The sequence below is a fragment of the Sus scrofa genome, chromosome 7 (assembly GCF_000003025.6).
Source record: "Sus scrofa isolate TJ Tabasco breed Duroc chromosome 7, Sscrofa11.1, whole genome shotgun sequence".
NCBI classification, from domain to species: domain Eukaryota; kingdom Metazoa; phylum Chordata; class Mammalia; order Artiodactyla; family Suidae; genus Sus; species Sus scrofa.
The window spans coordinates 4,853,774-4,997,037 of record NC_010449.5 but is presented as its reverse complement, the minus strand read 5'-3'; the positions used below and the strand labels follow the sequence as shown (position 1 = coordinate 4,997,037).

Below are 143,264 nucleotides of genomic sequence, written 5' to 3'. Positions count from 1 at the left end.
TGATGTATGTATGTATTGCAACGGGATTTTTACCAGAATAAGTCCAGTCAACATCCACACAGAGTTACAATTTTTTTTTCTTGCGATGGGAACTATTAAGATCTACTCTCTTAGAAACCTTCAGATACACAGGACAGTGTTCCCAGCTGTCGTCACCACGCTGTGCATCACATCCCCAGGGCTTATTGATCTGATAACTGGAAGTTTGTACCGTTTGGCCCCTTCACCCATTTCACCCCCACCACCCCCTCTGCCCCTGGCAATGTCAGTCTGTTCTCTGTGACTGTAAGTTGGGTTGTGTTTTGTTTTGTTTTGGATTCCACATGTAGGTGAGATCGTATAATTAAAGGAAGTTCCCTTATGGAGCAGTGGGTTAAGGATCTGGTATAGCCGCAGCCATGGTGCAGGTTGCAACTGTGGTGCAGGTTCGATCCCTGGCCCCGGACCTTGCACAGGCCGAGAGCACGCCCAAAGTAAATAAGTAAATAAAATTTTTAAAGTAAAAATAATAAATAATAATAAGACAAAAGGATGTCTGGATTCCACTCTGAGACATATTCAACTGGTTTGGAATATATATATTTGGGGTGGGGGAGGAGCGCACCTGTGGCACATAGAAGTTCCCAGGTTAGGGGTCTAATCAGAGCTGCAGCTGCCGGCCTGCACCAGAGCCACTGCAAGGCCAGATCTGTGCCGTGTCTGTGACCTACACCCCAGCTCACGACAACACTGGAGCCTTAACCCCCTGAGCAGGGCTGGGGATCGAACCTGCATCCTTATGGAGGCTAGTCGGGTTCCTTACTGCTGAGCCACAGTGGGAACTCCTGCACTTTTCTCTATTGCTTCAGCCCTTAGCAGTGTGTTAGTCACAGTACACACTCAATAAAGAAGTGTGGAACCTTTGAGGAAGGACCTGCGCGTGTGCTAACACCGCCCTCTCATGTGAGGCTTGTATCTCAGCTTAGTCAGGGCCTCGTATTTTTGACATCCTCATTAACTTGATATGGCCACAGAGGCATTGAAAATATGACCTTTCTATTTTAGGCATAACAAAGAACTACAATTTTCTCTAAAAATATCCTAGATTGGAATTTTCTTCCACCCATGAGAGCGCTGTGTTTATGAACACACAGTCCCAAGGCCCGTGTCAACAATATTGGAAAACAATGCTTCACTTTGATATCACACATAAGAAGCATTTGGTTCCTTAAGCATTCATTAGTTTTGGGGGGAAAAAATTTTTTTTATCCTAGCAAAGCCAGAACCTTTTTTTCCCCACATAACACAGCCCATCCGGTCAACAGCAGTCCGATCCCAGGGTGCCTACAGAGGGACAAAATGTGCAAAATGGGCAACAGTGCCCCTGCCCTGAAGCTGGCCCAGGCCAAGAGGGTCCAGGACTCCCAGCTCCGTACAGATCCGACCTGGTCCTTAGACAAGCCATTGTCAACCCATCTGTCTGTTTTCCCCAGGGTTCATTCTGATTCCATCAAGCTGAACCAAAGGCTAAGGACTAGCGGGTGGGGTGGTGACAGAGCAGACTCGAGAGCTCAGGAGCAGGTGGACTGCCTGCCTCCTTCCGACAAGTCGGCCTTGGAAAGAGTCTTCCAGTTTTCAGCAAAGGCAGGTGGTGCCGGTACGGCCATAGGAAAGCCAGCAGCATCTGGCTCTCCTGCTTCCTGGAGCCTGTGCTTTGGACAGTTTCTTGCAGCTCTTCATGGGTGGCCTACAAAGTTCTGTCGATTATAAATCCAGGTATTGAAAAACTCTTCCAATATACATAGGTGTGTGTAAATTTTTTTTTTTTTTTTTTTGCTTTTTAGGGCCGCCCCCATATCATATGGAAGTTCCCAGGCTAGGGGTCGAATCAGAGCTGCAACTGCTGGCCTACAGCACAGCCACAGCAACGCAGGATCCAAGCCATGTCTGCAACCTACACCATAGCACACGGCAATGATGGATCCTTAACCCACTGAGCAAGGCCAGGGATTGAACCCACATCCTCATGGATGCTAGTATATTTGAGGACATGGTAGAATTTGCATATCAGTTTCCAGAAGCAGGATATAAAGTGCCGGCTATAAGAAGTTGGCTGAGGAGTTCCCGTCATGGCCCAATGGTTAACAAATCCGACTAGGAACCATGACGTTGTTGTGGGTTCGATCCCTGGCCTCGCTCAGTGGGTTTAAGGATCAGGCGTTGCCCTGAGCTGTGGTGTAGGTTGCAGACGCAGCTTGGATCCCGAGTTGCTGTGGCTGTGGTATAGGCCAGCGGCTACAGCTCTGATTAGACCCCTAGCCTGGGAACCTCCATATGCCGCAGGTGTGGCCCTAGAAAAGACCCCAAAAAAGAGAAAGGAAGTTGGCTGGGCTGCTTTGAGGCAGAACCTCAGGTCCATTCACCGGAAGCTGTGAGTGGAATGGCTGGAGACCCAGCACAGGGCCTCAGAGAAGCCACCCTGGGAAGAGTCTGACATCACTAAACCCTCGGTGGGTCCCAGAAGTAGCATGAAGTCCATGCGCCCGTTTCCAGCAGCGTTGAGGAATCAGGAATGAGACGGGCTCTCTGGGTCTCCCATTGTCCTGAGTGAAAATGTCACAGGGATTGTAACACAGAGCATCACCCTAGGCACCAGGCTTCCAGAATTCTCAGTAAACCATGCTCAGTAGTTTGCAGAGTAGGGTCATAGCAGAAATACGACTCTCAAGTTTGGGCTCTCCTTTTTGTGGGTAGTTTGGCAGCACGAGGCCTTCCTAAATGCTGGACCCTTTGGGAGAAATAGAAGAATATTCTCAGGACTTGAGGTAGTTTGGTTAAATGCCTCAAGGCGGTGATGGGGTGAAGGATGTGTTTGATGCAAGGCCCCTCTGCCCTCTCCTACCCCAGCTTTAGACAGAGAAAGAGACAAGGACAGGGACAGAAACAGAGACAGGGAGTAACTTACTTCTACAGGGGATACTATATACTTCGACTTTATGACAAAGTTTTTGTTTGTTTTTTGTTTTTGCCTTTTTTCTTTAGGCTGCACCCGCAGGATATGGAGGTTCCCCGGCTAGGGGTCGAATTGGAGCTACAGCTGCCGGCCTACACCACAGCCACAGCAACATGGGATCTAAGCCATGTCTGTGACCTACACCACAGCTCAGGGCAACGCCGGATCCTTAACCCACTAAGCGAGTCCAGGGATCAAACCCACATCTTCATGGATACATGGATACGAGTTGGGTTCTGAGCCATGATGGGAACTCCCTACACAGTATTTTTGACTAAAGACAAAACAACTCTCAAGGAGGGGATTAAGACGGTGGAATAGAAGGACTGGAGCTCAACTTCTCTCCTAAAAACAACAAAATCCACAACTAAAGACTGAGCAATCTCCACCCAAATGGACCAGAAACCTTAAAAAATTAGATACCCTACTCCCGAGGAAAAAGAGGAGGCCACATCAAGAGGTAGGAGGGGCGATTTCGCGATATAAACAACCCCATACCTCCCGGGTGGGAAGCTCCACAGACTGAAAACTAACTGGTTCACAGAGACTCACCTACGGGAGTGAGAGCTCTGAGCCTCACATCAAACTCTCACGTGGGGGGATCTGGCACTGGGAGAAAGAGCCCCGGAGCATCTGGCATTGAAGGCCAGTGGGGCTTATGTGCAGGAGCTCCACGGGACTGGGGGAATTGGAGACCCCATTCTTAAAAGGCGCACACAGACTTTCACGTGCACTGGGTCCCAGGGCAGAGCGAGGTCTCCATAGGAATCTGGGTCAAATCTGACTGCAGTTCTTGGAGGACATCCTGGGAAAACAGGGGTGAATGTGGCTTCTTGTGAGGGAGAGACATTGAAGGCAAAGCTCTTGGGAATATTCAGCAGCTGCCTTTCTCTGGAGGGGCCATTTTGGGAAAATCTGGCCCCACCCATCAGTCAACTGCTGAGAAGCCCCAGGGCAAACAACAATCCAGGTGGGATCACAGCCCCGCCCCTCAGGAAACAGGCTGCCTAAAGACCCCCCAGGCACACAGCTGCCTCTAATCCCATCCAGAGGCTAAGCCCCACCCTCCAGAGGGATTAGAATCAGCTCCACCTACCAGTGGGTAGGCAGCAGCCCCTCCCATCAGGAAGCCTACAGCAAGCCCCCCATACTGACTTCAGCCACAAGGGGGGCAGACACCAGAAGGAAGAGAGGCTAAAACTCTATTATCTGTAAAAAGGTCACCACACCAAAAACCTATAAAAATGAAAAGACAGAGAACTATAACTCAGATGAGGGAGAAAGGAAAACACCCAGAAAATCAGCTAAGCCAGGAGGAGATTCTCAGCCTCCAGGAAAAAGACTTTAGACTGTTGATGCTGAAGATGATGCAAGGCATTGGGAATAAACTGGAGGCAAAGATGGATAACTTACAGGGAACACTGACCAAAGAGATACAAAATATAAAACTTAAACAAGAAGAGATGCAAAATACAATAACTGAAATAAAAAATTCACTAGAAGCAGCCAACAGCAGAATACAGGAGGCAGAAGAACGAAGAAGTGAGGTGGAGGACAGATGAGTGGAAATTACGGATGCAGAACAGAAAAGAGAAAAAAGATTGAAAACAAATGAAGAGAGTCTCAGAGAACTCTGGAGCAACATGCAATGCAACAGTATCCGTATTATAGGGGTGCCAGAAGGAGAGAGAGAGAAGGGGACAGAAAAAATATTCCAAGAGATAATAGCCAAAAACTTCCCTCACATGGGAAAGGAACCACTCACTCAAATCCAGGAAGCACAACGAGTACCATATAAAATAAACCCAAGGAGGAATACCCTGAGACACGTATTAATCAAACTGATCAAAATTAAAGACAAAGAGAAAATCCTGAAAGCAGCTAGGGAAAAGAAACAAGTAACATACAAGGGAACCCCAATAAGGTTATCGGCAGATTTTTCAGCAGAAACTGCAGGCCAGAAGGGAGTGGCATGATATACTTAACGTGATGAAAGGAAAAAAACCTCCAACCAAGATTCCTTTACCCAGCAAGGCTCTCATTCAGATTTGAAGGAGAAAACAAAACCTTCACGGATAAGCTAAAGCTGAGAGAATTCAGCAATACTAAACCAGCCTTACAACAAATACTAAAGGAACTTCTCTAGGCAGGAAAGAAAAGACAGCAGCAGGAAACAAAAATTTCACAAATGACAAGGCTCACCAGTAAAGGTTTATATACAGTAAAGATATGAAATCATCCATGCACAATTATACCACCAAAATCAGAAATCATGAGAAGAGGTGGGTACAAATGCGGGACACTTGAGATGAACTTGCAATTAAGAGAACAACAACTTAAAACAATCTCATATACATATAGACTCTTACATCAAAACTTCAGAATAACTGCAAACCAAAAATCTACAATTGATACCCAAACAAGGAATCTCTGGAGAAGAAATATACCTCATAGTAAATAAGTGCATAATCCACCATGAAGGGGGTCATTTGACATCATTCTTGGAAGGCTGAAGTCTTCTCAGATCTGATTCTGATTTCCTCTCCATCAAAGAATTTATGATCATTATAATTAAATAATGCCACTGTACAATGAAATAATACAGTTCTACAATTGCATTATTAATAACCATTTCTCTCCATGGTACAATGTAAAGTCTATAATGTCTTGTTTATCACATCACCTAGAATGGTGTAATGCCTTTATTGAAGAATCAATAAGATGTAACAAATTGTGAGGATATATTTATATAGTTACACTGTTTTTTAACCAATTTATGCATTTTATGTTTTATTTTCAGAGGGTGTATTATTTTTGTTATTCTTACCAGTGAAGTTATTCTTTTTATTATGCTATATAAAATATTTAATGGTATATAAGGCTTTCTTCTTTATAAATTTTAGTTGCGTAATATACACAATTTTAATATAATGCTAATTTTTAAAGAAAAATTGAAATGTAATAGATAATACTAAATAGTAAAGATGAAAGCCATACAACATGGGATAAAGCATAGAATAAATTTCCTATTTGCTCAGCATATTTTCCATTCCACTTCTCCAGAGGGAGACACTTAATCTGTGTCTTAAGATCCATGATATAATAATCTGTCTGAATGTAATTGTGTTTAAATACACATATTTTATGCTGTAAAAGAAAATAATAATATTCTGTGATAATCTATGTGGGAAAAGATTGTGAGAGAGAAAGGATGTGTGTACATGTGTAACTGAATCTCTTTGTTGTACAGCAGAAATTATCGCAACCTTGTAAATCACCTATACTTCCATAAATTAAAAAAAAAAAAAAAGATTTTAGGTTCCCTGAGCTCAGGGTTCTTGCCCTGTCAACCCACTGCATGTACCGGCATCATCTGGCCCTTATTGGGTCACTGCAGGAACCGGGGCTCAGGAAAGTGGTATGAGAAAACGCTGATCCTGTTTACTCTGCTACTGTGGGAAATAAACTGCCCTTTGTTTCTCAAAAAAGAAAAAATGTATATATAGGGGGAGAGAAGGGGATGGACAGGGACTTTGGGGTTGGTAGATGCAAACTATTACATTTAGAACGGATAGGTAATGGGGTCCTGCTGCACAGAACAGGGAACTGTGTCCAGTCTCTTGGGTTAGAACATGATGGAAGATAGCATGAAAAAAAAAAGTTTGTGTATGTGTGGCTGGGTCCCTTTGCTGTACAGCAGAAATGGAAGGAACACTGTAAATCGACTATATTTTAATAAAGAAAAAAATTTTAATTAAAAAAAAAAAACAGCTCTCACAGTGGGACGTAGTTGCTTTTCTTTTTACTGAGGTCATTTGAAAGCAACAATACTCAAACAGTGAAGCAAAGATACAGCCAAGGGGCTGTGTCTCCTACCTTAGCAGTGACATCTGGGGAGGCCTGGCTCCCCGTGAGAAGTCACCTGGGTAGGAGGTGGCCCAGGAGGTCTGCACAGGGGAGGATCTTGCTTCAACACACACACACACACACACACACACACACACACACACACACACACCACACACATGGTCTGTTTCCTGTCTCCCATCCCACTGGCCATTTACCCAAGGCAGCCTCTACACCCCAAAAATTGTCACAGCTTTAGAATTCAGAGGCCTCAAGATCCACACCAATTCGAGGAAAGATCCCATAGTCTTCAGATTTCATATCCACTCCCTCCCACACTTATCTCAAGGGCAGGACAGACACAGATACATCTGGTTGGAAAGCCAACTCTCAACCACATTAGCCTCCAAAATAACTTTTAAATTTACTGACTAATTATTCTACGCTTACCTATAGGTTCTAAAGCACACATAGACAAACACACCTACCTATAGACTCTAAGAAGATACACCCACTGCCTGATCGTTTTCCAGGAGGATGGAGCCTAAGGAAAATGTCCTCGAGAGTTCCCATTATGGCTCAGCAGAAACAAATCGGACTAGTATCCATGAGGATGCTGATTTGATCCCTGGCCTCTCTCAGTGAGTTAAGGATCTGGCATTGCCATGAGCTGGGGTGTAGGTCGCAGACGCAGCTCGGATCCCACATTGCTGTGGCGGTGGCTGTGATGTAGGCTGGCAGCTGCAGCTCTGATTTGACCCCTGGCCTGGGAACCTCCGTATGTTGCAGGTGCGGCCCTAAAAAGCAATAAATAAATAAATAATCAATCCAGCATCGTTATCTTTGTGCTCAGCTCTGCAATCAAGGGACTGAGGAGGGATGGCCTCCCGGAGGGGAGTCACAGATGGCCATCAGGATGAAGGTTGCTGGTTGCTGGGTGGCAAAATGCAACCGAATTCCATTACAGTTCTGTCCTCTGGGCTGCCCAGAGCACGCGCACGCGCAGACACACACACACACACACACACACACACCCTTCATCCCATACCTTGTAAAATTGCTGCACCTCCTTTTTTTTTAAAGGCTACACCTGCAGTCTATGGAAGTTCCCAGGCCAAATCAGAGCTGCAGCTGTGAACCACAGCAACACCAGGTCCAAGCCGCACCTGTGAACTATGCTGCAGCCTGCCCCAACCTCAGATCCTTAACCCACTGAGCAAGGGCAGGGATCAAACCCCTATGCTCATGGATGCCATGTCAGGTTCTTAACCTGCTGAGCCACAATGGGGACTCCTGCTGCACCTACTTAAAATGCAGTCACCACTTCCCCAAAACAAGACCATCTGACTCTAATCCAGCACCAAGCCTCGAGTCTCTGGAAGATATGCAGTCTTATCAGTCAAGTCAACACGTCATGCCTCATAATCTGATGGTCAGTAGCGAAATGACCATTGCAGCAACCTCCGACATACTCGACACTCTACAGCAGGGGAGAGAGAACAAGATAATTGCCATGAAACCCCCCTTTGAGAGGGACACAACTTGGAAATAAGTCACCGTTCACCAATCCAAAGAACAGAGCTTGTGCGGCTGGACGGGGATAGCACGGCTTACATCCCACTATTTACTGGACTTTGATCCTTGGGTAGCCAGACTGGATGGCCCTGGGAAAGTCTTCCTCATCTATTTTCTTCCATGGTCCACGCATTTTTCCTTTTTTTTAAAAAAAACTGTGGTATCAGAAACGAATCTGACTATAGTATCCGTGAGGATGCGTGTTCAATCCTTGGCCTCGCTCAGTGGGTCGGGTATCTGGAGTTGCTGTGAGCTGTGGTATAGGTCACGGACACGGCTTGGATTCCAAGTTGCTGTGGCTGTGGCGTAGGCCGGCAGCTGCAGCTCCAACTCAACCCCTAGCCTGGGAACCTCCGTATGCTGCAGGTACTGCCCTAAAAAGCGGGGGGGAAAAAAAAATCTGAGGTTTAGTTAACTCACAATGGATTTCAAGTTTCAGGTGTACAGAAAATTGATTCAATTATACATATATCTTTTCTTTTTCAGATTCTTTCAGATTCTTTTCTATCATATATTATTGCAAGATGCTGAGTAGAGCCCCCTGTACGGTACAGTAGGTCCTTGTTGTTTACTTATTTTATAAATGGTGGTGTCTATCCATTAATCCCAAACCCCTAATTTCTCTCTCCCCCACCCCCTTGGCAACCATAAGTCTATTCTCTATGTCGGCGAGTTTGTTTCATAGATATGTTGGTTTACACTGTATTTTGGATTCCACATACGCGGGGTACCATATTTGTCTTTTTCTGACTTACTTACTTAATGTGATAAATTCTAGATCTGTCTATGCTGCTGTGACAACATTTCATTCTTTTTATGGTTGAATAAGAGTCCACTCCATCTATGCATCCCCCATCTCCTTTATGTCTGTCTGTGTCTGTCTGTGGACATTCAGGTGGCTTCCAGGTCTTGGCTATTGCGAATAGCGCTGCTGTGACCACCCGGGTGCAGGTATCTTCTCCAGCTTTCCACTTCTTGGGAGATGTCCTTACCTATGATTGTCCACAGTCCCATCCGAGATGGTCCAGGTAAAGCCTGCCTCAAAGGCGGTGCCCTCCCACCCTTCTTCTTAGTGACATGAACTGAGGCCTGGGGAGTGTCTTGCGAAATCGAACAATTGCAAGTTGTCCGTGGGCTAAGGTCGCGTTTGTAGGGTTAGCCCTCACTGAAGAACACAGAAAGGAACCAGCCTCCTCCGACACCCGGCGCTTTTCCCACTAAGTCCCCTGGTGTTACCCTTGGTCTGCCAGGATGTGAGAGTCAGCACACAAAAGATGAAAACGTGACCAGTGTTTTCCCTGCCAATTAGCATAGTACTGCCACCGTCACACCCTGGGAAAGCAAATTCTTATGACGTCCACTCAGCGTTAACTCGGCCATTTCTCTACCCCAGAATCTGCTCTTTGCTAATTCTTACTCCTGGGACCTATGTACCCATAACACATTTATTCGACACATATTTCTTGAGTACCTACTATGTGCCAAGCATTTGTGCTCAGTTCTATGGAGACAGTGATAATTTAGGCAGGCACGTTCCTGCTTGCATGGAGTACACAGTTCATTCAGCCGCAAAAGGCCAAAACTCCAACCCAAATATACTTACACCCACTTTCAAAAGTAACTTATTAGCGAAGAGAAGGGAAAAGTTCAGGGGTAGCTTTGGCCTCAAGCACAGCTCTGCGTAAATGCCAAACGGTGTAGCCAGGACGCCGTTTCTCTCCATCACTGGTTACTGGCCGTAACCTCGTCTGTGTTTTGGCCTTATTTTCAGACAATCTCTCTCCTCTGATCACAGGATGTCTACGGAAGATCTAGACTGTGTATCTTCCAGACTTTAAGCCCAATAGGATTTCATTTTATTTACTTCGATTGAGTCATAAGGGTCCCTGGCCCGGGAAGAAAGACACCCTGATTGGCCAGATTTGAGTCATATGTTCTGTACCTCCAAGCAGCCAAAACCCCCAGAAGCTGATGGAATGAAAGTGGATTATGGGTGGACTCCCAGAGCAATACTGGGGTGTGGTCATCAGAGAGGAGCGAGTGGATTCTGAGCAGGAAAACAGCCACAGGAGGCCGAGGAGCGTGGAGGTTGACTCACCCCCCCCCACAGCCCAGGGGCTCCAGGACTTGGTGATGCTCCATGCAGCTGAGAAATACCTGAATCAGGGACTCCTAAGGAGCCGGGGAGCACACAGAAGTGAAGTCCCAAGTCAGGAGGTTGGGAAAGAAGGTACGAGCGTTGCGTGTGCCAAAGAGCCGGGTACCATCCTGAGCTTGTCTGGAGAGTCCTTTTCCCCTCATCACCCTCTGAGATAGACCTGGGTGAGGTTCCGTGTCCCTAAGATTCAGTTTCGCAAGAGCTTGGGCTCCTCAAAGCTGGAGCTCCAGAGGATGCGCGATTGGAGGGCGGGAAGGAGGAAGGCTGGGATTACACAGCGCCCGGCTTCTCCAACTCATCGCCAAGAATTCCTCGAAGCTACAGAATGACAGGGTAACAAGAGGAATATGACACGTCTTTTCGGAAAACGTATTTTGCTCAATAGAAAGTCGTTTAAGACGTCATTTATAGAATAAAGGTATATACTGGAGCAGAATGCAAATTTCACTTTCCTTTTCAGATACACTTCACTTTCCACGCATTTGCTGTGAATACGCAAAGGAAAAGAGCGGGCGTAATGGAGAGAAAAAGGAAAACCAACCTCTTTTCCCCAGACAGAGATTAGGAAGCTTGATCCTTATCTAAGAAGTTAATCCAGCCTTTCTAAGCAGAAAATTCCGTGTATTGGCAAGGTCTCTGTAGTCACCAAGGGAGCAGCTATTGAGTACGGCTGAGTAAGAGGCCTGTTTATTATCCCGACAGACTTGCTGGGAAACAAGTTGAAATCCAAAGTGACCAGAACTCCAGTGTGAATAAGCAGGACTGCCATTTCAGAACCATGAGGAAAGTTTTCATCTCTTTCTGCTAGACAATCAGGAAAATAAATACTCATTTTTTACAATGTTCCCACAGCTGTGGCTCAGATTCAGTCCCTTGCTGGGGGACTTCCATATGCCATTAAAAAAAAAAAAAAGGAGTTCCCATCGTGGCTTAGAGGGTTAAGAACCTAACATGGTTTCCATGAGGATGCGGGTTCAATCCCTGACCTCTCTCTGTGGGTTATGGATCTGGCACTGCTGTAAGCTGCACCATAGGTTGCAGATGTGACTCAGATCCCATGTTGCTCTGGCTGTGGTGTAGACCTGCAGCTCTGATTCGACCCCTCGCCTGGGAACTTCCATATGCTGCAGGTGCAGCCCTGGAAAAAAAAGAAGAGGGAGGAGGAAAGAAGACGAGCCCGTGAAATAACGCCATTTGCAGCAACATGGATAGAACTAGAGATTATGATACTAAGTGAAGTCAAGTCAGACAGAGAAAGACAAGCATCACATGATATCACCTAAAACCAGAATCGAATTTTACTCTTGTTTGTTTTGCTTTTTAGGGCCACACCTGCAGTATATGGAAGTTCCCAGGCTAGGGATTAAATTGGAACTGTAGTTGCAGGCCACAGCCAACAGCAACTTGGGACCCAAGCTGCACCGGTGACCTACACTGCAGCACATGGCAACACCAGATCCCCAACCCACTGAGCAAGGCCAGGGATTGAACCTGCATTCTTGTGGATCCTAGTCAGGTCTGTTGCCCCTGAGCCACACCTGGAGCTCCCTCGACTCTTGTCATTATGTGCTGTAATTCCCTGTCATGTTCCTAGTCCTTCAGGAAGATCTGATCTGCCCAGGGAGCCATGCATGGACAGCAGTAATGAGAAGCTCCGCGGAACTACAAAGAGGGGTGAGGCCTTGTCTCCCTGGATAGAAATGGGTGAGATGAGGGGGCGGCTCAGCTCCCAGGGCCCCTGGGATCCTGTCTGCCCTCGTTCCTTCCTTGTGGATGCTGCTTTACTCTAACAGGGGATCCACATGCAAGCTGCAGGGTGCCATCCCCATGTCACAAGGGGCAGCTTGGCTCCAGTTAGGCTCTGCCAGCTGGCCCAGGGTGCCAGCCAGGCCAATCAGAGCCTTTGCCCAGTTTTGATCAGCTGAAACTAGAAGCCCTTTCCTCTCAGAGGGAAAAGATGGGAAGATACAAGCTCAGTGACAATAGCAGCCATGACTCTAACCCCAAGGAGATAAAATAACTTAGGAGAGTGAAGGGATATAGAAAGACAGAGGTGAAAGAGAGAGTCTCAGTGTTAATGGGCCTCCCAGTTCAACCTACCGTTTGCTCATGTGAGTCAAAACAGTCCCCCCTTTTCCTAGGCTGGTTGGGGTTGGATAATTATCACTGGAAACAAGAGATCCTGTTCCATCAGTGTCCTTTACACACACGCACACACACTCATGCATACATACACACTCGTGCACACACACACACACTTGCAACACACTCATGCACGCGCGCACACACACACATGGATGCACACATGCACACACACTCATGCACCCTGCAGGCGATGATTGTCAGAGACCAACGGTGAAGCAGAACCTAAAGTAACAGGATGGGAACATAGCTCTAAGTCCAATGAGCACCGTGGGAGCACATGGAGACATGCCTCCCTCTTTCCCAGATACCGTGGAAGGAAGAGGCTTTTTAAAGGTGGAAAAAGACTGGCATCTTGAGATCGGCAAGTTCCAGAGCCAGAACTAGAACCTAAGCTTTGGGACACGGAGACTAGAACGCTTCCCGCCACGCCCAGGAGACCTCACACGTTGAAAGGAAGTTCGAATGGTACGAAGAATGTGTGTTATCGTCGTGATTTCTCCCCCAAATGCGACCAATCATTAAAATGTAGCTCAGGTTAACTTTTACATCTCAGGCAACAGAGCAGGTTAGGAGTTTTATAACATGCAATTATCATCTAGGAAACTGGGACATTCCTGAGAAGTTGCTGCTAAGAATCGCTTTTCAAGAATAAAAACTATAGATGCTGAACTCTCCCTGAACGCGTCCCCAGAAGACCAGAGCTCAGCTTCTGTCGCAGGAGAACAGTCACCAAGAGAGACTCCACGTCTCGAGTTATGCTCCGCCCCAAATGGCTAAGTTGACACGCTAAGCCTCCATGGGATGGTGTTTGGAAAAGGGGCCTTTGGGGGGTAATTAGGGTTAGAGGAGGTGATGAGGGTGGGGCCCTCGCGATGGAACCAGTGCCCTTGTGGGAAAAGGAAGAGATCGCCCCCCATCTCCTTCTCTCCCTCCTCCCCCCTCCCTTCCCTGTCCCTAGGCTGTAAGAACATCCCAGCAAGGCAGCCATCTACATGCCAAGAAGAGAGTTCTCATCAGGAACTGAACTGACCGGCACTCTGATTTTGGTCCGAACGGCAAGATACAAATGCCTGTTGTTTAAGCCACCGGATCTGTAAGACTTGGTCCTGGCAGCCTGAGCTGATGAAGGCGGCGTCGGCGTCACAGACACTTGCAACCCCAGGTCCCAGGTTCCCTAACTTCCAGTCTGGATGTGTAAGAGGCTGTCACATTGTCAGTAAGGTCCCAGGCTATGTGCCCCCCTCGTCCTCCTTTGAGAAGAGAAACAGAAATGGATGGTCCCTGAGAGTCTGGATGTGATAACCTAGGAATGTCTTTCTAGAACCCTGAGTCCTCAGTGGCTTCTTACTAATAATTTTCTTTTTTTTTTTTTTTTTGTCTTTCTAGGGCTGCACCTGCGGCATATGGAGGTTCCCAGGCTAGGGATTGAATCTGAGGTGTAGCTGCCAGCCTGTACCACAGCCACAGCAACACCCGATCCAAGCCGAGTCTGCAACCTACACCACAGCTGCATCTGCAACCTTCACCACAGCTCATGGCAACATTGGATCCTTAACCCATTGAGCGAGGCCAGGGATCGAACCTTCGTCCTCATGGATACTAGTCAGATTTGTTTCCACTGAGCCATGTTGGGAACAACTTATTAATAATTCTTGACCTAGATAATAACTTGAGCCACCAGATTTTTTTAAAAAAATATGAAGCAATGGGAGTTCCCATCTTGGCGCAGTGGAAAAAAAGTCCACCTAGGAAATATGAGGTTTCGGGTTCGATCCCTGGCCTAGCTCAGGGGGTTAAGCATCTGGCATTGCCATGAACTGTGGTGTAGGTTGCAGATGCAGCTCGGATCTGGTGTTGCTGTGGCTGTGGTGCAGGCTGGCGGCTATAGCTCTGATTAGACCCCTAGTCTGGGAACCTCCATATGCCACAGGTGTGAACCTAAAAAGACAAAAAAATATGTATGTGTGTGTGTGTGTGTGTGTGTGTGTGTGTGTGTGTGTGTGTATAAAGCAATGGAGTTTTCCTGTGGCATACCAGGTTAAGGATCCAGTATTGGCTGCAGCAGCTCAGGCTGCTGCTGTGGCACAGGTTCGATCCCTGGCCCAGGAACTTCCACATGTGGTGGGCAAAGCCAAAAAGAGGGGAAAAAATGAACATTGCTATACATAAGATCCATTTTCATAGAAAGGGAAAAACCTATAAAATTAAACCTACAACCTCCTAGCACAGAAAGTTCCTGCTCACCAGCCTGTTCAGAAACTGTCAAAATACTTCCTTAGGAGTTCCCATCATGGCGCACCAGTAATGAGTGAGGATCGCATCCACGAGGATAACGGCTCGATCCCTGGCCTTGATCAGTGGGTTAAGGATCCAGCATTGCCGTGAATTGTGGTGTAGGTCGCAGACATGGCTCAGATCCTACGTTGCTGGAGCTGAGGGACAGGCTGGCAGCTGTAGCTCTGATTTGATGCCTAGCCTGGGAACATCCATATGCCGCAGGTGCAGCCCCGAACAGCAACAACAACAACAAAAACCTACCTTATATTCCAAAGAATGTTTTTTTTGATGCTATTGTGGAGAAGAGGGAGGTTGATTTTTTTTAAAAAAAACCATGAAATACTAAAACGTAAAATCAATCGCTTTAGTCAAAAGTCCTTTTGGAAGACATGAAAGAATTAGAAGGGTGTGGGTGGCCTCCTCTTGCAAGGTTATAGCTTGAGTCACCCCCCTGAACTTGTCTGCTCATTTTGAAGCACAGAAATTATTTCTGAAAATTGGTTGCACACACAGGCAATGCAGGGGTAACCAACCATGAAAGCAATTCATTAAAAGAGTTCCCACTCGCTGGCACGTTTTGTACAGTAAAACACTCTTAGAAAATTGCTCACATTATAGATTCAAATGCACTGTTAGTTAAATCTTAATTAAAAAAAAAAAATACAGCGTTGCCGTGAGCTGTGGTGTAGGTCGCAGACGTGGCTCGGATCCCGCGTTGCTGTGGCTCTGGCGTAGGCCGGAGGCTACAGCTCCGATTCGACCCCTAGCCTGGGAACCTCCATATGCCGTGGGAGCGGCCCAAGAAATAGCAAAAAAAGACAAAAAAAAAAAAAAAAATACAACCACATGCAGTTACCATAAGACACTGGCGGCAGTGCAGTGACCCACTCCCTGTGTGAGAACTACTTTTCTGAGAGCCCAGGGGATGGTTTAATTTAGAGAAATGCTATGGCAAAAATAAGGTAGGAAGTAAGAGACTTCAGGCACATTTATGAATTATAATAATATTTTATATTCACAATGTTTAAGCATAACATAGGAAGTAAATAAATTACCAACGATATATTTTTTTTTCTTTGTGGCCAAATGAGACCTACCCTTTTTTTAAATGGCTACACCCACAGCGTATGGAAGTTCCCCAGCCAGGGAATGAATCTAAGCCACAGCTGCAACCTATGCCACAGCTCCAGCACACTGGATCTTTTAACCCACGGCACCAGGCTGGGGATCGAACCTGTGCCTTTGCAGCAACCCAAGCCACTGCAGTTGGATTCTTAATCCACTGCACCACAGCGGGAACTCCTGAGATCTACCCTCTTAACAAATTCTTTTTTGTTGTTGTTTTGACTGCAGCATGACGTTCCTGGGCTCGGGATCGAACCTGTGCCACAGCAGTGACAATGCTGCTGAGCCACCAGGGAACTCCCCTCCTAACAAATTCGTGCAGTGCAGTATTTTTAACTACAGGCTTAAGGGTGCGTAGCAGATCTCTAGAACATTTTGTCTTGCAAATCTGAAATTCTGTATCCCTGGAATAGCAACTTTTCATTTCTTTCTCCCTCCAGCCTCTGGAAACCACATTCCTCTTTCTGTCTCTCTGAACTTGACCACTCCAGGAACTTCATAAAGTGGAATCAAACAGTAGTTGTCCTCTGATGGGCTTACTTCACCAAGCGTAATGTCCTCAAGGTTCAAGCATGTTGTAGCCTGGGTCAGAACTTCCTTCCCTTTTAAAGCTGAATAGTATTCTCATGTCGGGATGCACCACAATTTTTTTATCCATCCATCCATCAGCAGATGGACACTTACGCTGTTTTCTTCCTCTTGGCTATTGTGAATAATATTGAAATATACATCCCGCTTTCAATTCTTTGGGAGAAATAGCCAGAAGTGGGATCACTGGATCATATGATAGTTCTCTTTTTAATTGACCAAGGCTATTGTCAACCTTCACGAATGGCTCTGACCATTAGCTTCTCTTTCTCACGCTCTACATCTTTCACAGACTCCCTTCTTCTGGTTTGGGGGAAATGTTTTCTTTAGTACAGACAATGAGCAGTCAGAATTTTTCATCATTCTTGCTGTGATTGTGCAGAGACACAGAGCAACTTGGATGTGTGAGAAGCCTTGTAGAGCCTTATTCTCCCCGACCCTGGGAGAGTGGGTATTTCTTCATGCTTTCTCACTACTGGGGATTACACAGTTTGACTTGCCTGGTAGCCCGTCAAAGCCAGTCCGGAGCTCTCAACCGCTCTGGCGAAAATTCCTCCCCCAGCCCAGAGACAGAATGTGCCTCAAGTCCCAACCATGTTCCCTCGTCTTCTTTTCTTTTTCCCAAGTTTTGGTGGAAACGATCTGATCTGCCACTCACTTCCTCTTCCTCTTCTGTCCCCAACCTCCCAATTTTATCCTTTTCTAACTCACAAACATGAGAAGCAACATGCTTGCAGTTGAAAACACAGTCCACAGCAGGGACTCCCTGTGTGAGGCAAGAGTGGGGGAAGGAATGACTTCCCAACTCTGGGACCATGTTTGAAAGAGGTCAGTTGAGTAGGAAAGTAAATTGGTTCCACCACCATAGAGAGCAGTGTGGAGCTTCCTCCGAAAACTAAACGTAAAACTAACATATGATCCAGCAATCCCACTCCTGGGCACATATCCAGACAAAACTACAACTCAAAAAGGTAGATGTACCCATATGTTCACCGTAGCACCACTCACAAAAGCCAAGACATGGAAGCAACGTAAATGTCCATCAACAGATGAATGGATTAGGAAGATGTGGTACATATATACAATGGAATACTACTCAGTCATAAAAAAGAGTGAAATAATGCCATTTGCAGCAACATGGATTCAACTAGAGATTCTTATACTAAGTCAGATAGATAAAGACAAATACCATATGATATCACTTACATGTGGAATCTAAAACATGACACCAATGAATCTCTCTACAGAACAGAAACAGACTCATGGACATGGAGAACAGACTTGTGGTTGCCAAGGGGGAGGGGGGAGTGGGATGGAGTTTGGGGTTAGTAGATGCAAACTATTGCCTTGAGAATGAATAAGCAATATAGCACAGGGCATTATATTCAGTTTCTTGGGATAGAATATGATAGAGATAATATGAGAAAAGGAGTATGTATATATACATGTGTGTGTATATATATATATATGCACACCTGGTCACTTTGTTTTACAGCAGAAATTGACACGACATTGTATATCAACTACGCTTTAATAAAAAAATAAAGTTCCATTGAAATGTGGAAGCAAGCCGCAGCCGTGGCAGTTCACAAGCACCTGTAACAGGCTGCTTATGAGGTGTCAATTCTGTTGTAAAGATCTCGAGAACCCACCAATTACAGAGGAGCAGAAACTGCCGGCAGTCTATACGTGTGGCCACAAGAGCTCACCTCTCACACCATTTACTTGCAACCGACTTGGAGAGGTGGGCTCCGTGTTTCCGACCTGTCGTCCATTTGGGTTGGTTTATAACTCCGGTGAAAGGGATGTTGTGTGACTTCAGAGACCAGATAGTAAAAGGTGCCAAATTTTCCCCCGATTCTCTTGGGACCCTTGCTTCTGGAGGTCTGGGCGACCATGCTAACCAGCTGCTGCTGCTGAAGCCACCACGTTGGGAGGAGCCCAAATTAACCCACGCAGACTGTGACCCCATGACGTGTCTCGAGACTAGATGGAGTGAGAGATGCCTGGCCAGACCCGGCTGTTCCAGCTGCAGTCACCACCTAACCTCAATTGCAGGAGAGGCTGGAGCCAGAACCACCCAGTCAAGCCCTTCCTGAACTCCCGACCCACAGAAACCGTGAAAGATAAGCCACTGAGTTTGGGGAAGGTCTTTCTTCCAGCGGATGACGGACCCAAAATCATTTATCTTCACTCTTTCTCCTTGTCCATATCCTCTCACCCAGTCTTTTTAAAAATGGAGTACTGAATGGACGTGGTGCTCACCCAAAAACTTTTATTATAAAGATACTTGGGTATGTACCGTAGAGGTCAAGAAAGCTGACTCCGGAGTCAGTCTAATAAACGGGGTGAAAATTAGGATGACTTGTGCCCCCAGCTCCAGGTAGGCAGCCCCTGTTGTATAGAAGCCGCGGGGTTGTGTGGAACCACATCTCCCTCAGCTCCGTGAACCCCCTGAGCCAGTCATGATCATCCCATCCCCACGGGCAGCAGTCACTCCAAGCCGAAACCAATCAGTGCGAGCCACAGAGATTAACTGGAAGCAACCCAATGACATCAGAGCCAGTAGCGAGCCTAGAAGTGACTCTTTCTCCCTAAGTGTAAAGAGGAAACTTGTGGTCCTGGCAGGAGGAGGGAACCCTCTTGTGATCTGGACAGGAGCCAACCAGAAAACGAAGCTGACACATAGTAGGGGTTGAGTCAAAGTAATTACAGAGAAACTTGGCCACAGCCCTGACCAAACCGTACCTGAAGCCTGCTCTATGTCTGGACCTTTCAATTATGTAATTTGATGAATCTCTACTATTATTTAAGAAATTTGGAGCTGAGTTTACTTTTCCATAAGTTTAACCCTCGGTGCCTCAGTGTCCTCATGTACGATGTGCGGATAATAATAGAAACTTCTTCACTGACTTGATGTCAGGAGCAAAGGGAAGAAGGCAGGCAGTTTTTTCATCAGCACCTGGCACAAATGAGCTTGATAAAGGTATATAATATATATGTCAACATAAAGCTAGGACTAAAGGAGTTCCCATTGTGGCTCAGCAGTAACGAACTCAACTAGTATGCATGAGGACACAGGTTCGATCCCTGGCCACGTTCAGTGGGTTAAGGATCTGGCATTGCTGTGAGCTATGGTGTAGTTTGGAGACATGGCTCCGATCCTGCGTTGCTGTGACTGTGGTATAGGCCAGCAGCTATAGCTCCGATTCAACCTCTAGTCTGGGAACTTCCATATGCTCTGTGTGTTATAGCTGCATAAGAGCCATACCTAGTCCTAAAGTGATAGGTATGGCTCTTATGCAGCTATAAATCAAAAACAAAATTTTTTTGGCCAGGCCCATGGCATGCAGAAGTTCCCAGGCTAGCAATCCAACCCACATCACAGCAGCAACCTGGGCTGTTACAGTGACAGTGCGGGACACTTAACCCACTGGACCACAAGAGAACTCTCTCAAAAACAAATTTTAAATTTGAAAAAGCAGGGGCATTGAAATTATGTGGCAGTATTTGATTACAATGCAGTCAGATGATTTATGCTAATATTTTCTTATAATGTCATAGAAATTAAAACAGAAAATATACAATCTCCATTGAGATCTCATGAGTCTCCTAGAAACACACACATAACCCTAACAGAAATGAAAACACCAAAAATCCAATCCACATGCAGGACATTCCTACCGAATGAAGGAGCAGAACAAATGTGATCAGAAATCTTTTCTAGGGAAATTAAACCAGCTGAGTATTTTTTTTTTAATTTCTATCTAGAAATCCCTCAAATCAAAATGTCCCCATTCAGTACAGAAAAATCTCAAAAAAAATGAACTTCAAAAAGTTGATTGAGAGAAAATTCAGTTTTACACATCTCCTAACAGCAGAAGTTACTAAAATCCTTCAATGGGGAGTTCCTGTTGCAGTGCAGCAGAAATGAATCTAACTAGTATCCATGAGGATGTAGGTTCGATCCCTGGCCTTGCTCAGTGGATCAAGGGTCTGGTGTTGCTGTGAGCTGTGGTGTAGGTCACAGACACGGCTTGGGTCCTACATTACTGTGGCTGTGGTGTAGGCCGGCAGCTGTAGCTCCAATTCAACCCCTAGCCTGGGAATTTCCATATGCCACACATGCAGCCCTAAAAAGCAAAAAAAGAAAAAAAATCCTTAGAGTTCATTATATTAATCAATTTAACACCATTTCCTTCATGAGAGAAAAAATAATGCTGGCCCTTTAGATTTTTTTTTTCACACAGTTTCATAATCACCCATTACATTCAGAGGACCACCTGGCAAACATGATTCCGCGAAAGGCAGCTTAAATCCAATTACATGTCCGTGGTTCTAGAGCCAGGAGTTATTCACACTGAGTAAACAATGTTGATTTTGTTTATTTTATTGTCTGTGTGATATATACTGAAGCTTGAGCAGCTGGTAAATTTTGAAACTTGAGATTTGTTTTAGTCTTTTATCTACTAAGCTACATTGTACTTCATTCTTTTCTTTCCCCCAACTACAGCTGTACTTGTTATGTGAATTCTCACGTTGCAAACTCCCAGTTAAAGACAGCTGTTCTCACACCAGTCAGAATGGCCATCATCAAAAAGTCTACAATTAATGCTCCAGAGGGCATGGAGAAAAGGGAACCCTCCTACACTGTTGGTGGAAAAGTAAATTGGTGCAGCCCCTAGGAGAAGAGTATAGAGGTTCCTTTAAAAACTAAAAATAGGAGTTCCCGTCGTGGCGCAGTGGTTAACGAATCCGACTAGGAACCATGAGGTTGCGGGTTCGGTCCCTGCCCTTGCTCAGTGGGTTAACGATCCGGCGTTGCCGTGAGCTGTGGTGTAGGTTGCAGATGCGGCTCGGATCCCGCGTTGCTGTGGCTCTGGCGTAGGCCGGTGGCTACAGCTCCGATTCGACCCCTAGCCTGGGAACCTCCATATGCCGCGGGAGCGGCCCAAAACCAAGAAATAGCAGAAAGACCAAAAAAAAAAAAAAAAAAAAAAAAAACTAAAAATAGTGTTGCCATATGATCCTGCAATCTCCCTGCTGGGCACATACCCAGAGAAAACCATAAATTGCAAAGATACATGCATCCCAACACTCACAGCAGCATTATTTATAAGAGCCAAGACATGGAAGCAACCCAAATGTCCATCAACAAAGGAATGCAAAAAGAAGTGGGAGTTCCCGTTGTGGCTCGGTGGTAATGAACCCAATTAGTATCCATGAGGATGCAGGTTTGATCCCTGGCCTCGCCCAGTGGAGAAAGGATCCAGCATTGCCGTGAGCTGTGGTGTAGTTTGCAGATGTAGCTTGGATCTAGCGTGGCTGTGGCATAGGCTGGCAGCTACAGCTCTGATTCCACCCCTAGCCTGGGAACTTCCATATGCCAAGGGTGCAGCCCTAAAAAAAGACCCAAAAAAAAAAAAAAAAGATGTGGTACATGTATGCAATGGAATACTACTCAGCCATACAAAAGAAGGGAATAATGCCATTTGCAGCAACATGGATGGACCTAAGAGATCATCGTACTGGGTGAAGTAAGTCAGAAAGAGAAAGACAAATATCATATAATATCACTTATACCTGGAACCTTGAAAAATGATACAAATCATCTTGTAAAAGGGAAACAAACTCACAGACTTAGAAAACAAATTTAGGAGTTCCTGTCATGGCTCAGCAGAAACGAATCTGACTAGAATCCATGAGGATGTAGGTTCGATCCCTGGCCTCTCTCAGTGTGTTAAGGATCCAGCATTGCCGTGAGCTGTGGCATGGGTCACAGACATGGCTTGGATCTGGTGTTGCTGCATAGGCCGGTGGCTACAGCTCCAATTTGACCCGTAGCTTGGTAACTCCCATTTGCCTCAGGTGCGGCCCTAAGAGGATCAAAAAAAAAAAAAAGAAAGAAAACAAATTTATGGTTACCAAAGTGGTAGGGGAAGGATAAATCATGAGTTTGGGATTAACAAATACACACTGCTACATATAAAATAGATAACCTACAAGGACCTACTACACAGCACAGGGAACTCTGTTCAATATTCTGTAATAACCTATGTGAGAGAAAGAATCTGAAAAAGAATGGATACATATATATATATATATATATATATATATATATATATATATATATATATCACTTTACTATACACCTGAAACTAACACAACATTGTAAATAAACTATATTCCAATACAAAATAAAAATTACTACCATTTTTAAAATAATAAAGACAACAGTGACATAGATTAGGTTTACATCTGGGGGGAGACCAGCTCACCCATCGCTCTCTTGTCAGCATTGCAATGGAGAAGGAGTCATCTGATCATCTGGGAGCAACTGGCAGAGATGTGACCCAGGGTGCAAGGAAGGTGCTGCTTTGGCAGCAAATCCTGGTTCCTGCGTGACCTGGAGGAGTCAGACCTGCACAGCACACCGTGCCCATGCACAAAGTCCCCAAGAAATGGCATCTGTCACAACACTCTCCCTCTGCTGAACAAGCACAGGCCTGGGGCCCGAATGAAGACTGAGGCACAAGTAAGTCGTAGCTCCCAGTTACCCGTGATGGAGTGAAACCTGGACTAGTTCTTAGTCCTGAGAAGCCAGGGTGCAGGCCTCTGCCAGAGCTGATGCTTGCTGGCTGGCTGGCTGGCTGGCTGGCTTGACTGATTGATTATTGATTGATTTATTGATTTACTGATTTGTCTTTTTGTCTTTCCCAGGGCCACACCTGAGGCATATGGACGTTTCCAGGTGAGGGGCCTAATTGGAGCTGTAGCCACCAGCCTACGCCAGAGCCACAGACATGCCACATCCACGCCACATCTGCCACCTACACCACAGCTCACAGCAACGCCGGATCCTTAACCCACTGAGCAAGCCAGGGATCGAACCTGCAACCTCATGGTTCCTAGTTGGACTCGTTAACCACTGAGCCACTACAGGAACTCCCAGAGCTGATGCTTTAGAAGTCATGTTCTCCTTCTCTGGGTCTCAGCAGGACACTCTAAGTGACGAAAACCATCATGAGGGGCCATCATCCAAAAGTCTGCAAATAATAAATGCTGGAGAGGGTGTGGAGAAGGGAGAAGCTTCCCACACTGCTGGTGGGGGTGTAAGCTGGTACAACCACTGTGGGGAACAGGGTAGAGGGTCCCTAAGAAACTAAAAATAGAGTTACCATATGAGCCTGCAACCCACCCCGGACATATATCCAGAAAAGACAAAAAAAGCTAATTTGAAAAGATACATGCACCCCAATGTTCACGGCAGCACCATTCACAATAGCCAAGGCATGGAAGCAACACACATACACACACAGGAATATTTATTACTCAGCCATAAAAAGAATGAAGTAACGCAATTTGCAGCCACATGGATGGACTTCGAGATTATCCTACTAAGTGAAGTCAGATAAAGACAAATATCACATGATATCACTTTTCTGTGGAGTGGTAAAAAAATGATACAAATGAACTTATTTACAAGGCAGACACAGACTCACAGACGCAGAAAACAAATTTATGGTTACCAAAGAAGAAAGGAAAGGAGAGATAAATCGGATATTTGGGATTAATTAATACACACTGCTGTACATAAAATAAACAACAAGGACCTACTGTAAAGCATATAAAACTGTATTCAATACCTTATAGTAATCTATAATGGAAAAGAATGTGAAAAGAATATATATACACATATACTTTGTATATTCAACTGTATATATGTGTGTATATATATATATTTATATACACAGCTGAATCACTTTTCTGTATACCTGAATCATTATAAATCAACTACACTTCAATAAAAAAAAGTAAAAGATAATAAAAAGTAAATGATCAGCCAGGTTCTTATTCTTGTGCTGCTTCTGTCATATTCCCCTGCTCATCCAAATTTTCTCCGAGTTAAATAGATCATCAGTCTCTGCTGGGATCTTTCACTCCCTTAGAGCCTTAACCAGTAGAACAGGTCTCCAGTATCTTCTAAAAGGCTTCCCAAATATTCAAAAGAAAAAGAAAGATTTAATGAGGTCTCATCAGAAAGGCAGATATTTTGACCACACGCACAAAGGAACTTCGTGTTTGAAAAATGTCGAAATATGCGGTCAGCTTCTGCACAGCGTGTCAAAGAAAGAATGTAATATCTAAATCTGAATCTGAACATAAAAGTTCAAAAGATACCATGACGATGCTCGCCTGGCAACACCGTCTTCCTGATGGGAACGCAAACAGGCAGAGGCAGAGCTTTTTTTTTTTTTCTTCTCAGAATGGACTGTAAACACTAGGCTCTACCGCCCTGCTAATTTGAAGATTATTTTATTACTGTGTACTTTTTGAGGCTAAATTGGAAACATCTGTCTTCCTGAGAATCAACTGGAAAAAGATTGCAACTGAGGCTGAGATGGCAAAGTCCCTTCTCATTGCCTCGTGCTGAAGATGGAGCTCTCCTGGGGGCAGGAAGCGTCTGCCTTCACGTACCCCAGTCTTTCATTAGCTGGAATCAAGAAGAGAATGCCCGCAGACTCCTATTTATGAAACAGCCTTTTTTTTTGTCTTTTTTTTTTTTTTTTTTGTCTTTTTAGGGCCACACCGGCAGCATATGAAATTCCCAGGCTAGGGGTCAAATCAGAGCTATAACTGCCAGCCTACACCACAGCCACAGCCACGCCAGATCCAAGACACATCTGCAACCTACACCACAGCTCATGGCAATGCCGGACCCTTAACTGACTGTGCAAAGCCAGGGATCCAACTTGCGTCCTCATGGATGCTAGTCTCAGACTCGCTTCCACTGAGTCACGGCGGGAACTCCCAGAAGTTAATTCTTTAAGCTGCTTTTTTTTTTTTTTTGGTCTTTATGGAGCCGAACCTGCAGCATATGGAGGTTCCAGGCTAAGGGTCGAATTGGAGTTGTTGCTGCTGGCCTACACCACAGGCACAGAAATGCTGGATTGGAGCCGCATCTTCGACCTACACCACAGCTCACAGCAACACCAGATCCTTCACCCACTGAGCAGAGCCAGGATGCTGGTTAGATTCATTTCCGCTGAGCCACAAGGGGAACTCTCTTAAGTTGCTTTTTAAAAAATTGTCCTGGAAGCTTCTGGAATCAAACGACCACCAGCCTTACGGACTTAAATGTTCAAGTTCACCATGTTTTTTTTTTTGTTGTTTGTTTGTTTGTTTGGTCTTTTTGCCTTTTGTAGGGCCGCTCCCATGGCATATGGAGATTGCCAGGCCAGGGGTCGAATCGGAGCCACAGCCACCAGTCTACGCCAGAGGCACAGCAATGCCACATCCGAGCCACATCTGCAAACTACACCACAGCTCATGGCAACGCCAGATCCTTAACCCACTGAGCAAGGCCAGGGATTGAACCCGCAACCTCATGGTTCCTAGTCGGATTCATTAATCACTGCGCCACGATGGGAACTCCCAAGTTCACTATGTTCTATTCCCTCCAGGTCCAGATGCTCTGATTGTTCATTGGTGTCTTCATTGTCTTGAATCCCAGGCAGGTGTGTCTCTTCCCAGGATCCCCTTCTCCAGCAGTCCCCAAAGTCCCCATGAGAATTCAACGTGGAACCAGACTGTCCCCTAGGCTGTCTCTCTGGCTTCCCAGGGAGCTTGCGCATCATCTACCTGCAGCCCTCTAGACCCTCCAATCAGGGACCACGCCCCCTCCATCCTTCCGCCCCACCAGCCGTGAGGTCTCTGCCTCCCCAAGTTGCCTCCCAGCCCCGACCGCCCTGATGGTGGGACCCCTCACCCCCCAGTGCCCAAGGTCTCCTGCACCTCCGACCTTGACCATGTCCTTGCCGCACCTATGGGAATGCCTCCGATGCTCATGACCTGGCCGTCCTCAGACACACCCGAGTTGGGCTCCTGCGCTGGATGTGGTTGTTTGCTTTACGCAGGAGCCATCGTTGTCCCAGCACACACAGGCACTGGAAGTTGGGGTGAGGGCTGCTGGAGGGGAACCACTGGGTTGGAAACGGGTCAAGCACAGCCTCACCCCATAACTGGGACCACTGTGCCTTCGACCACTGATCTGTGCTGCTCAGTGTGTCAACTCTTTTGTCCTCTGTCTCATCCACTGCGGATTCTTTTTTTTTTTTCCTTGTTTGACCGCCCTGGGGCATAAGGAGTTCCTGGGCCAGGTATCAGATCTGAGTCACAATTGTGACCTACGCTGCAGCCGCGGCAGTGGTGGATCCTTTAACCTACTGTGCCAGGCCGGGTATTGAACCCGTGTCCTGGCACTGCGGAGATGCTGCCAATCCCATCACACCCCAGAGGGAGCTCCACTGCCGATCTTTCTTTTTCTCAGCAGCCACGATGTCGTCCCTAAGAATATGGCTTCCAGAGTTCCCATCCTGGTGCAGAAGTCAATGAATCTGACTAGGAACCGTGAGGTTACGGGTTCGATCCCTGGCCTCACTCTGTGGATTTAGGATCCGGTGTTGCCGCACGCTGTGGTGTAGGTCACAGACGCGGCTCTGATCTGGCGTTACTGTGGTGTAGGCCAGCAGCTACAGCTCCAATTCGACCCCTAGCCTGGGACCTGCATATGCCGCTGATGCAGCCCCAAAAAGACAAAAAAGAATATGGCTTCTTTTAGGGACTCCCCACTGGACAAGAACAGCCATCAGACTCAGGTAAAACCCAAGCTGCTTCTGACTCCCCCTCGGAATGGTGCCAGTGACTTCCCCAAGACGTGCAATTGTAGGTCATTTAAATTTTAGTTCCATTTTTTAGCCCGTACGGCGTGCAAGGCATTGATTTTATTTTGATTTCTTGATGAATTTTTTAGAAGGCTAGTGTTAGGGAGGCAGGAAAAGAGGTCCCTGGACGTGAAAGCTGCCTTTGCCTGTTCTCTTGGCAAACAAGACAGAAGGCGAGACTCTGGGTGTCAGGCGGGAGCATCTGGCATAAACCGGCTCCCCACGGCCTCATCCAGAAAACACAGCTGCACGTGGATGATGTGTAAAGGCAAGACCTGCTGGAAACATCCCTTGAGTGTGAACACAGGCTGCGGGAAAGACGGAACCGAGCATTCGCCCTCTACTGACCCGAGAACTGGGAGTTTACCAGAGTGGGATCTGTAGCGATAGAAGAAAGCAACGTTAGCATCTTAAGGTCCCTTTCCCCCTGCTAGGCCTTGTGCCTGTTGTCACATCAGCCCGGAAACTTAAAAATTAAATGACAAATTTCCCGTTGTGGCTCAGCTGGCAAAAAAAAAAAAACCAACACAGCATCCGTGAGGATGTGAGTTTGAGCCTGGGCCTCGCTCAGTGGGTTAAGGATCTGGTGTTGCCACAAGCTGTGATGCAGCTTGGATCTGGCATGTCTGTGGCTGTGGCATCGACTGGCAGCGGCAGCTCTGATTCGACCCCTAGTCTGGGAACTTCCATATGTCACAGGTGCGGCCCTAAAAAGAAAAAAAAAAAGACATGCCACTGACAGACCCTCTCCCGGAAGATAAAGTCATCTTCCACTTTCTGCATCTTTGCACACACGGGTGCAAATCCTAAAGATGATTGCATGTGCTTGTGCTCATGTCTGTAGCCTCATGTCTGTAGATGGCCACACACACACACACACACACAGAGTGTCTCTTTCTCTCCCCCTCTCTCTCCCTTCCACGGATCAGTCGTCATGAATTTTTTTCTCCGTTTCTTCCTCACACTCTCTTCAGCGCCCATCCGTTCTCCCACCACCTTTGGCGCCAGGAAAGCTCCCTCAAGCCCCAAGTCAGAGCCGGGGCCAAAACCCATCACACAGTCCATCTCTGCACGTTCATTGTCCATCGTTGTCCGTATCCTCTAAACTCTAGGTTCCACGAAAGCAGGGAATCTGCCTTCCAGACACGCACTTAACAAATAATTATTGAGTGTTCTGGGTGTGCCAGACTCTGCTCTGAATAAGACATCAGCCAGGTCCCCGTCTGGAGTACAAAGGTACCTCCCCAAACTTGGTTGATAAGATGGATGGATGGATGGATGGATGCACACAGAAATGAATAGATAGGAATAGATAGGCATGTGTGAGTTAGGAATATGTTTGGCTAGAGCCAAAATAAATCCTAAAAAGGTGCTTAAATTAAAAGGGAACTTATGGAGTTCCCAGCATGGCATAGTGGGTTGGGAATCCAACTGCAGCTGCTCAGGTCGCTGCCGAAGTACGTGTTCCATCCCCACTTGGCGCGGTGGGCTAAAGGATGTGGCATTGCTATAGCTGTAGCTCTGATTCAACCCCTGGCCCAGGAACCTCCATATGCTGCAGGTGCAGCCATAAAATGTTTTAAAAGGGTTGGGGGTTGGGGGAGTTATTAGACTCTCATGACAGTAAGGCGTGGGCAGGCTGTTCGGGACTGGGAGTTGTTCCTCGAAGCTCTCAGGGGCTTCCACCTTCCTATTCCCTACCCTTAGTGTGTTTTATGACGCAAGTCCATGTCCCAGCCCCGGGGGACTGTGGGTGTGACCTTATTTGGAAATAGGATCTTTGCCGATGTCATCAAGAGGAGGCCATCCTGGAACAGGGGGGGCCCTAAATCCAATGTGACAGGTTCCCTTATCAGAAGAGAAGGACGCCGTGTGACAATAGAGGCAGAAGTGGGCAGATGCTCTGACAAGCCAGGGGATGTGAAGGATGGCTGGCAGCACCCGATCCTTCCCTGGGGCCTTCAGAGGGAGCACGGCCCTGCCGACACCTTGACTCTGAACTTCTAGCCTCTAGGACTGGGAGAGAACACATTTCTGCAGCCACCGGTTTGTGGTCATCTGCTCCTCAGCTCTGGAAACTGACCTAGTGTGTGACTTTCATCCTTGTGGTTCTAGGGCGGCAGCTGTATTGTTAGCATCACATCTGTGGTCTGGTCAGAAACAAGGGGGCAGAAGCGAGCCTGATGGGCCATTCCAGTCTAGTCGGCTCCCTTATTTTTTTCTTTTTAGGGCCGCACGTACAACATGTGGAAGTTCCCAGGCTAGGGGTCCAATTGGAGCCACAGCTGCTGGCCTACACCACAGCCACAGCAACGCCCAATCCTTAAGCCACTGAGCGAGGCCAGGGATCGAACCTGCATCCTCATGGATCCTATGTCGGGTTCTTATCCTGCTGAGCCCCAACAGGCACTCGGTGTCTGCTCCTTTAGGAAGCTTTCCTGGAAGTCCAATTAGTGACATCGGAGACCATCTCATGGACCAGGAGCGGTCACCTGTCTGGTCACTCTGGAAAAGTGAGTATCTTTAGCTTTCAAATTCTAAGGCAAAGGGGATTGTTTGTGACTTTGGACATGCCAGTCCCTAGCAACATAGTTATACTGAGGTGTCATTGCCCTGTTCAGGGGTGCTGTTAATACGAATCTCCGCCCCCGCCCCAGTACCCCCGCACTGCCGCCCCCCCCCCATGTTTGGCCTCGCCTCTCCCCAGGGTATCTATTGGTTTTGTTTGTTTGTTTCTTTTTCTCCTTTTAGGGCCGAACCTGAGGCATATGGAAGTTCCCAGGTTAGGGGTCCAATCGGGGCTATAGCTGCCGGCCTACACCACAGCCACAGCAATGCCCGATCCAAGCCACATCTGTGATCTATACCACAGCTCACGGCAACACCAGATCCTTAACCCGCTGAGCGAGGCCAGGGATTGAACCCGCAACCTCATGGTTCCTAGCCAGATTCGTTTCCGCTGCACCACGAGGAGAACTCCAGCTCAGGGTATCTTTATTCAAACAAACCAACACTGCATTTGCAAGAACAAGCCCTGTGGCAGAATCCACTGGTTAGAAAATTACAATTAGGAGCAAGCCTTTCATAAATAATGGTGAGTAGGTGACAGGTGAGAACTAACCTGATTTTTCTCTCTCGTGCCCATGACCCGGGCTGGGAGAAGCCAGGGAAGGGAGCAAGCTGCCAGCCCACGGCTCCTCCTTGGGCCCCTTCCCCCACCAGCGAGGTTTCTCTGCCATCCTCCCCACTGCTAACAATCATTGCGTCTCAAACTTGGCGACTCACAGGCAGGGTCCGAAGTCCCTGCAGCCCCTCAGAGGCTGGTTTCTACACGTAAAAATTGTTCAAGTCATAGGCATTCCTGCTGGGGCACAATGGAATTGGCGGTGTCGCTGCAGCACTAGGATGCAGGTTCGATCCCCAGCCCGGCACAGTGGGTTAAAGGATCTGGCACTGCAGCAGCTGCAGTATAGGCCACAGCTGCAGCTTGGATCTGATCCCTGACCCAGGAACTCCATATGTTGTGAGATATCCAAAAAAGAAAAAAAAATGTACAAATCATAAATGTATTCTACAGACTTCTCATCATAGCTCAGCAGTAACGAACCCAACTAGTATCCATGAGATTTCGGGTTTGATCCCTGGCCCCACCCAGTGGGTTAAGGATCTGGGTGTTGCCGTCAGCTGTGGTGTAGGTCACAGACATGGCTCAGATCCCACATTGCTGTGGCTGTGGTGTAGGCTGGCAGCTGCAGCTTGGATTCAACCCCTAGCCTGGGAACCTCCATATGCCATGGGTGTGGCCCTAAAAAGATATACATACATACATACATACGTATGTTCTACAAAATCAAGAAATCAAAGACTTAGAGAGTACAAATGAAAAGTCTCCCCACACCAGCAACCTCCCCACCACCTGCCGCCAGTAACATGTCCCTTAACAGATGCAAATTCTAAGAGTCTACATGTTTCTGCCAGTTTGTCCTCGTCTGTGAATTTACACGCCACCCCCCACCCCCCTCCGAGTTTGTATATTTCCTAAATGGGGTTACACTGCCACCGATTCATTTCATTTTACACTATGTCTTGGTTTCCCATATAAGGACGTCCTATGATTTCCTTAAGCCATTCCATACTGGATGCAGCTTGTACAGGAAGTGGTGCAGAGCCCAGACACACACCAGAACACCTGGAGTCAGCTCGCATCACAATTCTGCCTCCTGAGACCTCGAATAAACTCCATCTTTCCCATGTGTGTCTCAGTCCCTTCATCTGTAGGATGGGAATAGCAAAAGCAGGGACCACGCTGCCAGGGAGGATTAAGTGAGTCCGTTTATGGAAGGTGCTTAGAAAAGTACCAGCCCACAGAAAGCCTTGTGGAAATATCCGCTGTTATTCACAGTAAGAACAATATTTCCAATTTTGCAATGATAACATTTTAGCAAACCGTTTGTAGGCAGTTCGCCGGGTATTTCTATGGGACAGATTTCTATTCCCAGAAGTGGAATTGCTATATTAAAAGGCACACATATATTCATTTTGCTCAACCCTACTAAGCTGTGTCTCCACAAGGGAGAAAATGTGTAAGAATGTGTATTTGTTTTCAGAGGCACCAATATTGAGCAGCTATTACTGTTAACCAATACTGCTATCTCAGACTTTGGCAATCTGTGGGTGGAAGTGGTGTTTTGATGTCTTATTTGCATTTTGCTGGTTACCATTAAGGGTGAGCATTCTTTCTCAAATGGGTTAGCTCTGCTCACCCTTCTTTTTTTCTTCTGGGAATCCACCAGGCATAATTTGTGCCTGTTCTGCCACTGGCTTACGTTGCTTCTTCTTCTTGATTTGTATTTGCTTTTTTAGATATCATGGCTATTAGCCATTTGTGATTATATGTTACAAAGATCTTCACCCAGTAAGTTGGTTGTCTATTATTAGTCTGTCATGCAAAAGTATCACATTTTTGGTGGTCAGTTCCAACAGTCTTTTTCTTTGGCATTTTTGCATCTTGCTTAGGAAGGTTTTTCCCATGCCAGCACCACAGAAAATGGTCCTTATTGCCTGAGGATAATTGGTACCAAGAATAAAATGGGGAAAAAAAAGTTTAGGTTGAAATTTTATCTGGAAAAAAAAATGAAATTAAACAAAAAGTGTTTTTTATATTGTACCTAACAACATTTCCGTTATACTTGCAACTTCAGCTAATTTTCAAAATGAATAAGAAATAAATCAGGGGAGTTCCTGTGGTGGCACAGAGGAAACGACCTCGACTAGTATCCATGAGGATGCAGGTTTAACCCCTGACCTCACTCAGTGGGTTAAGGATCTGGCGTTGCCATGAGCTGTGGTGTAGGTTACCGATGCGGCTTAGATCCAGCATTGCTGTGGCTGTGGTGTAGGCTGGCAGCTGCAGCTCTGATTAGACCCCTAGCCTGGGAACTTCCATATGCCATGAATGCAACCCTAAAAAGCAAAGAAAGAAAGAAAGAAAGAAAGAAAGAAAGAAAGAAAGAAAGAAAGAAAGAAAGAAAAGAGAGAAAGAAAGAGAGAGAGAGAAAGAGAGAGAGAAAGAAAGAAAGAAATCAGGCTTTTATAGAGGGGGTTGTTTTTTGGGTAAAATTATATGACTGTGTAACATAGCCTCCTTCATCTTTTACAGCACGTTTTTACAAAAATGTTTGCATGTCAATTCTCCCAAGGTTTCTCTTAACCCTTGGGTGTCTAAGTCATCCCGTTTTAAAGATGCTGGCACCTCCAGAGCCTCATTTGCCGAGGGCTTTGCATGAGATCTGAGCAGTGAGCCACCACCACTCGCATCACCGTCAGGAAACCTTCGACCTCTCTGGCCAGATTCCTCATCGTCCTTGTGCGGTCTGTTTATTTTGGTGAGATATCATCGAGTGTTTATAGTGCCAGACTCCAGGCAGAGATGGTTGGTATCTGGGACAGATGTTGGATCAGAAGAAGCTTTTTCTCGTGGCCAGTTTGTTAGTTCATATTTTCCCGATGTGTACATTTTTGCTTTCTGCGCAACTCTGTAACTGCGGGAACTCAGATAATGACCCTCGCAGAGGGGGGCTCCTCGAGCCTGCCTTTCCTTTCCATTCACCCAGGATTGAGGGTGGGCCCTGTGTATGGAGCATGATGAATAAGGCACTGTGCTAGCTGGGGGTGTCCACAGAAACAGGACCAATATGATAGATATCGTATTTATATTAAATATAAATATATGTATTATGAGAAGTGGGCTGTGTGATTGATAGCATGGAGTTGGCACAGGTGGTTGCAGAAGTCCCAATAAAGGACCATGGACAGAGAGGGAACCCTGGGGGCAGTGGGAGACCACCGCAAGTTAATGAATTGCTCAAGAAAGCCATCAGCACGAGGCAGGCTGGCTTGGCTAGTGGAAGTGCGAGAATGGCCTCAGGTCGTTGGGGTGGCAGGGAATGAGGCGTGCATTCAGGTTCAGGGCAGGGCAGGGGTTTGAGGACTGCCCTTCAGCTGATTTGAATACACCCCTTCCTGGATACCAAGGAGGAGCTGCTACCCCCGAAAAGGAAGAGGCGGCTTCTCCGACCCCCACTCCCCTTGGAAGATAAAACGTAGCCCACGGGCTCCTCGGGGCAGAGCTTCCGTGCCTGCCCGCTTGCATCTCACACAAGCGTCCCGTCCTAATAAATCTATTTCCGGCCCATCCCTTGGTCTCTCGCTGAATTCCTTCTGCGCAGAGACAGGAACCTGAACCTCAGTGCATCCAGACACCGGGTGAGCAATTCTCATTTAAATCTCATTTAAATCTCATTTAAACCCAAGTCCCGATCTGGGTTTAGGCTGGGTTCGCATCCTGGTATGAGGTTTGATCCCCAATCTGTGTTCTGGCTGGGTTCAGGCTGTTAGTGCGGTCGGTTTCATGATTACGGAGGCTGAGAAGACCCAGGCTCTGCTCCATGCCAACTGGAGGCCCAGGAACGCCAGTGGCAGAGTCCAGTCTGGCTCTAAGGGGTGTGAGCCCCGGCCCAAGGGGAGGGGGAGACCCGTGTCACAGCCCTGCGGTCAGGCACAGACTGACTTCTCCTTTCCGCCACCTGAGGGGTCTATTCCGGCCCCAGCAGACATGGGGGATGCCCATCTGCCCTGGGGGACAGTCTGTACTCCTCAGTCTATGACTGCAACGCTCATCTCTCTGGACGGCCCCTCCCAGACACACCCAGAAGAATCGTTTCATCCACGACCTGGGCATCCTGTAGTCCCGTGTCCTTGACACCTAAAGGTCACCGTCGCAGCACCTTTGATGGTTGTACTTCCTACATCACAGCAGAAACTCTCTTTTCTATTGAAGGAACAGCACATGCTGAGCAACCCTCTCCCTAACCCCCACCGCACACACACCCCATCACACGCACACCACACACACACATACCACACACACCATCACACACACACCACCACCCTACTTCCTCCCAATAATTCCCACGGACACCGAGAATGCTTCTTTCCAAAAACATCAGGGATACACCAACCTGAATGCCTGCGAGAAAGTAAAACCCTGGTCAAGGCAAAGTTCAGAGGTGAATGCTGTAGGAACACCTGAGACACTGGCGGATGGGGTGGAGCCAGAAGAGAAACCCCACCCTCGTCGGGCTCTAGAATTCCACGGCTGAGCATCAGCCAGTCTTGAGCCAGGACTGACGCGTGTTAGACCAAGCCCCCAACATTTTCTGTAAAATGACTGCGTCCAAGCCTCTGACCATGCCAGAAGCCGTGGGGAGGGAAGAAAGATGAAAAAATGACAAGAACGATGAAAGATCCACGCTCTTAGGGTCTTTCGAGAGAACTGTGAAATGACAGGTAACATTACAGCAAAGGCCATGAGGGTAGTTCCCGAGCATGTGACGCTGGTGGCGCGTCCACATTGGGTTCCAGAGGCCCAGGAGGCCCCGTGGAAGTTTCCATGGAGCCACCGCAAGAAGCACTGGGTGCTGGGCTGCCTGCCGCCTACCCAAGCTTTGACTGGGGCAATGGCTTTTATCAGGTTTACTTGCAGGTGTGACTGAAGATGTTATTGAAAGAAAAGATTCTGGAATTCCCTTCGTGGCTCAGTGGTTGATGACCCCAACTAGGATCCATGAGGATGTGGGTTCGATCCCTGGCCTCGCTCAGTGGGTTAAGGATCCAGCATTGCCGTGAGCTGGGGTGTAGGTCACAGACGTGGCTCAGATCCCGTATTGCTATGGCTCTGGCGTAGGCCGGCAGCTGCAGCTCTGATTCAGCCCCTAGACTGGGAATTTCCAAATGCCGCGGGTGCAGCCAAAAGGAAAGAAAGACAAAAAATAGCAAACCCTGTGATCTAGAGCAAGGGTCAGCAAGGGACAGCCTAGGGACCAAATCCTCTATTTCTATAAATAAAATGAAATCAGAGCCCAGCCATGCTGGTGCATCCATCGCCCAGGGCTGCTTTGTGCTCTGAGAGCTGAGCGGCAGCATCATTGAGACAGAAACTGTACAGCCCTCAAAACCTAAAATATTTATCTTCCAGCCTTTTACAGAAGAAGGTTGCCGACCCCTGATTCAGAGGAAAGACATCTGGAGTCGCCTGAGCTCAGAGAGCTGTGCTTCCTCGGGGGGCAGCGGGTTGCGGTGGCTCCGCAGGCAAGGCCCAGGGCCCAGACCGCCCTCCTGCCATCGCCCAACCTTCACCACCAGAGTTTCGCTCCTTCAGCCACCACCTGCCGTGCAAACGCACCCACCCTGCCAGGCCCGAGTGGCCTCTGCCCTCCCATCTCACCTCCATCTCCTGGAGCTGATTCACCGTGAGGAAGGGAAGCCAGGCTTCGGGGCCCCTCTGCAGCCTGGTTCCTGATTTTGCCTTTTGTCCTTAAACACAACTCCCCCCAAATGGAATCCGCCCCCATTTCTCTATCATACCTTCCAGGGAGCAGCTGCCCCGTCCAGCTGGGCCTTTGCCTCTCCCTCCTTTAGACCTGCTGAGTTCAAGGCCAGTGAGCTCTCCAGCCCCTGCCACAGGGCAGCCCCCCTCCCCCGCCAAGTAGGTTCCGTGCTGGGGAAGGCCGGGGGGAGGGGTTCTCCTCCTTTGATGACTGAGGCTAGATGGGTGTGATGTCAGCCTGGCAGGGCCCCGGTACCCCAATATTTGGTCAAACGTTATTCTGGAAGTGTCTGTGAGGGTCCTTGCAAATCAGATTAACATTGAAATCAGGAGAGTCTGAGTAAAGCCGGTTGCCCTCCATAGAGCAGGCATCTAATCAAAGTTCCACATGGAACAAAAGCCTGACCTCCCCTGAGTAAAAAGGAATTCTTTTTTTTTTTTTTTTCCTTCCTATTTTAGGGTTGCCCACCCTCAATATGGAAGTTCCCAGGCTAGGGGTTGAATTGGAGCTGCAGCTGCCGGCCCACGCTGCAGCCACAGCAAGGCGGGGCCTGAGCCTCCCCTGCAACCTATGCCATAGGTTTTAGCCATGCCGGACCCTTAACCCACTGAGCAAAGCTAGGGGTGGAATCCGCATATGAACCTGCATCCTCAGGGATACCAGTCAAGCTCGTAAACCACTGAGCCACAGCAGGAACTCCCTGAGCAAAAAGGAATTCTACCTGCAGGCACCCTCGGACTTGAGCTGCAACCCCGGCTCCTCGCTGCAGACCCGGGACTCACCAGCCTCCATCATGGTGGGAGCCAAGCCCTTCCGACGCCTCTCTCTACACAGATAGATTCTCACCCTATTGGCTCCGTGTCTCTGGAGAACCCTGATGGATACCTGGGGGGTGCAGCAGACCCAGGCTTCCCGCGTCCACACGGGTTCAATCTGGGGCAGGAAGTGGAAGGCCACGTCCACCCTCTGAGCCGGCCTTTCAGGGCCAGCCTCTTTGAGGGTCAGTGGGCACTTGCTTTGTTGCCATTAATTAAATCAATGCTTAGACTCCACTTGGGCCACTTAAGTCTGTTCTCTCTAAATTAAAGAGGGGAGAGGGCCCACCACTTGGCCCCCACAACCTTACACATTTACCCCAGTCAGTTTCAAAAGGGACCTGAAATTCATTCAGTGAAAGCTGTAAAGGACCTTCTGGAAAAACAAAGTCTTCCCTGGTTTTTTTGGCCTCGCCCACAGCCTGCAAAGTTCCTACCTGGGGATCAAACCCACGCCACAGCAGTGACAACGCCAAACCCTTAACTTCTGGGCCAACAAGGAATTCCTGAATTTTCAAAGGGACGCTTTGACTGATTTTCCTAATGGATTTTATTTCCTTCCTTATACGTGTGTGAATTTTCTGCATATGATTCAAGGCATTGGTACTATTTTTTGTGTTGGAAAAATAAAATTTAAATATCACTTGACTGTGTTTCACCACTCCCGCCCCCCAAATCATGGTCATTTTGTGTTTGCTATTGAGATGACCCACACTGTAATCTAAAGTTAGAATTCTGGAGTTTCCGCTTTGACGGAGCAGGCTAAGGATCCAGCATTGTCTCTGCAGGCAGCGAGGGTTCAATTCCTGGCCAGGCACAGTGGGTTAAGGATCTGTGTTGCTGCAGCTGTGGTGTAGGTCGAAGTTGCAGCTCAGATTCAATCCCTGGCCTGGGAACTTCCATAGGCTGTGGGTGTAGCCAAAAAAGATTTTTTTAATAAAAAGTAAATAAAGCTAGAGCTCAACCCCCTTGTTTTTTGCTCTGTTTAAAGGCTGCACCCACAGCCTATGGAAGTTCCTGGGTCAGGGATGGAATCTGAGCCACAGCTGCAGCTTATGCTTATGCTGCAGCTGTGGCAATGCTGGATCCTTAACTCACTGCACTGGGCCGGGGATCAAACCTGTGCCTCTGCAGAAACCTGGGCCGCTTCAGGTGGATTCTTAACCCCCTGCCCCAGGGCCGGAACTCCATCCACCCCCTTGTGTCTTGAGGCCTCTTTCACTCCTGCACGGATTCACAGGAAACGTTTTCACTGAGCACCTCTGGGCTTAGACGGCCAGGCTCCGTAACAGGTGCTGGGCCCTCGGGAGTCAGTGGGCCTGAGCTCACGCCCCAGTTCTGCGCCTAATTCACTGTGTGAACTCAGACAAGTTACATCATCATAAAACAGGACAAACCCGGAATGAAGCGGGTTAGCAAGCAACGCGGTGAAGACAGCCTTAAGCTGTAAGCACTCAATGCCGATCAGCTGGAACCATGCCAGATGCTGATGAGGGAACCGCTTTGGCGGCAGGGGTTTCTCTCTGTTGGTTTTGGAGAGGAGGGCGGGGATGGTGAGGCTGTCATTTGAAGAAAGCGGGACGTGAACGGGCTAGAAGGAGGCGCCTGGGGTCACACACTTCTAGCGACTCCAGGCTGGGGTCTTGTGCCACACTCCAGGGCCCCAAAGACCTGGATGAGTCCCGCTGGTTTCCCTGGCTGTGATGGGGACGCGGGGGAGAGAGTGGGGCACGTGGCAGACAGAAGACGCGTACACAGGAGTGCAGCACCTGGTGGCTTCTGTAGAAGACCCCAGGCTGTCCCATAACCTGGAGGAGCCACCCCCTGGCTCAAGGCACAAGCAAGGCAGCATCCCTGGCAGTCTTCCCATTGAACCTGGCTCGTGCCCACCTCCCAGCATTGTCCAAAAGCCTTTGTGTGTCTCAGTGTCTGTGAGGCTAGTCCCCGTCCAGCCAGACGAGGAAAAACCCAGACAAATGCCCTTGGGGCTGAAGAAAACCACAGTCACTCCCAGAACACGGCTGCTCCAGAAGTAGCTGCCTGGCGAGGCCACGGGCGTATCCCAAGGACTACAATTAAGTACTTGTCTGATCCAGAGACGTCATTGATGCGCCTGTGGGTTTCGGGATGGAGCGAGTCTCAAAGCAGAATCTGACTTTGCAAAGATTATCTCTACCCAGGAAGCCTCACACCCACAACCAGTCCGCACCCCCACGGTCCCACTGCAAACCGGCACCCCACACCCAGCAGACAGGCGCCCCCACCCAACACTACCTCGGGACTATCTTTACCCCCATAACACCCTACCTGGTCCAGGTCCCTGTCCTCCTGTGGCCAGTGGCCTGGGGAAGGCCTTGGAGGAGCTGTCTGTTGACCTGACTCCATAGGAACCTTCTCAATCCGTAAGGATCCAAATAGCATTCACCCTCCATAGGGAAAAGGTTGGAGTTTCCATTTCTTTCCTCATGGGAAATTCTTTATCTTCCTATGCTCTGGTGACCAGAGAGATCTCTTGCCTCCATCAAGTCACCTCGAAGGCTTGCCCCACCCCTCCAAGGCAGAAAAATAACTAGCAATGGTGGCTTCTCTCCACGGCAGGGGGGGGAGGGTAAAAACAAAACAAAACAAAAACCCTAAACTAAAAACTGATTACATCTTAACATGAGTAACAACTAAAAAATGGGCCAAAGACCTGAACGGCCACCTCACCAAAGAAGAGACAGAGACAGCAAATAAACACTTGAAAAGATGCTCGGCATAGCATGTCAGCAGGGAAGCGCAAATTCTAACAACAGTGGGACAGCCCCGCACACCTATTAGAGCAGCCAGAGTCCAGATCACCGGCATCACCGAATGCTGGTGCGGATGTGGAGCAGCAGGAACCCTCCTTCACGGCTGCTGGGGATGCAAAGTGGTCCAGCCACCTTGAAAGACAGCTGAGGAGTCTCCTACAAACTAACCACAGGCTTACTACACGATCCGGCAATCGTGCTCCCTGAGACTCACCCACAGATGTTGAAAACTCATGTCTACATAAAAACATGCATATGGATGTTTAGAGCAGCTTTATTCATAATTGCCCAAACTTGGATGCAACCAAGATATCCTTTCAACCAAGATATTTATCCAAAGGGAATGGATAAATTATGATACATCCACGTAATGGAATATCCTTCAGGACCAAAAAGAATTGAGTTATCGAGCCGTGAACAGATGCAGAAGGACCTTAAATGCCCATTGCTAAGTGAAAGAAGCCAAGCTGAAATGACCACATATTGTGTAATGTCAGTGCTATAACATATTGGAAAAGGAACAACTCTGGGGACAGCTAAAGGGTCAGTGGTTGCTAAGGGTTACAGAGAAAGGATGCATAAGCAGAGAAGAGGCATTTTAGTCAGGGAAACATGCTCTGTAATGATGCATACATGTCATCATACAGACAGTCCCTGACTTGGGGAAGTTCGACACAGGTTTTCAACTTTACAATGGCTCGAAAGCAAGACACATTCAGTAGACGCCACTCTTCCAATTTTGAAGTTTGCTCTTTTCCAGGTAAGGGGTATGCAGTGCAAGCCTCCTCCGTAGGCTGGGCGGCGGCAGCTCCTGGTCAGCCATGGCATCACGAGGGTGGACACCCAAGCCAATGCACTCACCACCGTTCTGAACCCGGACAACCGTCCCGTCTTTCACTTTCAGTACAGTACCCGCTACACTACGGGAGCTATTCGACGCTTTGTTAGAGGGTAAGCTTCGTGGTAGATTATGTAGCCCAACGGGAGGCTAACATACATATTCTGAGCACATTTAAGGTAAGCAGGACTAAGCTGTGGCGTTGGGTAGGTTAGGTGTCTTAAGCGCATTTTCATCTCACTGTATTTTATTTATTTTTATTGTTATTTTTTTAATGGCTGCAGCCACAGCATATGGAAGTTCCCAGGCCAGGGAGAGAACCCGAGCCCCAGCTGTGACATCTGCCGCAGCTGGATCCTTTAATCCACTGTGCCAGACCGGGGATTGCAACCCAAGCTGCTGCAGTCAGACTCTTAACCCACTGTGCCACAGCGGGAACTCCTTGCTATATTGTCAACTTACAATGGATTTATTGGGACATAACCCCACTGTAGTCGAAGAAGATCTGTCCATTAGTTCAGTCCTTTAGAATGCAGTGTCCCCAGTGTGGACAACGGACGCTGGGTGATGATGAACTGTCAACATGGGTTCATCTCTAGTGGGGGATGGGGAAGGCGCTGCCACCGGGGGGCAGGGGTGTAGGGGGAATCTCTGAACCTTCTCAATTTTGCTGTGAACCTTAAATTGCTTTGAAAAAAGTCCCTCAAGATGTTAAATACATAAATGATTGAGTAAGGATACTGTTGCCATGGCTTTATTCAAGCAGAGTAGATGAGTTAGAGAGACCAGATCATATTCCATCTTTCAAACTTAGATGACCTTGGACCATGGTCCTCCTTCGTTCCTCCCACAAAGAGTTACTGCACACCTACTGTGTGTCAGGCACTGGGGATGCAGCAGGAGGAAATAACCAAGCCCTCTGCTCTTGGGAAACTTAGCTTCTCATAAGCTACGCTCTGGCCGATGTCAGAGGCGGGGTGGGAGGGACAAGCGCAGAGTCTGATTGATGACTTTTGAGGAGGGAACGGGATGACGTAAGGCAGGCTTTGCAGGAGGAAGGAGTAGGGAGGGCACTGGGGGGGACCCGGCCTTGAGGAGGCTGGAGCAGGGTGAGTGAGGACCGCAGTGATTGGGAGGGGAGGGGATGGATTAGAGGCAGGACCCTGATATGAGACCTTTGTAATTTAATTCACTGTGTGATAGGTAGAGACACTGCAGGGTTGTGAGCAGAGCAGGAACAGAGTCTTGCTTCTTTCTTATTCCTGCTTCCCTTTTAAAAGGACTACGCTGGCCCCTGGCTCCTACATAGACAAATAAGCCTTACAGGGGGCCAGGTGTTCAGTACGGAGACTTAGAAAAAGTTTTTCCAATAGTCTGAGGGTGACGTTGGCTTGGACCAGGCTGACAGGGGTGGCGATGGTGAGAATGGGTGAACGGCTAGATTAAAGTCATCAGGACTGACCCGTGAGCTGGACGTGAACGTGAGACAAAGAGTGAAGGATGAACCACTGGAAGAAGGATGGAGCAATGTGCCGAGATGAGGAAACCCAGAGGAGGGCTGGTTGGGACGGGGAGTCGGGAAGAACCAAACGTTTGATTTGAATTACGTTTGATTGCAGGTGCCGATTAGACACGCAGGGTAAGGTCACGTCCAGGATTCAGGAGGAAAGGCTGGAGGGATGAGCTTGTGAGCGGTACTGACAGCAGAGGGACGGATGAGACGGCCTCGGGAGGGGGGAGATGGGGAGGGAGGGAAGCATGAGCCATGCACCTGACGTCCCAGAGTTTTAGAGTTGGGAGATTAAAGGGGGCACAGCAGTGCCATGGGGGGGAGTGGCCTGAGGCAGAGAAGGGAGAACCGGGGAGCCTGGGGTCCCAGAAGGGTGGGCATTGTTTCAAGAAGGGACTCAGCAACCCTGTCAGCTACACTTGGGTCCAGAGGAGGACTGAGACGTGGCCACTGGGTCTGGAGAGTGGAAGTCACTTGTGGCCTTGACCCAGCAGTTGGGGGGGGGGGGGGTATTAGAGGCAAAAGCCTGATTGGGAGTCAGCCCAAGAGACAACAAGAAAAGTGAGGGCAGCTGGTATAGAAAACTTTTAGACTCACAGTCTGAGAACAGACTCGTGGTTGCCAAGGGGCAGGGGGAGGGAGTGGGATGCACAGGGTTGGTAGATGCAAATGCTTCCGGTTAGAATGGATGAGCAAAGAGGTCCCGCTGTAGAGCACATGGAATTCCACCCAGTCTCTTGGGACAGACCATGATGAAAAATAAAAAAGGGAGTGTGTGTGTATATGTACGACCGGGTCCCTTTGCTGCACAGCAGAAATCAGCACAACATTGCAAATCAACCATACGGTAATAAAAAAAATTAAACGTAAATAAAGGCTGACTCAAAAAAAAGAAAAAAGAAAGAAAACCCTTTCAAAGAGGTGTGCCACGAAGGAGAACATAGAAACAGGTGGTAACTAGAGAGAGAGCCGACGTTATGTTATTGGGGGTTTTTGGCTTTGTTTTGTTAAGTTGGGCGATTAATCAGCAGATTTGATTGCTGAAGAGAATGGGTTCATAGAGAGACACGTGCCAGACAGAGGGGGCTCTTCCCCACAAGGGCTCTGGGTGAGTGAGGGGGTCGTTGTGGCGCCTAAGAGGTGGTGTTCTTGGGTCCAAACAAGGATAAATCCTCCAGCCCAAAGGCCAAGACGATGGGCCTTTTAGAAGCTACAGCAGAATTTTATTGCCTGGGAGTTTCTTTTCCACTTTTTGCCATAAGGTGGCAGTAGACAGCTTTGTATAAACCCAACACCCTCTCAAGGTTCACCTATAGGAAAATGGCAAAAGCTGAAGTCGATTTTATTTCTTGCTTTTCTGGGCCACATGTGCAGCCTATGGAAGTACCCAGACTAGGGGCTGAATCAGAGCTGCAGCTGCCGGCCTACACCACAGCCACAGCAACAGGGGATCTGAGCCGCATCTGCAACCTGCACCACAACTCATGACACCAGATCCTTAACCCACTGAGTGAGGCCAGGGATCAAACCCGCATCCTCATGGTTACTAGTCCGATGTGTTATTGCTGAGACATGACAGGAGCTCCTGCAGTCAATTTTCAATTTGGGGTTTTCTTTCTTGTTTTTAACCGGTGGCCTCCTCAGTCCTCTTCCAGCCTCTTCTTTTTCGGGGGGGTGGGGGCAGGATCCAACCTGCACCACGGCAGTGACCACACAAGATCCTTAACTGCTAGGCCACCTGGGAACTCTCTCCAGCCTCTCCTTAAATAGCACCTTCTCACTCAGTCCTTCCCCGTCTAAAAGCGCCCTAAGTAGGTCCACACGGCTTTCTGGAGGAGGTGATACCTGATCAGACTCTTAAAGAGCTGGGGGAGGGAGTCCGAGCAGTTACCCAGGCAACTACAGACGGGGACTGATTTGAGAAGGAGGCTGAGGGCCAAAAAAGCGAGTGGGTGGAGGTGGCAGTCACCTAGGCAAGAGATGCTTGCGGCCAGGTCCAGAGGCGGGAAACTGGAAAGGACGGGGCTTACCAGTTAGGAGGCGCTAGGTAGCAGGAAGGGGACGGGGACCCTGGCTCTCACGTGTCCACGTGGACGAACAGGAGGACGCTACGGGAACTGGGCACAGAGGACCAGGACTCAAGGGAGGCAGAGCCAATTTCGAGGGAAGGTATGACCACAGCTTTGGACGTGGGAGTTGGAAACACGTGGAAGGTGTTGAGGAGAGGCAATTTTACACATCCCCAGGAGGCCCGAGAGGGCCAGGCTGAAGCCATGAATTACAAGAGAACAGAGTCTAAATACATGAGAATCAGTTACTGTCGACGTAGTTAAAACCTGAGAGTAAGTGACATCATCTGGGCAGAAGCTAAGGAATGAGAAAGGACAGTGACACTGAGAATCATCAAGATGTAAGGATGGACAAAGGACAGAAATTCTCTTCAGGGAGTTCCTGTCGTGGCGAAGCAGAAACGCAGCCGACTAGGAACTGCAAGGTTGCAGGTTCGATCCCCAGCTTGCTCAGTGGGTTAAGGATCCGGCGATGCCGTGAGCTGTGATATAAGTTGCAAATGCAGCTCGGATCCTGCATTGCTGTGGCTGTGGTGTAGGCCGGGCAACTATAGCTGTGATTCAACCCCTAGCCTGGGAACCTCCATAGGCTGCGGCTGTGGCCCTAAAAACAAAACAAAAGGTTGGCAGAGCTGGTTTCATCTGAGGCCTCGCTCCCCGGCTTGCAGACAACCCCCTTACCCCTGAGTCTTTACACGGTCTCCCCTCTGTGTGTGTCCGATCCTAATCTCCTCTTCTCATCCAAACACCAACCACACTGGGGTAGGGCTCGCCTTCCTAACCTCATTTTAACTTAATTACCTCTTAAAAGTTCTTGACTCCAAATAAGTAACAGGTGCAATCCGAAGCCCCAAGGGTTAGTGCTTCAATATATGAAGTTAAAGGGGCACAGTTCAGCCCATCACAGTGGGCTTGATAGAGTCAGACATGGCGCAGCGAGCCACCAACTTTAGATGCAAAGTGTCCTTTGGGTTTCGTGATGCACGAACCACAGTTAACTTCAGTGGTGCTTGGAGCCAGACGAGAGTGAGTTAGGGGAAGTCGTTGAATGGAAACAAATACTCTTTGGAGAAATGTGGATACGTGCATATCCCTAGAATGTTTGAAAGAGGATTTTTTTTGGGGGAGGGGGGGCTTCTTTTTATGGCTGCACCTGCAGCATATGGAAGTTTCCAGGCTAGGGGTCGAATCAGAGCTGGAGCTGTTAGCCTTCGCCACAGCCACACCAGATCTGAGCTGCATCTGTGAACTTCACCACAGCTCATGGCAACACCAGATCCTTAACCCACTGGGCGAGGCCAGGGATCAAACTCACAACCTTGCGGAGACTATTTCGGGTTCTTAACCAGCGGGGCCGCAATGGGAACTCCAGAAGAGGATTATTAATACTGCTGTCCACTTTTCCCACTTGAAAGCAAGGTATAAGGATATTGCATATCAAACAAGTGCAATGTTATACATATTATAATCTCTAGAGTAGAATAATTGAGCACTTTTTTTTTTTGCTCTTTTTTAGGGCCACACCCAGAGCATATGGAGGTTCCCAGATTAGGAGTCAAAACCGAGCTGTAGCTGTTGGCCCACACCACAGCCACAGCAACACCAGAACCGAGCTGCATCTGCGACCTACACCAGAGATCTCGGCAATACTGGATCCTTAAGCCACTGAGCGAGGCCAGGGATCGAACCTGCATCCTCATGGATCCCAGTCAGATTCGTTTCCACTGTGCCACGATGGGAATTCCTGGAGCACTTTGTGTTTGCTAGGAAATTTCATGTTCATCCGCACAACAAATCTATGGGTAGTGTTTGTTATCTTCATGAACAAGTTGTAGAACGGACGCTTTGGCAGCTTAAGCAATTTGCCCACGCAGCCACCCCTGCAGATGCCCAGGCTGGTCCTCGCAGATGCCCGCAAGCTCCAAAGCCCTGGTCCTTAACCACGCTGTCATATGTCTGTATTGAAAACAGACAGTCAGCAAATTTGAGACGGGTTGTTTACCAAAAGTTTGTAAGTCATTTGCTTAGATCCTGGAATACAGTATCCCGTGGAAATGTGACGGGTGGTGACTGGGCTTCCACCAGCCCACAAACGTATGTTTAAAGTATAATGTGTGAAAAGATGCTTTTTTATACACGCCCCAAAAAAGAAAAATCTAAGGCTTTTCCCCTACATGTTAAATAAGCAGCAAAACAAGAAGATCACTGAGCAAGAAGGGCTTTTTTTTTTTTTTTTTTTTTCTTTTTGTCTTTTGTCTTTTGTTGTTGTTGTTGCTATTTCTTGGGCCGCTCCCGCGGCACATGGAGGTTCCCAGGCCAGGGGTCGAATCGGAGCTGTAGCCACCGGCCTACGCCAGAGCCACAGCAACGCGGGATCCGAGCCGCGTCTGCAACCTACACCACAGCTCACGGCAACGCCGGATAGTTAACCCACTGAGCAAGGCCAAGGATCGAACCCGCAACCTCATGGTTCCCAGTCGGATTGGGCAACCACTGCGCCATGACGGGAACTCCAGAAGGGCGTTTTTTAAATTAAAAAATAAGACTTGGAAATGTCGGTGAGGAAGAGAGTAGGAACAAACCTTGGGGTTTTTTTTTTTTGAACGTTTGAATTTGAAACGCTTTTTGGGTTTTTTTTTTTGGCCTGGCCCATAGCATTTGGGGGTGGGGGCACAAGCCAGGGATCGAACCCGCAGCACAGGAGTGACAATGCTTAAAGGATCTCCAAACCCATTTCTCTACCCTGTCCAATCTGCTTCAAACATACGGTTTTCCCCCACCTTCCTTGATTCAAGTCATTCACCGGCCATGATTGGGGAGTTTCCTAACTGATAAATGTAATTTTAAGAGGAAGAGAAATTTTTCTTGAAAATTAGTTCATATAGGTAAAATTTAGAATAGTGCCTGGCATAAAGCAACTAGGTTATATGTGTGGAGTGCTCTTCCAGGCTCTTAAAATGCACGACTTTAACTCATTTAATCCTTATGTGACAATACTGCCGCTGTTCCTGGCTTATGCTGGGGAAATGGGGGCCCACAGAGACAAGGAACTTTCCCAAAGTAACAGAGCTGGCGTCCAAAGCCAGACTTTTAATGCCTTTAAATAGGAAGATGCTAATGGAGACGTGTATCCATTTGTGATGTTTGGTTTGATGGGTCAGCCTGGCTAGACTATGCAATTGTTCGGTCAAACACCAGCTAAGATGTTGCTATAAAGATTTTTGGGGGTTTTTGTTTGTATGTTTTTTTTTTATTTATGTATTTATTTTTGCTTTTTAGGACCACACCTGAAGCATGTGGAAGTTTCCAGGCTAGGGGTTGAATCAGAGCTGCAGCTGCCAGCCTACACCACAGCCACAGCCACGCAAGATCTGAGCCACGTCTGCGACCTACACCACAGCACATGGCAATGTTGGATCCTTAACCCCCTGAGCAAGGCCAGGGATCAAACCCGCATCCTCATGGTTACCAGTCGGGTTTGTAATTGCTGAGCCACACCACTCCTGTTTTTTTAGATGCGATTTACGTTTAAATCAGATTACCCTCCGCAATATGGGTGGGCCTCATCCAATCAGTTGATGCCTTAAGAGCAAAGAGTGAGGTCCCTGCAGAAAAGGAGAAAGGCTGCTGCTAAATGGCAGCATGGAAACGCCACCTAAGTTCCAGCCTTCAGACTCAAAACTGCATCAATTCTTAACCCCCAGCCTGCCACCCCGCCCAGAAGTTTTCAGAACTGCCAGCCCCAACAATCTTAGGAGCCAATCCCTTAAAGTAAACAGCCCCTCCCTTCTTCCCTCCCTCCACCTGTCCCTCTCTGGTTTATTTTTGCTTTTTAGGACCACACCTGAAGCATATGGAAGGGGTCCTTTCCCAGGGGTCTGGTTCTCTGGTCTCTAGTCTGAGAACCCAGACTGAAGGCACACGTGAGAATCGTTGCCCAAGGGCAGCAATAAAGCTGTGAGAGTGAAAGGCGGACACAGAAGGAAGAGCGTGGCGGACCCACAGGAAAGGGCTCTCCCTGGTGCCTGTTGGACCCGACACCAGCCAGGAGTGTTGGACCCAGACAGTGGCTCCTCACCAGTGACAGAAGAAGGGATGCTGGAGAAGGTGGGAGGGCACTGGGGTGGGGGGAGGAGTGGAGCAGTAAATAAAAACTGGCATCAGCAACCTGAGGGATCCTTTACACACAAGCATCCAGGAACTAGTTTTTCTTTTTTTCTTTTTTTTTGAGGGCTGCACCCACGGCATATGGCGTTTCCCAGGCTAGGGGTCCAATTGGAACTGCAGCTGCCGGCCTACACCACAGCCACGGCCATGCCAGATCTGAGCTGCATCTGTGACCTACACCACTGCTCAAGGCAACACCAGATCCTTAACCCACGGAGCAATGCCAGGGATCAAACCCCCATCCTCGAAGAGACATTGTTGAGTCCTTAACCCATTGAGCTACAACGGGAACTCCCAGGAACTGCCTTTTCAATACCTTCATGACTTTCACCTTCATTCTTTCCTTTCTCGTGATTATTGTCAGCTTTTTTGAGATAAGATTTCCATACAATAAAATTCACGCATTTGAAATATACGGTTGGATGTTTTGACAAACGTATGGTCACTCTGCCAATCGCCATGGTCATGGCCCCGGGCCATTTCCAACACTCCCCAAAGCACCTTCCTGCCCCTTGCCGTCGATCCCTGCCCCCACCCTGGCAGGCACTCTTTCTATCACGGTGGTTTCACATTTAGAGAATTTCATACGGTTTGCACTCTTGCATCTAAGCTGCTCTCACTGAGCAGTATACTCTTGAACTTCACCCACGTGGTTGCTTCTATCAATAATTCACTGGTTCAGTTAGCTGCGTGGTCTTGCATTGTATGGCTTTACCAAATTTGGGTTCCGTCTGTCCATCGTACGTTTAAATTGTTTCCAGCTTTTGTCTATTACGAATAAAGCTGCTATGAGACGTCAAGTACCAGCCTTTGTGTGGACACGTGTTGTCATTTCTTTGGGGTAAACACCTAGGAGTATATACTGGATCACTGGCTGATGTATATTTAACTTTATAGGAAACAGCCTAACTTTTCCATCGCAGCTGTGTATGATTTTTAACTAACAAGAGGAAGGAGAGAAAGGAGAAATAGATCTTGCCATTGTTTAGTAAAAATCAACCCCCCCACAAAATAAATAAATAAAAAAATAGGAGTTCCTGTCATGATGCAGCGGAAACGAATCTGACCAGGAACCATGAGGTTGCAGGTTCAATCCTGGCCTCGCTCAGTGGGTTAAGGATCCGGTGTTGCCATGAGCGGTGGTGTAGGTTGCAGACACGGCTCAGATCTGGTGTCACGGTGGCTGTGGTGTAGGCTGGCAGCGGTAGCTCCAATTAGACTCCTAGCCTGGGAATCTCCCTATGCTGCGGGTACTGCCCTAAAAAGCAAAAAAAAAAAGGGGGGGAGGAAAAGCGGTTTGGGGTGACAGTCGGTTCCACTGCTCTGTGCTACCCTTTTTCCACGGACCACAAAATCAGGAGCTGATTGTACTTTGACGTCTGCAAATTAACATAATGTGAGCTGGGAATGACTCTTCCCAGATCGCAAATTCAAGTACACCAGAGTACACAGATTTTCACATTTTTCTCTAGATCAAGTTAATTTTGACTTGGTGCCCTCACTCTTGGGGCTGGAGGGGAACGTGACCTCAATCCTTTGTCCGGATTTACCTCCCGTCTGCAGGGAAGTGAAAAGGCGCTGGGATGGCTCCTGCAGTCGTTGATCACCAGCCCCTCTGGGACAGCGCGTGACCGGTCCTCGGGTCACTTGGCTATGCGGGAGATCCGCTAGGATTTTTTTTTTTTTTAATGCCAATCTTGGAGGGTTGATGACAGGAGGCCCTGCTGGCCTAAGCAGTCCCAAATGTCAGGTGCCCACATATGCCTATGAAATTCTTGGGGCACCGAGGTGTTTGACAAGGGCCGACAGCCTGCACCCTGTTCTGCTCTGAGAACTGGCACCTGGAGAGCTCCCCCAGGAAGGTTTGTGGATAAACCTTGTTGTGAATAAAAAGCAGAAGAAAACATCTTGGAGCGAATGTCTACCTTCCACCCAGTAACCTGCAGCTACTTGAAGAAGAGAAGGTCCCAGGAAGGGAAACAAATATCACAAAACTCATCCCGCCAGAGTCAGCTTTACAACCTGGTGAACAGTAATTCACGGGATTGACTGATTGATTTTAAGTTTTTTGTCTTTTGTCTTTTAAGGGCCGCACCTGCGGCCTATGGAGGTTCCCAGGCGAGGGGTCGAATGGGAGCTGTAGCCACCAGCCTGCACCACAGCCACGCGGGATCTGAGCCACATCTATGACCTACACCACAGCTCACGGCAACGCCGGATCCTTCACCCACTGAGAGAGGCCAGGGATCGAACCTGTGTCCTCACAAGTCAGATTCGTTCCCACTGAGCCAGGATAGGAACTCCATAATTCATGTTTTTAAAAGAAGACAATACACACACACACGAAACTACTAAAAATATTGATACCAACTAAAAAAGGATTAACCTTTTTCTCACACTCTGCCTTGGAGATGAAGACACACTTCAGGGGACGCCCCCCAGCCCCCACCCCCAAAGCAGCCTTCAAATGGCTCCCCCAGAATCAGCCACCTTCCTCAACTCAAAGCTCACAGGCCTGGTGGAAGCTGCGGGGGAAGGTGAGGGCCACAGGCAGCCAGTCCCGGGAGCGGGTGGGGGGTCACGTCCACGGCAGCAGACTGCGCTGGGCAGCCCTTTGGACTTTCTCGCCCCGGATAGACCTTTTAATCTCAAGATTTCAGCTTTGTCATCCGACAGAGAAGAGAAAAAAGCTAGACTCCAGGGAGGCGACAAACTCCAGGCGCGTGGAGGGCGGAGTCACATCCTGCATCCCAGGGGCTAATTCAACTCCAGTTCACGGCGGCGATCGGGACCCGGGCGTCACTGGATACCTCCGCCAACCAGGGTGGATTGATGGCAGTTCAAGGGGCATCATCAGCTGGAGTACCTGACTCCACTCAAACTGCTGGCGGCAAGGGAACTATCACCTCCATTTTGCCAGATCAATGACAGCGTCCAGTGCCCACTGCGGGCATTACCCAGTGATCCACCTGCACACGGATCCTTCCTCCTGGCGCACCCTCTTCTGCCTTAGTCACAGCCCCTGGCTTTCTGCCTTGGTCTCTGGCCCCTCTTCCCCCTTCCTGGCCCCCATCTCCCACCCAGCCTCTCAGTGGTGGCATCTGTCGGGCTCAGCCTCCCCCTCCACTGTCCTGCTCGACAGCCTCGTTGGTCACCTGGTGGAGACACCGTCTTCTTCCCCTCCCCCGCCGGCCACAGCCTCTCTCCCATCACTCTACAGTTTGGAGCTCTCTCTGGGGTTCTGGGTACTGTTTCTGCAGGAGGTGGAATCAGGTTTCACTGGGCGATGGGGCAGAACCGCTCAGCTGCTTCATGGACACTCACTTCTTACCTAGATTAATGGTCCCCCTTTGGCTTATTGCAGCTGGCAATTTCTGCTGCCCTCTAGCACCCTTTCACACCAGGAGGTTTTGATGTTGGCAGAGCAAAGTCCAGCAGTCAGAAATCCAACGAATGGTGGGGGATTTTTTGGGGGGGCAAGGGTTGGTCTTTTTAGGGGCTGCACCTGCAGCATATGGAAGTTACCCCACCCGAACTATGCCTTAGCAACACCAGATCCAAGCTGCCTCTGTGACCTACAACCACAGCTCAGGGCAACCTGGGATCCTTAACCCACTGAGCCAGACCCAGGGATGGAACCTGCCTCCTCAGGGTTACTCGTCAGGCTCCTTACAGCTGAGCCACAAGAGAACTCCTGGTTTTTCATTTTAAAAATCTCATTAGAAGTTCATGTTCTTTCTTGCATCACCCCAGCCCCTCTATAACTTTCCTTCCTAGTCCTTTTCGCAGGTTGTATTTATTGTATATATTTATTTGGGAAATTATGTGTCAATTTATCCTCCATCAGAAACTCCATCAAGGACCTACTTACTGAAAAGCATGGGGAATTATACTCAATGTACTGGGAATAGCCTATAAGGGAGAAGAATCTGAGCTATGCATACGGATGAATGAATCCCTGTGCAATACACCTGAAATCAACACTACTCTCCTCCAATAAAATTTTAAAAAGAGTGGGAATGGCAACAAATTCATGGATATAAGAGCTTTAGAAACGGCTTACATGGCTAAATAATTTTTACACATTAAAACTGTAAAAGATTTTCTTGGGTGAAAAAAAAAATTTAAAAGAGTAAGAAACTCATGGAAGCAAGTACCTGCCTCGTGGCCTTGGTCATTATCAAGCTGCCTGACACAGGATAGGTGTGGCAAGAGTTATCTGTTGGGTGAATGAATTATTTCATCAATCAGTTTAGCAATGATCTCTGACTAGAACCAGGTTACCCCACCTCCCTACCCCCACCCACAGCAACAATCACCTTCTCCCAACATTGACCTTGGGGCGCCAGGGAGCCTGTGTCAGCCTTGACAGATCTATGTGAATAATAGGCATTAATTATGCTGGATACTCTGCCCACAGGCCAGGGCGACTCGATTAAAAGTGTGAGTCTTTCAGGTGTTTTGCCCCCTTGTGGCTTATAAGAGACAGTAGATCCTAAGGGCCAGCTCAAAAGCAGAGCCCAAAATACCATGCACACACGTAGTGGGGTCTGACCTGTCCCCAGAAAGGAAAGGAATTCTGACATAGGCTCCCACACGGAGAGACCCTGAGGACATTCTGCCAAAGGAGCCAGATGAGGATAAACGCTGTGTGATGCCACGTACATTAGGGCCCCAGAGTCATCAAGTTCATGGAGACAGAGGGAGAAGGATGCTGGTCAGGGGCTGAGGGCAGGGGGGCGGGGGGAGTTATAAAGAGTTTCCGTCTTGATGAAAACCCTTCTGGGGACGGATGGTGGTGGCGGTTGCTCAGGAATGTGAACGTATTTAATGTCATTGAACCGTTCCCTCAAAAATGGTTGAAACAGAACATTTCACATTTTACCACAAGTTCAAAAAAAAGAGAACTTTACAAAGTACAGCCCCAACTTCCGTGCCTCCCAAGAGCACCCTCGTGCCAGGCGCTAAGCCTCACGAAGATCACATGGGCGGGCGGGGGTGGGCATGAGTTTCATGAAAGATCAGGTGAACCGAGAGAAGGAGAAGGTCTGTCTTCAAGTGTTTTGCCGAGGCAGGTGTTTGGAAGCTCTCCCTGAGCAGGCTCGGGGCACCTTTTCTGAACAGCAACCTCCCCTTCTACTCTCGGTCTTAAAAACCCCTGTCTGGGCCACCACTTCTCTTTCATTGTGGAGCCCGGGCAGAGAAGAGCAGCTCAATTACGTCTGCTGCTCCCAAATCACGTGCTTTGGTTTTTTGAGGGTTGTTTTTGTTTTTTTGTTTTTGTTTTGTCTTTTTAGGGCTGCACTCGCCCCCTGCAGAGGTTCCCAGGCTAGGGGTCGACTCAGAGCTGTATCCACTGGCCACAGCCACGCCAGATCCGAGCCACATCTGGGACCTACGACACAGCTCACGGCAGCGCCGGATCCTTAACCCACTGAGTGAGGCCAGGGATCAAACCTGTATCCTCATGGATACGCGTCAGATTCGTTTCTGCTGAGCCACAACGGGAACGCCTTTTTTCCCCATTTGTAAAAAGCAAATTCCACATTCCTGCCAATTGCACTCAGCACTTAACCACGCAATGACGTCAAATTAGCCCAACTGTTCCAAGAGTCTGGACACGTTCCCCGTGGCTCGGAGGCAAATGGGAAGCACATCAAAGGGAGTGCCCAGTGGGTCCCATCCCCAGAGCCAGGCTGTGGTGGGAAGCGTTACCTAAAAATCGCTTCCTTGGAGCCTGATAAAGACCTCTTACCTGTCGTCTCCTTTGGCCTCCTCTTTCTCTTCCACGCTTCCAGCCCCACAGGGGTATCGGTTATTCCCACCAAGCAAGCCATGAGTTTCTGCAGCCGCGGGAGTCGGAGTGGCCGGGATAGAGGGGCTCCCCCACGGGTGTGAGCCAGCAGCACGGGCACGGCCTCCTGGGCTGGTTCTCCCAAGAGCCCAAAACCATCAGAGCCCGCCGCATCCGTCTCGTTCTGTAGCGCGACACAATGGTGACATTCTCCTTCAGCTCCTTTCAGCTTTCGGCGCCCATGAGATACAAGGAAAATGTGCTTCTGGGTCACTCGGTCTTTTTGAGACGCACCAAAGAAACGACAGGCGTACAACCTGTGTCTTTAGACCGGAATCAATAGCATCGTCTTTGTTCATCCGGAAGTCTGTTTTGTTTTTGTTTTTAACATACCCAGGATGGAATCCGAGCATTTACCGCCTTCCGTGATGGAGCAAAGGCTCCCAGCCTGCCTTGCCTGAAAGCCAGGACCAGAGAGAGCACAGGCTTTTGAGATGAGAAAGAGGCTTATCGCGGGGTTGGCCGGCAAGAACGCAGGAGCCCAGGCTCTCAGGTCTACCCCCTGATCCAGCGCCCCCGACGAAATTGAAGGAGTTAGGGGAATTTCAAACTTGGAAGCTGATTGGCCAATCCTCAGTCAGGCCACATGAACTACTCACGCTGCTGGACGCCAGGTTTTACTTATTGCAGGATTTCTTGCTTCGCAAAGGACCCCGGGGGCAACATTTCGCGTTTCCCTGACCCAGGGTTCTCGGGCCCCACGGTCCCGTCTGGCACATGCGCAGTGCTGCCTCTGTGAAATAACTCAAGGTTTGCTTAATCCACCTGCTTGAGGAGGCAAGACAGGTTTAAGCTGGTCAATGTTTTACTCACTGTTTCGCTTTTTACACAGGAAAAGGTTTTTTAATTTATTTTATTGACTCGTGGTTTACCATGCTGTGTTAAATGTCTACGACACAGCGAGATGATTCAGTTGCACACGTGTGAATGCACCTTTTATCAAATGATAAAAGCTGGAAGGTGTGTCTCTCCCCAGGTGGCCTGTGGCCGCCTCTCCTGCACCATTTGTTGGACGTGCTGGGTCAGGGAGATGAGAAGTCAGGAGGCAGAACCGCATCAAGCCTCCTACGACTCTGCCGGTGATTTGCCTGCTTTTAAGTAGTTAGGAGACTGGTGACTCCTCCGACAAACCCACCTCACTACCGTCGAAAATAGCCAGCCATGGCCGTTCTTGGTTAAGGAATGTTTCATTACACAAATATGGTACAGCCCTCTAAGCGGAAGAGCAGCCCTCCCTGCTTGTTTGAAAACACATTTTAAAAATAGGTGATCTGGCAGTTCCCATCCTGGCGCAGCGGAAACTAATCCGACTAGGAACCATGAGGTTGCGGTCCGATCCCTGGCCTCACTCAGTGGGTTAAGGATCCGTGAGCTGTGGTGTAAGTCGAAGACACGGCTTGGATCGTGCGTGGCTGTGGCTGTGGCATAGCTCCGATTCGACCCCTAGCCTGGGAATCGCCATATGCCGCAGGTTCAGCCCTAGAAAAATTAAAAAAAAAAGGAATTTCAAGATGGCAAAATCAGACCATCGAATCCCAAGTACAGACAGAATTCTCTTCCGAGGTAGGGGCTCAAGTGTGATGTGCAGAAATCCGTAGCCAGGTTATAGGATTCTACTGCTTGGCACTGGGACGTCCTGAAAGTTGTCAGAATCAAAGCTGGAGGGTGCTTTACTCGTTTTAAAATACACACATGACTTAACATTCTTTTCAAAAGGACAACAAACAAAGCCCAGGCTTTGTGCTCAGGGGTAGGCAAACTTTCTGTAAAGCGGCAGATAGTAATTTCGGAGGCCATGGGCGGCTCAGCTGCCACTGCTCAACTTTGCCACTGTAACTCCAGGAACCAGGAGAAAATAAATTGCTGCGTGTCAGCAGGCCGACGGACTCACATCCTGGGCAATCTCAGTTCCCTCAGCTGTAAATGAGGGGCGAGAAATGACCAGAGAAACTCCAAAGCCTTCTCTGGCTCTCAAGATTCTAGCACACATTGTATGAGTCTTAGTGGACAATGCTTTTTAAAAGGTGGAGTTTGGAGTTCCTGTCGTGGCTCAGTGGTTAACAAACCCGACTAATATCCATGAGGTTGCAGGTTCAAACCCTGGCCTCGATCAGTGGGTTAAGGATCCGGCGTTGCTGTGAGCTGTGGTGTAGGTCGCAGACAAGGCTCAGATCCCACATGGCTGTGGCTGTGGTGTAGGCTGGTGGCTACAGCTCCAATTTGACCCCTAGCCTGGAAACCTCTATATGCTGCGGGTGCAGCCCTAGAAAAAACAAACACACACAAAAAGTAAATTGTGGAATTTATCTAAAATGTTACATTCAGCTGAGTCACTCAACTTTAATTAAATGCCAACAAAAACACATAAGAGTCGTGGCCGACAATTATGATAGGATCCTGTTTCTCGTTTTCCTTTATGACCACAAATCTCCAGCTGAACTGGGGTGAGATGTCCATTTGTGAACCAAGTTCCTGCTCCTCCAATTCCTCGGCCATTGAATCAAGTTTTGCTCTTCCAGGCTCGGTCCCGGTGTCGGTGTCATCATCAGCTGCACGAATCTGATTGGAAAAAGAACCTCCCTGGCTGAGAGCTCTTGTCTCAGGTCTAGGACCCCGGCTCAGGTCCAGCTGACCAATTTGGTAACAGCACTGCCCTCTTTAATTCACTTTTGTCGTCTATCTGTGCTTTCTAAATCCAGTTAGTTTGTAAGTTTAGCATTATCTGGGAAATATGTTAAAGATACAGATTCTTCGATTCTGTCCCAGAATTGTGAATTGGAGTCTCCAGAGACAGAGCCCCCAACTCTCTATTTTTTCACTATTTCCCCATGATCTTGATGCAGCCAACCCAGTACAGGTTCCACGGCCAACCTTTTTTTTTCTTTTTTCTTTTTGTCTTTTTAGGGCCGCACCTGCGGCATATGGAGGTTCCCAGGCTAGGGGTCGAATCAGAGCTACAGCCGCCAGCCTACACCACAGTCATAGCAACGCCAGATTCGAGCCTCGTCTATGACCTACACCACAGCTCACGGCAACACCGGATCCTTAACCCACTGAGGGAGGCCGGGAATGGAACCTGTGTCCTCATGGATGCTAGTCAGATTTGTTTCCACTGAGCCACAAAGGGAACTCCCCAGGCCAACTTTTGAAAATCAGCACCAAACGGATCCAGAATTGCCACAGCTGTGGCATAGGTTGCAGCTGTGGCTCAGATTTTATGCCTAGCCTGGAACTTCCATATGCTGCAGGTGCATCCACAAAAGAAGAAAGAAGTCCCTGAACACCCCAGAACTGACCTGCCAGAGGACTGTCACCTCTGCCTCAACCAGGAGCTGAAGAATTAAGACAAAATTACAAAGATCCAGGGTCATGCATCTTAGTGTAGACCCAGTAGTAAGAAAGCCGTTGCTATGGCTGTGGTGTAGGCCGGCAGCTGTAGCTCTGATTAGACCCCTAGCCCGGGAACCTCCATATGCCGTGGGTTCAGCCCTAAAAAAGACAAAAAGACAAAAAAAAAAAAAAAGGCAAGAACCAAATGAAAGAGGAAGGCTACCCTGTTTCTGTTCTCCTGGGTGACTTTTGTCTCCAAACAGGAATGTCTCCTGCTGCTACCTACCCAGCAATAACACAGATGGTTTTCTGAAGTAGTTGGGTTTTAAAGTAGCTGAGACAGTGAAATTCCTCAATAAAGCAATAAAAGAATGCTCTCTTCGCCTAAGATAGCTACTCCCACAGCAGATTCACTGCAAAACTGTTTTTTCTGCTCCTACTATTTTTTTTTTTAAAGCCACACCTGCAGCATATGGAGGTTCCCAGGCTAGAGCTCTACTCGGAACTACAGCTGCCAGCCTACCTCACAGCCACAGCCACTGGGGATCCGAGCAGCATCTGCGGCCTACACCACAGCTCACAGCAACGATGGATCCTTAACCCACTGAGTGAGGCCAGGGATTGACCTCGCACCCTCATGGGATGCTAGTCAGGTTTGCTAACCGCTGAGCCGTGATGGGAACTCCTTCCTACACTGCTCCTTCTTAATGATTAAGCCAGTAAAGCCCTAGACATTTCAGAAATGCTCTGAAATGTTTACCTTCTTGCTTCCCCTGAACGATTCTAAGACTCATGAGAGAATGAAAGGGATCCATCTAACTCCTTCAGGTTCAAGGGGGACAGTGGCCTGGCCTTCAGGCACGTGTCCTCTGGGAAATGTCGAGAGCACGGGGTCAGGTGGCAGGTCCCTCTGGCCCTTAAACCACGCCTCCGTGACCCCGAGATGGGAAGGAGGGGACAGGGCACAACCACTACAAGAATGACACGACGTTAGGCAGAGCAAGATACCACAAAAACCACCTGGGAGCTACCAGGTCCAGGATGGTGGAAGATTCCACGTGCGGGGGAAGGGACCTCCAGCCTCATCGTACACGCCCTGTGACGCAGTAGCTAAATGACGCACCCACCAGCGCCCCAGTGGCTTCGCGGGTGACCATAGAAGGCCAAAAAGTGGGGAGTGCCCCACTTCCTGGAAATCCCCAGCCCTTCTCGAAGGGTCAGAACATTCTCCCGGTTCGTTAGCCTATGAAATCACCCAGCCCAGGAGAAGTACCCCCACGGCCCCAGGCTGCTCAGCCTTCCGAACCCCATGCCCTGGCCCCTCCTGCCCTCTGAGGTGGCCGACACTCTGCGGAGCGCGCGCCTCTCCAAATAAACCCGCTCTCGCTTGACTGCCGGTCGCTCTTGAATCCTGCTCCCGCTGGAAGCTGAGGCCCCTGGCACGCAGGCAGCCCGTCCCAGGGACGCGGTCGAGACCTGGGTGAGACACGTCCATCCTCTGGCTATTTTCCTAAGCAAATACGACCTCCCCAGGCCTCAGTGTTCTCATCTCTACAATGGGGCCTAGGCCTATGTTCTCAACCAACCTCCCCTGGATGTTGGCGCAACCATAAAACCCACGTATAGATTGCGAACGTTTTTAAAGCGGTAAACTAGCGTGCGGGTCCCTCACCACGCCAAGGGGTTAAAGCCTTGCCATCTCCTCAGCATATTCCCCCCTTTGGAAAATGCTATTCTTACTGGTTTTTTTTTTTTCTTCATTCCAATAGAAAAATCCTTACTATGGCTGGAAACCACAGGTTGCCGGAGCGGCACCCACCACCCAGGTGCTGGCAGTGAGGCTCGGTGCCTAGGGGCTGGGTCTTGGTGTGGGATTAGACCCGAATCCTTTGCAGCTGATCTGGCGGAGCTGCGCAATCTCTCCCGTTGGGGTGGATGGACAAGCTGGCCCCGCCCACAGGCTGGCGAGGGGATGAGATTACAGACCGTGGTGCTCCCTGCGCTGTGCCACCCAGGGCTCCCTTCAGAGTTGGGTGCTTTTCCCCAAGAGGGTGCCTGACGCCAGCTTCCCTCTGAGACACTGCAGCCAACTGCCCTTGGTCACAGGGCCACCCCTGCCCTAGGTTAGAGCCCACGGAGGTGGAGGGGAGCTCGCATCCATTGAACAGCCAGTGTGGGGGTATCAAGCAAGACCTCCCAGTTCCAGAATCCCCACCCCCCCAGGGTCCGCGAAGGCCTGTCCTGCTTCCCTCCCACCTTCACAGATGCTCCCCGCAACGTCCTGGGCCTCCAGGGAACTGACCTAAGACCCCACGCAAATGCCTGGTGAGTGGGAAGCAGTCTAGACCCGTGTCTCCGAGTTGCTCCAACATGGCCCTCGGAACATTCCCACAGCTGGAGAATCTTAGCCAAACCGAGAGGACACGCGAAGTTCTGACCTTGTCACTGCAGCTCCCGGGTAAAAGAGCCGTGGGTGACACATCCACAGCCCTCCCAGGAGCCGCCACCACCTCCACGGCAGGCTTGTCTGTCCTGTTCGGGGGGAAGCGTCGGACTCTGCTTCCGTCAACCCCCTTTCCTCACGCACACCAGGCAGAGGCTCCCGGGCACGGTCTTGGTCACCTGTCTCCGCGGAGACCGAAGGGCCAGGCAGGGGCGGCCGTTCCGTTCAGGAGAGAAGCCAACTCACCAGTTTCCCAAAAGAAGTCAGGAAAACCTAGCAAATTGTTCCATGGATGTTTACATACTACCCTGAAATCTCTGACCTCCGAGAATGTTTTGAAAATTCCAAATCTTAATTTTTCTCTGCCAAACAAAGCCACTTTTACTATTTTTTAGACTTCATTTCCCCCTTTTTTTGGAACAGTTTTAGGTTCACAGCAAAACTGAGAGGAAGATACAGAGTCCCATATGGCCCTACCCCGCTCAGACTCCCCTCTCTCTACAGCCTGCCTAAAAATCTCAGTGACCACCTCTAATAAAATGAAGTCTCCAAAGAGGCAGAGACTTTTCTCATGAACCCCACAAAACCACCTGCCTTGTGTAAACAGCCACATTCTAACCTGGCAAAAAAGTTATGGGAAATATATCTACTCTTGCTAAAGGTCGTAATTTAATAAAACTATCATTTTGTCTCCTTGGGTCCAAGTTCTACTTCTCCTCTAAAGAAGTCAAATTCTGGAGCTCCCTAGTGGCTGAGCAGGCTAAGGACCTGGCATCGTCACTGTGTGGCCGGGGGTCGGGGGGAGGACGGGGCACGACGACGTCCACATGCTGTGGCACAGCCAAAAATAATGATGACAACGATGACGATGAAACCATTTTATTGTATATAAACAGCATCTCAATAAAAGTGACGTATAAAAAACAACAACATATTTTTAATTAACAAGTGACACATACATCGCCTTACGTTTTAAAAATTAATATACTGCGGATTAAGGGAAAGCTCTTCTGACGCCCTCCCAGTCTTGGCCCCCACCCTTCATCTCTCCATCTGTAGCTTGGGAAGAGCGCCTCTGAACCTTTGCCAGCATCTTCACACACAGCTACAGCCACGGAAGACGTATTGTTTGGGGCAGAGATGCGACTTGGACGGATGTTTCTGAAACTTGCTATTTTCATTTAGCATATTTCTGAGATCCATCCATGTTATATAAAGTTTATTTCTTTAAATCCAATAAAGCAGTCTATCATATACTACACCACATTTTATTTAGCCAGGCCTTTCCCCCTGTGACAGATAACTAGGTTATTTTTCCCTACGACAGGTCACCAGTGGGGTGCTAGGTAGGAGGGACACCTGGGGTGGCCACAGGGAGCACCAAGGGTGCTCCGAGGGGTCCTGATCTTATCAGTGAAAGGTTTCATTTTTTACAATGAAAACGCATTTACGTATTATTTACATAGTTTTAAGTATTGACTTCAATTAAAGAATTTTCTGGGAGTTCCCGTCAAGGCGCAGCAGAAACGAAACCAACTAGGAACCATGAGGTTGCAGGTTCAATACCTGGCTTCGCTCAGTGGGTTAAGGATCCGGCATTGCCGTGAGCTGTGGTGTAGGTCAAAGACACAGCTTGGATCGTGCGTGGCTGTGGTGTGGTATAGGCCGGCAGCAACAGCTCCGATTAGACCCCTAGCCAGGGAACTTACATATGCCGTCGGTGCGGCCCTAAAAAGACAAAAGACCAAAAAAAAAGAATTTTCTGATATATAAATAATCAAAAATAATGAAACAAAATCAGTAGTAGGAGGCAATCACCTATTAAAACATAAGGAAAAACAAAGTTTTAGGGCATGATCATGTATTTACAGTTTGCGATGTATTTACTGAAAAAATAATGACCTCAGCACTAAACAGTTCATATAAGCACATTCTCCTGCTCAAAGCAATCATAATAAAATTATCAGCATATTGGTTACCGTGGCACAAGCATAATTAATACAAGCACAAATACTTCCGTTACATTTTCTGTTTTCTTCTTTTATGACTATGATGTCTTTCTCCGTCCCTGAAATGAAAGGGGTGAAAAAAACTACTATAAATGATGGGCATTTTAATATCAAAGCTTTAAAAACCAACTCACCAGTAATATACTTATGTCAGATAGAAACCAGAACAAGTGAAAACATGCATTTAGAACCGTGTTTCGGATTTTTTTAAGAGTAAATATTAAAAAGGTATCATTAAAACGATGTGGCAAAACTGAGACAGGGACAAGCAAAAGGGACTTCTAACTGTGCTTTAAGTCAACTCTGAGTAGACACGCGTGACTGATGCCCTGGGAACGCATTCAGACCGGATGCCAGAGTCACAGGAAGAACTCAGAGGTCTGATCTCATCCCGCGTCCGAGCCCAACACCCCACGACTCGCTCCATCTCAGGGGGGAACCTCTAAGAGCATCCTACTCAGCTCTGCTACTAACCGCTAACACTCGGGTTAGCCTGCAAGGGAAAACGATTCATGTTCAGATTTTGCAGCGATTTAAAGTATTTAAGTCGACAGGGACATGAAGCACTTACAAACCAGAAAGAGCACAATTTTCTGAGGGCTAATCAAGAGTTAACTCGAGCAGAAGTATCACAGATTATCATTCATTAGATGACCCAAAAGGGATTACTAAGCCAATATTTCCTTTCTGTAAGAGAAAGACTAGGAGTTCCCTTTGTGGCTCAGCGGAAGCGAATCTGACTAGGATCCATGAGGACTTGGGTTCGATCCCTGGCCTCGATCCAGCATTGCCACGAACTGTGGTGTAGGTCACAGATGCGGCTCGGATCCCACGTTGCTGTAGCTGTGTAGGCCAGCAGCTACAACTCTGATTCAGCCCCTCGCCTGGGAACTTCCACATGCTGCAGGTGCAGCCCTAAAAAGCAAAAAAAAAAGAGAGAGAGAGAGAGAGGGAAGGACCAGATCAGAGTGAGCCTTAAATCTATGGACTGAATGATGGGAAGATGAGCAAAGTGACTAAGCCAATAAGCCTTACTCACTCCTGACCACCACTGTCCCTGGAGACACGTTAGACAAGCACTGCGCAAATGACACCAGGTAAGACACGGACCTGCCTTCAAAAGGCTCCATCTAGTAGGGACAGAAACACCTTAAGTTCAATAAAAAGCATGTGCTGGGTAGAATGGCGACAGAATGGAAAAGACCAGCTCTGTGTGAATGAGTAGGAAAGGCTTCAAGGAAACGACTAAGCTGGCTTTTAAAGGATGAGGAGTTCACCCGGCAGGCTTTAAAAAACCCAGGCTGGCACAGTGGAAACGAATCCGACGAGGAACCATGAGGTTGAGGGTTCCATCCCTGGCCTCCCTCAGCGGGCTAAGGATCCGGCGTTGCCGTGAGCTGTGGTGTAGGTCGCAGACGCAGCTCAGATCTGCCGTTGCTGTGGCTGTGGTGTAGGCCGGCGGCTACAGCTCTGATTCAACCCCTAGCCTGGGAACCTCCACATGTCTCTGGTGCAGCCCTAAAAAGCAAAAAAAAAAAAAAACCCAAAAAACCCAAAACCCAGGCAGACCATGTCGTGGGGAGAGAGAGCCAGGGCACAGAGTGCAGGAGGCACCGTGAGTTATCCCGGAGGCCAGAGCAGAGGCCGCGCACCTCAGGGGGCAGGCGCTCGGCTCCGGGAGGTCTCGAGAGCCACTCTAAAGAACGGCAACTCTGCCACCGAGGGGTTTTAAGAGGTGAAAATGCGCTCCAGCGGCAGGGGAGGGGTGGGTCCAAGTGGGGCAGGCTTGGAGACACAACAATTAGGGAGAGGAGGGCACCTCCGGATGACAGCACTGAGGACAGAGGGGACGGGCAGGTGAGGTATCGTCACGGAGAAGGACAACTGCACGACAGGAAGGTAAGGAGTGAGAGGCAGCCTCCACACAGCTCCGTCCTCTCCGGCTTCGTGAAGAGACGATGCTCATCCCGCAGCCAGGCCGGGGGTGCTGGGGAGAAGGGCAGACTGAGAAAAAGACAAGCTCAGGTTCAGACCTGATGCATCTGAGATCCAAGGAGATGCCCAGTCAGCAGCTGGGATCCAGGCAGACCTTTGCCGAATTTTGGTGTTTTTGTTTTTTAGGGCCGCACCCACAGCATATGGAGTTCCCAGGCTAGGGGTCAAATAGGAGCTGTAGTAGCCACCAGCCTACACCACAGCCACAGCCACGCAGGATCTGAACCCCGTCTGTGACCTACACCACAGTTCACGGCAACGCCGGATCCTTAGCCCACTGAGCGAGGCCAGGGATTGAACCTGCGTCCTCATGGATGCTAGTTTGTTAACTGCTGAGCCACAAGGGGAACGCCGCACCTTTGCTGATTTAAATTCTTCACCTGAGTGTTACCTCGCATGGCTCCAGCTATCAAATTCTATCAAGACTAGTACCCAGGGCAAAACGGACTCACATTAAAGCGTGGATCTTCTGGCTTTAGGACATCCTTATTCTGAGGAATCAGCAAGAGGAAGAACAACAAAAAAAGAGGGAGGGCGGCTGGAAGGAGAGGAAAAGGAGCGAGGCGAGGGCCTTCAGCACACAGTTATTAGCCTTCGGCCTGGACAGCACCTTCCTCAGTCCTAAGAAGCAGGGGGAACCCGTGGCCATCAGGCAGCGAGAAGCCCGACTCGGCAGCCGGGCTACGGAACCCAAGCCGGGCGAAGGCGGGAGTCGCAGGGGTTACTGCCTCTCCCGCTTCCTTCGCCCCGACAGCAGCCCGTCTGCTCCCCGCGGCGCCCACGGCAGGACGGTGGACTTTCCGCCCGGAACGGAGGACTCACCTCTCCTTCCTCCGCCTCGAGTCCCCGTCCTTCTCCTTGTCCTTGTTTCTCCTCCGCTTGTGCGGGCTCCTGCTCCGGGCCCTCCTGCGCCGGGCGCCCTCAGCATCCAGGCAGCTGCCCCCCGACTGCCGCGAGTCTGCCGACGCCGAGCGCCGCTCCTCGGCCCTGGGCCGGAGAGAAGCCTCGTCAGCAGCCCCGCTCAGACCTGCCCGACCCCAACAGTCGACCCCAGACCCGTGGCAGTCCGTCTAAAGCACCGCCGCGACCCTGCGCGCACAGACGGGGCGGGGGGGTGGGAGGGGGAGGCCGAGACCCGGAGCTTCTGGGAAGGCTTCGAAAGGCTGAGACAAAGGACCACGGGCCTCCCGCGGCGCGGATGCTCTCGGAAGCGCTAAGATTCAGGGCAACGATCCCGGGCGACCCGGGGCGCGAGGACGTACTTCTCGGCGGCGTCCTCCGCCCGCTGCTGCTCCTCCTGCCAGTGGCCGGCCAGCTCCTCCATGTGCACGCTGATCACGTCCCGAATCACCTGAGGACGGAGGGCGAAGCCCGGGGTCAGAGGGGAGCTGAGCCCAACGTGGGCCGCGGAAGCCAGCAAGCAGCCCCGCGGCCCATCACCGAGCTCGTTCCCAAGCGCGGCGACACGGGCGGCGGCGGACAGGCGGGCGCTGCACGAGGCCGCGGCAGGCGGCGACCGGGCGGACGATGGCCCTGCTCTTAGGAACACGTGCCAAGGACGTGGGCGAAAGGAGCCCACGCACAGCGCTGACCCCACACGGCACAGAAAGAGGAGCGTGGAGCCGCCAGGCGAGGGGGCCCCAGAGTCCCCCAGGCGATCGGGGGAAGGACGGGGGTCTGGGCTATCCACAGGTCTGCGAGGTGTTATTTACAAATGAAACTTTTCCAAAAACCTCACACTCAGGTCAAAGCGACAGACAGATAATGGAACGTTGTGGTCACTTTACAGTAAGTTCCCAATGAGACCTCAAGTCCCCCCGGAAGAAACACATACAAGCTCTTCCTTGGCCATTTGCCCTGCATCAGGCACAGGCTGGTCTGGGGGGTGGCAGGGCGACCCTGAGGCTTCCATCTGGCCTCGAGGAGAGCCCGCCGTGACACACACTATGTTAGGGTCCGACGTGTTTTCCTTTCCCCCTCCTCGAGGAAAGTCCAGGGGCTCCTGAGGGAAATGGACCAAGATCCAGGCTCCTCTCCAGGGCCCCAAAGGCTTGCGCGACTTCAACACGCGGCAGGGCGAGGCCGGCCTTGCCTGGCCAGGTCCCCCAGAGCCCTAAGTTCTGGCCCCCAGGACCACCCACGGGTCTCAGAGAACCCCTGTGCTTGTCCAGCAACACCAGCCCTTCCCCCAGAAAAGCCCTACCCACCACCCCCTCCTCCTCCACAATCCCCTGCGGAAAATCTAGGACACGCCAAGGCCGGAGCCGGGGCGGGGACACGAGTCACACACTCGCGAAGTCAATTCCAGCTCCAGCACCTCCGGAGCAGGCCTGCACGACGCCCTGACCAGCGGCTCTACCCAAGCTCCGTGAAGACCCAGTGTCATGGACGTGGTTTCCAGAACCCCCGGCACAGACCCACGCGTGCAAAAGAGTGGAGAACCGTGTTTCCTGGTCCCCGCTTCTGCCTTTCTCTCAAACACTGTCTCCCCCGGGAGCCCACAGCGAGCCTATCGTTTAAAAAGAACAGCTGCTCCCCTCACACGTTTTGATCTCACCTACACTATCTGTACCTTAAAAGGTGTGTTTCACCTGTTCAACTCGAACAAGCTCCTTGGGGGGGGGGGCTGAGGGCCCCTTCTCTTTACTTACCCTAGAGCAGTGTGCTATGTATGTGTAAGAAATACAGTATGTGATACATTCTTACGAAAGTGGTCAAAGTTCAGGTTCTAGTTTGGGGCAAACAAAATTTACATAGGTAAGAATGAAGCTAGGAATGGATAAAATGTTCAAAAAGCCATGACCAGAGACAAGATAAACCACTAAAGATTCAGAAACACACAAGCTGTTACAGATGAAAGATACCTGGGATCTGTTTCCAAAATCACCAAGTGTTGGGGTGGGAAGAGGCAGTGTCGGGTGGGAGGAGGCAGGGAGTGAGTGGGGTATGAAGAGAAGAAAAAGATCCTGTGTTAATGATGGTTGGAGTTCCCGTCGTGGCGCAGCAGAAGCGAATCCGACTAGGAACCATGAGGTTGCGGGTTCAATCCCTGGCCTTGCTCAGTGGGTTAAGGATCTGACGTTGCCGTGAGCTGTGGTGTAGGTCAGACACGGCTCAGATCCTGAGTTGCTGTGGCTGTGGTGTAGGCCTGAAGCTGTAGCTCTGATTAGACCCCTAGCCTGGGAACCACCATATGCTGTGGGTGCGGCCCTAAAAAGCAAAAAAAAAGCAAAAAACAAAAAACAAAAAAAAGGGTTAAAGCTGGGGGATGCTTATGTAGGGGTTCATTACTCTATTCCATCCACTTCAGTGTATGTTTGACTATTTCCACAATAAAAAGCCGAAAAATTGTAAAGAACACGCGGCAGCAACACTTACACTTGAACATGAGGAAACAGGTGATGAAGCGCCAAGAACCTGAGGGACCGCAGGAAACACTAAGGTGACACCGGGGTCCCAGACCGCTACCGAGGGAGGGCAGCTGAAACCCTCACTTTCCTTGTGAAAAACACAGCCTAACGTTAAGTGCTACGCTGTGCGGTCCTGAGCAGGAGTGCGGCTCAGAGTCAGTGGCGCCTCATGAAAACAGGGGGCATCGCGATGGAAAACCTCAAAACAAGGAGTTCCCGTCGTGGCTCAGCAGTAACGAACCCGACTAGCATCCTGAGGATGCGGGTTTGATCCCTCAGGGGGCTGAGGGTCCGGCGCTGCCGTGAGCTGTGGGGTAGGTCGCAGGCGCAGCTTGGATCCTGCGGCTGTGGCGCAGGCCGGCGACTGCGGCTCCGATTCGACCCCTTGCCTGGGCACCTCCACACACCGCGGGTGCAGCCCTAAAAAGACAAGGGAAAAAAACCCACAAAAAAACCCTGCAAAACAAAAGGCACTCTAGATGGAGAAACAACATGTATTAGGACATCGAGGCAGCAATAAATATGTGTACTCAGACACGGTTTAAGCGTCGTGCTTGACGAAAGCAAAAGAAAACGCTTGGTAAAATGAAGACAGACCGTGGAAGGTCTCTGAAATCATAAAAGGAAGAAGGAAACCACGTGGGAACAATCAGAGGTGCAAGGAGAAATTTCAGAGTCTGGACACGGGAATTCATGCACCAAAAGTCAACAACCCTAACTACCCACTGAGTGAAATCTGAAAATACGTCTAGCTCTACATCAAGAGGGTGATGTACTTAAATTTTATGATAAACGTAGTATTTTATAATACAGCTTATAAATAATTTATATCAAGACATTTCTTAAGCCCAAATATTTAGTTGAGTACATTAAAAGCAGAGCGAAATCTCTGCCAAAAAAGGTAACTATTTATTGAACAATTTCTTCATCAGTGAGCATTACTTCCACTACTTCTCATGATAACCCTGTCACGTCTGTTTATTCCCATAAAGAGAAAAAATGGGAATCTTAAAAAGCTCCAATAATTTGCCCAAGTCAAATAGCCAATGATAAACTGCAGAATCAAAACTCAAGCCCAGATCTGTCTAAAGCCAAAATCTATGCTCTCATCATGATATTACATCACTTTCCAAAAAGGAGTGTTTTTGTAAGATTGCACAACCTGCTTTTTTCTTTTTTGTCTTTTTAGGGCCACACCTGCGGCACATGGAGGTTTCCAGGCTAGGGGTCGAATCAGAGCTGCAGCTGCCAGCCTACACCACAGCCACAGCCACACAGGATCTGATCCACATCTGCGCCCCACACCACAGCTCACAGCAACGCCAGATCCGTAACCCACTGAGCGAGGCCAGGGATCAAACCCGCGTCCTCATGGATGCTAGTCAGATTCCTTTCCACTGAGCCACGATGGGAACTCCAGATCGCACAACCTCTTTACAGAAAGCCCTTGTCTGGTAAAGGGCGGGTCTGCAAGTGATGGAGCCACCTCGGAGCCACCTGCTCTGAGAACACCCCTGGGGCACTGCGGAAATCCACGGACCCACGACAACTATCTAAGGGAAATTCTGTGCTCAACAAAGCTAAGATTATGTACAACTCACCTCAGTATACGACTTCTTGGTTATGTGAACGTTCTTGGCTCTATAGGACTGGCGTCTTCTTTTATAATCTCGCACTTCCGCCAGGATCTCAAGGTAAGATTTTGGACTTTTTCGACTATTATCTAATAAATTACAAAGTAAAATTATTACATGCCCAGAAATTTTAAATTCTTATGAATGAGCAGGACGGAACATGACAGTCATCTGAGAGCTCCACGTACTTTAATGGAGCACTCAAAAATGTTCTAAACAGTCTACATTATATAAAGGGACTGGTTTTTGTTTTTTGTTTTTGTCTTTTTTTTTGCCTTTTCTAGGGCCCGCTCCCACGGTATATGGAGGTTCCCAGGCCAGGGGTCTAATCGGAGGCGTAGCCACCAGCCTACACCACAGCCACAGCAACACAGGATCCGAGCCACGTCTGTGACCTACACCACAGCTCACAGCAATGCAGGATCCTTAACCCACTGAGCAAGGCCAGGGATTGAACCCACAACCTCATGGTTCCTAGTCGGATTCGTTAACCACTGCGCCATGACAGGAACTCTAAAAGGGAGTGTTTTATATCACTCCTTTCCTCTGGCCTTTAGTTGAACCTGAGGGTTTAGGTACAGAGATTAAAGGAACAGTCCACACAACACTGTAAATCAACTCAACTTCAATTAAAAAAATAAATAAATACAAAAAATTAACAGCCCAGCTGTAAGTAACATTCTTACAGAAGGAAGCGATGCTTAATGTAAAAATCAGAAAACAAAATTTCAAGCACCATCTTAAAATATATATATGGATATAAGATGATACAAGGCCAACTTATTCCAACCCAAAGTGACCCGACACATCATCTTACTAACACTCAGAGGGCGGAATGACCAGGAATAGAAAACTGTGATATTCCTCTCAAACCTTGATTGACTTTGGCGGCCAGGTCCACAAAGAGGTCGCTGTCATTTTCAATGCTTTGAGAATCGGAGCGCCTTTTCTTTGTCTCCTCGACCACGAAGTCGTAGAGGGCAAGACGATCGGCTTGGGTTAGATCACAAACGAACCGTTTGTGATTCAGAGGAACTTCAACAGGCAATGAAGAATAAACCCCTAAAGTAAAAATAAAATCACAAGAATAAACAACACATGAAGCTCTGCGGTGTGAAGATCTACGCTACGACCTTCCAACATGCGCCGTACTAACGAGCACCACCACCGGCAACTGGTTTTCACGGTCATCTCCAAACACCCACAACCATCAGTGTGAGTGACGGTGTCAGCACCGAACTCTAGCCTGAGTGCCACACCCGCAAAAAGGACGTGGCAGGGACGTCTGCTATTCCCTCCAGCAGCGTTAAGACCGATCCCCAGAAGGCAGGCAGGAACAGCCACGGGACAATCGGCTCATAAGGCCACCTGCACTGCCAAGTAGAGAGTAAGCTTCTTCATCTATACGCTTTTCCCCGTAAAGGCACGAAGAAAATGCCTTGAATAGGTAATACACACTACAGGCCCTTTAAAAATAAAATACAGAAATATGAAAAATGCACAAAAACTATTTTTTATGAGAGACATCAGACTAGATGTTCCATATTCAAAATACATCCCCCTTGTGCAATAGCTTGGAGCTAGGGACCAGAAAACAATTAAGTAGCAGATACCTCAAACTTCCTCAGAGCAGAGAAAGACAGACTGAGACTAAAGCTGTTTTAATTTTCCTAAGAGGAAACACATTGGCTTCATCAAATTAAATGAGAAAAGTTAGCGACAGTACCCCACCCCCCACAGGCATGGCCCTTTCTAAAATCTGCTCATGAATGAAAAAAAGAAAATACAATACCTTGATATGATGTATTAAACACTGAAGAAAATTTGTTTTGAGATTTAAATTTTCTCAAGTAAAAAAATTACTGTAACTGTAAATAAAGCAATTCAAAACGATTCTTTCTAGACTTCATTATTCTCCAGGGCAGACAAAGAACATGAGCTACTAAAGGAATCCTTTTAATGTTTGCTAGGCTACCCTAAAGTAGTAACTCAGGCTCACAGAACAAGAGAAAATCAGTAGCACTTTCCAGATGCTTATATTTGGTAAGTCTAACCTCACCGACATCCTAGGCAGAGGCAAAACAAAAATTCCAGTAAGAGCGTACGAGGAACTTCAGCATGAGACACAAAAAGAGAGATGACTTTGTATTTGTCTACAAATTCAGGAGCTTTGGTGAGTCTGAGTCCCAGGCTGACAGGACACGGCCACTTTGCTAGCAGGAGGCTCCTGGATCAGGGGGGAAGAAGGGCTCCCCCCGTTTCGATCCACCCCACTCTAATTCGGGTAGACACTAGGAAAGTCCTTTTACGCAGTCAGATGTTAAAGCATTTAAATTTTACAACATAAAAATGAGTTAGCTTTGATAAACCTAATTGATTTGAACACACGCTATGTATACACGCTGGGAGAAAAATACAAAGAAGAGAAAACACTAATGTATTATCAACAAGCTTCACATAAACCTTTGCCTGTTCTTTTTAAACAAAGTATAATTTTCTCCTTAAGACATCTTGGAGTTTTTCCTTGCTTTCCTTAAATTTCTGTGTAGTGAAGAGTGAAACTTCAATTCTTTGAAATTCAACTAAAATTCCAAATCAAGACTGTAACATAGTGACAGTGATAAAGAAAGTTTGGACCCTTGAGTGACACTTTTAAAAGGATATCATTTGCAAAAAGGATACTGCATATCTTTAAATAAGGAGTACATTCAGCTTCCTAATTCCTCTTTATACTCACCCCCATTACTGAAAAAGAAAAAGTACAGGAAAAGTTAAACAACAAACCGCATTCAAATCATTCAGAACACAGATATTCTGACAGAAAAAAAAAAAAAAAAAAAAAAGCTAAACACCCTTAAATACACTGACATTGTTCCATAAAGTGTAAACGTTCACACACCAGTTTCTGTAGGATTCAGAGGTGGAGCTGAATGAGCTGCAATCATACTGATTCTGGGATCTGTGACCCCCTCTCTAGCAGCTACACCTAAACACAAAACGCAGCGCAAGCAAAGTTTCCCGTTCAACCCCTTTCTCAGGTGCACAGCGGTGGCACCAGCACCTTCACGCTGCTGTGCAGCCACCGCTTCCATCCACCGCGAGAGCACTCTCATCAGCTCCGAGTGAAATTTAATCTACTCCTTTAAATAACTTGCATTCTCCTCCTTGTGTCAGTCCTTTTTGCCATCACAGGCATCTTATATGTGTGAGGTACAATATTAAATACGAATTACAAATAATACTATTAAATGATGAATCGCAACAATATTAAATATTAACTTGTCTCCAAGATACAAATTCAGAATTTTATGGAGAATTCATAGAGTCAATTTCCAGATAAAGAAATGAGGCGCAAGTCTCACAAGCGGTAAGAACAGGCTAGAATCAGCATCCTGTCTCTTTAGGGTCTGTGAACAGGGTACCCAGATGTTCAAATCACGGCTGTCCCCAAGTATATGCCATGAAACTGAAGTACAGCAACCTGAATCTTTAATAGTAACGGGACAAAACCCACTAAATATAAAATGATCGTTTATGACTGAAATTATTATCTTGGTTATAAAATTAACCAGAGGAACTCCATCTGAAAATAAGTGGATCCAATGGCTGTTCAAGCTTTCACAAAAATTAACGGACTGAGAATTCTATACCTTGCGTTTAGACCCGATACAACTGATAAAATGAAAACATGAATAGAACCTCACCAAAAAACTGACAAGTTAGTGCATAACAAACAAAACAGCAATCAAGCAAGTGGGAAAATGCAAAACTGCTCGTGTAAATCATTGTTCCTTCAAAGTAAACATCACTGAGACGATATTAAAGAGATGTTTGTCCTGTGGTAAAAATTTTTAAACGTATAAAACATAGGTGGGCCACAGAAAATAATTTCTCGTGAGAAACTGCAGAACTCCACACAAGGTGAAAGTCTTAGAAAGAGGATTACAGGTCATCTAAGAAGTTACTCTTAACAATTGGCCCTTAATTGAACATAGTACAAAAGTTCAAAATCAAATGAAAGTTCTCTTAACTATCTACTGAAGGAACTATTCATTCAAAGAATTCTTCACTTTTATACAAAGAACTAAACTCAAGGGCCAATCTGCAAACTCAGAACTTGGTTCTCAAACCAGCTTTCCTATTACACAGCAAAGGACCGTTCACTCACTCCTCTAAGCCTCTATTTCCTCACCTAATCTGGAAAGGAAAATACCTGTCCAGCCTACCACAAATTCGTTGTGAAAGAGAAATGAAATATGTGAAAAAGTTACAAAAACAGAGAAAACTTTTAAAATAGAAAAGTACTGATACTTTCCAATACACCATAATTTGATCATCTCTGTTGCACAGCATCTGTTTCCTTCTCTGAAAAAAGCTGGATTAGCTGATCTCCAAGATCGCTTTCAAATCTAAAATAAATTCAGTAAATCTAAAAAGTTATGGTCAAATAAAGCCCTTTAACTAATAACCCCTCCAAAATAACAAAAACAAAATCTTCTGCTTTTTGTTTCATTATCTGAACAGGGGCCAAAAAAGGCTTGACTGACCATAGCTCAGGAATGTCCTCAAATAAGATGAGAGGCAAGCATCTCCCTCACTCAAAGAAAAACACCTGGAATTTAGCACAAAAGTACTACACGGGACTCTTCAAAACAGGATATACACAAGAAATAGGCTTCTGGTTGTTATAAGGAACCAATGCATGCAGACTAAGGGTAAGAGCCTTCCTTCTTCGGAAGCCAGTGCAAATGGGGGAGAAATCAGGCCCAGACACCGGCTGCGAGCAGCGGGCAAAGACCCTGAGCCCCAACAAGGGAGAGAAGGGGTGGTGGTCCCGGGCCAGGGAGTGTAATCCAGCTACAATGTCCAGAGAGAGCTCCTTCGGGAGGCTCAAAGGAGACCACTGATAAATCCTCACTAAAGGAGCCAGTCATGCTTTGGCTGAATGTTATACCTTGGGTCAGAAATCCATTAACTCCGTTTACTTCTATGGTCTTGAAGGATTAAGTTTTCCTTCAATTTCCTAAAAGCTCATATTTAACAATTCTAACCTAGTTCTTGCTGAATTAAGTCCCAGGCAGAAACTTAACCCAGCTCCAAAGGTGGGCATGCAGGCATCCGCAAACCCTCTGGAATTACAGGTAAAACTGTGTTTGTCCTTTACTCCGCCAGGCAGCTGTGGAGACTGATCACTTTAGCCTAAGCCCTTCCTTTAACTTTGCCTTTCAACATTCTTACGTTTACCTTTGGGCTAATTGTCAAGAAAAAGGAAATCTCACTGTAAGACAGTCTACTCAGTGGGATTTATTTACTACATATCATTAATTTTTAAAAAATTTTTCTAGAAAGCAATCGCATCTATCAGCTAGTTCCAAAGCACGAACCCTTTGCTGAAACAGTGTCCTAGTGACACTCTGGTATGTCTGAGCAAAATACATCGAACAAATGAAGCTGACACCACGTACATTAGTCTGATGCCAAATGTAAAACCCGAACAGTTCCTGTGTAACTATTTTTCCAAGATTTTTTTCTTGAAAGCTAATAGCATGAGCTATGGGAGAAAAAGAGTTTGTTTAATTAATAGCTCAAACTATGATGCCACTTACTCTGATTATAACAATCACCGTCTTTTCCAACTGCAGCTCTAGCTCGTTTAATTATCTGGTACTGTGAGTCCTTATCTGTTCAAAAAAATGCATAAACACAGCATGAATCATCAGGGTCGACCAAGAAATTTTAATTGGGTTCTAATCCAAGCTCTTTGGGCACACTGAGAACCTTCCAGAATGTCAACACCCACACTGCTGCAGAATTCTTCCAGATCTAGCTAGAACCCAGTACCTAACGGGACTTCCAGAAGTTCCCCAAACGCTATAATCAAGGATGCAGCAGGAAGCACCCGAGAGAGCTAACTCTACTTGAACCCCAGCTCAGCGCCAGGCACTGTTCTAACCATAATCCAGGTATTACAGCATTCAATCCTCACAGGGTTCTGTTACCATCACCACCATTCTAAGAGGCAACTTAGGCCACCCCGTGTGCCTCGCAGCATAACTACTTGGCGTTGCTTCTGCAGTGGCTGTGGCTCGACCCCTGGCTTGGGAACTTCCATATGCCGCAGATGCGGCCCCTTGAAGAAGAAAAAGAAAAAAAAAAAAGCAATTTAGGCAACAAACAAACTTGCTGAAAGTCACACATCTATTAGTGACAAAATTAGTTAAATCAGGGCATCCTGATTCCAGAGCCCAAGATTTTAGTCTCTGTGTGTGCTGTAAACACTTGCAACACACCTCCACCCTCTGTTCTATCATCAAACTGTGTGAGAGGCCAGATTTTTCTTTTGCCTTTTTAGAGCCACACCTGCAGCTTATGGAAGTTCCCAGGCCAGGGGTTGAATCAGAGCTGTAGCTGCCAGCCACAGCCACAGCCACGCCAGATCAAGCCGAGTCTGCAACCTACACCACAGCTCATGGCAACACCAGATCCTTAACCCACTGATTGAGGCCAGGGATTGAACCCACATCCTCATGGATACCAGTCAGGTTCGTTACTGCTGAGCCACGATGGGAACTCCCAGATTTTTTGTTATAACGAAGAAGGAAGGTGTCTATCCTACTGTACAAAGCTTTGCAGGATTTTCATTGTCTATCAATATAAGCCTGGTCTTTAAGTTAATGTAAACTAATGTCAAGGTAAGAAATACCCTTCTTAATCAGGCATAAGCCTACTTATGAAGTCCCTTCTTTCGGTAATTCAAAAATGAAATATCAGGAGTTCCCGTCGTGGCGCAGTGGTTAACGAATCCGACTAGGAACCATGAGGTTGCAGGTTCGATCCCTGGTCTTGCTCAGTGGGTTAAGGATCCGGCGTTGCCGTGAGCTGTGGTGTAGGTTGCAGACACGGCTCGGATCCAGCGTTGCTGTGGCTCTGGCGTAGGCCAGTGGCTACAGCTCCGATTCGACCCCTAGCCTGGGAACCTCCATATGCCGTGGGAGCGGCCCAAGAAATAGCAACAACAACAACAACAACAACAACAACAAAATGAAATATCAATACCTATATATATACAAAGATATTTTAGAACCACATTAATACTTACTCAAAGTAACTGAAGGTACCTTTGCATTCTCATAGAAAAAATCAGAATTATACATTTTATCCTAAAAAACAAAAACAAAAACTTAGTGTTCTTCAGTATCAGATGATTGACTATTTTAAGATTTGACCTAAACCAACACTAGATTAGTATCATTTAAACATTTCTGGCAATAATTTGCAAAATGAGGCAAGTATCGCTGTATCCCACAACTGACTACTATTTTGTCAGAAAACCTCACACTATAGCTTCCAAAAATTGTGACTTTACTGATGCATGAAGTACACGACATATACATAATAAATATATGGTACCTCTTCTTCTTTGGTATAGCCCAGTTTTCTTAATCTACAAGATTCCATGTGCTTTGCCAAAGACGACTTAGGCATGTGATGGTTGGAATCATAAGGACATATCACGACTTCATCCTATAAAAATCAAACAGATGCAAAGAAAAAAGGTATAAAATTTTTAAACAAATACTTATACCATTATATCCTCTTCTGCAGGCCTCTGCCACCTTCCATGTGAGTGTATGTACATGTTAAAAAAGTAACTCCCTCCATCTCTCTCTGCTTACAGCCTCTGCACCCCTTCCATCCCTTCCAGGTCCAACTCCTGAAAGATTTTTTTTTTTTACACTCCATGCTTCAACCCTCAACAACCTCACCTACTGGAGCACTTCTCTTCTTCCCACCCCATTAAAAAAAAAAAAAAATCAGGACTGCTCACGCTACTCTACCTGCCTACGTCTTTTCCCGAAGCAATCCCAATGGCCAGGAGAGCTGCTAGCAGCATCTCTTGGTGGTACCCCTTAAAATCCAAGGATCGGTGCAGCGGCCGTCAGACATGCACCATCGTACGACAAAGCAGGGGGAACTGCACTCTTAAGCTCTCCCGACAGCCCATCTGGTGCAACTGCGAGGCCTGCGACAAACGACAAAGCGGACCACCGCCGTACCCGCCCCCTTGTTTTCCAACTCCGCTCCGGCCCCACCATCCACTCCGCACCCACAGCGATTTCTCGGCTTCTCTAGGGCGAGGCTCCGCGGGGGCGCGCCGCCCGGGGAAGAGGGTGCGAACGTCCCGGGGTCGCGGGGTCCTCCGGCGCTGCCGACCGGTCCCGAGGCCTCCGCAGCCAGGAAGACGCGAGCCCTCCGCCCGCCTGAGGGCCCCCGAGAGGACGCCGCGCCTTACCTCTGCCGCCGCCTCCTCCTCTCCGGGGACCAGCCGGTCCAGGGTCCAGCCCAGAGACGTCGTCACCTCCTCCAGCGTCCGCCAACAGCTCTCCACGAACTCGCTCAGCTCCTCCCGCAGCCGCCGCCGTTCCTCCACCGGCGGAGGATCGCCCTCCATGGCCGCCGCCCGCCAATACGGAAGCAGCGCCCGGAAGGCCCGCTGGCGCGCGGGCCTCTGGGAGTTGTGGGCGGGGCCATTCCGCCACGTGACTAGGACCGCCAATCGGGAAGGCCTCCGGGAAAGGCGGGAGCTGTCCTGCTGAGAGGTCTCTTTCCAGACTTTCCTGCTTTCACGGTGGCGGAGAGGTCCAAGGCGCAGCGTTCAGACGTTGCTGCTTTTGCCACAACTGCTGGAGGCGCTTGTGCGTGGCCTTCCCTGAGTGGGCGCCCCCCAACTTAAAAAAAAGGCTTATGGAGTTCCTGTTGTGGCTCAGCGGGTTAGGAATTACACTAGTATCCATGAGGATGGGGTTCGGTCCCTGGCCTCACTCCTTAGGTTAAGGATCCGGCGTTCCCGGTGACCTGTGGTGTAGATCGCAGACTGGGCAGGGGTCTGGCGAGTTGCTGTGGCTGTGGTGTAGACCGGCAGCTGCAGCTCTGATTCAACCCCTAGCCTGGGAACTTACATATGCTGCAGGTGCGGCCCTAAAAAAGGGGGTGGGGGGAGATAAGGCTTATATCTGCCGAAAAGTTGAAAGAGTAGTACAAAGAGCATTCGCATAGTCGTCCTCAAGCTCATTAATTGCTACGTCTGGTCTCTCCCACTCTCTCCATACACGCAAGCTCCCTAATTTTGCCAACTTATTTGAAAGTTGCAGATACTTCACTCCCAAATATCTCCGTATGCATCTCCTAAGAATAAGGACATTGTCCTACACGAACAATGTCCGCGAGGTCTCCAGTCTTCCTGGCTGCGGGGGACTCGGGATTTCTTTTGACCAAATCTAAGAAAATCAGTAGTTACATCTAATATTCATATTCAAATTTCCCCAACTGTCCCCCCCGCAAATCCTTTTATGGCCGTCTTACTATTTTTCTGGACCCATGAGCTATAATTGGTTCTTGTCTCTTTTCATCTAGAACAGCCTCCCCCACCCTCCTTTTTAAATGAAGTCATTGAATTTTGTCAGGGCCCTCAGCTGGTTGGTTGTCTTGCATGTCCCTCTTTCTGGATTTGTCAGACTTCTTTTCCTTATGATCAGATTCAGTTTAAGCATTTTTGCAGGATGTGTCTACCTCTTTTTTTTTTTTTTTTTCTTTTGGCCGCGCCCGGGGAATGGGGAAGTTTCCAGGGCCAGGAATCAAACCTACACCACAGCAGCAACTTGAGTCAGAGCAGTGACACCACCAGATCCTTAACCTACTGCACAAGGGAACCCCAATTAATTTTGAAATTCATTACTCCATACGCCATTCCCACCCTAATTCTTATTGATGGGTTTACCTTGTCTATTTCCTACCCAAGACCCTTTGGGAATCAGCCCTTTTTCCCCCCAAATGGTTTTAACGCCCAGAGTCTAATCCCTCTTATGTTATTTTTTGTTTTTATTTTTTTTCAAGCCAGATGCCAAATTGTTGCTTTCCTTTGTACTTGTTTCCAACAAAGAAACTGTGGAGGAAGTTTTTGTCAACAGCCTACGTGGGGATGTGTGGTTATTCATCCTCTGCCCACAGCATCCTTGGGATTTATTTGCACTTACATAGTTGGCCAAGGCCCCTGGGAAATGAGATAATTTTGGGGTGTGAAGTAATGACTGTCATTGAGAATGACATATATAGTTCCCTTTTCCGTGGGTGTGCCTGTGAACCAGGTCAAAACTCAGCCCAGGTCAAGGATGTCTTCTCTCCAGGACAAAGGCCTCTGATCTCAGAGCCGAAGGACAACTTTGGCAGCAGCGTGAAGGGCTGTACCGTTTAAACGTGAACACCTTTACCTGGGTCCATGTCAGTCTGTTCAGTGACCCCTGCCTTGAAGAGGTCACCTGATCCCTGTTCTAGGTAAGGACTCCATTATGGGCCGAACTCTGTTCCCCCAAAATTCATATGCGGAAGCCCCAACCCCTGTGTGACTATTTGCACATAGGACCTATACAGAGCTGATTAAGGTCGGGGCCCTCATGTGACAGAACTGGTATCCTTGCAAGTTGAGGAAGAGACAGCAGGTTACCTTCGGTAACCCTCACTGCCTGGCAGCCAGGAAGAGAGCCCTCACAGGAAACCAACCCAGATGGCACCTTGGACATCTAGCCTGCAGAACTCTTAGAAGAGGAATGTTTCTTTAAGCCATGCGGCCCGTGGTATTTGCACAGCAGTCCGAGCTAATGCAGCCTCCCAGCTCTGGTGTAAAAGGACCCTCCTTTATGTCCTTCAGCTTGGCACTTAGCAAAAACTTCCCTTCCATTTATATTACAAGGGCTGCTTTGGCACCAGGTATTTCTACCATGAGATCCATAGCTTCTGGCACAATCCGTGGCATACAGAATTCAATATTCAATGAAGGAAAACTTAACTACAAGTCCTCCAACGTGGGAGGGGGGGCAAGAAGAAAAAGAGGTGGGATAAGGAGGAAATGAATGTTGTTTTCACCCTAAGCACAACGTCCCCAATAATGTGATTATCTTGAGTAGGATCTTTTTTCTACTAAAAATTAGCATGATTTCCCCCCCTCTTTTCCACTGCACTACAAAATGTGTTTGATTGTATTAACACACACTGCTGACATCTGAAAGTTGTTCCGTGAATTGTGTTACATGCGGAAAGGAAACCGACTAGGAACCATGAGGTTGCAGGTTCAATCTCTGGCCTCGCTCAGTGGGTTAAGGATCTGGTGTTGCCGTGAGCTGTGGTGTAGGTTGCAGACGTGGCTCGGATCTGGCATTGCTGTAGTGTACGCTGGGAGCTGTAGCTCCGATTCGACCCTTAGCCTGGGAGCTTCCATATGCCACGAGTGGTGCCCTAAAAAGCAAAAAAAGAAAAATTGGGTTACGTGTGTCTTCTGTCCCCACCCAAACTACAAATGCCTGAAAGTCAGAGTCTTTTCACATTCCCTGGAATCCTCAATGGACCTAGCCCAGGACTGGACATACTAGGCATTCAGTAAAGTCATATTAATTTCCTAACAAATGTTGGAATTTCAAAAGTTTTCTTTGAGCCAAAGAACAGGCTTCTATTTCATTGTCCTTCAAAAGAAAGCCAGGAACTTTTCAGGAATCAGTTTCATAGATTCAAAGACAATTCTTTACTCTTCGGGGATGAAAAAGCAACCTGTGGTTTGAGGATATTCAAAATGGAATCTTAGCCATGTCCATGGTTTGTTTTTTGTTTGTCTGATTTGCTTTTTAGGGCCACACCTGCAGCACATGGAAGTTCCCAGGCTAGGGAGTCGAATCAGAGGTCTAGCTGCTGGCCTACACCACAGCCACAGCAACGCAGGATCCAAGGCACATCTTCAACCTATACACCACAACTCACGGCAACGCCAGATCCTTAACCCACTGAGCAAGGCCAGGGATCAAACCTGCATCTTCATGGATACTAGTTGGGTTCATTACCGCAGAGCCACAACGGGAACTTCCACCATTTCCATGTTTTTTAAAGGGTATAATGGTGGCTTGTGCCCAGACTACTCACTGTCCAGAACAAACGAGAATTGGGGATTGACCTCTGGCCTGGCCTCTTTGCAGAGGCATCTTTTCAAGGACCCTATCTGGTACAGAAAGGTTGAAAAAGCTAACTTCAGAAGACCAACTTCTAACAGGAACAGAACCAACACAGTTTCTTACTAGGTACTTAGTAAACGGTTTTAGACCCATTTTAGAATTTAAAGAAAAAAAAAGCTTCTGCTAAATGTCCTTGTGTGGATGAACACATGATTAAATCAAAACACAAACACATCAAATGTCTAAAAGTTTATTGCCAGAATAGCAAACTTCATAAAGACACCTTTTTCAAGGACATAGAAAATGACAAGCTGAATACACAGAAAACTTTCGAAGCAAAGCAAAGACTGCTGCCGTGAGGCACATACAGTCAAATTAATACCAAACCAAACAGGTACACTTCAGAGTTATGTGGGTAATAGGATTCAAGGAGATTCATTCCAAAATGCTGGGGTTTGAGGGGGAATTTTTTTGGGGGGAGGGGGAGTCGGGGAATTTTCTCCTAATACAGAAAAATGGAAAGAGGCGAGAAAGAGAATGACCGCTACACTATCAACGGTGAACTTGCTCATGATCTCCAAGGACAGAAACCTGTATCACAGGCCAAAAGAAGTTCAAGAAGACGCATCAAAAATCTAAACACGGAAGAGAAGAAACCAACTCTAGATTCGATTTGTGCGATCCTTACAGCTGACCACGGCTTTGCGTACACTACATCCAGTGCATGACTTTAGTTAGGGCGCGCTAAGAAGATAAAAGGCCAGATCAGCCTTGCCTGCTGGATTCCGGCCACGGCTAGGTTTGCTGAAGCATGGGAAGTTCTATCGCTATCCTGCAACCATGAGATTTTTCTTTTATTATTTAGTAAAGTGAAAACTCATAGAAACGAAAGCCAAGGTCTAGCAACCGTTGCCAGCTGGCTCCTCCTAGTGCCCGATGGAGCTGCTGCTAAAGGAGTAGGAGTAAGAGTAGGAAGAATTGCTCGTGGCGTCGAAGCTTCCTCTCCGGGACCCGCTGCGGGAACCCGAGCGAGAACCAGAGCGGGAGCCAGAGCGGGAGCCGGAGCGGGAGCCCGGGGCCGAGGACACGTTATAAGGGCTGGGGAGGCCCTTGGACGACACGGAGGCGGCCTCCAGCAGGCGCAGGCCCGTGATGTCTTCCACCATGGAGCGATTTATGGCATCCTTGTAGGAGATTTTCAGCTTGGTTTTGGGGCAGGTCAGGATCTTGGCGTAGCTGCTGGTGTCTTGCAGCCTCTGAGCTGCCCGGCCGTCGATGAACCCCTTTCTGATGGCTTCTTCGGTGCTTATCCGCCCGTTCACTTCGGGGTCCACCAGGCCCCCGGTGAGATACTGGAACTCCAGGAAGCGCTGGCCCGCCTCGTAGGGGAGCCATTTCTCTTTCACCGCCTCCGCCGCTGACATCTTCTTCTTCCCCTTCACCCCCTCGAAGCCGATGAAGGCTTTCTGAGCAGGCTTCAGCCGGGTGGCCATATCCTGGTCGATGACGCCCTGGGCGACCGCGTCCTGAAGGGACAGCTTCTGCCCCGTGGTTGGGTGGATGATGCCGCCCGTGCAGGCCTGGGCCTCCAGGAGCCTCTGCCCGGTGATGCTGTCCACGATGCCCCGCTCTATGCCCTCCGTGACGGAGATCTTCTCCAGGTTTTCCGTGTCGAAGATGGCTGCGATGGGGCTCCACTCCTCCAGGGGGTCGGACAGAGAGCTACTCCGGATGGTTAAATTCCGGGCGCTGGCGATGGTGGCGATCTTGCTGACGGCCTCGTGTCGGGAGGTGCTGAACACATCATCGCTGACGCTACCCCCGGTGCCGCCACCGCCGCCAGTGCTGGTGACACCATTCTTCCAGGAGATCATGTCAGCGAACTGAGTGAGGCTCAGGCTGCCGGATCGGTACTGGTCAAAGAACTTCCTGTCGATGAAGCCCTTGTCGATGGCGTCTTGAATGTCGTACTGGCTGCCCGTCTTCCTGTCCACCAGGACCACCCGGGTGGAGCCGTCCGAGCCAGTGATGGTTATCTCTTCCCACTCGCACTCCTGCTCACACAGTTCTTTGAAGGTCTCGTAATCTATGAGGCCCTTCTTGTAGGCCTCCTGGACAGACATCTCCTTGTTGGTTTCGGGGTCAACTATGACCACCCTGCGCTTCCGGAGGGTGTTCTTTTGTGACGTCTGCACCTGTTTCTTCTTTTCTTTCAGGGGCAGGAGGCAGAGCCCGGTTGCCTCGTCCTTGATGCATCTTTCTTTCAGCTGCAGGTAGGTCAGGTTTTCTTCGGTGTTCGGGTCAAAGAAGCCTTTTGTGTCGTCGCTTGGATCCGAGAGAATCTCGCTGAGCTCCTCGTTGAAGTAGCCCCTCTTGTACGCTATGTCGACCGGCAGGCGGTGGCTCTCCTTCGGGTCGATGATGCCGCCGGTGGCGATCTGCGCCTCCAGCAGGCGGATGCCGTGGCCCTTTTCGATGAGCTCCTTGTTCATGGCTTGGAACAAGGAGATGATGTTTCCCGTTTCGGGGTCATTGTACCCGGTGACAGCTCGCTCTGCAGACAGGAGCTTCTCCTTGAACTCGATACCCACCAGCCCTCTCTTGTAGGCTTCCTCCACCGGCAACCTCAAGTTGCTAACAGGATCCACGATGAAGCCAGTGGCCGCCTGGGCTTCCAGCAGCTCCAGGGCAGTACCGGGTCGGACCAAGCCAATCTTCATGGCCTCATAGATGCCGAGCTTCTGTTTCGTGGTCTCGTTGTAGATGCCTGCGATGCAGCTTGAACCCTGGAGGAAGTCCTTAATTCTCTCCCCCACCTCGTCGTAAGAGATCTGACCTGATTCCAGTTCATTGACAGTGGAGGGTCTCAATATACCAGAGTCGACCAGCTCAGAGACGGTGACGGGCTGTCTGATCCCTTGGAAGGACATACTTCTCTTCTGGACGGACAGCAGGAGCAGACCGGTGTGGGGTTCGATCCGGCACCGCTCCCTCAGCTGCATGTAGCTGACCTTCTTTTTGGTGACGGGATCCACGAAGTTCTTCTGGCCGTCCCGGGGGTCGTTCAGGGACCGATACAGATCTCTGTCAATCAGCCCACGAGCCAAGGCCACGTCCTTGGGCAAGAAGACGCTGTTCACGGGGTCCACCACCCCCCCGGAAGCGATCTGGGCCTCCAGCAGTCGCAAGCCGGTTTCCCGATCAATCAGGTTTTTCTTGATGGCCTCCGACACAGACACCGTCTTGCCCGAGAACGGGTCATCGAAGCCAGTGACGGCTTTCTCCGCGGTGTATATCTGCTGACGGTCATCGAAGTCGATGAGGTCCCGGGCGATGGCGCTGTCCACGGTCAGCTTCTCGTTCCTGTGGGGGTCGATGATGCCGCCCGTGGCTGCCTGGGCCTCCAGAAGCATGACCGTGGACTCCGGGGTGATCAGCTTCTTTCGCTTGGCCTCCACCAAAGAGTACTTGTCCTTCGGGGAGGCGGACGCCCCGGCGATGGCCCCCGCGCCCCGAAGGAAAGGCTGGATTTCAGAAGCAACCTCCTCCACGGACTTCTTCCCCTTCAGCAGCTTGTCCAGCGTCGTTTTGTCGATCAGCTGGCACTCGAAGAGCTGCATCGCCGTCACCTTCTTCCTCAGTCCGTCGAACACCAGCTTGGAGGAGTCGACGGCCCACTCGCACTCCGTCTGGGTCTCGCGGTGGGACCCGTAGGGCCGCTGCTTGAGCTTGTCGATTTCCCGCTGGAGCCGGCAGCGCTCCGTCTCCAGCTGGGACTGCGTCTCCCTGCTGGAGTCCTCCAGCTTCCGCCGGCACCGCTCCTCGATCCGCCTGATCTCCGCCTGGAGCCTCTCGATCTCGCTCCGCAAGGTGTTCTTCTCTCGCTCGCTCTTCTCTCTCTCGGACTCGATCTTCCGGATAGCCTCCTCCTTGCGGGAATACTGCGTCTTCCACTGGTTCAGGTCATTCTGGATCTGCTGTTTCTCACACTCCAGGCGCTGTTTCAGCCGGCTTTCTGCCTCCAGGGTCGCTTTGGCGCGGTTCAGCTCCTCCTCCAGCCTCTGCAGCCTGGCCTTGTCTTGCTCCAGAACTTTGATTTTCACCAGAAGGCTCTCTCTCTCCTGCACCACCTGCGTGCATTGACTCTTTGATTCCTGAATCCGATTAGATGCCTAGAAGGTAAACAAAACAAAATGGGGGAAAAAAAAGAAAAACCAATGATTCGATCGTCACGTAGGATTATCCTCGTTTAACCTTTATTTCTAAATATTTTTCTACAACATGTTCATTTATCTGCCCTTTCTCTGTTTTCCTTGGATGGACTGTTTTTGTGTTATCTTACAAGCTCATGACAAAAATTCTGTAGGTATGTGCTACCACTTTGATAAAGGGCTTCTATACTTACTATTATTTTTCCATAGAAGGAAACGAGCAAATATGGAGAGTTTTGTTGCAGGTTTTCACACCTGCTATACCTACATCTGTTTCAGCTCTGCGACAAAGCAATACACATCTACAGACATATACACACCCCACTCCCAGCCCCACACAAATATTGTGCACAGAAGTCAAACTCTAGCAGTTAAAGAAGTTCAGTGGTTTAATTAGAGATGAAAAGCAGGAAAGCCAAACAGAAAGAAACATATTAGGCCCATGATCAAAAGAGAGCACAGGATAATGCAGACAGAAAAATCATGGAAGCAAGCAGGAAAAAGTGCTTTTCAAACTGCACAGAAATACCCCTTTGATGTGGCTTTTACTAGGGAAAATTTCAATTACAAACTCGGGTCACAGCCCACAAAGGTAGAGCCAGGCCGTCTTCTAGACAAGAGTGGAACATTGAGAGCCAGTGATCTCAGATGTCACACCCCGGAGAGAATTCTCGAAGCAGAGCCAAGCACGGGTTACACCCAGAGGGGCACTTGATGCAGTGACAGTGACAGAAGAGACAGGCAAGTAGCGCTGAAACTATCCCAAAGCAGTGTCAGGATCAGGACAGAGAGTGGCACAGCAACCGAAAGAAAAGTTAGCCGTCTGGCAGGCACCAGCCCCGGCGGAGAAGAGCACGGCTCGGGTTAGAGGACGCGGGCGGAGCAGGTTAGTCGAGACACAAGGAAGCTGCGATCAAATATTTGTGAATACCTCTAACGCCTGCTTTTGGAATTTCTCAATTTCCTGTCTCAAATTTTCCCTCTCTCTCTGTAAATCATTAATCAGGCCCTGCAGCTCCAGGGTGCGGTTGTTGCTGATCTGCAGCTGGCTGCGGAGCTCGGAGATGGTGGCGTTTTTGCCGTGGTCGACCTCGCTGTGGCCCCGCCGGAAGTCGTCGTACTCCAGGCGCAGGTTCCGCAGCTCCTCCTCCAGCATCAAGTGCTCCTTGGTCAGGTTCTCGGTCAGCGACTGCAGCCTCTCGATTTCGATCTTGCTCTCGTTCAGGCTCCTGCTCTTGTCCTCGATGGCCTTCTGGAAGTGCTCGCTGCGCATGTGCGCCTGCTTGAGGTTCTCCTGCTCCTGCAGCAGCTGCCGCCGCAGGGCCTCCACCTCGGAGGCCAGCCTGCGCAGCTCGTCCTGGGTCCTCTGCTTCTCCCGCAGCTGGCCCTCCAGCACGTCCCGCTGCTGCCGCAGCTCGTCCTCGCTCCGCTTCTTGCTGATGGACGCCTGCTCCAGCTGCTGGGTCAGGCTGGTGACCTTGACGGCCTGCTCCTTCAGGGACCTCCGCATGGCCTCCAGCTCCTCCTCCAGCTTCTTCCTCTTGGAGGAGTCTTCGGAGGCGGCCCTCTTCAGCCGCGCCAGCTCCTCCTCTGCCTTCTGCTTCTGCACCTGCAGCTCCTTGAGGGAGCTCTGGAAGCGGGCGATGTCCTGGTCCCTGGCGGCCCTCTCCTGGGACACCCGCTCGTAGTCCATCCTCAGGCGCAGCAGCTCCTGCTCCTGCACCTTCAGCTTGCTGATGGTCTCCGTGGCGCTGCCGTGGGCTTTCTGCAGGTCACCGTGGGCCCGCTGCAGCTGAGCGTTTTCCTCCTCCAGGCACTTGCGCTCCTTGGCTTCCGTCTCCACCAGCTGCTTTAACCTCTCAATCTCCCTGTTTTTGTCCTGGATGGTCTTGGCGGCCTCATCCAGGGACTGCTTGTACCGGGCACTCTCCTCCATCCGCATCTGCGTGACCTGCCTCAGCTCGACCTCCAGCTGCTGCTTCCGCTGGGACATCTCCAAGCCCGTGGCCTTCTGCTGCTGGACGTTCTCTTCGACCCTCCGCAGGCTCTCGGTGGTCTGGGCGAGGCTGTTCTTCAGCCGCTTGACCTCCTCCGAGAGGCTGCGGTTTTCCCGGGTGAGGCCGTCTATCTGGGCGCGGTAGCCGCTGGTGTCCTCCTCCTTCTGCAGGGTCAGCTGGTGGATGGTGGTCTTGGTGATGTTGATCTCCGTCTCGAACTGGTTCTTTAGGCTAATGATCTCCTCGTCGTAACTGCTCCTTACCTTGGCCAGTTCACTCTCGTATTCCCGGCGGCGCTTGGCCTCCTCCTGAAACTCCGCCTTGAGTCTCTCGATCTCCTTATTCTTGTCCTGGATGGTCCTGGCCGCCTCCTCCAGGGACTGCTTGTGCCGGGCGTTGTCCTCGGAGCGCTGCTGGATGACCTGCTTGAGCTCTACCTCCAGCTGCTGCTTCTTCTGCAGCATCTCGGAGCCGCAGGCCTTCTGCTGCAGGGCGTCCTCTTGGGCCCGCCGCCGCTGCTCCGTGGTCTGCAGGAGGCTGTCGTTGAGCCGCACGATCTCATCCTTCAGGTCGCGGTTCTCCCTCGAGAGTCGGTCCAGCTGGCCGCGGAGGCTCTTGGCATCGTCCTCTCTCTGCAGGGAGAGCTCCTTGATGGTGGTCTTTGTGACGTTTATCTCTGTTTCGTACTTGTTCCTTAAATTACTCATCTCCTCATTATAGTGGTTTCTTACCTTTGCCAGCTCATTCTCATACTCTCTCTTGCGGGCGCCCTCCTCCTGCAGCAGAACCCTCAACCTCTCTATCTCGTACTCCTTCTCCTGGATGGCTTTCTCCGACTCTATCTTCTGCCAGCCCAGGCTCTCCTTCTCGCACTGCCTCGCCTTCTGCAGCTGGTCGTAGTCGTTCTTCTGCTGGTCGAAGCGGTCTTCCACGGCCTTCCTCCTCCGCTTTTCGTCCTCGATCTCGTACGTCAGTCGGGTGATCTTCTCGTTGAGCTCTTTGATTTGGCCGTAGCACTTGTCTAGGTTTTGCTTGGCCGCCTTGCCATCCAGCTCCGCCTGCCGCTTCAGCTCCTCCAGGCTCACGAGCTTGGCCTTGAACTGGGAGCACTCCGCCTGGTATTTCTGCAGGTTCTGGTCCAGGAACTTGTTCTTATTGCAGTTTTCGGAGTTGGCATCCCGGGCCAGCCGGAGCTCCTCTTCCAAAACTTCGATCTTGGTATTTTTCAGCTGCGGGAGCAAAATCAGAAAGGATATTGAAAGAGAAACACTGGACATCAGAAGAAAGGAGCAGTGCTTTCCCTCCCCCAGACCAAAGGGCTTTCTTATTTCTTGCTGCACACCTATACACACAAACACACACACACACACACACCCCTACAGACACACTCAAGCAGATATATAAAGGGTGATAAGGTAAAAGCTTCTAGATGAAAATTCAAGAAATCTGTATTCTTGTCATCATTCTTCCGTCAACTGCTTGTATGACCTTAGTACGTGATTGATCATCTTGGAGTCTTATTAGCTTCCTCATCTTTATTTATGTATTTATTTTTTGTCTTTTTGCCTTTTCTAGGGCCGCTCCTGGGGCATATGGAGGTTCCCAGGCTAGGGGTCGAATTGGAGCTGTGGCCGCCAGCCTACGCCAGAGCCACAGCAACACAGGATACGAGCCGCGCCCGAGACCTACACCACAGCTCACGGCAACGTTGGATCCTTAACCCACGGAGCAAGGCCAGGGATCGAACCCACAACCTCATGGTTCCTAATAGGATTCGTTAACCACTGAGCCACGACGGAAATTCCAGCTTCCTCATCTTTAAATGAGAGATTTTCTCCCAAGACCAAAAGCTTACAATTTCCAAAATTATGTTTCCTTTATTTCTAGGTATAAAGTTTCCGTAGATCCTTAATTCAAGTATTAGAAGTGGAGAATAAATGAAACCACCACTTGACAGGAAAAAACCCAAATCCCGCCAGGCCAGGATGATCTTCTCCTTCATTTACTTGCTTATTTCTTTATTTTTATGTTATTTTTACAGCCACACCTGCAGCATATGGAAGTTCCCAGGCTAGGGGTCGGATTGGAGCTGCAGCTGCCGGCCTACACCACAGTCACGGCAGCGCCAGATCCTTAACCCACCAAGTGAGATCCAGGATTGAACCTGCATCCTCAGAGAGACCACGGTGGGTTCTTAACCCACTGAGCCACAACAGGAACTCCTTCACCTTCATTTAACACAAAGAAACGAAGCAAATTCCTTGGCCAAACATTACATAAAATTATGGGGGGTTTTGGCAAGGTAAAGTAGCTATAATTTTGCAAGTATTACCTAAGTTCATTCACTGACTTATGAACAAGCTATATTATACTGTCTAGAGGAGACACAGTTTTACTAGTGAGTAGGTCCTTATTCATATGCTCTCAGCAGGCAGCAATAATAAAGTTCTATTTCCTTTTTTAATCCTTCAAGGAAGTAAGGCAAGTATGTTACCTTCAGATCTTCCAAACTCTTCAGCATCTCACTTAAGAATCTGTAATAGTCTCCAGATCTTGTGAGAAGTTCTATGTACCGAGCATGAATGTCTGCGGCCTTGGGGAAAAGAAGCAAAAGGAAAAAATAAATGCTACTGCATTCAAAAGAAGCCCTATATGCAAGCTGACCAATTTTGTTTTCTAAAACAATCCAGTAATGATATTATAATTTCTTTTTTTTTTTTTGGTCTTTTTGTCTTTTTAGGGCCACACCCCCAGCATCTGGAGGTTTCCAGGCTAGGGGTCGAATCAGAGCTGCAGCCGCAGACCTACACCACAGCCACAACAACTTGGGATCCGAGCCACATCTGCGACCTACACCACAGTTCACGGCAATGCCGGATCCTTAATCCATCCTCAGGGATGTGCTAGTTGGGCTCACTCACAGCTGAGCCACGAGAACTCCAAGTGATATGATAATTTAAAGAGTGAATGCTCTTTGTTCATGCGGGCTAATTCCAAAAGGGAAAAATACAGCAAAACAAAGGGCTAAAAGCCCTGCATTTCCTCCTTATCATCCCAGGGTGTTCCCCCTAAATCATCTGCCAGGTACTGTTCTCTGACACATTTGAGAAGTTGGCTTCTAGAAATTGACTAGATATTTTCCACGTTTTAAATGTCGCCCTCACTAAACCCAGAATTTAAGCCCAGTGTCTGCAAAGGCTCTAATATATGAACAACAGACACAGATTTCTCACTGGTCATTTCCTGAAATGTATCTCATATCGATGACTCACATGAGAGCAGATAACCTCCTATTAAACTTTTTTGAGTGGACACCCTGTAGCAAGACATGAATTCAGGGAGTATAGGGACGACAGGAAAAAGATGATGCAGAGGGACGGGCAGGTGTACTGGCGTATCTCCATACCTCTTGAAGAATCACCCCCGAAGGAGACTGAACCATGGTTCTCTTGATGGGTATGTTCAGGAGAGTTTCCAGTCCGGAGCTGTATGATGCCAGCTGCAGTTCATAATCCTGCAGAATAATGACGATTCAGAAAAACATACTTACCTGACGTCAAAGGCGTCATGACCGCGACAATCCCACGGTTTTCTAACATGCAGCCCCAAAGGCTATCATGTGCTACGAGTGTCCAGACATCATAGCACATTATCAAACCAGGTAACACACATTTATATGCTAAGCGGGGATTTCTGCACACGCCACCTGTCTGAAAAATGAAGACCAGCCCATTCTCATAGATATTGCCAATGCGTATTGAATTCAAGCTAATGGGTAAGCGTTTATGGCTGGTTCAGGCAAGAATATACAAAAGCCATAATCGCTGTCCTCGAGAAGTCTATAGTCTTTATTTTTTGATTTTACTTTATTTTCTTAAGATATGACCCTTGCGAGAGACGCAAGAAGGCAGGCACAGAAGCGCTGCCCCGAGGATCCAGGGGGCCACAGTTTTGTCACCCAAGGGGTGTAGGGGTTAGAAAAGCCCTCCTCTTCCTTTCTGGGAGTGGTCACTCCTTCTTAGTATCTGATGAGGTGTGTATTCAAATCAGCTGAAGGGCGGTCCTCAAACTCTTGCCCTGGGTCTGAATCTGAATGCAGGCCTCATCCCATGCCCACCCAAGAAGTCTATAATGAGTCAGAAAACAATGTATTTAATACTATTCTTTAAAAAATATGGAACATGTCATGAATCTGCATAGCATCCTTGCACAAGAGCCAGGCTAATCGTTTCCGCATCGTTCTAATTTTGATACATGTGCTGCAGAAGCAAACACAGGTCATGATATTCCTGCTCAAACACCGACATTCTCTGTGAAACCAACATACCTTAATTGAATTGGCGCAAAGCTCGGCAATTTTTTGTACTTCTTCTGACTTGTCTCGTTTGCCACTGATTTCACTGTGCAAGTTCTACACAGAAAAGAAAACATTTATAAAACATTACAAATGTGTATATGTATTTTAAAATAAATGTGGAGTTCCCGCTGTGGCTCAGTGGAAACGAAATCTGACTCGTATCCATGAGGATGCAGGTTCAATCCCCAGCCTTGCTCAATGGGTTAAGGATCCGGTGTTGCCATGATCCGGTGTGGGTCGCAGACACAGCCAGCTTGGATCTGGTGTGGCTATGGCTGTGGCTGTGGTGCAGGCTGGCGGCAGCAGCTCCAGTTCAAGCCCTAGCCTGGGAATCTCCATATGCTGCAGGTGCAGCCTTAAAAGACGCCCCCCCCCCAAAAAAAAGTTCTTTCACTTTTTTTTGGGGGGGGTGTCTTTTTGCCATTTCTTGGGCCACTTCCGTGGCATATGGAGGTTTCCAGGCTAGGGGTCCAATCAGAGCTGTAGCCACCAGTCCACGCCACAGCCACAGCAACGAGGGGATCTGAGCCGCATCTGCAACCTACACCACAGCTCAAGGCAACACCGGATCCCTAACCCACTGAGCAAGGCCAGGGATCAAACCCGCAACCTCCTATGGTTCCTAGTTGGATTTGTTAACCACTGCGGCACGACGGGAATTCCAGTTCTTTCACTCTTTAACCAGGATTGCTTGGATTTTTTTCCCTCAGTTTATGGCTACACGTTCTGACTCAGAGTCTCACAGTGAAACCTGAAGAGAGGAGCATATGGTTTCAGTTCAGAAAAGGGAAGGAAGATCTGCCACTTATTATCTAAAAGGTACTATTTGTAAAGATACTTGCCTATCACAGTAACATTATTCCTAAGTTCATACTTGTGTTTCTTTGTAAATATCTCAATTGCTTTTCCTCTGGTATTACTTAGGCATCCCAAAATGGACGAGTAGAAATTCACGCTGTGGCGCAGTGGAATTCACTGTGTCCCTGGAGCCCTGGGACACAGGTTCGATCCCTGGTCCGGCATAGTGGGTTAAGGATCCAGTGTTGATGCAGTTGTGGCATAGGTTGGATCTGATCCCTGGCCTGGGAACTCCATATGCCATGGGGAGGCCAAAAATATAAAAAGCAAAATGGACTAGTAATATTAAATATCATTTCATGAAGATCCATGCATCCCTATGTTCAGGGCAGCACCACTCACAATAGCCAAGACGTGGAAACAACCTAAATGCTCCTTGATGAATGAAAGGATAAAGAAGATGCAGTACATACACACAATAGAATACTACGCAGTCAAAAAAAAAAAAAAAAAAAAAAGACCAAAATAATGCCATTTGCAACAACCTGGACAGACCTAGAGATTCTCATACGAAGTGAAATAGGTCAGAAAGAGAAAGGCAAATACCATACATCACTTATGTATATGGAATTAAAATATGATACAAATGAACTCACCTACAAAACAGAAACAGACTCCCAGACATAAAGAACAGACCTGTGGCTGCCAAGGGGGAGGAGGAGGCAGGAGAGGGAAGGATTGGGAGTTGGGATTGGCAGATGCCAACTGGCACATACAGAGAGGATAAAGAAGGTCCTACTGCAGAGCACAGGGAACTCTGTTCAGCATCTTGTCATGACCCGGAATGGAAAGCGTATGAAAAAGAATATATATATATATATGTACTCATATAACTGAATCACTCTGCTGTACACCAGAAATTAATACGACATGGCACGTCAGCATACTTCAATAACAAATTTTTTAACAAATGTATCCTTTCAAACCCAGGGACTGCTATGAAAACCAGAGGAAAATCCAGCTTAAACCCAGTGAAACCTGCTGCAGTGACAAATTGGCTTATACCTTCTGCTCATTCAAAAATCGCAGGACGGTGCTGGAATCTCCAAACTTCATGGATTCCAGGTTATCCTGGCGGCGTTTGGCATCGTAGAGCCACTTGCAGAAGGCCTGATAGTTGTCCCGGTAATTCCTCAGTTGCTTGATTTGTTTCTCCAAGTCCCATAATCTGGGGGAGACCGAAAATACAAGGGTTAAAGCATTGCTTTCGCTCCTGCACGTATGTCACCTCCAGCTCCCAGCTGCCGCAGCAGTGTCCTGTGATGCCCGCGCCAGAGGACTGAGAACGCCCATCCACACGGAATGCTAAACAGGACTGCTCGTAGCACCATGTCTCATGAGAGCCCAAAACGGGAACCAACCCAAATATCCATCCATGGATGAAAGAACACACAAAACGTGGGACCATCATAAAACGGAATATTATGCAGTCATAAAAATAAACAAAACTAAAGTCAAGTACTGACAAGTGCTACACCATGGATGAACCCTGAACACATGACGTTCAGTGAAAAAAGCAGTCACCAAGGATCCCAGAATGTAAGTTCCCACTTATAGGAAATGTCCAGAATCAGCAAATCTATAGAGACCACGAGTAGAATGGAGGTTGTTTGGAGCTGAAGGGTTGGGAGGCAAGGGGGAGTGACTGCCGGTGGGTCTGGGGTTTCCCTTTAAGGGTGATGACACATGTTCTAAACATCGGTTGTGGCGCCTTTTACACATTCTGAATATATTAAAAACCACCATGAGTTCCCGCCGTGGCACAGTGGGTTAAGAAACCAACTGCAGCAGCTCCGGTCACTGCAGAGGCTCAGGGTCAAGCCCCAGTCCGGCACAGCAGGTTAAGGAGCTGGTGCTGCTACAGCTGTGGCTCCTATTCAATCCCCGGTCCGGGAACTCCCTGCTGCAGGGTGGCCATTAAAAAAAAAAGAATTGCACACTTTTTGAGTGGGAGAATTGTATGGCATGTAAAGTGTGTATCAACAGAGATGTTTTTTAAAAAGCACTGCTAGTTAAAAAAAAAAAAAAAAGCACTGCTAGTAAAATCAACTACAAGCAGGATTCGGGAGATGTTTTCAAACCTTCATCTGCAGGAAGGCATTTCTTCCATGTAAGACTTAATTTTCACAAACTCTTGGAGAAGCCTCCCTCAAAGCATCTATGGTCATTAACAAGTTTCCAGGGCACAAAGGAGCTTGATCAGTGGTTTCCGCTACTTCCCATAGAACCTGCAGGCCCTTGGCGAGGGCTGGTGCAAGCTTGCTATTGAGAGGTACTCTTGTCCTTTTCCCAACCAGGCTGCCTAGAGCCAGTCCACAAAGAGAGCACCTGCTACCTTGTCTTAGACACAAAACAAAACCAGTGGGTTTGTTTTTTTTTTTTTTAAGTGATTACAGTTGACCCTTGAACGACACGTTTAAACTGGGGATGTTTTATGCGAGTTTTTTTTCAATAAAAACACAGGAGTTCCCAGCATGGCACAGTGGGTTAAGAAGCCCACTTAGGTGCGGGTTCCATCCCTGGGGAGTTCCCGTCATGGCTCAGTGGTGAATGAACCTGACTAGCATCCATGAGGACGCAGGTTCGATCCCAGGCCTCGCTCAGTGGGTTCAGGATCCAGCAGTGCTATAAGCTGTGGTGTAGGTCGCGGGGGCGGCTTGGATCCCGAGTTGCTGTGGCTGTGGTGCAGGCCGGCAGCTGTAGCTCTGATTAGACCCCTAGCCTGGGACCCTCCATATGCCGTGGGCGTGGCCCTAAAAAGCAGGGGGTGCGGGGGGAGTGACCTTATCCCGGGGATGCCCAAATGGGAAGGGAGCATGAAGGAGGGGGGACAGGAGGTGACACACCTGTAGTCTATCTGCTTATCAATTCTTTGCCAGCGATCTGTCAGCTGTGTGACTTTTTCGCTGAACTTGCCCAGGTCCAGGTCATACAGGGGATACTGCTGGGACGTCTGCGAATGGATCTGCTGGGCCTTCTGCAGTTCTGTCTTCATGGTGGCCAGCAAGGACTTCTTCAAGTTCAAGTCATTTTTAATTTTCTGTCACCAGAGGGAAAAAATGAGTACTGATTAATCTCATCTGCCACTGGATGCTGTACTGCAAGGAAATTATATTTCCTGATTGCATTTCCCAATATCTGTGCCCGTGATGCAGCTGCTGGTGGCAACCCGTCTTAAAAAAAAAAAAAGGTTTCAGGGAGTTTTCACGTAGCACAGTGGGTTAAGGATCTGGTGTTGTCCCTGCGGCAGTTTGGGTCACTGCGTTGGCTTGTGTTCAATGCCTGGCCTTGGAATTTCCACCCACCATGAGTGTGGCCAAAAAAACAAACACACAAAAAGGACTGAGGAGTTCCCTGGTGGCTCCGTGGATTAAGGATCCAGCGTGGACACTGCTGTGGCTCGGGATTCCTGGCTGGGGACGTTCTGCATGCCACGAGCATGCCCCCACCCCCCAAAAAAGGATTCAGTTTGCCAATTCATTTGCTAAATGCTAAATATTATGCTTTACTCCATTCTTGAAAAATGATAAAATAACATTAACAACTTCAAGGCTCTGAGAAGCCCAGAAGGAAAGAAACCAGTTTAACTATGTCTCACCCTCATTCCCCAGACTAATCTCAGCACAACGACTTTCTCACGGAGCTCCTGCCAACACCTCTGGTGTTCTAGAGAGAACGGCTGATGTCAACCACACGTGGCCAACGGAAGCCAGTAAACCTCGAAATGCAGCCTGGGAAGCCTGACAGCTGGGGACCGAGAAGTCCCGGGTCAGGTCCCCTGACCTGAGAAATCCTTCCCATTACCTTCAGTCCGCAGCGGTAAGCTTCCACCTTATCCAGATCCAGGCAGACCGTCTCCTCTTCGGTGAGTCTGGCTTCGTACACCTTCAGCATGTCCTCTGTCTGGAGAATGGCCTGCAGCAGGGACCTCACTGTACACAAGCTGTCGAGCGCCAGGGAGGCGGAGAAAATTGCCGGTGGCAGAATTAGACTGGGAACATCGGACTCTTGCCACCATTAATCAAAGAGCCCAATATTCGAGCAGGGAAGAATGCATGGTACGGAGTTCCCGTCGTGGCACAGTGGGAACCAATCCGACTAGGAGCCATGAGGTTGCGGGTTCAATCCCTAGCCTCGCTCAGTGGCTTAAGGATCTGGCGTTGCCATGAGCTGTGGTGTGGGTCTCAGACGCAGCTCAGATCTGGCATGGCTGTGGCTGTGGCGTAGGCTGGTAGCTGCAGCTCCCACTGGACCCCTAGCCTGGGTACCTCCATAGGCCGCAGGTGCTGCCCTAAAAAGCTGAAAAAAAAAAAAAAAAAAAAAAAAAAAAGAATGCATTGTGCTCATGTGAGAAGCTGCAGAGGAAAACACTGTCCCTCCCTCTCTCATGATCCAGGCCCCGAGCTGCATGACTGTTGGCATTCGAAGTTCTGGCCTTGAGAGGCTGCCTTGGCTGGAAGAGACAGTGGCTTTTGGAACAGTAGGATGGGCACGATCGAGGCTGCAGGACCCTCCCTCAGAAGCCCAAGAGAATGAGAGTGAGCCTCTAAGGAAAAGACAAACCACAGGCAACGCCAGCACATAAAGGAAATGAAGTCTGGCAAAAGGAAGCTTGAGAAAAGCCAAACGTCTAAGGTCACGGCGACTGTTTACCTATTTAAGTAACCATCGGTCACGCCATTGATATTTTCCAGTTTCTGAAACAATCCAAATATCTCGTTCTGCAAATAGCAGTATTTTTCCGAACCTCTGAAGTTGGCCAGCATGTCCTTCAGCTGGTTGAGAACTTCGGCAATGGCTTGAGAATCATTCTGGATGCTCTGCGGAAAAGGAAGGAGAGTGCTTCTGATTTAGCCCTATGCTGCCCATCTCAGCACGTGCCCTCAAAGAGCCACAAACTGTGAAAGATTCAAGCAACACAGCTGGCCTTTCACGCCCGTCCTCAGGGAGGCCCGCCGGCCCGTCTTGGCCACTCCAGTGCCGGGCCCTGGCCTGGCTGGGCGGAAAAGACCCCTGAAGTTGACACCGACACACCTGGGCTGCAGTTCCAGCTCTGCCGGCAGCTTGGAGCCTCCTCGCCCCCTCCCTCAACCAACTCTCTCCGTGTCCGTTTCCTGTCTATACCCTTAGCCCACGTCGCAGGTTGTTTCAGGCTGAAGCCGAATTAGTGTTTATGAAAACCTTGAAATCTACAAGGCAGTACATTGCAGAAAATAAACAACCGCAGCCTGACTGTGCAACTCTGAAACTAATAGCAAAGTGGGTTTAATCCCCAGCCTGGTAGCCTTCTACTAATCTGGAAGCCTGGGAAAGGAAAAACGGAACCGAACGGAACCATGCCAGAAGTTGCTTTTCTTGAAAATGAAGGTATCTTGCCCATCATTTTTTTTTGCTTTTTAGGGCCACACCCAGAGCATACGGAGGTTCCCAGGCTAGGGGTCGAACTGGAGCTACAGCTGCCAGCCTACACTGCAGCTCACGGCAACACTGGATCCCCAACCCACTGACTGAGGCCAGGGAATCCATCCGAGTCCTCATGGAAACTAGTCGGGTTACTGCTGAGCCACGATGGAAACTCCGCCCCTCAATATTTAACCCAGGAGGTTTTTTCTGAGTTGACGGTTGACTCTAAGTATACCTGGAAACGAGCCAAATTACAGACGGGTACCTACTTTCAGCTCGTTTATTTTCACTGTGATGTGGTGGGAAGACCCTTGGTCGGCCAGAAGGATGTTTTTAAGGGTCATCCTGCCCTCGCAGTGCTCCATCTGCCTGCGAACCTTCTGGAGCTCCATCAGAATCCACGTTTCCTGCTTATCGGTTTCTCTGTTGAGTTCAATTACTTGATGATGGTTGACGTCTTGGCAGGAACCAACATGAGTGATTTCAGTTGTGGTTACTGTAAAAAGACGCAAAAATCAGAGAATTCCTGACCAGGAGGTTGCCAGGCCTCCACGAACATCCATGCTGCACCAACGCTGATGTGATTCTGAAAAGGTAGTGTCTCAATGGCTTTTTTTTTTCTTTTTATAGTTGCACCCACAGCATATGGAAATTTCAGGGTGGGGGACTGAACTGGCACCCAAGCGGGGTCCTTAACCCGCTGTGCCGCGGTGGGAACTCTAAACGATGTTCTTTTCGTTCGCAGCCACACCTGCAGCATATGGAAGCTCCCAGGCCAGGGGTCAAGTGGGAGCTGCGGCGGCCCACCTATGCCACAGCAGCACCGGATCCAAGCCACATCTGTGACTGACGCTGCGGTTTGCGGCAATACCGGATCCTCAACCCACTAAGAGGGGCCAGGGGTTGAACCCACATCCTCCCAGGGACAACATCAGGTCCTTAACCCACTGAGCTGCAATGGGAACGCCTCCTAAATGACTTTTGATGTATTCTCTTTCAAAGAAGTGATTCCGAAGCTGGTTTTATGCAAGCTATGTACTTTCATCTTAAAACTGCACACATGTGGTGGATATAAAGAGAGAACCGATCCACACCAACCTGTCTGGTGCTGGGGGTGCCCAGGCAGCTGGATGACCAGGGTCTGGTAGTGCTTCTGGGCGTCCGTGAACTGGGTCTGCATCTTCCGCTTGTCATCATCTCCGAACATCTCCGAGCCTTGGCTGTTTCTGATGAACTCTTGGTAATGCAACTCAAGGTCAGATATTGTCTTCATATAATCTTCCTGCCGCATGGTCTTCAGCTGGAAGCAAACCAGGTAGGGGTGTTTCAGACGGCCCCGTGGGGTGGCCGAAAAAGAGTTTGCGGGGAAATGCACTACGCTTGGGCAAGACTGAGGCGATGCTCCTCAAAGACCCACTCCAATGGAAAAGGTCTTTGGGGATTTAGAGCTTTCGCCTAAGAGCCAGAGCCGTGGCTTGTCAATTTCTTCTTCCTGTGGAATTGTATTCTTCAAAGGAAATATGAATCAGGAGCCCCGAACATAAAGCAGACCTCAGCTCTGACCGAAAAGAGAAAAGGGGTCGAGAGAGCCCCAAATTTACCCATCCTCGCCCCTCTCCATCTTGCCTTCCCTGCATCCCCCAAAGACGCCTCACCTGGGATTCTTGGACCACAATCTGGAAACCGCTGATCTAGGGTAACTAATGCTCTGGGTGTTCTTCCAAAAACGCTACCCCACCTCTACCCTGTGATACCCAGTCACTAACTATGACCTCGCTTTGCACTGCATCTAAGGAGAATGGGAACGCAGTATCCCAGGACCACACACCGTTCCCACAGGTACGTCCGCCTTAGCAGGTACCTCTGCTTAGTACTTCTGTTGATCTCAGAACCAGCCCCATGTGAATTCCTCCCAGTCTATGTTGGAGGGACTAGAGCCTCTAAGGAAGCCTCCGCTGACTCCTGCTGAGATCCAAAAGCATCGGCTGCACGGCGAGGGCTGCCTGGTAGAAACGCACGGCCGGGAGCGGCTGGGCGGTCCCTCCAGGCAGCCGCGGGGTCCCGAGGACGTACCTTGGCGATGGTCATGGCCCTGATCTTCTCGATGTCGATCATGCAGTAGTGCCAGGACACCAGGCTCTTCATGTTGATGTAGAGCTGGTTCCACAGGGCCAGGATGGCTTCGTAGTACTGCTCGATCCTAACAGGAGCACAGGAAAAACCCGCTAGCCCCGCTCTCCAAGTTCAGACCAAACAGCACACCTGGCCTCGCTCACCGGACAGCACAGAAAACCCAACAGAGAACTGGCGGAGCAGCATTTTCAAAACATTCACTCTTTCAGTGGATTTGGACTAATACCCAAAAGCACATGCTCAAGGGCTGACATGGCTTAGATACATGGCAATCACCGAAAAACACAATATGATTTTGGGTGGCTGCGCTGTTTGTCAGCTAGTTTTTAAGCAACAGAGAGGTGCAACGCCCTAGGTCACGGAAGGTCAGCTGGGGCTTGGAAACAGGCTCACTGCACTACTATCTCCCTACCCTGAGATTTTCATCAGAAAAGGTTTGGAAGAACTTGCCTTGACTAGTTATGACAGCCAAGCAAGCTAAACGTCCATCAACAGAGGACTGGATAAAGAAGATGTGGTACATATATACAATGGAATATTACTCGGCCGTAAAAAAGAATGAAATAATGTCATTTATAGCAACATAGATCGCTAGAAATTATCATACTAGTGCAGTAGCCAAATAAAGACAAATGGCATTTGATATCACTTATATGTGGAATCTAATAAAAAAGATACCAAAGACCTTATTATAAAACAGAAACAAACTCACAGACTTTGAAATCAAACTTATGGTTACTAAAGGGGAACCTTATGGCAGGAAGGGATAAATTGGGGGATGGGACTGGCATATACAAAATATGCATAGAATAGATAACTGGCAAAGACCTTGTGTACAACACAGGAAATCTACTCAATATTTTGTAATAATCCATAAGGGGAAAAAATGGATACCACGTATACGTATAACTGATTCATTTTGCTGTACATCTGAAATTAACACACTGTAAATCAACTATACTCCAATAGCTTTTTTCAAAAAAGAATCTGCCATGGACAATCAGTCAAGTGAACGTTCCACCAACTGACGGCCAAATAGGTCTTTTCTACTTGTGGCTACATGCCAAACTTTGATTGTCTAAAAGAAGGAATTTGAAAGCTGTGCCTTTAAAGGACCTAGTCAAAATGATTTCCTCCGGCCTTCCTGTACAGTCAGACGGCCTTCTTTATCCTCTAGTAAGAACCCAGTATCTTCAACATGAAACCCCTCTCTCTCTCTCTCTCTTTTTTTTTTTTTTTTTTGTCTTTTTGCCTTTTCTGGAGCCGCTCCTGCGGCATATGGAGGTTTCCCAGGCTAGGGGTCTAATCAGAGCTGTAGCTTCTGGCCTACACCAGAGCCATAGCAACACCAGATCTGAGCTGCGTCTGTGACCTACACCACCACTCATGGCAATAACACTGAGCGAGGCCAGGGATCGAACCCACAACCTCATGGTTCCCAATCGGATTTGTTAACCACTGAGTCAGGACGGGAACTCCCTTCAACATGAAATCTCAAGACCACACAAAGAGACCTTCACCAGGTACCCCTCTGAGGAGATGACAGCAATAAAAAGCAGTGCGTCTAAAGGTCTTTTTGTTTATTTGTTTCTTTCTTTCTTTTTAGGGCTCCACCTGTAGTATATGGAAGTTCCTGGGCTAGGGGTCAAATCGGAGCTGCAGCTGCCAGCCAACACCACCAACCACAGCAATACCAGATCCTTAACCCAATGAGCAAGGCCAGAGATTGAACCTGTATCTTCACGGACACTATATTAGGATAACTCCACTGAACCACAATGGGAACTCCAGAATATACTTTCTTTTCTTTTTCTCCTGTTTAGGGCCACAGCCTCGGCATCTGGAAGTTCCCAGGATAGGGGCTGAACTGGAGCTGAAGCCACTGGCCTACACCACAGCCACAGCAACACCAAATCCAAGCCACATCTGTGCCCTACGCTGAACCTTGTGGTAAAGCTGGATCCTTAACCCACTGAGGGAGGCCAGGGATCAAACCCGCATCCTCATGGATCATAGTCGGGTTCTTAACCTGCTGAGCCACACCAGGAGCTCCTGAAGGTCTTAAATAAGCGTTGGCTCTCTTTCTCCCCACCCACGTTCATGCCACAGCAGGAGGAAGGTCAACAACGTACTTGCTGGAGAGGTCCACGGCCAGAGGGTTGGGAGGAGGGATGATGAGGCCCACGGAGGGCACCAGCATGTCCACGCCGCCCGGGCCGGTCACGTACCACTTGCTCCGCTCATTATTGTCCTTCAAGATGCACTCGTCCCCTTTGTGGATGATTTTCTGCAACACAAGCAGCACTGAGTTTTGGCCTTACCCACGAGTCCAATTTTTTCTTTTCTTTTCTTTTCTTTGTCTTTTTGCCTTTTCTAGGGCCGCACCCGCAGCATATGGGAGTTCCCAGGCTAGGGGTCTAATCGGAGCTGTAGCCATCGGCCTACACCACAGCCACAGCAGCACAAGATCTGAGCCACGTCTGTGACCTACACCACAGCTCATGGCAACGCCAGATCCTTAACCCACTGAATGAGGCCAGGGATCGAACCCGCAACCTCATGGTTCCCAGTCAGATTCAATTCTGCTGCACCACAACGGGAACGCCTGTTCTTTTTTTAATGGCCCCACCCACAGCATATGGGAGTCCCTGGGCCAGGGAATGAATCCAAGCAGCTGCGACCTACGCCACAGCTACAGCAATACCAGATCCTTAACCTGCTGCACGGGGCTGGGGATTGAACCCACAACTCCACAGCAACCTGAGCCGCAGCAGTGGGATTCTTCAGCCACTGCACCACAGCAGAAACTCTAATACTTAGGCTTTAAATAAGACAGTTGAGCCTACCAGGTGTGTCTGAAAAGAATTAGGGGGAGTAACTTTCCAGAGAGCCTGGAAAGCCTCCAGTGAAGTGAGAAATCCTTTCGTAAAGCAAAAACTCACCCCCCACCCGGCTTTTCTGTTCTCGTGGGTCTGTGTTTTATACAGCAGATATCAGTGTGTAGGAGTCACCTGTCTCATTCATTTGCTCTTAAACGTTAAAAATAAAAACAAAAAAATTGGGAGTTCCCGTCTTGGTGCAGCGGAAACAAATCTGACCATGAACCATGAGGTTGCAAGTTCGATCCCTGGCCTTGCTCAGTGGGTTAAGGATCCTCAGTGCCATGAGCTTTGTTGTAGGTCACAGACATGGCTTGGATCTGGCATTGCTGTGGCTGTGGCTGTGGCGTAGGCTGGCAGCTGCAGTTCCAATTTGACCCCTCGCCTGGGAACCTCCATATGCCACAGGTATGGCCCTAAAAAGCAAAAAAAAAAAAACAAAAATATATATATATATAAATAAAAACAAAAAAAAAACCTGGTATAAAGTCCCCAGAAAAATAACTTTCTGAATTAACCTCTGACATCTAAATAGCTTCATCTCTAAATTAACTCTATATAGCTTCTTAAAATGGATATTTAAAATATGACAACTATAACATGGAAAATATCACAAGCCTGGTATTTAGGAATTTTAAATTCCATTCAATTAAGTAAGATGTATGTCTTATTTCTCCTCTCTACAAAAGTACTCAAGACACTTCTGCAGAGTCGAGTCAACTCCATTGCTTTTGATTTGTTTGTTTGTTTGTTTGGGGCTGCACCTGAGGCATGTGGAAACTTCTGGGCCAGAGAGCAAATCCGAACTGCAGCTGCACAAGACCGGATCTTTAATCCCCTGCACTAAAAGGGAACTTCCCTCCATTGTTTTATAACATTTAAATCACCAACTAATCATGTTTTATATTTCCTAAATCCTCCACTGTTTTTATAAGAAAATAGAGCTGTGGAATTACCCCAAAAAACTTAACTAAAAACAAGTCGTCTTTCCATACAAATGTCTGTATTTACCACTGAGCCTAGAGAACCAGTACACTCAAATTCTACATAAAATCAACAGTGATATTCAGTTTACAGGCAGTGTAACGGTCTCATTTCCCTCTCTCCTTTCTTTTTCTTTATGGAGGAGAAGAAGTCTTAAGCCTTAAAAGAGACCAGTTTAAAAAAACTACTGTCCTGCTTATTGACAGCTGTCACATGACTCCAAACAAAACTTCTGTATTTTCTCAACAGCTTGCTGCTTTGTATACAAAAGACAGACAGTTCCTAGGGTGCTCGCGGACCCCAAATGAAGTTCTGCTCTCCTGATGGACAGAAATCCATACGTAAAGAAAAGGAAACCTTGGCAGCGCTCCGAGTCACCCAGCACGCACCTGGTCCTGTTTGTAGTCACACAGAGCCCTGAGGATGATGGGCTTATTGCTTCTGTAGTCCGGGTTACGCGGCTTCAGCTGCACAATCTTCTTGGATTTGTTGACCAAGTTCTGCACCTGACGCTTGTATTCAAGGATTTTCTCCCGTTCTTTCTGCAATTGCAAAGAAAAACCATACTTGAACATGGATCCCCTGTGAATTTGAGAGGAGCCTCTTCAAAGGGCATTACGGTAGCTATCATGACAGTACAACTAGATATTTCTGCAGTTGCATCAGCTGCAAAAAGCCACCAATGCATCCACCTGCAGGAACCATGGGCACCTTTCATAAGAAGCCACTACGGAGGCAACGCAGCCATGAAGTAGGTAGGCAGGAAAGACTATCACTGCGTGAAAGGGACGATGCTGGTAAAACGTGAAGTCTGCTTTTCCAAAGGGATTTTTCCAAAGCATTCTCTCCATTTTTGTTGTGAGAAACAGTAACCACTGATGCAAAAGTCATTTCCAACAGTAGCTGAGTATGCAAAGAAATGTTTTGTTTTCTGTTGGCAGTGCACGTGGAAGTTCCCGAGCCAGGGACTGAACCCGTACCAGAGCAGTGACCTGAGCTGCTGCAGCACAAGGTCAGATCCTTAAGCTGCTGCACCGCAAGGGACCTCCAAAGAGAGGTATTTTGAGAAAAGCCACTGAAAATGAAGACAAAGCTTGCTTGAGATTTGGGCCCTCGTTGCTCTATAGGACAACACAAATCCCGATGCCAGTCTAACTGAGTCGTGGGGATGGGAAAGGGCCATTTACTTCGTGTCCCAGGTAAGCCTGCAGGGGGCCTGGGTCTGCAACGGTACCTCCAGCTCCTTGATCTGCTCCAGCAGGCGCTGCAGGGGCGTGTTCTTGTCGCAGGGGTACTTCTTCCTGATGGAGTCTTGGAGGCCCTTCAGGTATGCTTCCGTCGACTGGGCCTCTTCAAAAAACTAAGGAAGGAGATGACGTCATGTCAATGAAAAGCAACTCAGCAAAGCGGTATTATCTAGAATTTCTAATTCAAGGATCACCTTCCCTGTGGGTCTATCTGAGAGGTGGCTAAAGGAAAAGATGAGAGCAGAAAGTATATATATGTATATATATATTTTTGTCTTTCTGCTATTTCTTGGGCCGCTCCCGAGGCATATGGAGGTTCCCAGGCTAGGGGTCGAATCGGAGCTGTAGCCACAGGCCTACGCCAGAGCCACAGCAACACGGGATCCAGCCGCGTCTGCAACCTACACCGCAGCTCACGACAACGCCGGATCGTTAACCCACTGAGCAAGGGCAGGGACCGAACCCGCAACCTCATGGTTCCTAGTCGGATTCGTTAACCACTGCGCCAGGACGGGAACTCCCAGAAAGTATATCAATTCATGTGACAGCCAGAGACTATTTCAGTGACTTATGACCAATCTCTGCTCCCCTAAACTAAAAACCAACAAATGGCATTTACGTAATGTTGTGATGATGGTTCTCAGTGCTTTTTCAAACACACCCAGAAGATAAGGTATTAAGACTCAAAAGACAGTTAAATGATTACTAAGAATAAAAACCTGAAAGTAGGCAGCATTTTCTTTGAGATGAACATCAATGCATTTGGTGATCTGAAGAATCCAGCTCCACTGTGTCTGGAGAGTGTCCATATAGGCCTGAAACAAGAGAACATCGGCTCTGTCCACCACTCAGCCAGAGAAGCATCCATTCATCTAGAGATGGGTCAGCCTGAATGGAAGCATTTTTTAATCTAATTCTAAATTGAGAAACTTTTTTTTTTTTTTTTTGCTTTTTAGGGCCACACACCCAGCATATGGAGGTTCCCAGGCTAGGGGTCGAATCGGAGTTGCAGCTGCCAGCCTACGCTACAGCAATGTGGAATCCGAGCCACATCTGCAACCTACACCATAGCTCATGGCAACACTGGATCCTTAACCAACTGAGCGAGGCCAGGGATCGAACATGCAGCCTCATGGTTCCTAGTCAGATTCCTTAACCACTGAGCCACGACGGGCACTCCTGATTTTTTTTTTTTTTAAGCAACCAGTATGGTCATACCAATGCTCCTAGCTAATGTCAGCTTTGATCACAACCCACAGATGGCAGTCTAGGGCAGAAGTCAGCGAACTACAGCCTGAGGGCCACATGTGGCCCGCTGCTTGCATTTATAAATAAGGTTTTATTGGAACACAGCCACAATCATTCCTTTACATGTCACTATGGTTGTTTTCACACTACAATGGCAGAGTTAATTTCGACAGCAGTCAAACAGCCTGCTGGTCTAAAATATTTATTATTCGGTCCAGAAAATGACTGCCAACCCCTGATCTAGGGCATTGATAAAATAAACCTGTTATGGCTTTATGATGGATAAGAATAACTCATCTGTAGTCTTTTTTTTTTTTTTTTTTTTTTGTCTTTTTAGGGCTGCACCTGTGGCATATGGAGGTTCCCAGGCTAGCAGTTGAATTGGAGCTGCAGCCACCGGCCTACACCACAGCCACAGCCACATGGGATCCTAGCCTTGTCTGTGACAAGCAACGCCGGATCCTAAACCCACTGAGCGAGGCCAGGGACCAAACCCTCATCCTCAGGGATACTAGTTGGGTTCATTAACCACTGAGCCAAGAGGGAAACTCCTGTAGAGTCTTATTGTTTGAAAAGCGCCCCCTTTGTCCCCCTGATAAAAATACAAACTGCATGAAGCCTACCTCAATTTTGTCGGAAGCTGGGTGCTGACTGAGGACAAGCTGGTCGCTTTCTTGTTTAAGCTTATTGAGCTCTTTCTCCTTAACTTCCAGCTGACTCATGCGTATCTGGGTAAAAGAAGAGCAAATTCTATAGAACAAATCACCAGCAGCCTTCCCTCCCTCCCGCCAGAGTTAAAGGAAGTGAAAGACCAAACTCCATTTGGAAACCAACAATGCCAAAGAATTGCTCCACGTCTTCCTCAAGAATCATAGCATTTTTAAGACCAGAAAGGATGTTGGAGAAGGTTGTAGGTGGTTGTGCCCAAACTGGTGGCACATCTTGCCTGAAATTCACACAGGTGAAGTGACAGAGCTACAGCAGGTACTAAGCTTCTCTATTTCTCAGTTTTAAGGTTCTCCATTTCTCGGTTTTAAGGTTCTCTGACTCTCGGCTTTAAGGTTCTCTGATTCTTGGCTTTAGGCCACCACACCCTGCGCTACACACAGCCCAGGCCATCAGAATGAAGGGACCTCACTCTAGCTGCTGTCTTCTGAGATGCTAAGCCCTGCACTGCCCCCGCAGCTCACGGAAACGCCTTCAGAAAGGAATGGTTACTTGGGTGGGTTTTTCTTTTTTTTTTGCGCCGTGCCCACCGCATGTGCAAGTTCCTCATAGCAGGGATCAACCCTGCACCCCAGCAGCACCCCGAGCCACAGCAGTGACCACACCGGACCCTCAACCCGATACGCCGCAGGAGAACTCCAGAAAGGAATGTTTCTCACGAGCCTTCCACCCAGGCGGAATTAGAAGGGGCAGGTGAAATGACGCAAGCGCGTCCCTCCCCAGGCGCCCACCCCACCGCACCCGGCACCGCCTGGAGGGAGGGGCCCGGCGCCGGGGGCGGGGCTTACGGAGAAGGCCTCCTGCTTCTGGGCAATGTTGGTGTTCCTGTCGCTCCAGTCGTACAGCAGCTCCTCCTCCTCACAGTCGTTGATCCACATGATCTCGCGAGACGCGGCCTGGATGATGCTCTGCAGCTGCCTCAGGTGGTCCATCCTCTCGAAGGATGCTTTCTGCACAGGGAGGCCCAGGCAGCGTTAGGACAACACTCAGATGAAGGGTGTTCCCCACGGACTGCACAGATAGATAAACCCGGGCAGCCTTTTTATCAGCAAAAATCCCAACAATCAGCCAAATGTTCACGTCTTGCATTCTGTGACCACCCGGGAGGGGAAGAGGAGCCTCCCCTGACCCTAAACTTGCGATGGGTAAGGGAACGCTTTTAGATTCAATCAAACAGCCTAATCCAGAAGGGTCTTGATTCAGATCCTGAGGTTTGAATGCAACAATGAGTTAGATTTTTTATATTCTTTTTTTTAAAAAACCTGTTTACTTTTATTGAAGTGTAGCTGATTTACAATGGGGTTTTTTGTTTTGTTTTGTTTTGGGTTTTTTGTTTGTTTGTTTTTGTCTTTTTACCATTTCTTGGGCCGCTCCTGCGGCACATGGAGGTTCCCAGGCTAGGGGTCGAATCGGAGCTGTAGCCGCCAGCCTACACCAGAGCCACAGCAACGTGGGATCCGAGCCGCGTCTGCAACCTACACCACAGCTCAGGGCAACGCTGGATCCTTAACCCACTGAGCAAGGCCAACGACCGAACCCACAATCTCATGGTTCCTAGTCGGATTCGTTAACCACTGCGCCACGACGGGAACTCCTGAACATAGTTCTCCATGCTAGAGTAGGAACTTGTTGCTTATCCATTCTACATGTAAGAATTTGCATTTCAATAATTAGTATTAGACTATAAAGGGAAAATAGAGTCTTTTTTTTTTTCTTTTTTTGGCCGCACCTGTGGCATGCCCAAGTTCCAGAGTCAGGGATCAAACCCACGGAGCTATCAGGGAGCTTCTGGGAAAATGGATTCTTAGACAAATCAACCTTTTCCTGCTTCTCCCCCAGCCTCTAAATTCAAGGTGCCATCAATTACACCTAGTTGTGTCCCCACTGGCCAAGCAATTTTAAAAGTGTTACTGCCAACTGAGCAAGTGAAGATGTGGTGACACAAATAAGTAGAAGAACGGAAATATCTCTTCTTATGAGTCAAGAAACTGATTCGGTTTGTCATAAAAAGGTGATGAGTGTCGGGTAAACATCTCGAAGGAAAAACAAGTCTTATTTTTGCTTATACTTCCTACAAAGGCGGCAAATTACAAGCAGAAAAGCATAATGGCTTTAACTGCAAGTATTTAACACGTGTTATTTAGGTGACACCTAACTTCCAAACAGAACAGCACTAGGTACTGTCTTTGGGAAAAAAGTCCTTCAAAATTTCCTTCTAAAGAAAACACAGCGGGAGTTCCCCTTGTGGCTCAGTGGAAACAAACCCAGCTAGTATCCTTGAGGATGCAGATTTGACCCCTATCCCTGCTCAGTGGGTTAAGGATCTGGCATAGCTGTGGCTGTGGTGTAGGCTGGCAGCTGCAGCTCCGATTCGACCCCAAGCCCAGGAACTTTCATTTGCTGCTGGTGCAGCCCTAAAAAAGAAAAGAAAGCACAGCAGCAGAGATGAAATTAGCATCCATAAGCCCCTCAGTGTATCTCCAGGTGCTTCCAGGGTTCTTAGGTCTGACACTGAGCAGGGGAGGTTTCACTCCCAGGTCTGTGCCTGTGGAACTGAACTTGCACTGAACACAGAGCCTTCAAAAAATGTCAACTTACCAGCAGGTTCTCATACTCCTCCTCCAACTGGTAGATTGCAGACTTCTCACGCTAGAAGAAGACACACAGCAGGTAAGTATTTCTTTTCCTTTGAGGGTCCGTCCAGCAAGAAGAGCCCTTCTAAACCCCCCTCTCGTGAGATACATACGGACTTCAGATCCCTCAAGAGACAGATGTATTTGCTCTATGAAATCTTTTACCTACAGGGACCTTTCCCCGTTGGTTTGGAGACACACCTCACTGGCCTGGTGGTGGTATCTCTACAGAGTAAAGGGCTCATCACTGTCACTGAAAGACTCATTGTTAGACCAGATTTAAAAAGTTGAAAATATCATCTAGGACGCCTTAGATCTTAACAAGGAGAGATGAGATCAGACGCTCATGTGGTCAAAAGTAGGCAAAAACCAAACAGCAACAACAACAAAAAGGCAGAGCAAGTAAGAATGAGTACATCCAGCCTACGTTAAAAGTATAGCGACCTTGGCAGAAACCAGGCACTTAAAATCGGATGGGTATTTCAGGCTGTCATTCTGGACCTAGCTTCAAAAGAAGGAACAGTGTCAGGATGAGACACGATCTCCTTCATTAGAAATACATTTTAACTGCACATAGGAAAGGAGTCACCAAGGACTTTACCAAGGATTCACCAAAATAAAACGTGATGGTCACACTTTCTCTATTTGAAGAGATGCTCCGCCTTCTGCAGAAAGGAACCGCCACCACCCAACCAAATATTCATTTGCCAATGGCTCTAACAAGTGCCTGTGCCCTGAATCCTGGAGGGTTAGCAGCAGCTCTAGTAGGTCTGTCTGATTCCACATCCCCATCAGGGATTTATTTATTTATTTATTTATTTAAGCTTCCAATCTGATGGGGAAGGAATCCCAGGCTCGGATTTCAGCCCCGACTGCCTGGAATGGGGGAATGACATAAAGCGTCAGCAGCTCTCGGAAGGCTGTGAAATGAAACATACCAGGTCGGCTTTAATTTTGTCCAGCTGCCAGCGGTAGTCCCCGATGGCGTTGTGGAGGCTCCTGTGGCTGTTGATGTGCTGCTCCACTGAGGCCATGTCCACGCCCCAGGCCACCGTGTCCATCTCCACCTGCCGAAGGGACAGAGAGCAAGCCCTTTACTTCTGACTCCCTCACCTACAGCACCACCAGGGCCAGGTACCAAGGGACACACACAGCTTCCACTCAGATACAACTGAAGATGAAAACAGTCAATCAGGAGTCCCCGTTGTGGCCCAGCAGTAACAAACCCAACTAGATCCATGATGATGAGGGTTTGATCCCTGGCCCTGCTCAGTGGGTTAAGGATCCAGCATTGCCACGAGCTGTGGTGTAGGCTGCAGACTCGGGCTCGTATCTGGCGTTGCTGTGGCTGTGATGTAGGCCGGCAGCTGCAGCTCTGATTGGACCCCTAGACTGGGAACCTCCATATGCCAAAGCCCTAAAAAGCAAAAACATAAAATAAAAAGGTCTGGGGGTTTTTTTTGCTATGGTTTTGGAGTATGGAAATTCCCGAACCAGGGATTGAACCTATGCCACAGCAGCAACCACACCAAGATCTTTAACCTGCTGAGCCACCAGGGAACTCCAATATTTTCGAAGCAAAAAAAAAAAAAATGCTCAAGGGGTCAGGATTTCCAAACAGCCAGGGAGGTTGCCAAATACTGCTTTCCTCAACTTGTTCACTCCCAGCTCAGGATGGACAAAGAAGAGATGATTCAGAAATAAGATCCCTGAGGAGTTCCCATCGTGGTGCAGCAGAGACGGGTCCGACTGGGCACCATGGGGTTCTGGGTTTGATCCCCAGCCTTGGTCAGTGGGTTGAGGATCCGGCGTTGCCGTGAGCTGTGGCGTAGGTCACAGATGCAGCTTGGATCCCAAGTTGCTGTGGCTGTGGTGTAGGCCGGCAGCTATAGCTCCGACTGGACCCCTGGCCTGGGAACCTCCATGTGCCTCGGGGGTGGCCCTAAAAAGACAAAAGACACAAAAAAAGAAAAAAAGAAAAAAGATCCTTGAAACCTAGATCATGTTCTTTGAAGAAATCTACCTGTGCACATGCAAGTGGTGTGTGTGTTACATGTGTACACAGCTGTGTGTGCACGCCTATGTATTATGTTATAAAATACTGATATATTTTTCTATACTTGGTTACTTTTTAATGTACATCAAAAATAGTTCATTAAGCTCAATCAAGTACTACTTCCCGAGCTAAACAGGTAACCTAGGAGTATTTTTCATCATGTATTTCTTTGAATTGTTCAGACTAATGTTAAGTGTTGTCTTTAAATCCAGAATTTAGGAGCTCCCCCTGTGGAACAATAGGATCAGCCAGTGTCTCTGCAGCGTCAGGACACAGGCTCCATCCCTGGCCCCAGAACTGTGGGTGAAATAAGTCACAGCGGCAGCTTGGATCTTTCCCCTGGCCTGGGAACTCCATATGCTGCAAGGCAGCCAAAAGAAAAAATACAAATAAAAAATAAATAAATCCAGAATTTAGCTTTGGCTTTGGAGATGAAAACTCCCCACATCCCACTTCAAAGAGAAGCTACTCTATCTACTCAATGCCTTAATTTTAGCTAATGTGGACAATATGAAGATTGTGGATTTATGTTAGCTTTTGAAAAATTAAATTAAATTGAACTTTTTTTTTTTTGTCTTTTGTCCTTTTAGGGCCGCACCCATGGCATATGGAGGTTCCCAGGCTAGGAGTCTAATCGGACCTGCTGCTGCCAGCCTACGCCACAGCCACAGCCACGCCAGATCCAAGCCACATCTGCGACCGACACCACAGTTCACGGCAATGCCGGATCCTTCACGCTGATGAGCAAGACCAGGGATCGAACCTGCAACCTCATGGTTCCTAGTCAGATTCGTTTCTGCTGCGTCATGACAGGAACTCCTACATTTAACTTTCTAATTTGTGTCTCACTACTCCAGTTTAAGAATGCCACACAGTAAGAAGCAAACTTTATGCCACAAGCTCCGGATCGTGGCAAGTCTATTATCTCGTCTTTCCTTTGCATGAGCTCATACGCCTTTCCCAATCACCTGTGTCATCTGGACACGCCAAGGGCAAACATTCCAGGCTGCTTCTGCAGCAAGAACATAAGGCACATTGTTCTAAGCCACATCCATGTTCTCATGTCCTTGGCGAGCCTTCAGAAAGGGCAGCCAGCAGACAACCGTAAGTCACCCAGGACTCTGACCTCTGGCTCATTCTGGCTTTATAGCAGCAGCAGGTGGGTGCCTTGGGGAGTTAATGAGAGGACCACGCCCCCGCCCCCGCCCCTCATTACTGGTCAGATGGACAGTATCTGACTCGTCCATCAGCAGAAACGCAAATCAGAGAAACAAAAGCTAGCCCAGGAGGTGTGTGCCTGCAGACAGGCCTGGGCGGCTGGGAACACTGCCCCCTTATCAGCTGGCCCTGCAGCTCCGTCCCCTCGGAATGTGAGAAAGAATGCAGGCCACGCTGGGGGGAGAAGGGAGAAGAGGAAAGGGCCCGAGAACCCCAGAGCCAACCCGCGTTCGATGCCTTTGTAACCATGGGGGCCGCCTGATCTGAAAAGCCGCGCTCCTCCACTGCATCTATTAGAAGATGCTTTTCCCCTGAGCCCCGCCGCCCACAACGGAAAACGGAGTCCATGGGAAGATGCCATGTTCCAAAAGTTGTCAATGGTGAGCCTTTGCTCGAAGAATCTTACAAAGCTACACCCAACCTGAACACCAAAAAATGACCGATGATGAGCTGCCAGTTTACAGAACCGTCAGAGGGACTACGAAGAAATGACGGGATTTGCCATTTCACAAGTAATTTGGTTCAAACATTGTTTTACCTAACATCCCCGACCCGCCCAATGTGGTCCAAGCCCCCCGAGCTCCGCCCAGCCACCTTGGCTGCGCTGGCTTCATTCCCCAGGGATGGGAGTGCCGCCACCCCTTCCCCGTTCCTATCTGAGCAGGGTGTGTTTCCTCTTCTTCTTCTTCTTTTTTTTTTTTTTTTTTTTTTTTGGCTGAGCCTGCAGCATGCAGAAGTTCCCAGGCCAAGGATCAGAGATTAAACTTTCAAGAATCCTTAACCAGGGAACTCCCCAAGCAGGGTTCGATTACAGCTCAAACCTGGCCATCAACCCTACTCTGCTCTCGACAGAAATCTGGTTATTTGGGTGTTGATGCATCTTGTTTTCTTCAAAATATTTGTTTTCAGGGCTATGGGAAATAACCTTTGAACCCTCACTTTCTGGCCTGGTGCCAATACATGGTAAGTGCTCTAGAAACAGGTGTTCAAAGATTAGAAGGCCATTGGAACATCAGCAAATAGGTTTGTGTGTGGGTTTCTGGGATTATAACTGACTTTTCTGTATAACTGTATAAGCCCCGCCTTCTGTAAGGGTTGTAAAGTCTTTATAATAAATAGGAGAAAAGGTTAACTGATGAATGAACGAATGTTTACTCCCATAAGCCTTCATACCTGGGACAGCACACACACAAAACTCTGTCCATGGTTGAGAAACTTTGGAACCACTGCTCAATTGGTCCAACAACGGGTGAGGAAGTTCCTATTTCTGACAACCATAACCGCATCTCTGCACAACCGACCATTCCAGAAGGTGGTGGTTCATCAGGACGGGGTTTTCATCATACAATTCCCACCTACCTGACGATGGCATATTTCTCCTGCCACCTGTTCAGGACAGCGCATCATGACTCCATAAAACAACACAACAGTAATTAGCAGTGAAAAGTCCTTTGTAGAAACACCAGTTGGAGGGAAAGGCCAGGCACATCTGGTGGCATTATTTGACCTCACTCCCACGTCAGTGACGTAGCGAACGCCCAACAGAACAACTGACACTTCAAAAATCTAAGGTTGAGCAACCAATGAGCCTGAACCAGAAGATCCAGTTTTACTCGGTGTCTAGCTCCCACATTTTGTTAACGTCTTTGTTTTTTTTTTTAAAATAATTTTACAGGAGTTCCCGTCGTGGCGCAGTGGTTAACGAATCCGACTAGGAACCATGAGGTGGCGGGTTCGGTCCCTGCCCTTGCTCAGTGGGTTAACGATCCGGCGTTGCCGTGAGCTGTGGTGTAGGTTGCAGACGCGGCTTGGATCCCGCGTTGCTGTGGCTCTGGCGTAGGCTGGTGGCTACAGCTCCGATTCAACCCCTAGCCTGGGAACCTCCATATGCCGCGGAAGCGGCCCAAGAGATAGCAACAACAACAACAACAAAAGACAAAAAAAAAAAAAAAAAAACACATAAATAATTTTACAGCTGCACCCATGGCACATGGAAGTTCCCAGGCCAGGGACTGAATCTGAGCCACAGCTGCGGCAACACTGCACCAGGCTGGGCATCGAACCAGCGCCTCCGAGGAGACCCGAGCTGCTGCAGTCAGCTTCTTAACGGACTGCGCCACAGCGGGAACTCCTGGATTTGTTACCATCTTACGTGAACCTCCACAAGGTTCTTTTCTCTAAGCACCTCTCAGGACACCCGATGAGCTCAGCGACCACTCAAGTCAGAAGGATGACTTTTTTTTAGCACATAAACCCCCTCAATGGATTTTCTGGTTGTGAACTGGAAGAACTAGATTCTCACAAGCTACCAATTCAATGACACCTGTTAAATATTACCCGAGTGACAAAGTACACGACTATACAGCAATGAGACTGGTTCCCTAAAGCCACATGAGAAAGAAAAAAAAAAAACCCGAGGTTTCATTGATTTCAAAATAAAAGCCTTCAACATACGGATGGCCAAAAAACACATGGAAAGATGTTCAACATCACTCAGTATTCCAGAAACGCAAAACGAAACCACTATACACCAGCCAGAGGTATATCACTTTACACCAGCCAGAATGGCCATCATCAAAAAGTCCACAAGCAATAAATGCTGGAGAGGGTGTGGAGAAAAGGGAACCCTATTACACTGTTGGTGGGAATGTAAGCTGGTGCAACCACTGTGGAAAACAGTATGGAGATTCCTCAGAAAACTAAAAATGGAATTACCAATTGATCCAGCAATCCCATGCCTGGGCATCTATCCAGAGAAAACCATGACTTGAAAAGATACATGTTCTCCAGTGTTCATTGCAGCACTATTTGCAATAGCCAAGACATGGAAACAACCTAACTGTCCATCAACAGAGGATTGGATAAAGAAGGTGTGGTACACACACACAATGGAATATTACTCAGCCATTAAAAGGAAAGAAATAACGGCATGTGCAGCAACATGGATGGAAATTATCATGCTAAGTGAAGTCGGTCATACAATGAGACACCGACATCATAAGCTTTCACTTCCATGTGGAATCTAAAAAAAGAACAATGAACTTCTTTGCAGAACAGATACTGACTCACAGACCTTGAAAAACTTATGGTTTCCAAATGAGACAGGGTGGGGGGTGGGGGGATGTGCTGGGGGTTGGGATATAGAAAGGCTATAAAACTGGGTTGTGATGATCGTTGCACACCTACCAATGTAATCCAATTCAGTGAGTCATTAAAAAAACTAATTAAAAAATAATAAATAAATAAAAGCCTTCATTTTAAAATTGAATGTGAGGAAAATCCAAAAACAGCAAGCAGATGCTGCCAGCTGAGGTCCTGACCACGGAGGACCCTGCCCCGTCCTGCACTCCTGGCCCACGGGGTGGGGGTGGGAGCAGGAACGAGGACCAGCCTCCCCTCCCCCTGCCGGAAGCTGCTTACCCTCTGCTGCCGCATCCACCCCAGACACTCGCTGGTGAGGCGCTTGGTGAATTCATCCCAGCCGGAGCCACTCTGACAGGTGTACCCTCCGCCACCCTTGGAGCTGGCCCGCCGGACCCGAGGGGCGCTGATGGCTTTGTAAAGGGCTCGCATTTGCTCCTGGAGCTGCAGCAGTCTGGAAGGAAATGAACACACCCACAGCGCTGCAGGGAACAGGCCCGAGAACACCTGCCCTGGGCGAACGTCCCCCTCTCCAAGCCTCCTTTGTGTCAGTACAGAGATCACACCTGTTTTATTTATAGACGCCTGTGAATTATTTTTTACTTAAAATCTGTTATTGGAAGTTCCCATTGTGGTGCAGTGGAAATGAACCCGATTAGGAACCATGAGGTTTCGGGTTCGATCCCTGGCCTCGCTCAGGGATCTGGCATTGCCGTAAGCTGTGGTGTGGGTCGCAGGTGAGGCTCAGATCCTGCGTTGCTGTGGCTGTGGTGTAGGCCCACAACTATAGCTCCAATTTGACCCCTAGAGCCTGGGAACCTCCCTATGCCACGGGTGTGGCCCTAAAAACAAAAAAAGTAATAATAAGTAAAATTTGTTATTGAGGTTCCCGTTGGGGCTCAGTGGGTTAAGAGCCCGGCTAGTATCCATGAGGATGTGGGTTCCACCCCTTGTCTCGCTCAGTGGGTTAAGGATCTGGGTTTGTCGTGAGCTGCTACACAGGTGGCAGATGTGGCTCAGATCTGATGGTGCTGTGACTGTGGTTGAGGCCGGCAGCTGCAGCTCCGATTCGACCCCTAGCCTGGGGACTTCCATATGCCGCAGGTGCAGCTCTGAAAAGAAAACATTTAAAAAAATCGAAGTTGTTATTGAAGTGCCACTGATTTACCGTGTGTTAGTTTCAGGTGTACGGCAAAATGATTCAGTTAAGTATGTATCCAGATTCTTTTCCCTTAGAGGTTATTACAGGATATTGAGTGGGGTTCCCTTTGCTATGTCCTTGTGGGTTATCTATTTTATACATAGCAGTGTACGTAGACTTTTTTCTTGATCGCATACAGAAACTTAAATATTCTGCCGCTACAAGCCTGAAGCATCAGCGCAAGTGTAACCGCCTTTGCCCAACCTGCAGCATCCTGCACTTTCTCAGGAGTTCCGCCCTGGGAATTCCCTAGGACCCACCGCCCTGGGTACCATGATCACAAAATCAGACTACAGGCCTCTGCTTTCAATGGCATTTTCAACTCTATGAGTCTGTATTCATTAAACTGAGCTGGACTTAATCTTAGACTCTTAAGAGTCAACTACTGAGCCAAAGGGTCTTTGCTGCCCCTACACAGAATCATGCAAACATCTCACAGCAAACCCAGCTCTTCAAAATAAGCACATCCTCTTGGGTAGGTCTATTTAATTCTTCTCATGGCAGCTTTGTGATTCCACAAAAGATGAAGGTGGAAAGCTTCATCAGTTTGTATTAGAGGCACATAAAGCTGCAAAACACCAAGCAAGGGAGCCTCTGGGTTGAGGGTAACTCCATGAGGCCAGCCTGCACCTTGCTCGCTCTGCGGGCAATACCTTTTCTTTCCTTTTTTTGGGGGGGAGCGCTTTTTAGATGGCCGCACCTGCAGCATATGGAGGTTCCCAGGCTAGGGGTCCAATCAGAGCTAGAGCTGCCAGCTGACACCATTGCCGCAACAACTCGGGATCGGAGCCGTGTCTGTGACCTACACCACAGCTCATGGCAATGCCAGATCCTTAACCTACCAAGCGAGGCCAGGGATTGAACCTGCATCCTCACAGATACTAGTCAGATTGGTTTCTGCTGCGCCATGACGGGAGCTCCAGCAATACCTTTTCTGATAAGCATCACAGGGCTGGCCCATCTGCCGCATCTCTCTGATCAAACCGTCCGTAATTTCCATCTGATCATTGGCCTGGGCAAAATATTCATCCAGTTCTCTGCTCCGAGACAGCTGTATCCCGTCTCCGTACTTCAGTTCCTAAGAGAGAGAAGTCACATGAAGGAAACAGAATCGTGGAAAGGAAACACACTTTTGTGTCTGGAGTTTGCATCATTAATGGAAGTAAAAGCTTCTGCTATAAATTTAAAGAGTATACATCCCACTCCATGTAACTGAACAAATCAAAACCAACAAAAACAACAACAACAAAAACCTAAGAAACAAAAAACTCTAACTGAAAATTATCTCAGTAATTTGAAATAGGGAGGTAAATTAGGGAGATCTGTGAGCCAAAATGTGCAGACGATGTTAAAAATTTTTAGAGGGCTTTAAAGGCATATTCGTGGAACGCCCACCTTGCTGCTTCACTGTGTTAAATGCCTGTCTTTCTCATTTCCACAGACCACTCATCTCACTGGAATTCCACTGTGATAAGAACATGTACCGTTATACCAGATAAGGGCTTGTGCACACAAATCAAGCTTTTCCTGCCTCTTATGGGAAATAACGTTTCATTTATTTAAAAGAAAGCCGTCTAGTTAATTGCATCGGGCCAACCAATTTCCTTTTTTTAAAAAAAAATTTTTTTAATTAAAATACAGTTGATTTACAATGTGCTGTCCATTTCCCAAGCAGTTTCCTGGCTTTGATGATGGGTGATTTTTAGTGAGAGGCCACCTCTGGGGAGAGCTGGGACAGGTACTCAGAAAATGCCATGGATCTCATGACTGCTACGCCCGTGTCAGTGACATCCAGGGCTCTCTCCGTGACATGCGCGGCTTACACGAATGCTACCACCTTTCCTCAATTGTCAATTGCTTGTTTGTCCATATTTCGTAAAGTTTCTCAAGTGGAAGTGCTCTTGCAAGATGGCAGATCTTCCCGAAAAAAGATAATAAATGAGTGGGGTCCATCGCAATCCACGAAAATCCAGTGATATAAACATGTCAGGCTGCACCTCCAGGAAGAGAAAGTATGAGTAAGTCGCCTAAATGGGGAGAGCTTGTTGCACTTGCACAAGCGTGGCAATCTGGATGTCAACCTTTGCTGGACAAAAACTATATGAAAACTGGTTCCCATTGGTTCCCGACAACGCAAGTAGGTTAGGAAGACACACACCTCTCTCTGTCTGTTTCAAGAAAGACACTAAGGAGGCGAAGGAGGGCAGGGATCAAGAGTGCAAAGGTCAGGGCCAGGAGTCTAAGTCAGCCCGGAACAAAACCAGGTGCAAAACCGGACGTGGACGCTACTGTAGGAGAAAAAGAGAAAGCTTACAGGCTGCACGATCAGCTCTGCCCGCATCAAACAATCCGAGCAGTTCTGCAGAAGCTCCTGGATGGTGTTCTGGTTCGGGTGCCTGGACATCGTTCCGGTTTGACTGATGAAGAAACACAAAGAAGGCGGACATGAAACTTTTTTTCGATTTGGCAATAATTTTATTAAACTTTCAGAAAAGTTGCAAAACCCAGACAAAGGCATTTCTGGTAGGTTCTTTGCCCAGAGGGCCCAACTGTTCACATTTGCTATGTCTCTTTGTCCCTGCGCCCGTCTGTGTGTCTGTTTATGTATATACATTTTTCTGAGCCATCTGAGAAGAGTCATGCTCCTTTATCCCATAATATTTCACCATGTATTTCTAAGAATAAAGACATTCGATTCTACAACCACAGTATAATTATCAAAATCAGGACATTTAAAACTGATGGAATACTATTTTCCAATCTATAGAAAATTTTCAGATGGTACCGGTTAGACCAATAATGTTCTTCGCATCAAGTTTTTCTCCCCAAGTCCAAGATCTGATCCAGAAATATTCCTTTGAGGAGTTCCTGTCATGGCTCAGTGGGAACAAATCTGACTAGCATCCATGATGACGCAGGTTCGATCCCTGGCCTCACTCAGTGGGTTAAGGAAGCTTCGTTGCCGTGAGCTGTGACATAGGTCACAGATGCAGCTCAGAACCCACGTTGCTGTGGCTGTGGTGCTCTGATTTGACCCCTAGCCTAGGAACCTCCATATGCCATGGATGCAAGCCTAAAAAAATTTTTTTAAATAAAAATAAAATAAACAGAAATATTTTTTTAAAAAATGGGAAAGAAATATTCCTTTGAGTTGTGAAAACATGTTTCCAGGAGCTTCTCTGCCACCCCAGCGACGGCACTGCCCTCACCAGCCCCTTTGGGAAAGGCAGCTTAGGACCCACAGCCTGAGGGCGTCCCTGGCCAGACTGGCTGAGGATCACTATAGGAGACAAAGGAAAAGCCTAGCTTACAAAAACGGCTTCTGCAACCCTAGAAAAGGACGATAATGGTAAAGAAAGTGATGGGAAACTTAAATTATCTTTAATGCAAAAACAAGCCCTTTTTCCTTTGCAGATGACCCGAGAGTATCTTCTGTACAACCCTCACCCAGCGTGGACATTGCACATGCAGCCCTTTTCCAGAAGACGTGGGGCAGAAACCTCAACACTACGATGCAGTATTCCAGAGATGTTGTAGGAGCTCCCGTTGTGGTGCAGTGGTTAATGAATCCGACTAGGAACCGTGAGGTTGCGGGTTCGGTCCCTGCCCTTGCTCAGTGGGTTAACGATCCGGCGTTGCCGTGAGCTGTGGTGTAGGTCGCAGACACGGCTCGGATCCCGCGTTGCTGCGGCTCTGGCGTAGGCCGGTGGCTACAGCTCCGATTCGACCCCTAGCCTGGGAACCTCCATATGCCTCAGGAGCGGCCCAAGAAATAGCAAAAAGACAAGACAAAAAAAAAAAAAAAAAAAAAAAGAAAGAAATGAATGTGACTTAAGAACCATGAGGTTGTGGGTTCCATCCCCAGCCTCACTCAGTGGGTTAAGGATCTGGCATTGCCATGAGCTGTGGTATAGGTCACAGATGCAGCTCGGATCTGGCATGGCTGTGGCTGTGACTGTCTGTGGCTGGCATCTGTAGCTCTGATTAGACTCCTAGCTTGGGAACCTCCATATGCCGCAGGTGTAGCCCTTAAAAGCAAAAAAAAAAAAAGATGTTGTAGATGTTCTACATTTTATTTTATTTTATTGTCCTTCTAGGGCCGCACCTGAGGTATATGGAGGTTCCCAGGCTAGGGGTCCAATCAGAGCTGTTGCTGCTGGCCTACGCCAGAGCCACAGCCACGCCAGATCTGATCTGCGTCTGTGACCTACACCACAGCTCACGGCAACGTCAGATCCTTAACCCACTGAGCAAGGCGGGGGATGGAACCCACAACCTCATGGTTCCTGGTCGGATTCGTTTCCGCTGCACCACGACAGGAACTCCCTAGATCGTCTACATTTTAAAGAAAGAGATTTCAGGAATTTGCTCCAGATGTAGGGGAAAAGGGTAAGCTCTCATAAAACAAGCCTTGCTTGTTCATTTGCCAAGATACATCAGGCCCCCGCCCAGCCCACCACGGCTGAGTTTAAGAGAGAGAATCGAGCGGATTAAATTATTGTTCAATGTTCAGGAAAAGGTCTTCTGCCCGCGTTCCTCCCAATTTCAGAGCCACCAGCCAGGCCAGCCTGCAAGGCTTTCCGATAAAGCTCTCTGACGCCTGTTTGATGTACTGGACTTTCTTTGATGTGTGTCTGCACCGGGAGGGGTGTCTGCGCGTGCTTTAAAGAAACAATGTCACTGTTTAAAAAGGAAAAGAGGAGCTCCCGTCGTGGCGCAGTGGTTGGCGAATCCGACTAGGAACCACGAGGTTGCGGGTTCGGTCGTTGGCCTTGCTCAGTGGGTTAAGGATCCGGCGCTGCCGTGAGCTGTGGTGTAGGTTACAGACCCGGCTCGGATCTGGCGTGGCTGTGGCTCTGGTGTAGGCTGGTGGCTACAGCTCCGATTCGACCCCTAGCCTGGGAACCTCCATATGCTGCAGGAGCGACCCAAGAAATGGCAAAAAGACAAAAAATAAATAAATAAGTAAATAAAAAGAAAAAAAGAAAAGCGGGGGTTGTCCGAAGCGTGGGTGGGAGTAAAAGCACAAGCGTGTGGGCAGCTTCCAGCCACCACGCCGGCCTGCAGCATCTCACATCAGAGAGCCACTGACTTTCTGTCTCCGCCACCCTGCATCCCTCCCCGCCAGCCAGGCTCCCCTACAAGCCGGCACTGGCTGAAAGGACGTGCATGAGGATGCTTCTGCCCTGGGAACCTGTCCCAGATGAGGCCACAGCTCCTCCAGGCAGGCCCCGGCAAAGCGCCGCCCGCACGGCGCACCTGCCAAACCCAGGGCGCCCCACCCGCACCCCGCGTGGATGCCGCCCGGCTCTTCCTCCCACTCCCGATCAGATGGGAAACCTGGCACCCTCCTCCTGTTGCTGAGACAGAAACTCGACTCCGTCCGTTGTCACAACTTGTGCAAAATTCCAATTGACTTAGAATCAGAACACTGTGCAAAATGCACCTATTATAACAGAGAGGGAAGATATATTATTCAAGAGGCAAAGGGAGAAATGAAGAAATACAGAAACGTCATTCAGAAGGCGAGGGCGGGTAAGTAATTAGGAAGGGCCCTGTGACTTTGTTTCCTTTATTGAGGCGGGATGAGAGGACCTTTCTTCTGCAACATCTGGTAATTCTGTTCAGCAACTGGGTTCAGAGGGTGATTCCCACAAAGAATGCCCAGCGCTGACCAACAAAGGGTGGGGCTCCCTCTCAGCAAAGTGGAAAGTCAGGTTTCTTGGGCGCTTTTATAATTTTGTGCCACTGTACAAAACTTTCACACAGTGAGCTCTAAGACAGGCAGGAGTTCCCGTGGTGGCTCAGTGGGTTAAGAACCCGACACAGCGTCCATGAGGATGTAAGTTGGATCCCCGGCCTTGCTCAGTGGGTTCAGGATCCGGTATTGGCTGTGGCTGTGGTGTAGGCCGGCAGCTGCAACTCCTCGCCTGGGAACCTCCATATGCCTCAGGTGCGGCCGTAAAAGGGAAGAAAAAAAAAGACCGAAGCAGATGAGCAAAGTCTGTGAAGTATTCCAGGACTCTGGTATCTCTGCAGCTTTTCCATAAATCCAGAATTATTCCCACATAAAAATGCCTGAAAAAAAATCAAAAAGAGGCAAGGAGGCTAAACTCACTTGTGAATGAATGTTCCAAGGAGTACATACAAGGCTTTTTAAAGTGAATGATGACACTAAATTCATCCGACAACAAAACATAAAACTGATCAGCTCTTGACTCAGCTACTGGAGTAGCTGGTTATAGCACACTTAGAAATGAACCAAAGCCAGGAAAAAGAAAGGTGAGGCAATTAAATGTTGGCTTAAAATATCGGTGGGCTTGCACTTAAAAAAAAAAAAAAAAGGTAGCTTCATATGTTGTCAATAATACTAAAAAGACTTCTTCATGCTTTACTAAAGGATCTGCCCACATTTTTTGGAAGTTCCCAGACTAGGGGTCTAATTGGAACTGCAGCTGCCAGCCTACACCACAGCCACAGCAACGCAGGATCCGAGCCGCATCTGTGACCTACACCACAGCTCAGGGCAATGCTAGATCCTTAACCCACTGACCAAGGCCAGGGATCGAACATGCAACCTCATGGTTCCTAGTCAGATTCATTTCCGAGCTGCACCATAATGGGAACTCCCTATTGAAAACTTTTTGAAGTCAAAAAAAATTATATTTTTACACATAATTTTAGATCTTTTTTTAAAAAAAAATCTCATTTCTAGAGCTCAGTTTTCTCACCTGTTTGGCTAGATGCTATCTAAGATTCTCTTAGCTCATTTGTTCTGCAACTTTATTTTATGCAACCACCAAACTCACTGCTCCTGTTGAACATTATCCATAAGTCTATGTTCGGAGTTCCCGTCGTGGCACAGTGGTTAACGAATCCGACTAGGAACCATGAGGTTGAGGGTTCGATCCCTGGCGTTGCTCAGTGGGTTAAGGATCCGGCGTTGCCATGAGCGGTGGTGTAGGTCACAGATGTGGGCGGCTTGGATCCTGCGTTGCTGCGGCTCTGGTGTAGGCTGGTGGCTACGGCTCTGATTCGACCCCTAGCCTGGGAACCTCCACAAGCCATGGGAGTGGCCCTAGAAAAGGACAAAAAAAAAAAAAGTCTATGTTCTGTTCAATTCATACAGTGCACTTTGGGAAAATGCAAAATTCTATCATAAAGGAAAAATCATTTTTAAACAAATACTTTTTAAATAAGCATGTAAGGACTTTTTAAAAAATCCCCAGCCTCAAAGAAATGTTCAATACTGGTATGCATTGGTGTTCCCAGTACAGAGATTTTAAACCACGTTATGAATTGAACTAATGAGGTCAAAGGTCAATTTTTAAATCCCATTTCAGTGACATGGAAAATGAAAGACGTCACAGAAAGAAAGAAGGAAGGAAGGAAGGAAAGAGGGAGCAAAAGGAAGGAAGACAGAAAGAAAAGAAAATTCACCTGGGTCAAATCAATCAGAAAAATATTGACTTTTACACTAAAAAATGAACAGCTTGGCCTTGAAAAAATAACACCTGTCCTTAAAAGTCTAACTCTTCCGAAATTCTGTTTTACCTTCAAACTCACAAAGACAAATGATTCGTACAACCAAGAACCTGCCTGCACATTTTTAAAAAATTCATTCTAAAACTAGTTTAAACAAGTCATGGTTCTACCCGTTTACCCAAAGAGCCCTTCCTCAGGGGCTCAAGGGAAAACCCGGTCTGGATTTTCCTCCAAGGATGGGCCACATGCACCTGTGAACAACCCCACAGCGCTTCCTACGTTTTATTTTACTACCTCCACCTAACACTCTTTTCTTAAAAAACAAGACGCCACAAAATTAACTGTGAAGCCATTAGTTTAACACTGTTTCCAAGAATAGTAGAGGAAAAAAGAAGAAAATACAAGACAAAGAGTTTGAAGAGAGGCATGCAGCATTACAAGGTAAAAATCTACTTTGAGAGCTACTCTCTTTGGTCCGTCTACAATCACCTGTGCTGATCATCAGACCCTCGGTCCACACCACCTAACTCTGTATTTTCTTTTTGTGTACACACCGTCTCTCGCCTGGATTCCTTCTTTCCTCCCTCTTTCCCTTGGCCCTTCTCTCTCTCTTTCTCTCCTTCACCATCTCCATCTCTCGCCTTCCTTTTTATTCATTCCATCAACACAGGGTCCCGCACAGGTGCCAGAAATGACATCTTTTTTTCTTTGGAGTCTGACAATTGATTGTTTAAAAACTTTTTTTATTAAAGTGTAGTTGATTTACAAAGTTGTGCCAACAGAAATGATGTCTTCTGTGTATTCAGGTTCATGGATACAAGAACTTGCAAAAACTCAAGAAATATTTGGTGGGAATTATGATAATTACATAATGCATTAACTTTGATCTTAAAACTTATTTGCATCAATATTGATTTAAAATCTATTTGCTTAGCACCTTATAATTTTCAAAGCGTGTTCCATATACTATTTTGTTTGAGTTTCTTTAAAAGGTCTTGAGGGGAGTTGCCTTAGTGGCTCAATGGATTACAAACCTGACTAGGATCCACGAGGATACGAGGTCGATCCCTGGCCTCTCTCGGCAGGTTAAGGATCCAGCGTCGCCGTGAGCTGCAGTGGAGCTCACAGACATGGCTCGGATCTGGCATTGCTGTGGCTGTAGCATAGGCCAGCAGCATTTCAAAAACTTTTTTAAAAATGTAAAAGATCTTAGTAGGGAGTTTCCTGGGGGCCTAGTGGTTAAAGACGCTGCATTGTCATTGCTGTGGCTCTGATTCAGTCCCTGGCCAGGGAACTTCTACATGCGCCAGCACATCCAAAAAAAAAAAGGAACTCAGGCAAAAGAAAAATACTCATAAAGTTTGAGAAGAAAAAATTTACTTCTTCATTTAAGGGCAATACCCCACCTCCAAAACTCACATATCCATGCAAATGTCACCTTTCCATCCTTTGGAAGTTACACAGAGAAGGCTGCCTCCGCCACACTCCCCCCCACCCCCCACCTGAACCTCTCCCCTGCTCTGCTATTTATTGTCATTATTGACACACCTGCAGCCCTGCTCCTGGAGAGCAAAGGTCCCATCTCAGTCAGCCTCCACTCCTACACGCACCCAACAACAGGGAGCTCTGCATACGGAAGGTACTAGATGCATGTTTGATTGGTTTAGGAAAGTCGGAGAAAAACAAAGGCAAATAAGACTCCTATGAGGGTACTTCCACTCATGACCCCGATCCCAAAAGCTCCATCAGGCGGTGCATCTACCGCCCCCCCCCACCACCACATACACACACTTCCCACCCCAACAGTGAGCAAAAAAGGTATCTCGAGGTTTGAGAAAGACTTCCTCTGATCCTTGGTTTTTGTCCTCACTCTGGAGCTTTGGAAGCCGTATGCTAATAAAGCTCCCCTTCTTTCCATGTTTACTGTGTTCAGTGTTTTTGGTGGATTTGGGGGTGAGGGGGGGGGAACCTGAGGATTAACTTCATAAAGACTGTGAGGTCCACCCCCTGCTCGGCCGCAGCCGGTTGGACGGCCTGTGATTTGGGCAAGTTACTCAGACGCTTGGGCCTGGAGTTTCTGCATCTGCAACCTGGAGGAACTCAGCCTTTGTGGGGGTGGCGGGGGAGGGGGGGAGATGCTTAGAGGAGGCGCAAGGTGTGCAAAGCCCCGTGAAACTAACTCCACGCTGCACGCTCGCTCTGACAGGTGGCCCCTCGATGCTGCTGTGACATGATTCACAGATTTCACCTTTACGTTTCCTGTTTTTTGCCCCTCCCCCCAATCATCACTTGGAACTTTGCCCAGTTCATAGTTTTAAGGGTATCTTGCAGCAAACTGGGGGTGGAATGAGAAGTTTAAGAAAAAAAGAGAGAGAGAGATGAAGATTGGGTATAGAGTGTGAGGCATTTCTGAGCTTCCTACCATTACCTATAAGACCTAAAATAAGGTTTGAGACAATTCAAAGAGAGTGATACATTTTAAGTGCATGAAAAAAATGTTTTGAAGGGATAAGAAAATTCAGACAAAGATGCTTTGTTTTCCCCTGTTAAGTGGGGATGACATATGTATATCGACCCTTACAAATTCGACGCCAAAAGAGGGATTCTGTTTTTGAATTACTTTCCTATGTGAAAACTTACATTCATTCTGAAGTCTTTAAAAAAATCATTTACAAGTAATCTAGTTATCTACCAAGAAGCCAACTCCTTGTATTTTTTTGGGGTGTCAGATGCAGCAAGGGATGTTGTATTGCCATGTCAAAGATTTCAATCCTAGGAGTTCCCTTCATGGCTCAGCAGTTAACGAGTCTGGCTAGGATCCATGAGGATTTGGGTTTGATCCCCAGCCTCGCTCAATGGGTTAAGGATCCAGTGGTGTCATGAGCTGTAGTGTAAATTGCAGAATCGGCTCAGATCCAGCATTGCTGTGGCTGTGGTGTAGGCCAGTGGATTCAGCTCCGATTCGAACCCTCGCCTGGGAACCTCCATGTGCCACGGGTGTGGCTCTAAAAATTTTCAGTTCCAGTTCCCTGGTGGTCTAGTGGTCAGGTTCAATCACTGGTCTGGGAACTAAGATCCCAGACCCCCAAAAAAAGAATCCCAAGCAAAAACCTAGACCTATTGGCTGCAGCCCGTCCCTCCTGGGCCATCACTTGCATGAAATGTAGATTTCACTTTCCCGGGGTGTCTGAAGGCCCTGGACCCTTCGAGCCCAAGGTGGTGGCAGTTAGGTGTCGGTGATGGGACGGTCTAGCATTTTACTAGTGGGAAGCTGCCTCAGACGAGTCTCCCTGAGCCTTGGGGTCTGCAGGGCGGTGGCTTCAGCATCAGAGCCACACCTGCCCATTTTCCCAGGTGTGCAGGTGAGAGAGAGAGAAAAGCAAAGGGCGTGGTGACAGAGCCCCAGGCGCCAAGGCCTCGGGATGGGGTGCTCCTTCCAGAGCCTCTGAAAAGTCTGGAAAGACTGGTTGGCTGAGGGCTGAGTTATAGACGCCCCAAGTCACCACACCTCAGCTCCACCCTAAGAAGTCTGCGTGGAGGCATCAGCATTTTTTTTTTCTTTCCCAAGAACTTCCAATCACCTGGACGACAATGAAATCATGTCCATATTTAGAGAAAAAGTTAACTACTTGTTGGAAGCCCTTTGGGGGACCTGCCCAACAATTAGCTGGCGTAATGCATCACAGGGTGCTTTATGGCTCAGCAGACAGAAACGCCACAGGAGTGCTAATGAAACAACACAATGGCTACAAAAAAAATATTTTACAGGCACGCAACAAATTAAAACCAAGCAAAAACTCATACTGGATAGAAGAGTTTGCAAGGAGAAAAGATAAGATGAAATTCTTTTCTTTTTCTTGCTCTTTAGGGCCAAATCTGCAGCATATGAAGTTCCCAGGCTGGGGTCCAATCGGAGCTGTAGCTGCCGGCCTGCACCACAGCCACAGCAACGTGGGATCTAAGCCGTGTCTTCGACCTACACCACAGCTCATGGCCACACTGGATCCTTAACACGCTGAGAGAGGCCAGGGATCAAACCGGAGTCCTCATGGATACTAGTTGGGTTCATTACCACTGAGCCACAGTGGGAACTCCCAGAAAAGATGAATTCTAATAACTAAGGTTTGATCTTTTCTTGAGTCATGGTGGTATACTGGACTCAACTACAGCTCGGCTCCTAACCAGCTGCGTGACCCAGGCCACATCACCTAACTTTAACCTCGACTTCTCACCTGTGAAATGGGAACTTTGTCATAACAAACATAATATACCTGGCACATCGTGGGTGCTTGCCAGGCAATGGTAACCATTATTAACCGCCCATCTGATATTGTCATAAAATACAGAACTTACTCAAGCCTAATCTCATGTAAATGTGACTCTCTGCCCTATATCAAGCTAAACTGAATCCTGTCGTTTCCCAGAAAAATATTTAGAAGAGCCATTCTATGAGTCACCCAACTCTAAGCCTGTGTTCTCAGATTCCCCCTTGTCTCTCTGATCCAGTTCTGAGCTAAAGCTGCCACTTCGCCAAGTCCGCTTTCCTGTCCCACCACCACCAACCTCAGCTAGAGTTCCATCACCTCCTCGCTTCCCTTTCTTAAGCCAACTGCCTCCTGCAGGCTGCCGCCCCAGAAAGAGTCCTACAGATTCCTAAGACCATCTGATTTCCCTGCTCCTTCAACGGAGACCCTCGCTGGCTTTGATGAAACCTGCCATGGCTCCCGTAGGCCTACCCAACCCCCTACCATGGGTTCCAGGTCTCCCAAGCTCTGCCCCCAACCCACCCTTCCTCCCGAGGGCTTACTGCTTCCCCACCAGCAAGCAAATACTCCAAAGGGAGACCGTGCTCTAGGCCTTGAACTTGCTCCTGGTTTTCCACGTCTCACACTTTTCTCGGGCTCTTCCCTGCTTTACCTGCTGAAATTCCCCAAAGTCGAGTCAACGCCACTTCCTCTGTAATAAAGTCTTGCCAGTGCTGCCACTAGGATGTTATCTCATCCCCTCATGATGCCTGTGAGTCATGTGCGCCCCTCCTGTCCGTCATCCTTGTAGATTATGGTACGTGTGACCTTATCTTCAAGAGCATCCACTCCCTTCCAGAAGTCTCTGTATTTTCACCTTTGCATCTCCCCGACACTTAACACACAGCAAATGCTCAGAACATACTGGCTGGATAGTGAATAGATGGAATTGAGCCACTTCTGTCCTATCAGTAAAGGGCTCTCTCTCTTGTCTCCTACACAAGCACATGGTCTAAAGGCACAGGGCGACAGAGGGCAGAGGTGCGTGGCCACCAGTTCCCGGGCGGACCGGGCCATGCGTGGACTCTGGGGTTTGGGGCAAGTCTACTCTACTTGTCTCTAAATTTGAAACCACTCTCTAAAATTAAATGCAAACTGACCTGCTTATCTCAGGCTAAGAAAGAGGCTTCTTTTCAAAGGTAGTTTAAAACACACTTTAAAGTCTGTAGCAAATAGTGATCGCACAGCTTTTGGCTTGGAAATCATGAGCTCTGGAGAAAAGTAAGCATTATCATGTTAACCACATACTTCTAAAGCTTAATGGCTGTACTTGGCATTTAATCCTCCTACAAATTCCACACGTTGAACCGAGGTCATGTGGCCACCGAATTTCACTACAGCTTGGTAACTGCTTTCGATTGCAGGAAGAAGCTACTAGTAATCCTGCCTTCAGTGAAAACAATGTAACACCCCATACGAGAAAAACCCAGTGTTTCAATTTTCAGAAATAAACCTCTTAAGTGATCAAGCACCCTAATATGCGCCAAACTTTAAAATATTAGATTGCGTGGCAGAAGGTAAAGAAAATAGCTGCAGATGTCAATGAGCCTAAACCAAAGACACAGAAGACACAGGTGAAGGAAGTAGGGATTTTATCTGTAACACATTCCTAAACAGTGACAGGGTTGTTAAGTGAAGGACAAAGGGACGAGGTTGTAAAGTCACTTTCAAAGGAAAAAATAAGATTTGGGCTCCGTACGCACTCATTAGTTTACAAAGGGAAGAGGGCTAACTACAAACGCTGATCATTTTTTTTTAAATCAATCTAATTCAGCCAATAAAGTGGAAGCTTGAGAAATACAGGAGTTTAGAGTCAGCCAGGTGCTTCCATCCTGGTTTGGGTTTTTTGTTGTTGTTGTTTGTTTGGGGCTTTAAAAACCTAACCTCAAAAATAGAAAAAATAAAATAAAAACAAAACACTTCTATTTAGAAAAACTTTCGGCCTGAGAAGTGCCTTTTCAATCCTTAATCATTATTCACTTAGCAGAGGGTAGTGGGGTGGCAGATGGCATCCTGCTTCTACAAAGGGCGTGCTGGGGCCAAAGAAACCCCTCCGCACAAAACGCTGAGACACCCAGGAAAAGAGGTGCAGTCCCGGCCCCACCTCTGTCCAGTCGGTGGCCATTATTTTAAAATGTGTTAAGTCAGCACATGCGGGCTCTTTTGCATTGTGCTAATTCTTGGAGTCCAAGAGCACCAGTCCAAGAGCAGGCCGGGACAGGCTGGGGGAAACTTCCAGCACCTGGATCAGGAAGGGATAACCGCCAGGGGCTGACTCAAGCCCCCAGCCTGCCGCTCCGAGGGCCCAGCGGCCCCCGCATCTCAACAGCACTGCGCTGAAAAACACCCTGCCTCCAACTTAGGCCACTTTTCACTTGAGTCTGTTTTCCCATCCTGAAGAGATGGAACACTTGACAGGTTGATAATCACCCTTGAGCTTGGAAGAACCAAACACAAGAAATGATGCTATATTCTGAAAAAACATGGAGCCTCCCCAAATTCAATGTTTTGGCGAAGTTACCTTATAAACTAGGTATCTATATGCAGTTCATTAACCAAGATATTACAAATGTAATTCTACAAGAAGCCAAGGGAGTGAAATATTCCATTAAAAGTAGTGTTTATTAACAATTTAAAACATATGGACTCTAGGATAACAGAAGCATATTTATTTGTGGGTTTGTTTTGTTTTGTTTTGTCTTTTTAGGGCCACACCTATGGCATACGGAGGTTCCCAGGCTAGGGGTTGAATCAGAGCCGTAGCCGCTGGCCTGCACCACAGCCACAATGGCAGATCCGAGCCGTGTCTGCAACTTACACCACAGCTCATGGCAATGCCGGATCCTTAACCCACTGAGGGAAGCCAGGGATCGAAACGTGGGTCCTCATGGATACTACTCAGATTCGTTTCTGCTGAGCCATGACCGGAACTCCACAGGCATATTTAAAATAAAACACTTGGTTCATTAAACACAGAAAAGCAGCAGCCTTGCAAATTCTGATTTGGATTTAAATACGTAGATTCAAAATCATGTGTGTTCCAAACACTGGAAGACTGGGAGGGAAAAGTAAAGTGTCCAAACAAACAAAAAACCAAGTGAAAAAGAGCAACATTTTCGTCCCAGTCTCCCTAGGGGCTTGGCACATTCCTCCTGGAAACCCCCAGGTGCATTTTGCTCTTTAAACAGAGAGCTCCGAGAGTGAGCTGATGCTTTGCCAACTCAAAAGAGAAAATAAATTTCCAAGATGATGAGGGAGGATAAAGAAACGAATAAATCCAAGCGGAAAGCAGGTTGCAACTCGACTTTGGAGGCCGTCCCGGCCTCCAAAACTGCGGGCCAAACAAAACCCCCTGGAGTGTATTCCGGTGGCTCCTCCCCAGCCCAAGGCCACAAGGCTAGGTCGAAAAAGGTCTGAAACTCAGGATTCCTTCTCCCAAAGCCCTAGTAAGGGAAGAACTTGCAGGGGGCGGGAGGTGGGTGCGGGAGACAAAAGTCTCAAGTCTCACCTGGAAGCCCAGAGTCGCGTTCAGGGGATCTGGTAAATGGAGGTTCATCTTCCCCCACCTCCAACCCAAATGCCCCCCACGATCGGTTTCGCATTGATTCTGAGAAGCAGCTCCTGCTTTCTTATCACTGCGCCTCCCTGGGACACCCGGACCCACGCGGCCCCCACATCGAAGGGTAGTGGGGGTGGGACACGGCCTCTCCCCTCTCCTACCGCTCGTCCGCCCAAAGCGCAAGACCCCGCGCCCGCGTTCCGCCACCGAAACACAGAGGTCGTCCCTCTGGTGCCTTTTGTAAAAACTCGCAAACAAAGGGCGCCGGCTCAGGACCACAGGTGTGCCCGCTGCCGGGGGCCGAGTCGCGAAGGGCCGGGGCTGGGGGTCAGGCGGCCGCCTCTGCGGGGGCGTTTGGTTTGGGGAACAAGGGAGGCCGAGGCGGGGCCTTCCCGACCCAGGACCCGGAGCGGCCGGGACGGCCGGGCGCCGCTGCGGACGTGGTCTCGAGGTGACCACGAGTTTGCGGTGAGCCAGTAGCGACAACCGAGCGCCGAGTCCACCCGGGCAACCCGACAGGCCGGAGCCCCGCTCCGCTGCTGTTGTGCTTTTGGTCACAGTTAGAGGGTTGGGTTTAGAGGTCGCAGCCCCGCCCGCCTGACCTCCCACCTGCGGCCCGGGACAAAGGCGATGCCAGCCCGCCGCGCAGGGGACAGTCCTGGGGGCAGCCTCGCCTCGCCTGCACCCTCGCGGGCTGGCCTTGGGCCCCCGCTGGCGGGGAGAGGGAAAGCGGGGGGGAACTTGAGTCTTTGCTGCTCTCCGCGTTCGCGCCCGTGCCCACCCCGGTCTGCGCGGCGCACTGGGCGTCGGGACACGCGGGTCCTGCCCCAGGGCCAACAGGAAATGCGTGCACGATCGCGGACAAAGAGACTGGCCCCTTTCTAGACCTGAGTTTCCCCGTCGGCCAGAGGTCGACGGTCCCTGCCTGTCCCCGAGTGCTAGGATTCCGCTAGGGAAGTGTAGGGACCCCACCGTCCCGCGCCCCCGGGCGCTCCGCGCCGGCCCGGTACCCACCCGTAGCCGTCCGAGTTCTGCTCGGTGACCGTGCAGCGCCGGGAGTAGTACATCCTGCTGGTGCCCCCGCCGCCGCCGCCCCCGCCGCCACCAATGCCGCCGCAGGTCATCTCATAACGCAGGTCGGGGCCGGACTCGGCGCGGGTCATGCGGCCCAGCGTGTTGATCCGCGGATGGGAGCCTCCGTTGCAGCTCATGTCGGCGAGCACTCTGAGCGCCGCTCAGCGCCGAGGCAGACGCGAGGGTGGGCCGCTCCGAGAGGGCGAGGGGCTCCCAGGAGAGGCCCCAACCCGGGAACGCGCTGGGGGCGCAGACGGATCGCGAGGACGCGCCTCTCCACCGGGGCCGTCCCGGCCGCTGCGAGCGCGGCGCGGCCGGCGGGCGGGGGTCGGGCGCCGGGGACGGCGACGGGCCGGGAGCGGGAGCGGGACGGAGAGCTGCGGCTCGCAGGGCGGCGAGGGCGCAGAGGAGCAGGGCCGCGGCTGGGTGGTGGTGTTGGTCGGCGGGGGCGCGAGTCTCCTCCCCGCTGGCACTCGGCGCCGAAGCCACACCTGGCGGGTTTCTTCCCGGGGCGGGGTGCGGTCGCCGCGCCTCCCCGCCCCCGGGGGTGTCGCCGACGCGCCTCGGCCGCCCCTCCCCACCTGCGCCGCCGGCCCGCGGCCCCGCCCTGCGCTCCGAGGCCCGAGTAACACCGCGGGGCGGGGGCCCGGGCCCCGAGCGCCCGCCGGGGCCGTGCGCTCGGCGCCGCGCCGCGGAGGCCGGGAAAGCCTGGCCCCCGCTCGTAAGGATTTGTGCGGTCTCCGGGTCGGAAATCGGCTGGAAAAGAAGTCATTCGGTTGGACGGTTACTTGTGAACTATTGCCTTTTGCTTATCCCTGGAAACGAACGGTGCCAACCAAGCTTTGGCTAGAAACAACTGAGAGAATGCTTAGAGGATGAGGTTTTGTTTGGGGGCTTTAGGGAGTTTTCTTTTAGTCCACTAATCCAGAAAATTGCCTCTGAAGCCCGTTTTCCGATGTGCAAAGGGATCTGTACCCAAATCCACCCCTTTCCCGAGAAGTCTTCACCATAAATAATTAATTTCTTTGGCACGACGATAAAGAGGAAAACACCACGGCCATTTTCCACGGGGTGACATGAAACTATAAACTGCAGTTTATTTTATTTTGCCCGGTAACGGACAGTCATTTTAAACAAGAAATTGCAAAGACTTCCACCGGGAGACTGTTTCCAATTTTTATTAAAAACCTTGGGAACACGCCTCTCTCCCGTGCTTCTGAGCACCTTCTCCCTGGACCCATGCCTTTCCAAACAGCTTTTCTCACAAGTCAGTGGCAAAGGCTTTCCTGGGACTTAGCAGGAGGGAACCCTGGACAGAGATCATCCACCTGGTAGGATGAGTAACACGAGTAACTCGGAGCCGGAACAGTCCAGAGACTTGCTCTGGGGCCCTCCCAGTTAGTGGCTGAGCGTGAACCACACCCAAGTCTCTGCGACTGGGGTTGAGATACAGACCCAGTCACACCATCCATAAGAAGCTCTTTTTATACTTTGGAAAGCTGTTCGATTACTTTTTAATAAACAACCTCTAAAGATCATTATAATAAAGGTTTGTCTTCCCAAACAGTGCCAATTAACTAACTGCCTTGCTAATACAATCTCTTTCTGAAATGTTTATAAATGGAAAAGACAAAAATCAAACTATTTTTGCACATTGTAAAGGGCATGGGCTACAAGCTCCAGGATAACATGAACCTCAAATGACACCTCAATTTCTAGATGCCACTCTTCTTTTTCTTCTCAATGGACCACGGAGTTAACCAGCCTAAATCCAAGGAGTCAAAAGTCCTGTGAGACAGACGTTTTTACCACTGTTAGCACATCCCTTAATTCCCATCATTGTCTCAATTTCCTCTTCTGGTAAAGATAAACAGGACAGAGTGTTCACTGATGTATCTAAAACACACACACGGATGTATAGACAAGAACAGCGCTTCTTCTTCAGAATCAATGGCGAGAACTCAGCATCAGCACCCACGGCCCATCACGTGCATGGCCTGGAGGGGACACAGGCCCTCGGGGGTGTCAGTCCACACAAAATACCTCTATACACCTCCTTTGTTCAGCGAGTAGTTATAACCTCCTAAGGTTATTAGGACCAATGCTAGACTTTGGAATATATACAGATTGTCCTTGAAAACAGTATGGTCAATCTTCAATTTAAAAAGTTTGGTGAGTCCTTTATTGAATAATGTGTAATAAGGTCATACAATTGCACAGGTTTTTTGTTTGTTTTTTTTTTTGTTTTGTTTTTATTTTTTTGCTTTTTAGGGCTGCACCCTCAGCATATGGAAGTTCCCAGCCTAGGGGTCCAATCGGAACTGCAGCTGCCGGCCTACACCACAGCCACAGGAGCGCCAGATCCTTAACCCACTGAGCAGGGCCAGGGATTGAACCTGCCTCCTCATGGATACTAGTGGGATTCGTTACCACTGAGCCACCATGGCAACTCCCTAGAATTCTTAAACACAGCACACATCCATGACCCACCTCCCAGGGATGGGGAAAGCTTAGCTTCAGCCCAGGGGTCCCTTTGAGAGCTCACACTGGGGAGTCAGGAGCCCGGCTGCACTCAGATGGAGACACCATCCAGGCAGAGGTAGAGATGAAGGGCACAGCCCTCTCATTACCCACCTCCTGCTGCCCACACGGCTTCCTCGCCTACCCTGCTGCTTCCTGTGCTCCTTCACGTGTTCCCAAGAAGGCGACCGACTTCCAGCTAGACAAACATGGCAACTCTGGGACGACGACAGCTGTCCTTTATCTTTCTCTAGGGATGATAAAGGAAGACATGAGGATGAAGTAAAAAGATGGATATTATATGGAGTTTCCGTCGTGGCGCAGTGGAAACGAATCCGACTAGAAACCATGAGGTTGCGGGTTCGATCCCTGGCCTTGCTCAGTGGGTTAAGGATCCAGGGTTGCCAAGGGCCGTGGTGTAGGTCGCAGATATGGTTTGGATCCTGTGTTGCTGTGGCTGTGGCATAGGCCGGCAGCTGTAGCTCCGATTGGAGCCCTAGCCTGGGAGCCTTCATGTGCTGTGGGCACGGCCCTAAAAAGACAAAAGACCGGGAAAAAAAAAAAAAAAAAAGGTTGACATGATAGATGGAATCCAGACTGACACACATTGGTTGTCTACACTGGCTGGCTCACAAGAGGCTCCCAGTGAAGGAGGGGGATCAAGGACCAACCGTCATATCTGAGTGTGGCAATTTGCTTGGGCCAGAGCTCCAGCTTCTTGGGCACTAAATGCAAATCGTAATAGTCGCCCTGCCAGCTTTCCAGACCCACAGTGAGGATCAAGTGAGATAAAATACGAGCCCATTTTTGAAAACTCTGAAACAGGCAGTGAAGGTGCCACTCATTAAACCAAAGGCTCTTTGTCAGATACGACATTTCAACCTTTAGTGTTTCTGTCTTTACCCTGCATGTGATTCAATGAAATTCCCTCTTGGAGACACTTAACATTCATTCATTGAAAAAGCAGTTATTGGAGTTTCCTTCATGGTGCAGCAGAAATGAATCCAACTAGGAACCATGAGGTTTCGGGTTCGATCCCTCACCTCACTCGGTGGGTTAAAGATCTAGCGTTGCCGTGAGCTGTGGTGTAGGTCGCAGACAAGGCTCAGATCTCTCCTTGCTGTGGCTGTGGCATAGGCTGGCAGCTACAGCTCCGATTAGACCCCTAGCCTGGGAACCTCCATGTGCCGCTGGTGCGGCCCTGAAAAAAAAGCAGTTATTAAAATGCTGGAGGGGGTGTAGAGAAAAGGGAACCCTCCTACACGTTGGTGGGACTGTAAACTGGTGCAGCCACTATGGAAAGCAGTATGGGGTTTCCTCAAAAAAAAAGCTAAAAATAGAGTTGCCATATATCCAGGCAAAACCTAACTCAAAAAGATACATGCACCCCAATGTTCACAGCAGCACTATTTACAATAGCCAAGACATGGAAGCCACCTAAATGTCCACCCACAGATGAATGGATAAAGAAGGTATGGTACATATACACAATGGAATATTACTCAGCCATCAAAAAGAATGAATAATGCTATTTGTAGCAACATGGATGAACCTAGAGATTATCATACTAAGCAAAGTTAAGTCAGAAAGAGAAAGACAAATACCACATGACATCGCTTGTATGTGGAATTTAAAATATGACACAAATGAACGTATCTACGAAACAGGCTCGCAGCCATAGAGAATAGACTTGTGGTTGCCAGAAGGAGGAGGGTGGTGGAGGCATAGACTGGGAGTTTGGGATTAGGAGATGCAAACTCTTTTTTTTTTTTTTTTTTTTTTTGTCTTTTTGCATTTTCTAGGGCCGCTTTCGTGGCATATGGAGATTCCCAGGCCAGGGGTCCAATCAGAGCCACAGCCACCGGCCTGTGTCAGAGCCACAGCAATGCGGGATCCGAGCCGTATCTGCAACCTATACCACATCTCACGGCAATGCCAGATCCTTAACCCACTGAGCGAGGCCAGGGATCGAACCCACAACCTCATGGTTCCTAGTTGGATTCATTAACCACTGCGCCACAACGGGAACTCCAGGAGATGCAAACTCTTTTATGGGGAATGAATAAACAACAAGGCCCTCCTGCAGAGCACAGGGAACTATACTCAACACCCTGTGATAAACCATAATGGAAAAGAATATGAAAATATATATATAACTGAATCACTTTGTTTGTGCCCTTGAAACTAACACAACATTGTAAATCAACTATACCTCTATAAAATTTAAAAAAAATTTTTAAATTAAAAATCAGTTACTAAGCATCTACTGTGCAGCACAACAGGCTCAGTGCTGGTCCCTCCAAGATCAATAAAGCCCGCTCCTTCTCTGGGGGATATGAAGTCCGCAATCGGAAAACAAATAAGTACCACACGATGTTAGGTCTGCTGTTACAAAGGAATGTTTTCAGAATCATGGCGGCACAGCAAAGGGGTTTAAAAGTCGCTTATTTCCTGCAACTAAGTTTCTGCAGTTTAGAATCCAAAGTCTGGCAACGTCCTCACAAACTGACCCGCCTAAGGTCAGCTATTTTTTCCCTGCCACTTGTAGATACCGGCCCTTGTACTGTTAAGAAACACATCACTGACAAGTCAACTTTCTCTCTGGCGACCTTAAAAATGACCTTGCGGTTAGAAAAGAGACATTAATCCTCTCCTGAGCATATTTTTAAAATTAAACAGAGCACCTTGATGTAATGAGATTACGAGGGATCATTTCCTTGCTGAAAATCCCATGGGAACACTCTCCTATCGCTTCGTTGGTAAATGACGTCCCTTTCGACAGAAAAGAGTTAAAAGAGCTGTTCTGCCTGCCAGGGGAGTAGTATTTTAACAAATCAGAACGACAGAAGCTGAAATGGGAACCATAATGTGAGGGAATTTAAAATGGCAGACAATTCAATTTTTAGAAATATATATAATTAAAAGAGAGATAGGATTTTTTTTACTATTTCTTACTCTTCCATTTGTATGAATAAATTAGACTCTTTTAGAAATAATGAAATCTACGTTCTCAATATCACAAAAAATGTAGATTGATCTCTCCTAGTTAAAGTTCTTGAAACTATTCAAAGCTTTCAATGAAGAGAGCAGTTTGATAAACCACACAAATTCTGTTTCGGGAATGGGAACATGTTTGTGAAATATATACATTAGGAGTTCCCATTGTGGCTCAGTGGTAATGAACCTGATTAGTATCCATGAGGATGTGGGTTCAATCCCTGGCCTTGCTCAATGGGTTAAGGATCTGGCCTCGCTGTAAGCTGTGGTGTAGGTCACAGATGCGGCTGGGATCCGGTGTTGCTGTGGCTGTGGTGTAGGCCAGCAGCTACAGCTCCGATTAGACCCCTAGCCTGGGAACTTCCATATGCTGCAGGTGTGTACCTAAAAAAAGAGAGAGAAAAAAAAAGAAATATATGCATTGACTCAGAACTCTCTTTATTTTCCTTGGTTCAAGTGTTCTTCAGGAACTGAAGAATTTTTTTGTTTGTAGCAGGTTTTGCTTTTTGCCAGGGGAAAGTGCTTAACTTTCTAGAAATCAAATAGCTGAGAGAAACAGCTCAAATACATTTTCTGTCTCTGTACTGGTGAGTTGCCACTGGGTTTTTGCACAGATAATATCCAAAAAATCGTGCTATCTTTTGTGTTTTGACTGCCTTTAATTGGATAGCATGGATATTGGAGATTCATCTAGATTTTCTTGCCTGATCTTCTTTTTCATTAAAAGCCCAAGTTTGCAAGCTAGGGAGGCTGGAAGTCAAGGGTGTGTGTGATAGCAGGCATAGGTATGGGTTCCCCAGGAGCCATCAACACCTTAGCCAAGTGACTTCTAACCCACCAAGCTAAACAATAACTCACATTAATTGGAGTGGGCAAGCCACAGCGTCGCTAAAGAAAATACAGGAGCCAAATAAGCCATCCTTTAAAATACACTTTTTTAAGTCCATCATATTTGTGAAGAACTGTCATTCTATCCTGTTGGGATTGGGATACTTAAAGTTGTGTAGAGCCAAGAGGCAGATTACTGCTGGTAAACCCAGTTATCAGCAAGTCCCACAGGGATATACCTAAAGTGCTAATAGCTACATGAAGAAAATGATGAAGAGCAACTCAGCCTTTGCTGAAAGAATTCAAAATTTACATTCCAGAGAGAATTGCAGAAACAAAGCTCCCTTCCAGACCTTTTACACCAGCTGCTTTCAAAACTCTGAGAGCCTCACAACTCTTTTCACACTTGAAACCTCGTGAGGACAGCCAGTAGCTGGAGCAGATCACAGTGGGGCCAGACTGGTTGCAGCCTGCTGGGAGCCCAGTTCCCTCCCACTGTGTCTGGACCCTGGAGCCTTTCCCCAGCCAAAGAGCCACATAAACCAAAGGACACATTTTAATAAAAGAAAATAGTGAGTCTCAGAGAGCTTCAGAAAGTTCCCGGAGTTACTTCATACCTAAAATGTCAGAATTCTGTTTCCAGCCTCTTCCACGACGTCGAAATACCTGTCCTGTCAGTCATGAAAGAATGCCTTTCTGAACAATGATTGGTATTCATCTGAAACCAAGAAACCATTCTCTCAATTGTTAATTTCCTTCGCTGACTATATAGAATGTCTGGGAACACAGTTACTATAAAGTAATCAGCATGCCTCGAAGAAGTTACATCCCCCCCAGAAAAATGACTCATTATTTTTAGCTGTATTCCTGTAGGTGAGGTGACTGTCTTTCTTGATAAGCCCCAAACCACAGGGCATATTTTCATTTTGGTTTGCTTCGTTTTAAATATAGATGGTTTGTTTCCATCATTTAGAAAAAGTGAAACCAGGGATTCATATACATACAACATAAAGCCAGAATAGAAATGAAGCCGTAAATGACCTGACGTCTAACTTTGGGTAGAGTGTAACACACCCCACATGTCACCTGAATTGACCACCTTTCAAAATGGCAGGCAGTCACAGGCAATAGCAAGTTCCCCCAACCATTATCATTTTATCATCAAAAAGGATTTATTGCACCAGCTGCAGAGAAGTGTCCACGTAAGAGAGTTTAAAGAATAAATTCCTGTCGTCCATCACGTTGACATCTAAAGCATTTAAAAGCAGGAGACAAAATAGGAACCGTAAATCAACCAGCAGTATCGCAAAAACACAAAAAGTGAGACTCTAAATAGAGCAGGAGCTAGAGGAAAAAAGACAAAACACTCCTCAACTTCAATTGACGCTCCTAAAATCTACGGTTGTAATAGTTTAATGTTCTCAGGGACTCAGTAAGATTACAGATGGTTGGGAAGAAACTCTATGCAAACTCCTCATTGTACGTGGGTACAAAGCAGCCATGAGCATCTGCATTTTTTGCCCATGTCGCAGCCTCCGGGGGCAAACCTAGATTAGAGCTGCAGGTTTGCTAGCACATCAAGTAAGAGTCTTGCTAAGAAGGATGAGTCCAAAACTGGGGTTTTCCCTTCTGGATTATAACACGTTTGTATGTTTCCTGTAGAATACTCAGAAAAGTTAAAAGGCAAGATACATAACAGGTAAGAAAATTTCATCTACAATACACCATCCAGACAAAAGCAGTCACCTTAGGCATTTTTTGTAGATTTCCTTCCAGTTTTTTCTCCCCCTGAACATTTTCCCTGATGTCAGTTTCTCGATACAGATTTGTATCCAGCTTCTCAATTTAGCATCACATCCTGAGCATTTTCCAACCTCATTTAAAATGTCCTATTAACATTGCTTTTAAAAGTGCATACTATATTTTTTTTAAAGACTTTTGAAAAGTGGCCAGGGGGAGATGCTGGAACTTTCTTCTTTTTTATTCTTTTATACATTAAAAAAATGTTGTTGTTGTTGTTGGAGCCTTCCGTACCAGTGATCCACCCCTGTTCTGGAACTTTCACACTCATGGCAAACAGCACTCCCCGTGGAGACAAGAGAGGGTGAGGCAGGGCTGGAGCGGTGAGCAAGTGGTCATGGAAGCCAGTTCCAACCACCACCAAACACGTTTAGAAAAACAGTCCTGCCCAGCAGGACGCAGGCAAGTCCTTGTAGGAACTTCCTTCCATCAGTCCTTCTGTGGCCCTCAGCACAGGGCTGCAGACCTAGCTCAGAACCCAGAGCGTTCTCCTGAAATGTTTAGTGATCCAGGCACATTCCCACTTGGGATGTCTTAGAGCGCTGGGCTACTGCTGGTTTCTTTAACAAGCTCCTGGGGATTTAGTGGACGGACCAGTCATCTCCAAAGGAGAAAGCGTCCCTTTAGCAAGAGTTGGATTCAAGAAAGAGTCATGCAAACGCAACAGGAGCGGAGAGAAGCTTTCTCTGCTATACATCTGTGCCCTTGACAAGAAAGTTAGCCTGATTTGATGCACGCCTTTAAAAAAAAAAAAAAAAAAAAAAAAAAAAAAAAAAAAGCCGATGTGCAGAATTTAAGCTGAAACATTTAAACCTTGCTGACATCAGACAGACAGGTTTTGCATCGAGGAAAAGAGTTCAAGCACAGATCCCTGCAGTTTCAGCCAACCCTGAAGCTGTTCCGTCTTGCAGAGGAGGGTGTGGTTAGCTGCGCCTTCTCGTTAAACCCGTCTGACGGCTTCTGGGCAATTGTAACTGCTTAGCAATGTGGCTCCGGGTAGAATCCAGCAGAGCATCTGGAGTCCTTTCCCACCCAGGCACCCTCAAGAGAGAGGGTCCCTCATCTCTAAACAAGCTTGTATTTTTCTTGACTGAAGAAGGAGAAAAAATAATCTCGTGGTTTAAAATGGGAATTGCTGTGTTCTAAACTCAGGATTCCTATTTAATATATTCCTGAGAAACTACGCAATATTTGCCCAAAGAAGTTTTCTAAACCTCCTTTTTAACTA

General features: G+C 48.3%; 2 protein-coding genes and 1 long non-coding RNA gene across 5 annotated transcripts; all 3 read right to left on the bottom strand.

Annotated features, from left to right (window-relative positions):
* Window positions 27,471-54,348, bottom strand: LOC110261771. The gene is made up of 3 exons (XR_002346289.1): window positions 54,265-54,348; window positions 52,667-52,728; window positions 27,471-27,808 (listed from the first exon to the last, which is right to left on the bottom strand). It is a non-coding gene; the product is annotated as an uncharacterized LOC110261771 (long non-coding RNA).
* On the bottom strand, window positions 56,679-77,695 carry SNRNP48 (small nuclear ribonucleoprotein U11/U12 subunit 48). Of its 2 annotated transcripts, XR_002346288.1 has the most exons (10): window positions 77,478-77,695; window positions 76,595-76,708; window positions 76,284-76,344; window positions 74,791-74,865; window positions 70,058-71,929; window positions 69,152-69,273; window positions 65,403-65,491; window positions 64,963-65,127; window positions 59,434-62,204; window positions 56,679-56,922 (listed from the first exon to the last, which is right to left on the bottom strand). XR_002346288.1 is itself a non-coding variant. In XM_021100159.1 (9 exons), exons 1-9 carry the CDS (start codon window positions 77,634-77,636, stop codon window positions 62,156-62,158), a joined length of 1,023 nt encoding a protein of 340 aa, XP_020955818.1. In that variant the 5' UTR covers window positions 77,637-77,689; the 3' UTR covers window positions 61,000-62,155. The 2 variants fall into 2 exon arrangements, 1 of the variants encoding a protein (XP_020955818.1); XM_021100159.1 differs by lacking the exon at window positions 56,679-56,922 and having other exon boundaries at window positions 61,000-62,204; window positions 70,058-70,246; window positions 77,478-77,689.
* On the bottom strand, window positions 81,412-134,389 carry DSP (desmoplakin). 2 transcript variants are annotated; one of them, XM_021100158.1, is made up of 24 exons: window positions 133,832-134,389; window positions 119,784-119,886; window positions 118,399-118,547; window positions 116,548-116,722; window positions 110,792-110,920; window positions 109,819-109,869; window positions 108,009-108,170; window positions 107,118-107,222; window positions 105,966-106,061; window positions 105,234-105,359; window positions 104,389-104,541; window positions 102,269-102,423; window positions 100,077-100,203; window positions 99,102-99,303; window positions 98,273-98,499; window positions 97,254-97,420; window positions 96,405-96,543; window positions 95,447-95,640; window positions 93,606-93,768; window positions 91,713-91,796; window positions 90,792-90,899; window positions 89,880-89,978; window positions 88,117-88,614; window positions 81,412-85,349 (listed from the first exon to the last, which is right to left on the bottom strand). In XM_021100158.1, the coding sequence occupies exons 1-24, from the start codon at window positions 134,026-134,028 to the stop codon at window positions 82,104-82,106; spliced, it is 6,855 nt and encodes a 2,284-aa protein (XP_020955817.1). In that variant the 5' UTR covers window positions 134,029-134,389; the 3' UTR covers window positions 81,412-82,103. The 2 variants fall into 2 exon arrangements, with proteins under 2 accessions (XP_020955817.1, XP_003128216.2); XM_003128168.4 differs by having other exon boundaries at window positions 86,320-88,614; window positions 133,832-134,137.

Excerpts from the sequence above, each read along its gene's own strand:
- SNRNP48 (XM_021100159.1), bottom strand. The coding sequence starts at position 77,636 with ATGGAGGGCGATCCTCCGCCGGTGGAGGAACGGCGGCGGCTGCGGGAG. Across the intron at positions 69,274-70,057 it reads GGCCGCCAAAGTCAATCAAG|ATAATAGTCGAAAAAGTCCA; the intron begins GTTTGAGAGGAA and ends GTAATTTATTAG. Across the intron at positions 65,492-69,151 it reads CCAAGAAGTCGTATACTGAG|GTGATTCGGGACGTGATCAG; the intron begins GTGAGTTGTACA and ends CTCCGTCCTCAG.
- DSP (XM_003128168.4), bottom strand. The coding sequence starts at position 134,028 with ATGAGCTGCAACGGAGGCTCCCATCCGCGGATCAACACGCTGGGCCGC. Across the intron at positions 93,769-95,446 it reads GATAAGCAGATAGACTACAG|ATTATGGGACTTGGAGAAAC; the intron begins GTGTGTCACCTC and ends GGTCTCCCCCAG. Across the intron at positions 88,615-89,879 it reads AGAGTTTGGAAGATCTGAAG|CTGAAAAATACCAAGATCGA; the intron begins GTAACATACTTG and ends TTGCTCCCGCAG.